The 144,179-nt window shown below is 46.1% G+C and overlaps 1 protein-coding gene across 1 annotated transcript; it reads right to left on the reverse strand.

Moving 5' to 3' along the window:
- Positions 1 to 21,077: 21,077 nt before the first annotated feature.
- Positions 21,078 to 84,323, reverse strand: LOC144774152 (TRPM8 channel-associated factor 2-like). Its single transcript, XM_078659169.1, has 5 exons — positions 83,421 to 84,323; positions 63,986 to 64,220; positions 63,409 to 63,648; positions 43,967 to 44,301; positions 21,078 to 21,562 (listed from the first exon to the last, which is right to left on the reverse strand). The coding sequence occupies exons 1-5, from the start codon at positions 84,321 to 84,323 to the stop codon at positions 21,311 to 21,313; spliced, it is 1,965 nt and encodes a 654-aa protein (XP_078515295.1). The 3' UTR covers positions 21,078 to 21,310.
- Between the last annotated feature and the right edge of the window lie 59,856 nt (positions 84,324 to 144,179).

A 144,179-nucleotide genomic window follows, 5' to 3' on the forward strand; every position in this document is an offset into this window, starting at 1 on the left:
CGAGTAAGAGGCAGTTTGAAAGCTCCGGACTGGCGCCATGTATTTACATCGGAGGTCCTGCCCTGTAACTGGCAGACGTCACTTCCTGAACGCCCCGCCTATCGGTCCAGCTCAGGTTTACAGGTTTTCGAGTATCAACCCGGCCGCACTACCATCTTATCACATAAGACAAGCAATTTGTTTAATTTAATTTGACTGTTTTAATCAGTAGCAATGTACTACAACATTACAATTTTCTTTAAACAGCCTTGAAAAAGTCGGGGGTTACATTCTCCAGTACGACGAAACACGTGTTGGCTGTGACGTCTCCTCATTAAACAACGACAAAACCCTGAACAAAAGGATCTTGAAAATTTTTCTTTAGTGTATTGCTGTATGAAATGTAATGTGGAAACACCTGTATTTGACTGTATAAATTCCTTACGTGTGCTAGGGAGCAACAAATGTCTGTGGCTTAGCCTAACTAGAAGAGGGAAGTGGTTCTCTTCTCCTCGTAGCACCGTTTAAACTATTACCCAACTACGCATATATTAGAAAGGAGTAACTTTCCCAGTGGCGCCAGAAACCTAGTATAATCTACCACTACTCTAGGAATATATTTGGGTCTTGATCGCTCACTTCCAAGCAGTCCAGAATTTTTTGCAATATTTTCATTGGCAAGCGACCACGCTATCCTCACTTGCAAAGGGCTTCTCTCACAATTCCTTCGCCCAGCATCCTTTCTGATTGGGAAAGAAGATAAATTAAAAATAGTATGGTGGACTATAGATCACCAGGAAGTGATCAACGAGACGGTGGACCTTTTCCTCGATAAATTAATGCAAGAACAAAGCGATCCATTGACCCCAATGTCATGGGAAACGGCAGTGGAAGATCTAAGAGAAAACTTAGCAACTAGGACAGTGATTGGGCCATATCAACCCCCACCAAAAACCCAACGTCTTTTCGGATACAAACAAACAATAGTGATAATAAAACGCAAATTAAACAGCATACTGCATAGAGGCACCCGTGATACCATTGAATACAAATCCCTCCAAGGGAAGGTATCAACTACAGGAAAGCAAGATTCACCTACTAGAGGCTGGAGGAAGAGCAGCATTGGGAATCTGCACAGGAAATCATAAAATCAAAAGACCAAAGGAAATTTTGGATTTTGATGAATAAATGTGTGAGACTGGACCAACCGTCAACTGCCCCGAACATTGCTCCCACCTAATGGGAGGCCCACATTAAAACACCTGAGTAGAGCCCCTCAGGGACAAATGGATCAGATGCCACAGTTTAAAGCATGTCAACTCTCATATAGGAACAGAGCCCAACGTAAACATGTACATCTGTTGAAATTGGCATTGTATATACACATAAGCGGCGTTCATTTGTGTTCACTGTACCCCTTGTTGTAAGCAGAACGGATATCGCTAAAACACTGACTGTGTTATCCCGCTAGCATAGACCCATGCACACACGTACACGACAGCCATTTTAGGTATCATGGTCTCCTAGTTCACGATCGATCATCGGCACACTTCCCTGACCCTGCAAGCTTCGCCCATGCACCCTGACTGCCCCCGCTCTCACATGTACAAGTCATGAGCCCTCCCCTCCCGCATGACTCTGTCTCTGAGAATCGCACCCCGCGCCTGACCAACTCCTCCTGTCCCTCCATGAATACCCCTCCTTTGATGACCTCTTCCTCTGAACCTAATTGTCTACATGGACCGCTGGTCATCCCTTAGCCTGAGATACAGTTCATTGCCCACTACTGTATGCACTCGCCTCTCTTGAAAGGAGCCACTATTGATCATGACCACCCCACCCCACCCCCTGAGATTCGATCAGGAGCACACATTCCAACGGAATCAACAGCACACTCAGCTGCATGACAGCCCCCTCCTATTGTATGGAGGATAAGGGCCCCTACTGTAGCCACGTTTTGAAATATCTTCGTACTTCACAATGTCTTGATTGTAATGAAGGATGTGTGTGTGCCTTAAACCTGTGTATAAAAGACGAAGCCTCAGAGAAACTTGTTAGAGCACCTCCCGAAGACACTATGCAAGTGTCCCAAATGACAGGCTCTCCTCATGAGAAATAAACTCTGTTCTTGTTTTCCTGCTTCCAGTGCCCGTCTCTTTATTTGGTAATTATTCAAGATGGAAACGAAGAGTCGCCCTGCACCGGCAGCCTGGGCATCTGGTGCGATCGGGGCAGACTTTTCTACAATTGGCGCCCAACGCGGGGTCCATCAGCGACATAAGGTCCGGTAAGAGAGGTCCAGACGATGGGGTGAACATCTAAACGATTGGAGTATACCTGCCTTGAGAGGGCCCTCGTCCGGCTGCCGATTGAATGACCTTCACTGATTCCGAACGGACCTCTCTCAAGTGACCTATTGTCCTGACTGGAATCCCACAGGACTGCTGCGGTAAAAACATGGAGAAAGAGAACGATCGGGCGCTGGAAATAGGAAGGCGAAGAACTGTCCACATGGTCCGGTCCGGGTAAGGTCGTGACACACGACAAATTGCGAAATTGATTGATTGATTGTTTGAAAATACTAGTAATGGCAATGGTTGAGCATTTGCGGAGTGTGCTCGATGCAGGTCAAACGGCAGCGCTTATTTTACTAGATCTGAGCGCTGCCTTTGACACTGTTTCCCATCGCATCTTGCTACACCGCCTGCAGGACATTGGCATTTGTGGTTCAGCTCTGCAGTGGTTCCGCTCCTTCCTTAGTGATCGCTCCTTCTGCGTTGCCACCCCTCCATTTCAGTCCAAGTACCATCCTTTGGACCTGGGGGTCCCTCAGGGCTCCTCGCTGAGTCCCACGCTTTTTAATCTGTACGTGCAGCCGCTGGCTGAGGTCGCCAGGCAATGGGGCCTAACCATGGTCTCCTATGCTGACGACACTCAGTTGGCGGTTACGATCAGCGGGGATGCCAAGCAGGATGCCCTCACGTTCCGAAGTGGACTGAGAGAGGTGGCCAGCTGGATGAATAACAACTGTCTCCAGCTGAACGCGACTAAAACAGAGGTGATGATCGTTGGAAGGGAAGCGGACCACTGGGGGGACGAATGGTGGCCTCCGGAGCTGGGATCAGCGCCGGCCCCTGTCCTGGAACTCAGGAATCTGGGAGTATGGCTTGACCACACGCTAAGCTTTGTGACTCACACGAAGAGAGTGGCAGCCTGCTGTTTTGGAGTATTACGCGGGCTAAGACCCCTGCTGCGATTCTTTGATGCTCCTACAAGACAGCTGGTCATTCAAGCAATGATCATCTCTCGGCTGGACTACGCCAGTTCACTCCTTTTAGGAGCGAACCAAGCCGAGATTCTTCGTTTACAGCGAGTCTAGAACGCGGCGGCTAGGGCGGTGGTTGGTCTGCCTCGAACCTGCCCTACCTCTAACACTCTGCGGTCCCTGCACTGGCTCCCGATAAGCAAGCGTGTCCAATTCAAGGCTCTTTGCCTGGTTTTTAAAATTTTGAGAGAGTTGGCACCCGGGATACTCAATACATTGATCTCTCCCTATGTTCCTACCCGCTCACTACGATCCCTTGGACAGTCCTTGGTGGTCGTCCCCCGTTTTAGACTTAGTCGGATGGGGGGTCGCTCCTTCCGCGTGAAAGCTGCAACCCTCTGGAATGCGCTCCCCTTGGAAATCCGCCTCTCGAATGACTTAATATCTTTTCGTAGGGCCCTGAAAACCATCCTGTTTTAAAATGTTTCTTGCTTTATTGTTCTGCTTTTTTGTTACTGGACTTAGTGTTGTGTTGTGTTTACCTTTCCCTGCGCCAGGACGCTCCTTCGCTGGAGCAGCTGTGCGCATTAAAATGCAAATAACATAACATAACATAACATAGTATTACTTATTGATTGTTTCTGAGAGATTCTCTATTTGCAAACAAGCACAGAGTCGCCATACTCTGTTTAGTCTTTGCAGATAGTGAAGGATAGGTAATGCAGACTTTTGTCCCCATTGTAATCCGTCATACCTATTTTTCTCCCCATTGATTGATTGATTGAATCGAGCATTGAATTGTTCAAAGTTGGTTCTCTTAAGGATCTTCTCTGCCTGCAAACGGGGAAGAATAGGAATATTTTCTCTCCCTTTGCCGATAGTGAAGGGTAGGTAACGCAAGCCTTTAACACGTCGTACCTATTTCATTCCTCATTGATTGATTGATTGTCCGAACATTGACTGTTTGGAATTGGTTCTTTTTGGAGGTATTCTCTATTTGCAAACAAGCACAGAGTCGCCATGCTCTCTCTAGTCTTTGCAAATAGTGAAGGGTAGGTAATGCGAACCTTTGTCCCCCGTTGTAATCTGTCATGCCTATCTACTCCCCACTGATTGATACGCCAGTTTCACCCGGACCATTTACTAGAGGTAGGTCATCTGGCCCGACCAGAGAGCACCCCTAGTGAAAAGGACATATACAATAATAACGAAGTGATCACTGTATCCTGTTAACAGAAACTTTAGCATGAAACTACCTGGAAAGAAAGGAATAGGAAAACGAAAATCAGTAGGCCACTGATGAACTTTTTATTAAATAACGAACGAGGAAACGATAACAATACTTAATGATAAAACCTATTATTGTCCTAGAAACAAGAAACAAAATAAGAATGACGTGAGGCTTTGAAAATAGATTTCCCACTGTCACTATACTCGACCATAATAGTACAATCACTATGACCTACATGTGTGGAACCATCCTTTCTGACACATAATTCGCCTTTGACTGGTAGAACTGAAATAGCAGGCAAATCTGGAGTAGTATCGGACTGAACATTCAAAACCATGAGATTCGATGACTAATTACCTAAATCATATACTTCATTTTCTAGATCTAATCCTGTTCTATGGGAAAGACCTTCCTTGTCTGGGAAACATGTTCTATTCAGAAGGGACATATCAGTTGAGGATGACGTTAACGTGGACCATGCTCCACACGAACCATTATGTGAAAACGGATAGGGAAAAAGTGGCAGAACTCCCTTCGGTGTCTGGAAAGGGGGGAGTCGACCACACACCCAACAATTAGTGGCATTGCTGGTCTGGTGTGAACAGTGCAGCATTCGGACAAAAGTATTATTACGCATAGCAAGACGATAGGATAACTCGTGAGGAGGCAGGTCACTAAATGTGTGCTCTACTGTAACATTAGAAAACATATGTACATGTGAAATAGGAAAACATAAATGTAAAGCATAACTTATGCATGTAACCATAAGACTCAAAAACAATAGAAAGAACAGAGTAACTATACATCGGCTGCAAAGATTCTTTCGATAGCGTATTCTCTTAGAGTTTTGACTAACTCTCTCACTGTGTGGGTCTGTCTTATACATGTCAGGAACCTGTCTAACCGTTTCACCCGAGAGGGACTTAGACAATTAAACTGGCTGACTTGCTAGACCTTAGTTTTGATTTATACTCCTGCTGCGGAGTTTTCTCTAACAGGGGAAGTTTAAATTCAGTTTCTGGGCAGTCCTTGAGAAAAGTTTTAGCTTTAAGTCCATGAAACTTCTTGACGTGGCTCGCGTGTAGCCACCCTTTTCGGTTCTCGACTTTCACTGCAGTCCGGGTGGTGAGAAGAACAAGGCGGGGCTCCTTCCAGCGGGGCTCCAGCAGACTTGAACGATCGAAATTGTGGATCAGCACGAAATCCCCCGGAACGACCTCGTGCGGTTTCACGTCGGTGTTGTCTGGAAATGCAGCGGCAACCTGTGAACGACAAGATTGTAGTGCAGACATCAAGGAGGAAAGGTAATCTGTCAGCATATTACTGTCAACATCGGTAATTGTACGGGGTCTAGGTGTACCCCACATATTCGGGGGACGACCAAACACTATCTCATACGGAGATAGACCTGAACGGGAATGAGCAACCATTCTCATATAAAAAAAGGCAACTGGCAGTGCTACCATCCAATCTACACCTTTCTCGGCACATACTTTAGAAATTCGGATTTTCAGAGTCTGGTTATGTCTCTCTACGAGACCGGCTGCTTCAGGATGGCGTACGCAATGGAACTTCCACTGGTACCCTAACAGAAGGGAAACTTGTTTCATGAGCTCGGATGAGAATGGCTGGCCGTTATCTGAATACACGACCCTAGGTAATCCATAGCGGGGAAAGTACTCATGAACCAACTGCCTGGCAGTGGTCGCAGCTGTGTAATCTGGAACTGGATATGCTTCTGTCCACCTGGACAAAGCGCATACAACTACGAGGACATACTTGAAACCTCGACATCGCTCCATCTGAATATAATCCATTTGGAGGACTTCAAAAGGGTGGTCAGGAGGATGGAATCCACCTTGTTCCACCGGGACACTTTTACCTGGATTGAACTGGCAACAGATCATGCAGGTACCCACTTTCTGTTTGGCTGCTGCTCGTAAATGCTTGTTAAACCAAATGTTCTGGATGCTGTCTAACATGGCTTTTTCTCCTAAATGTGCTGGGCTATGTGCGGTGTTAATAATGACTTGAACCATAGAGTCGGGGAGAAACCATGTGGCTTTTCCCTTCGTCGACCATCCTTGATCTGTCTGGACCCCTCCTTGTTCGGGCCATTTCTTTATTTCATCGGGAGTAGCATGTAACTGTATATCTATTACATCTTGTGTTGGGTCCTTAACTGTCATACAAGTAGTCTGATCTGGAATGACTGTCTGTGTCGTGTTAACTGAAATGTCTGGAGTCTGAGCTGTAAGCTTGGCTGTTCGATCTGCTAGATCGTTACCTTGGGAAATGATATCAGTGGCTTTCGTATGTGCCTTGCACTCATGATGGCGATAGCTGTCGGTAAATGTATTGCATCTAACAGAGCTTGGATGAGGAGGCCATGCTGAATCTTGGTTCCATGAGAAGTCATAAAACCTCTTTCTTGCCAGAGCACTCCAAAGTCGTGTACGACTCCGAATGCATAACGTGTATCTGTGTATATGTTTACTTTCTGGTTCTTAGCTCGTATGCAGGCTTGGGTCAGAGCGACAAGCTCTGCTGCTTGAGCAGACAGGGTGTCAATACGATGTGTTTCTATAACTTCGGTTTCAGTAGTCACTGCATACGCGGCTACTAGTTCTCCTGTACTTGTTCTCATACATGAACCATCCACATAAAGTGTCAGGTCGGGATCAGGTAATGCAATGTCTGTCAAGTCTTGTCTTGGCTTTGTCATGATGTTAACAACTTCCACACAGTCATGTGTGGCAGGATTTGAGGTAACTGACGGTAACAGTGTAGCTGGATTTAAAACGGTGCAACGTCTGATTTCTATGTGTGGCTGAAACAGTGTCAATTCATAACCGGTAAACGTGCAATTGTCAAGTGCTGAGTCTGGGTTTTGTTTAAAAGAACCTCTACGGAGTGTGGAACTTGTACTGTCAGGGAGTGTCCTAATACTATGGAATCACTTTGTCTGATAGCTAGAGCTGTGGCTGCAACTGACTTGAGGCACGCAGGCAGAGCCTGGGCTACTGGATCTAATGTGCTAGAAAAATAAGCACAGGGCTTGTATTGTCCTGCTTGATCTTGTGTGAGAACAGATAATGCAGTACCATCACGTTCAGTAACAAAAAGTGTGAAAGGCTTACTGTAGTTCGGTGTTGCTAGAACAGGTGCATTACATAAAGCTTTCTTTAACTCATTGAAAACAAGTGTATGTTCCTGGGTCCAAGGGAGGACAGTCGATACAGCTGCCTCCTGTGTCGTTAACTGTATCAGTGGCTTGGCTAGAAATGCATACTGAGGAATCCATTGTCTGCAGTAAGAAGTGAGGCCGATAAAAGCTCGTACCTCCTTCTGTGTCTTGGGTTGTGGAAGACGTGCTATTAACTGGATACGGTCTGGTGTCAACTGCCTACCCCTCTTGGACAGTAAGTGTCCTAAGTAGACCACTTGCTGGACACAGAATTGCAATTTGGAAGGGGACACCTTGTGCCCCATCTCGGCCAGAAAATACAGGACTGTAAGTGACGCACGTTCGCAGTCACGTTCAGAACGGGCTGTGATCAGTAGATCATCGACATACTGGAGCAGGGCAGTGTCAGTTGGCATGTGAATATTGTCTAGTTGTCTTTTAAGTGCTTGACTGTAAATGCTAGGACTTTCTGTGAAACCTTGAGGAGCTCGTGTGAATTTATAGCTTCTTCCATTTAAACAGAATCCGAAAAGGAACTGGATGTCTGGATGAATGGGGACACTGAAAAATGCGTTCTTGAGATCGATAACTGTAAAGAATGTGGCTTCAGAATCAATGGGTGTCAAGAGTGAGGAAATATCAGGGACCACTGGGTATTGGGGTATGATACATTTATTAAGTTCTCGAAGGTCAATCACTAATCGATAAACTGGAGGTGCATTGGGATCAGTACGTTTCAGGACTGGAATGATAGGAGAATTACATACATTGGAGTCAGTTTCTACAACCACTCCTTGAGCAATAAGCTCGTCAATAATTTTGGATAAGGCTGCTACAGCCTCAGATGGCAATCTGTACTGTCTGATTCGTGGTAATACAGCACCTGGCTTCAGGGTAACACGATGGGGTGTGATATGCATACAACCTACATCAGTTGGACCTTGCGCCCATAAATGCTGTGGTACATTCAATAATCTTGGATCAAAATTACGTAATACATAATGACCTTTAAAATCACGCAGGAACAGTCGCACCCCTTCTGGGGAGCAGCATATTACTGCTCCTAATTCTTTCAGAGTTTTAATGCCTAACAGATTCTCTGGGCAAGATTTCGTGAGTAACAAGTCTGTAGTTCGGGACAATGGGCCAACTTCTAGAGTAACTGGTTTCGATATTTCATTAACAATAGGCTTTCCTGAAAATCCAAGGGAAACATTTCTAGAGCCTGAGAGCGGAGCCCCTGGAACCTCGTCATGACTGATGGTAGTCCTACTTGCCCCTGTATCAATCAGAAACGTTCTGTCTTTCCCTAATACTTGACTGTGTACATAGGGATCCTCTTGATCTACAGGAATCTCGATGAGAGGCAAGCCTACCTCCCTCTCTAGGCTGTTTCATGAATATGGCTGATAATCTGGATACTCTGACTGTGCATACTGGTACATCTGCTGTGTAACATGCTGTGTTGCAGTTATAGGCTGCGGTGCTGTAACTGACTGTTGTGCATTCTGTGGTGGCTGGGAAGTCTGTGAAACTTGTTCTTGTCTAGGCGGACGTGGTCTTTCTTTCGTCTTTCCAGTAGCTATGTTGTGTTTCAGAACTGCACATTCGTTTATAAAATGACCTGGCTGTTTACAGTAATTGCATGTCCCTTTAACAGGAGCTGCAGAATGACTGGCTTGATTCGGACCCCTCTTCTGACTGTCTTGTGGAACAGATTGTGCAGCTAATACTTTCATTTTCGTGTCTTTCATACGTCTCCTTTCGTGTTCCTGCTCTTCCCTGATTCTGTTCTGGTGATACTGGAGCATCTGGAGCATCTGTGACGGAGTATTAGCTTGCCAGGTACTTTCGACTTTCAGTACTCGATTTTTGACTTGTGGACTTGAATTCTCGACTAGTTTGGTAACAAAAAGATGGGGATACGACTCACTACTCGTTTTCAGACCACTATTAATAATGAAACATTTCTCAAATCTAGAATAAAAATCACTAGTATCTTCGTCTTGTTTCTGTTTACAGGCTGAGATGGCATCCCAATCTTCTTTTTTCGTGGCTAGTAATCTTGGCAAGACTTGTATTAACAATTTGGGCAAAGCTTTAGCTTTATCCCCAAGACCGGTACCTGGTACTCGTGTATTGTCTTCAGCTTCTAATGCTGTCCAATCTATCTTTTTCTCTCCCACGTCCCATTCTTTTTCCTTGAGTTTTTCATATGTGCCCGCGGGCAACAGGACTTTTAACATTTTAATGATATCAGGATACGTGTATTCTCCCATACGGAGCATGTCCTTTAATTCACGGTGAAACCCTGCTGGATCTTTATCATGACAGGGAATTAACTTTTTCATTTCTAAGAGTTCTATTTTCGTGATAGGGGTGTAAACAAATACTCGTTCTAGACCACCACTCTCTTTCTTGACTGGATGTACTTCTCGTAACGGATTCTGTCTGTCTATGTAGAATGATTTACTTTCTGGGGGTGAGACGTGAACAAAATGTGGATTCAGAAACGTTCGGTATTTGTGGCGCTGTTCTAGAATGACACTAATTAAATCGGTACCTAGACCTTTCCATCTGTATTGGAGTAACTCGTTCAATATATCATGTAGCGGACCTGGATCAGAATGTTGTTTCTCATACAGTGTAATGAGGTGCTGAATCATATATGTGCCCACCAGACGTTGCTCGGCTGGGGGCAGTTTCAGAAACGTTTGGGCCACTATTTCGTCTGGAAACGTGGTAGAATCACTAGTCCATCGGACTGCTGATCGGGCTAGTTCTTGTTCATGCATGGTACTAAGCTCGCTATACCCTATTCGTGATTTCAGAATTTGATCGGTGGCTTGGAATACTTGCTCAAGAGAACACTGTTCTGGTACTGGAGGAGGAAAAGTTTTCTTGTAATCTAGGCGTGAATGTCGGTCGGAAAGTCTAGTTCTACCTACATACGCTATTCTGTCGGGATTCTCGTTGTCTACCTCTTCAGTAGAAGAGTCATATTCTTTCTCGGTTGCTCTTTTTGCTTTTCGTTTCTCGTGTATACGTATTATTTCCTTACGAATTTTCTTGTACATACTCTCTATACAACCTTGTGTCTTGTGTTTTCCATCGGCTATATTGTCACTCCACCTAGTCAGGACTTTCAGTTCTTCTTGATCTTTTTCTGGATAATCTTGCTCTCTTACTAAACAGTTAATCAGGAACTTTAAAATCATGAGCTGAGTCTCGACTTTTCTTTGAACCATGGCTTCGTGAATGCTTCCTGGATTCTCTCCTGTACGGATGAAACGATATATTCTGTCTAGATGTTCTCCCATATCGGGCAGGGTGACCAGATAGCTGGCAACCCGTCTTAAACGTAATGAATATATGACCATGTGATCCTCGCCTGGAACTGGATCATAACGACAGTCAGTAAGACCTCGCGTGATATCTACATATGTAGACACTTTTGGCGTACGCTGTAACGCTAGGTCATGTAGCGTCAGACGTTTAGGTTGAGGCGGGGTGCGAGGAGAACCTCCCCCCGCGGCTCCTAAACTAGAATCGTCGGTGAATACTGTACGGGCTGGTAGAGTGACTGGCATAACGGGTGCATGTACTGTGGGCTGGTCCGGGGGTGCTGTAACATGAACTTGGCCCCCGGGAACAGTAGTTGGCGGGACAGGAATTACATTATTAACGGGAGCAGGCGGAACAGGATTTGCATAGGCTGGGACTGTGTCGTCCAAATAGGACGAAAGAAATATGTCAGCTGCGGTCTGTTTGTGACGTAGCTTAATCGGGACTAATGCCGGCGGAAAATTACAGGGTGCTTCCGGGGTTGCCTTCGGCAAGCCCTCGGCAAGAAGAGGATACATACCTTTAATAAGGGCATTTCTCTGTCTGTCTGACTGTTCTGCTCTAACTCGTTCACCTTCTTCGATTAATTCCCTTTCTTGGGCTTTTTCTGCAGATTCCCTACTTAATTCTGTTCTTTTGAATTCTTTTTCGGTTCTTTTATGAGATTCTTTGCGCCATAACTCGATGGCATCTTTCTGGGACTGTCTGGCTTTCTTTTTCCATAATGCTTCTTCTACTCGCATGATGCACTCGGCATCCCATGTACCTGATACAGGCCTTCTATATTTCTCTTCTAGATCTTTAGTATAGTCCGCCCATAAGTCTAGATATATTATGGCATCTAAGCCATGCTTGTGATACATAAAATGTCCTGGACTGTCCCTAGGAGGGACAGGAACTGCTTCTTCGAGTAACCCTTTTCTGGTCTTTAACTGACGTAATTTCGAGAACAGAGGCATTTCGGTAATACACTTGGAACACAATACACAATAATCACAGTAATTAAATGGCAAACAAAACACTCATACCACGACATAAAAATACATTGATAACAGTTCGAGCAGAATACTACCTGATACACTGAAAACAGAACACATGAATTTCTCGAGAACGAAACTTACTAGAATTACTGGATGCACTGCTAAAACAGTACAGAACATACCGGTCCCATAAAGAGACACGTCATACCGTACCCACCTAGGTGAATACTTCGGACTGGATCTGTGTACCCAAACCCAACGGACCAGGAACAAACTAATGATCCTGTCTAGATACTTCCCCCGTGACGGTACTCACCGGGAAGCAGAAACTGGAAGGCCTCGGACTGGACTGGACTGCTACGACGTCGTCGGACTACGCACTTCGGAAACTTCGGAAACAGGTGGGCCTCCGGATACCTCGGACCTTGGACTCTCGGCTTGGGCTCTGGTCGGGACGAACCGCATTCCACACCGCTTCGTCTGGATGCCGGACCGCGGTCTCCGTCTCCTCCGTGGGCCTGAGGGAAACTTGAGCAGAAATATCTGCACGTGCACGGTATTGTTCCGTCACGGCTGCAGAGGGTCAGGGGACCAGCGTAACATCGCCAGCGCGTGAGGAAGGGGCTCGTCCCTGTTCGGGCGCCATTTATGTGGTAAATAAATAATTAATTACCGGTACTATTTTTGAATATATTAACAATAACAGATAGCTCAATAAATAAGAGGCAGGATCCGAGGAATTCAGAGTCGAAAGGGATTTATTCAGGCAAAAGGGAAGGGACTGGAACGGGACAGCCTGAAATAAAATAGGAAGGAAGGCAGCTGCACCATTTCATTAACAGTGCAGTGTATATATAGTAAGACATTTCAAATACATTACATACAGTAGGCGTAACTTATGACAAATGTAAGATAAGAACACATGGGTGGAAGAAGAAGGCGTGCACAGGGCGTGCACTGAGACATGTGATGTGAAACGTCATAGAAGTGTCATGAATGGGCGGAAACATGGAGGGGGCTACCTGAGCAGCTGGGACCTTTAACCTAGTGGTGCGCGCAAACGGACAATGACGTGTTACCAGGGAGAACTGGGGGCTATGACTTCTGCACTAGAAGAGGAGACTAAAGTCTGCGGTGTCAGGACGACATGTACCTATAGCATATCTGGTATCTCGTGTTTGGAATACATGTTGATAGAATCTAAAAGTTATCAGGGCAAAGGCTACTTGACACTAAGGCTGGTGCATGCATATATTCTACATGTATTGCGTGTGCTATGAATCTTCTATGAATATTAATACAGTATTTCTCTTACATGGAGACAGAAAGACTAGACCATAGCTGAAACTGTTTATGCGGTTCAGTAGCTTAGGAATGTGAAGAAGGAAAGCTGGACTGATAACTAGAAGCATAACATATTCTTGGCCGACAGGCAGGCAGAGCCAGGCCGGGCACCGCGCTGCGAGGCAGGAAGTAAGTGAAGGGTCAGGGATGCAGGTGGGGGCTGCATCGCTCCTCGGAGTGGGTTCAGGATACTGGAGCTTGAATCTGGTGTCCGGGCCCTTTGAGGCCTAGAAAACGGGGACAATGCAGTGAATTAACGTGCACACTGTAAAACGTGGCAACATAGGCCTAATACTCGTTGCTTTCACGAGAACTGGATACTGGCATACTAGAGTTGGACACAACTATAATTGCGTCTTTAATCGATCATAAGGGGATATATGCATATCGATCATGCACATATAACATAGGATGGGGAACACGTAGGCACATATAACAAGGCAAAATATAATTTTCCACAGTCCCCATTGTAATCCGTCATACCTATTTTTCTCCCCATTGATTGATTGATTGAATCGAGCATTGAATTGTTCAAAGTTGGTTCTCTTAAGGATCTTCTCTGCCTGCAAACGGGGAAGAATAGGAATATTTTCTCTCCCTTTGCCGATAGTGAAGGGTAGGTAACGCAAGCCTTTAACACGTCGTACCTATTTCATTCCTCATTGATTGATTGATTGTCCGAACATTGACTGTTTGGAATTGGTTCTTTTTGGAGGTATTCTCTATTTGCAAACAAGCACAGAGTCGCCATGCTCTCTCTAGTCTTTGCAAATAGTGAAGGGTAGGTAATGCGGACCTTTGTCCCCCGTTGTAATCTGTCATGCCTATCTACTCCCCACTGATTGATACGCCAGTTTCACCCGGACCAATAACTAGAGGTAGGTCATCTGGCCCGACCAGAGAGCACCCCTAGTGAAAAGGACATATACAATAATAACGAAGTGATCACTGTATCCTGTTAACAGAAACTTTAGCATGAAACTACCTGGAAAGAAAGGAATAGGAAAACGAAAATCAGTAGGCCACTGATGAACTTTTTATTAAATAACGAACGAGGAAACGATAACAATACTTAATGATAAAACCTATTATTGTCCTAGAAACAAGAAACGTTAGAAGTAAGCCCGTAATAAGAAACCTGAAAACAGTAAGAGAAACCAAGCGTGACATTGCAACGGCCACAAGGCAACGAGGCTTCATCGCCCCTCACTGCCCCAAACATGTCTGTCCCACCGCCTGCCACGCCCAAATAACGGCAAACTGGGAAAGATACAAGTCAGCAGACATCCGCCCCCATTCTGGAAACTTCCATAGTGCAACAGGTTTGCGTCTACGCCCAGCCGGAAACAGCACATATAGGGCGGGTCCTGCTGCCAACCATCGGCCAGGAGATCATCATGTAGGGTGTAGCCGGAGGAGAGGCCGAGGCCGACGGGACCTGGCCAAGGGGGCTGCTATGACAACCCTGGGAAGTTGCAGGGGGGGGGGGGAATGTCCGTGTCCTCGACCCTTCTCTCTCTCTCCCAGTCCGGCCACCATCAACCAGAAGCCGGGGCCGACGGGATCCGGCCGCGGTGGCGGCTGCGGTAACACTGGAGAGTTGCAGGTTCGACCCCCCCCTCGTCCTCATCGCCTGGTCCGGCCATAACAAATGTCAAGCGAGACGCCGTGGGGTGCACTGTAAGGGAGAGACGGTGCAAACAGGCCTCTCCCGCCTCCCCAGGTGGAGGCTTCCCAGCTGCACCCTCAGCGCTCCAGGCGCCCGGAAAAGGGTTCTTCCACTGTGGCGATGCTACAACACCTCGCCCGGCAGGTTGGAGCCCGTCCGCTCATTTGACCCCGCGATTGCCGGTAGCTGCCGAACTCTCAAAATGGCGATCGACCTGGCAAGAACGGGCCCAGCATGAAGGAATGGCCCGGTCACTTGTTGACTCCACCATCATAGTTCTCCACAACCTTGAAGATTCTAGAGGAGCCGCGGGAGTCCCCGACTCCCGCAAATACCCCCGATGGGGAATGACTGCCATGATTGCCCTCGGAACGATGGAAATGTAGCCGCAGGACGTCGGCGCTCCCATGCTGGCGCCAGCCTCAGTTTGAATGACTAGAATCCTGCAGACCACAGTTCGGATCAGTTCCGGTGAAAGCACAGTATGACCCGGTAGGAAAATTGTTGCACCCCCCTCCCCCTTTTGACTGATGGTTCAGACCACCGATCCTTTCTTTTGCCCTTTAACTGAACTTTTGGACTGCCAAAAGAAGCTCTGGGCCAACCACGAGTTAGTAGAGATTTAGACTATGCCTGGTTCTGCCTTACTGCACCCAAAATGGCGCCGATGCAAATGAAACTCTCAACTCCTTATTGTACCCCGATTGCTCAGCCTTGGTGTCATAGGATATGTATGAAGTTTTTAAACATATAGATTGATACAGGATGTGTACTGATTATGAGTTCGGACAATGGATTGATATAGGATGTATACTGTCAGCTCGGACAATGAATTGATATGAGATGGGTACTGATTAGGTGTTCGGACAATGAAGGACAATGAATTGGCATGAGATGGGTACCGATTGAACATTCGGACAATGAATTGTTGTTGAGTTTGGCGCATCATGATTATTGAAAGTTCGAAATTTCGATGCTTATGATATTCGCTCACACTAAAGATTTAATATGATTTTTTATTGCACTTGGCGCACTTTTTATGAAATTAACGACCACTGACTCCATTAAGTTTTCTACTAATAAAGTATCCCCACATCTACAGTTCCAGCCTGCTCCGTGGCCGGCCCACAGGGTTGTAGGCCCGTATTTGTGCACCGACACTCTTATTAAAGATTTTTTGAGAAAGCAAATATAGTTGTCCGCGTAAATTGATAAGTCTTGAATGAATGATCACTATTTTTCGATATAACTAAAATGTAGGTGAAATGACTCAGCTCGATTAGATAAGGGTTAAAGGGTATAGTACGCAGAAATACTGCAAACATGAACGGTCCAGGTTTTTGTTGTATGTACTTTGCACATTTTGTACAGCCTAAAGCAACCGCTAAAAGACCCTGGAATTCAGTCTATACTTTATATGCCACCTGTATCAGGAAAATTGTGCTAAAATGCCCCTAAGTCGCCCCGAAGGAGTGCCACCTGGCCTCCCTACATACGGTCCATAATACCACACACCGGCTTCCGATAATCATCTCTCACACACTAAAAGGTTCATCTGGGCTTAAATGCCGAGTTGGCAAGAACTGCGTTCCGTGAAGATGGACCGGGTATGTAGTAAGTAAAAGCCTTTTCGGGTTCATGCGCGCTGATATGTTCGTAAATGCTGCCCCCGCCCCCCTTCTTTTTCCCTCTTTCTGCAGGTCACTTTGGAACATCGATTAAGAATACAAAGAAGGAAAATGGTGATCTAACGGACGAAGAAGACGGGAAAAAGGCGTTCGATTATGGTGTCCACGCATTCCGAATAATACCACCAAAAATAATGTGCACACATGATTAGGCACTCCACGCTTAACTAAGTAGGGAAAAGTTAAGGGTATTTCGAGGTAAGGGTTACACAAGTATCCTCCGCCGAGAGGACTAGGGATATTGCCAATATTTGAAAACCTACTACCTCCTTTTTCGCATCCTCATAGACATGTAACTAAAAGCTGCCCCATTGTTCTCCAATTGACACCAACTGTTGTCTCAGCCTGGAAACGCACTTGCTAAAAATGACTCGAATAAACCACCGTGAGCATTAGCCTGACCAGGTTAGTTCATGACGAATTGCCAAAGGCGTAAGTGTGTACAATCAAAGCCACCAGTAAAAGGCAGCCAACGAATAAAAGATAAGAAAAAGGTAAAAAGAGCTTAGGACGATAAGGATGCGCAGCATACAGAAAAGGATAATTGTGGCCAATAACTGTTTTATGTTTTGTCTTGGATTTCTGTATATAATACATGTACTGTCTCCCCCGTCTGAGTTTGTGTGTACGTGATGTATGGATCTACGTCGTCCCTCCGCTTGTGTTTACGCATTACTTAACCCCTGCTGTTCTATGTTGTGTACGCACTGAATGGACCATTATTGTGCACGTCTCTCTCTCTCTCTCTCTCTCTCTCTCTCTCTCTCTCTCTTTCTCTCTCTTTCTCTCCACGACGTACGTGTACCGAATGGTTCGTTTAGAGTGCGAGCTTCTCTCTCTCTCTCTCTCTCTCTCTCTCTCTCTCCCTCTCTCTCCCTCTCCCTCTCCCTCTCCCTCTCCCTCTCCCTCTCCCTCTCCCTCTCTCTCTCCCTCTCCCTCTCCCTCTCCCTCGCCCTCTCCCTCTCTCTCTCTCTCTCTCTCTCTCTCTCTCTCTCTCTCTCTCTGAAGGTCCCCCTGTTCCCTCCTCCCTTATGCAAGAACGTTGTGCCCCACCGGCACGAACCTAATTGGGACTCCTCGAACACAAAGGTGTTCAGCAAAATTGACCAAAACCAAAACGATTGTGACTTGCCATATTACTACCTCTCCTTTCTGCAAAACGATAGAACCCGAGTTGGTAATGAAGGAAAGGACAGGTAAGACGACGGATGTCCCCTAATCTGGCCTTTTATAAGGGAACTATAACGTCAATGGTCTTCTGGTTCTCAGTTCGTTAGAAATACCATCCCCAATGCCCCGATTGCCCCACCCCCCTGCGCCTAAGTGCGGATATCTAGAGTACCCCGCTTCTCCCGATCAACCCCAGCTCCCTGTCCAAAGCACCCACGCGCCCCTGATCAATCCTAGCCTCATGTCAGCTACCCACGAAACGTAATTGATGACCTTGATTAACGGTCATTTCCCAGGAAAGCCATGTTTAACATCTGCCCCTTCCCCCTTCTTCATGACGATAACGCCCCTGCTTGCAAGAGTTAGCCGACCCCGAAGGGAGATGTAAGATTGTCGATACTTGGGTTAAAGGGAAGGACGAGTCTCCACATAAGGACTCGATTTTGAATTTGACGTAATACACTGTGTATAAAAGTCCAACTTCTCTCATCATATGCCGCGAATGAACACTAAGCAGGTCTATGAATTCAATAAGCAATGCCCTTGCTACAGACTCCATAAGTGACGACTTCTGACTGTGACCGATGAACTTTTTCCCCACCTACATAGGATTGGGGACGGAATTGAGATGTATAAATGTCTTCTCCTGCCAGTTTTTCTAAAACTTGTTTTCTACCCCATTCAAAGATACAATCACCGGAGGAGAGGAGCTGGACGTGACGCACAGCCTGGCCACAGATCATGAAGCACATGTGACCGCAACCAAAGGTGGAGCCGCAGAGCAACGAGACGCGGGACGAGGCACAACTCTCAAACTCGGCAGATGAAAGAATGAAGGGCTACCTTGAAACCCTCGACTTGCTGACCCACTCGTGCCTGAAGTCCCCGTCCCCTTTTTGAGTCCGACTGATGGGCCTGCCTGCTCGTTGTCCTTTGCTCCCTTGGTCCCTTGGTGTGTTCGAAGATCTGGCCCCACTCCGCCCTCTCTTCCCTCGATTATTCAACAAACTCTTTCATATAAACTTTGACTATGGACTGGGATTTTGCCACGGAAAAAGAAAGACACGCAGGTGCCCAGCATGAGGCACCCCTAAGAAAATGAGTTAGGAAACAGGACTGTGATCTAACAGCAGAGGACTGATCGCACCCTGCAACGCGTAAGGATGATTCCGAGCTGGACTTATAGCTCCACCGCCGGTGCTCAAAAGCGCCAACGAAAAGAAAAACGGACTAACAGAGTCTACCAGTGGTGGCTCGTCGTTGAAAAAGACATTTTCACTAAGACCCCCTTCCTGAACTTTCTCCCTCAATTCTTGTTGCTTTCAAAAATGTTTTCGGTCACTTAAGTCCAAAAGTCTCATATAGCACTTTTTACTATATGTTGATGTCATTGAAAAGAAAGTCAGAACCTGAGTCTACAATATGTCGGAACGTTTTTCCTGATTGCCCTCGACTACGTGTTATGCCGATCTATGAATAACGCAGCGAATGTAAATTCATATGTACCGTATTCCGCCAATTGTATCGACTGCATATGGCTACACGCAATTTGCTAGCATTCGACGAACGTTATTTCATTGGCCACACATGACTATATGTACACTCCATCAGTTGGGGTAAACACAAATGTACTAGCTATGTTTAAAAGTGGCGACTGTTGAAATTGGCATTGTATATACACATAAGCGGCGTTCATTTGTGTTCACTGTACCCCTTGTTGTAAGCAGAACGGATATCGCTAAAACACTGACTGTGTTATCCCGCTAGCATAGACCCATGCACACACGTACACGACAGCCATTTTAGGTATCATGGTCTCCTAGTTCACGATCGATCATCGGCACACTTCCCTGACCCTGCAAGCTTCCCCCATGCACCCTGACTGCCCCCGCTCTCACATGCACAAGTCATGAGCCCTCCCCTCCCGCATGACTCTGTCTCTGAGAATCGCACCCCGTGCCTGACCAAACCCCTCCTGTCCCTCCATGAATACCCCTCCTTTGATGACCTCTTCCTCTGAACCTAATTGTCTACATGGACCGCTGGTCATCCCTTAGCCTGAGGATACAGTTCATTGCCCACTACTGTATGCACTCGCCTCTCTTGAAAGGAGCCACTATTGATCATGACCACCCCACCCCCTGAGATTCGATCAGGAGCACACATTCCAACGGAATCAACAGCACACTCAGCTGCATGACAGCCCCCTCCTATTGTATGGAGGATAAGGGCCCCTACTGTAGCCACGTGTTGAAATATCTTCGTACTTCACAATGTCTTGATTGTAATGAAGGATGTGTGTGTGCCTTAAACCTGTGTATAAAAGACGAAGCCTCAGAGAAACTTGTTAGAGCACCTCCCGAAGACACTATGCGAGTGTCCCAAATGACAGGCTCTCCTCATGAGAAATAAACCTTTTTCTTTGTCTTCCTGCTTCCAGTGCCCGTCTCTTTATTTGGTAAATATTCAAGATGGAAACGAAGAGTCGCCCTGCACCAGCAGCCTGGGCATCGGGTGCGATCGGGGCTGACTTTTCTACACATCGATCTATCTGAACTTTCATCGATCTATCTGAATGTACATCGATCTTTCTGAACTTTCATCGATCTATCTTAACATACATCAGTCCAGCACTGTGCATATAAATCAGTTAATCAATCTCTAATGTTGCCTCAGTCTCAGACTCTCACAAGCTGGTTGCACACTAGGCCTGGGTGGTAAATTCTGTTCCGATCACGGAATTTGCAGAATGTGGGTAATTTCGCGCTCTACGGAGAACACGAAATTGCCGAAAATTCTGCGTTCCGCGGCTTTGCAACATTTTTTGTTTCTTCGCGTTCTCAAAATGCGTGTTCGCAAGATATTTCCCCCCCAAGCACGCAAACAGCAATTGCGAACAGTAAAAAAGCATCGCGAATTAGCAATTTGGCATGTTTGCGGAATTTCTGCGTGTTCGCTGAGATTTTTTACAGTTTAGCAGAGATTTGCGTAGCGCGATTACGCAAATTCCACCCACCCCTATTGCACACATGACCACCACACAGTTTCTACTCAGATGTTGGTATTGTGCACTGCTCTCAAAGATCCTACCTCACAACACACGTATACTGAACTCACACATGTATGAGGGAACCTACTCCCTCCAGGGCATTACAGACACTGTTTACTGTCCTAGACCATTATTTGATCACTTAAATCATTCTTGGTGTTGTAGTCTTGTTTTGCTTTTATTGAACTTATTAGACAAACACACTGAAATCAATGTTTTGTAAGTGAAAAGCTCAGGACTGGAGGCTGTCGTAAGGTGGACACACCACAAATTCATGCATGCCCCCAGTAGGCATATATGAAATATATGAAATCACATTGATTATGATGCAGTCATTAAAGATGTTGTTAAGTCACGTTGATATCTTGAAGTCAATGTGGAGTGAGATTGTGTGTTTCCATATTTAGTGACTTCCAACAAACTTCTTCATCGGGTTCTCCTCCCACTCCGGCAGTGAAGACAGCTTTGCAGAGACGCTGCCTTTGATTGGCCAGCCCCACATCTTGAAAAATGGGGCCAGATTCTTCTTAACCTGATTGGAGAACTTTTCTGCCCACAGGTTCATCTTGAAGGAGTTTTCATCTTTAATGTCAGTCATTTTCTGGTAGTCAGAGAAGAGCTGGATGAAGGGAGCCCACCCAAAGGCTTCCTGTAGCTGGGAGACAAGAGACAGTACTTTTAAAACACACAAAGGCAGAACAATAACTATAGGAAGCAGAGAGTGAGAACCAATCAGTCTTCAGATCATGACTCAACAGTGTTTGGGGCATTTATAGAGCACAAACCTCGCTACGGAGCAACAGAGTGTTCCAGAGGTTTTTCAATTGGAAATACATGAAAAGAAAGATTTGAGAATAACAGAGTAGAGAAAGGTGACTTCTTGGTGGGGTATTTGCATAAGTGACCCTACAGCAGGGAAATATGAAGCTGGGAGACTAAAGATAGTGTTTGTTTTTAACACACAAAGGCAAAACAATGACTATAGCAAGGGAAGAGTGAGAATCCGGTAGTCCTCGGATCATGACTCCACAGGGTGGTATGCACTTGGGGTATTTCTAAATCACTGCCCTAAATTCAGAGCACCAGAGTGCTACAGAGGCTTGCAGATTTGATATGTATCTAGGGAGAGAGAAGACCAAAAAAGACAAAGGGCACTTTCAAATAACACAGGGAAGAGAAAGGGGACCTCTTGTGAGGCTATTTGCCAAGGTGGCCCTACAGCTGGGAAGGTTGAGCTAGCCTTAAGGTGCTGCTGGATGAGAACAATCTTCAGTTCCTTCTGGAAGTAAAAGAGGGTGTGAGATACATTTGGGAAGAAGGGAGCTCCAGACCTTCCGTATGGAGCAGGAGAAGGTCTTTCATCTTGCCTGTCATTTCCTGCACATTGCATGTATAGTGTCAGAGAGACCCCCTGACATAGACTAAAGACATGGATGAAAGTCTCTAACTCTCAGCTCCTCCAAACATAGCTCAAAGATGACACAGGAGGATACAAGATCACCACTTCCAAAACCTCTCTGGAGATGGACCAGGGTTCACAGCTGACTGCACATTGCGGTGAAGAAAGAGCACACCATAAGAGGCATCAACAGCTTTCACACCATTAAGTATTTTGATGCTACTCTTCATTTATCACCAAGAAACTGGATGGCACAAGGGATGCAAGGGCTTCCAAAGAGTCACTGAGTCTCGGAGTCTTAATATGGCTAGGGGTGTGTGATTGAATTTCTTAACCAACTAGCCAATGTGAAAGGAGTATGTGGTCCCCTTCTAGTCGCTCACCAGTGGCGCACTCCACTCTACTGCCACCCACAGAGCCTACGGCTGCTTCAGGGTGCAGTACTAAGGAGGATGCCCAATGCAAGGCCATCGCCCATTCTGCTGATCCTCAGATACTGTGGTTTGTGGGCGGCACCAGTGAGCGGCAAAGACTGGACAGGACCCAAACAGTACAAGTCCTTGAGAGGGCCCAGGCCAGTTGTGGGAAGAAGGTTACACCTGGGCAAAGGTGTTTGGGTCATACTTGCCTGTGTTGTCAGTGTGGTTAACTGAGGGCCCTTTCAAGCACATAGGCCTAATCTGCAGCCATCACATGGGTACAGACCTCCGCATTAGAGTGGAGCCCACAGCCCTCCACACCCCACGGATCACAGCCGCAACAGGGAGTATCGTAAGTGCAGTTCCACGTGTCTTGCTAACCATAAAAAAATCCACATTTTCATCTGAAAGCTGGATGAGGTCACAGAGCTCTGCGCTATGCAGCCATCTGGCTTGCTTGAGAAGCCACACCCCCTTGACATTTCATTCATGAAAACTAGAAACAATGGTTTCCTAGGATTCATTCAAAAACAATTACAACCAACTAATAACTATACCTAGGACACAACCCAAGGTATCGCCTTCACACTATTGCAACAAGTTCCCTGGTTGTGAAGAATCACACATGAAGGTCAATAAATAATAGACTGAACCATGAGCCAAAGAGAAAGAAATCCCAGAAAGTGAATATTTCAAAGTCAATCTTGGTATCAGCAACATTGTTTGCAGGACTGAAGGTGCAGCTCACAGTGGAAGGCGAGAGACAGACATATTTGGAAGACACACAAGATCATACAGGGTGGGCCAGACACCTAAACTGGTACAGAGAACAATGTCTGTGGAACCACCAGACAAACGATACTCGCTGAGCTGCTGACTGGTGCTCAGCCTTTAAAGGTGAAGCAAGAAGTGAAGCTGGAGAGAACAGCATTGACCCCATCCAGACTGGCAATAACTAGAGTTTGACCCATGGTTGGGCGATCAGAATTAGACAGGAGAGCTTGACCCTTTCTATTTAAAGCATGAACTTAGTTATTTGTTTCATGAAGGTCTATCTTCTCATGGATTGCCTGCAGGACCAGAGGGTACTACTTGTTGAGTGCCCACCCAACTTCTTGAATGAATCAATGTCCATGATTGACTATTGTTGCGTACTAAAGGTAGATTTTAGTTTTTTTTTAAGTTGCCAGACGAGGTAGGTTCTACAGAATTCGGTTCACTGCTTTCTAAAGCAGGGCTCCCAGAGTATAAACTGACTGTCCCCTCCGACTTGTCAATAAAATCTGAAACAATCTGGTTGTTTGATTTTCAATATATTTCTATAGACCTTTAACACTATCAGGACTCTGATAAAGTGCAATGCACTGAGAACAATGCAGCAGCAGAAGCAGCATGAGAGGAAAGCTGGTGTTTCTGCTTTGGTTTTACTGCTCTGCAGCGGCCAATGTGACCCATAATTCCTACATCCAGACGAAGGTACGTCTGCCATGGGAGGGATCTCCAAGTCAGAAGATGTCCGTGTTTGATCAAACCAGGCAGAGATATTTCTCCTAGATACATTGCAAATGTGCTTTAGTCAAGCTGTGATATTCTCACAGTGTCTCCCCACTCATATAAAGGTGAATAATATCTACAAAGGGGTGATGGATATTGAAAGGTCCACTGGTCCAGTAGTCACCTGTTTATATTGAATAGAAGAGGAGACAGAGAGGAGCCCGGTGGAATCCCACACCTGATGCCTTTCCCGGTCGACAAGGAGGAGACGGCACTTGACCTGAAAGAATGTCACCAGTGCAATCTTGTTCCAGAGCAGAGATCCCTGCCCAGTTCAAAGAGGATTCAGATTTCTTTGTGGTCCGCAACACAGGAGAACAACAGATCCTCACTAATGTCAGCAATTCCACTTTCCATCCCTTTTCCTGGTCTCAGCCAAGATTTTCTGTCCTGCTGAGTTGACTTGGATTCTTTGATCTCTTGTTGTTGTCAAGCAACCTCTCCTTAAAGGAGAGGTTAAAGGTGACTTTATAAATCACTAGATCCCATTGGCTGTTAATGTTTTCTTCAATTATTATAGCGTGTTAGAGCAGAGGTACCATGGGTACCATATATTGCTGTAGTGAAGCCTACGTGGTGCTTCCTGTCTCAGGTAGGTTGTCAGAAGCCATCCTTCATTGTTTTGTCCCTGCAGGTCCTGACTAGAACTCTAGGGTTTCAGTTTGTTGACTGCTTCACTCACTTGTCCAGGGCTTAAAACTGCAAAAAGGCAGAATATTTGAAGAATCTGCCCAAGTGTAAGTTGATAACTCCACATTTACTGAAATCCCTGCTTTATCTCCAGGGTCCAGTTCTCAAAAGAAGGTCATCAAGTTTTCACAACACTAATCTGAGACAACTCGGGTATCTTTGGCCATCTCTGGCTTCATGACTTCTAAGAAAAACTGGAATAATTCCCTAGTTGTCTTTGACACCTGTTCGATCTGTGGCAATTGGAGGGGAGTGTAGTGCTAAGAGCAAGACCACTGACTCATTGTCAGTGAAATTGCTCTCCCACCCTCGCAGCTCCACCATTAAGTGAGGTGCCCCTGCCCCTGCACTCTTGAGTGTTGGTGATCGAGGCCCTCCTCCACCCGCAGGTTTCCCTGCGCCTCATCCCTGGTGGTCCAGTGGACCTCTGTCTCCTTTCTTTCTTTCTGCTCCTTCACTCGTTTTTTCTCCACTTTCTATCTTTCACCTTTCTGCACCTCTGTTCTTTTGCGCCTTATTTCTGCCCATTTCCCTTTCTCTCCCTCTGCTCCTTCACCCGTTTTCACTCGTTTTTTTACCCTTTCTATCTTTCTCCTTTCTGCTCTTTTCTGCATCTCTGCTCTTTTGTGCCTTATTTCAGCTTATTTTCCCTTTTTTCTTTATCCCTTCTTTCCTCCCTTTACCTTTCCCCGCCGCTGCTGCCCCCGCGGCCCCTCCCCCCCCAGCACGACCGGCCCAATCCAGCTCCCCTCCCCGCTCCCGCCTCCCAGCTGTCCAGCCCTCCCCGACCCCTACTTAATGGCGGCCACTGCGGGGACAGGCGAGCAAGACCACTGACTCATTGTCAGTGAAATTGCTCTCCCACCCTCGCAGCTCCACCATTAAGTGAGGTGCCCCTGCCCCTGCACTCTTGAGTGTTGGTGATCGAGGCCCTCCTCCACCCGCAGGTTTCCCTGCGCCTCATCCCTGGTGGTCCAGTGGACCTCTGTCTCCTTTCTTTCTTTCTGCTCCTTCACTCGTTTTTCTCCCCTTTCTATCTTTCACCTTTCTGCACCTCTGTTCTTTTGCGCCTTATTTCTGCCCATTTCCCTTTCTGTCCCTCTGCTTTTTCACTCGTTTTTTCCCCTTTCTATCTTTCACCTTTCTGCACCTCTGCTCTTTTGTGCCTTATTCTTGCCCATTTTCCCTTTCTCTCCCTCTGCTCCTTCTCTCGTTTTCACTCGTTTTTTTACACTTTCTATCTTTCACCTTTCTGCTCTTTTCTGCATCTCTGCTCTTTTGTGCCTTATTTCCGCCTATTTTCCCTTTTTTCTTTATCCCTTCTTTCCTCCCTTTACCTTTCCCCGCCGCTGCTGCCCCCGCGGCCCCTCCCCCCCCAGCACGACCGGCCCAATCCAGCTCCCCTCCCCGCTCCCGCCTCCCAGCTGTCCAGCCCTCCCCGACCCCTACTTAATGGCGGCCACTGCGGGGACAGGCGAGCAAGACCACTGACTCATTGTCAGTGAAATTGCTCTCCCACCCTCGCAGCTCCACCATTAAGTGAGGTGCCCCTGCCCCTGCACTCTGGAGTTCTGGACTTTTTGGTTCCGTCCAGAGGTGTCAGGGATAACACCCGAAGACCCCGGAGTTCCACCTGTCTCGGTGCACAAAACAAACAGAAACACGGGCTTCTCGATGGTGGCGTCAAAGACCAAAGGTTTATTACTGCAGGGACACAGAAGTCACAGAAACTACACATGGGCAGTATCTAGGAGCCTGTTCGATTTGTACAAAGAGGGTTGCTCCTTATATACTAAATATTGGGCTTCAGGCAAATTCTTTACATGTTACCACAGTTCTAAACATTCGTGTCTTAAACAATAAATATTTGGCGTTGCACAGGAATCGTCAACAGTATCTGATGTCAAAACATTACGAATGAGGGGTTCCCCCTAGTCCATCATAATCCCATGTCAATTCTTCATTCAAGACCCGGACCGCCTCATCGTAAATTTCGTTACCTCCCCCTAATAAAGGCCCAGAAAGAAAGGAGCAGGGCCTGGTGCAGAAGATAGGAAGACAGGATAAGAAATGTTTGTGGGTCGTAAATGGGCACGGTTACCAGCTTCGGCCGCCTAATCATGATCAGGCCAACGAACACAAGAACCAGTATAGCAGGATTGGCCTCAGGCTGGGGAGGCAGTTCTTGCCGAGTTATGCTGCTACAGCGTTGCTGGCCTAAGGTGCACGTGTCACTCGCAAGGTGAATCGCCGGTTAAGGCCTACGTGTTCTTAAATAAAAAGAAGTCATTGCGTGTCCATTGACTATGTGAGGGCAAGGAATACAAAATGGCTTCCGTGTTCTAAGATGGATGCCATGGGTAAATCACAAATGTGTTGGTAACAGGAGTGCTCTTGCTCGTAGCATCGCGAAAACACCAGGATATACTAAATGGATCATTTGCGGTTCACTGATACCAAAATTATGTATTTACGACAATGTTAACAACACGAGTAAAATCGTCACGGAACCTCAGACCCTCCTTTTGCCCTTACATAGGCAATTACTCAGTCTATATCAGAGTCAGAGTCTAATTCTATGCTCATTAGGTCAGCAACATGTTGTTGCGTCATCATCCTGTCTCGTGCCTTTTCTCCTAATGCAGGTGGTTTTCTGAAACAGGTTGCAGCACAGAGGCTACACAGAGCGGGACCGCATTGGATAATAAGGCAGCACGAGAACAGAAATACTAGGATGACACCAATGACCTTCAGAACCTTCCATCCCCACGCTGATACCAGAGTCCAAAACCACTCCATGAAGGACCAGTTTCCCTTATCTACGTGTATAGAGTCGGAAATCTTATGTAGCTTAGAGATTGCTTCATAGACTGTTGGAGCATTATTTGGAATAAAGACACAGCAGCTCGATTGGATCATTCTGCATACCCCACCTCGATCTGCAAGTATTACGTCTAGTACCATACGGTTCTGCAACGTCATGAGACGATCCGCCTGAAGCTCAGCTGTTAAGTTACTAAGGGCACCTGCAGTTTCTGTAATTGTAGATTCAACTACCCGTGTTAGTTGACGAAGATTTCTACTATTGGCCATAGGCCCCCAAAACGGAAGGAAACCTTTGAAGAAGTCTCCAGCTTCTTGACCAGCGGTATCTTCCTTGCTGAAGACACCTCTTGCTACTCTGGTTTTGTGATAATCTGAAGAAGCAGTGTATGTCGGGGGTAACAATCGAGCAATATAACATGAACCTGAAAAGTCAGCAGGCAGCCATGTATATGCTCTGTCCTGACAAATGAAGTAGGTACCCCTAGCAGTCAGAAAGGCAGGGGAGGAGTTAGACGGAAATACGTAAGTCTCAACGCACTCACTCCTCCCTAGCTGAGCTCTCAGATTTCTCCCATTTCCTTGCAAACAGACCTGACCTCGGTGAGGCACGACCCAAACTGAAGTGGAGCTTTTACGCTTGCTTTCTCCCAAACTAAGGCGATACTCTGTAGAGTTCCAACTCAAATACACCAGTAATTCATCTCTAGGGTAAGATGGAGTATTATTGACGTCTTTAATCATATCAATAATTCCCTGGACTAAAGCTTTGTTGGCTGAGTTGTATTTAGTGGACCGTGGTGGACGCGGAGGATAGGTCTCAAGGGCATATGAAAAAATGGTCTGAAAGGCCTGAAATGATCCATTATAGCTGAAAGGCAAGACTAGATAGGGAATGCCTTTATCCATAGTGTGGGGTATCAAGCCACACACCCAGCAGTCTGTAGTATTAACTATCAGTTGGTGTTGATGCAAGAGCTGTACAAATGTATTGTTAATAAATTCTGAGCGTCGAGCTTGTTCGTGTTCAGGAAATGAGTGAAAAGAATGCATAGAAGAAACCGTAGAAGTAGTAGGATCAAGGGAAGGTACTGTAGTTACTGGCATAAAAATCAAATGTACACCAAAGACGATTCCACCCACCAACGTTATCAAAACAATTAAAAATGTAACTGCACATTGCATTAGAAAGCATTTGCTGTGTAGTATTCTGTACAGTCTATTTCTGCGAACATAAATTACATTTTCTCGTTGTAGCTCAGGAAGCTCCATCTTCTACGACCGTTCGCGACCACTGATGATGTGTACGTAGATGAAAATGCCTCTATCAGCCCTGGGAGTTCCCAGAACTAACAGAAAGATCGACCTTGTGTCTGACCCCCGCAGATTCAACTAGGCACACAGCCACGACCCTACGGCTACCCAGACGGCAAGGCAATTTTAAAACAAAAAGAAACAATACAAAGTATTAGCAAACTTCCTGGCTGGAGGCAATGTATAGCAAATTCAAATCTGAAAATAGGCAGTTTCCTGCTTTATTTGTCCATATTGCGAGAACGTAAGTTGTATCTCAGTTTTGCAGGAGCTGTCTGATCTGGAAACAATGTATTTTCAGCTGACGTTGCAATGTTCACGTTCGCAGATGGCAAATGTTCTTTGGGTGTGGATGACAAATGTTCAGGGTTCAAAAGAGCAGTTTCAGGAGGAGAGTCAGAATTTGGTGGATCCGTGATTAGTTCTGCATCACTGAAAGGTATGAACCTGGGGACTTGTTCCGTTTCAGAGGCACCGATTCCTTTCTTTACCCAGTTGTCGTAAGGAAGTGGCAGAGGCACACGTTTAGCATGTGTCGTATGGATCCAATTTTTCCTTCCGGCCACACGAATAGCAGTTCTCGTTGCTAGCAGGACTTGGAAAGGGCCAATGAATCTGGGCTGAAGATTTTTTGTTCTTGCAAAATTTCTGATGACCACCTGATCACCCGGTTTCAGCTGATGGCCTGGACTCTCCGGTGGCTTTGGCAATGCATCGAAAACCTGTTGGTGAATAAGACTCAATTTAGCAGTCAAGTCGAAAAGGTAATCAATTAACATTGGGTATTCCAGCTGCTTAAATTCTTTCGGTCTAGGTACCCCCCAAACATTTGCAGGACGGCCAAAAACTATTTCGTAAGGACTAAGCCCTACTCTAGAATGTACAGTTGCTCTTGTTGATAGCAAAGCCAAAGGCAATGCGTCTGGCCAGGACAAACCCGTGGATGCTTGTATCTTAGCAAGTTTCAGTTTAAGGGTGCCATTGTAACCCTCGACTAAACCCGCGGACTGGGGATGATTCGCACTATGAAATTTCTGTTTAATCCCTAGGCCGGCACACACACTCTGCATAACTTTCCCTACGAACTCACTTCCGTTGTCTGACCATACAATCCGTGGCATTCCGTATCTGGGGAAGTATTCTTTAAGAAGAATTTTGGCAGTGGATAAGGCAGTATTGTCCTTCAGTGGGTATGCTTCGATCCATCTGGAGAAAGCACAAACTACCACTAGGACGTATTTCAGATTATTGCAACGATCCATGTGAATGAAGTCTAGCTGGATCACCTCAAAGGGGCAGGAAGGAGGAGCGAAATGACCTGCAGGTGTGGGGATTCCCTTGCCAGGATTATGCATCAAGCATACCATACAATTCCTCACCACTCTCTCTGCACACTTACTAATCTCGTCATTCTTCCAGACCGGAGCCAACATCTTACAAATCCCTTTTGAACTGATGTGCGCTGTTCCATGTGCCATCGTTACTACTGCAAGCACATACGCATCAGGCAACATCCAACGCTGTTGTTCCGACAAGTCAATCCAACACCCACTCGAGTCCAATTTACCCGTGCTCTCTCTCCATGCAAGTTTTTCCTCCTCAGTCGCCTCTTTCTGAATTTCCTTCACGCTTTCCACTGTGTTCTCACACATTCCAGACTCAGAAATCCATCTTGCAGACGTTGCAACATACATTCTACTCATCATATTTCTAGCTGTCTGTTTTGCAATCTCATCAGCAAAAGCATTCCCACGACCAACATCATCCGTGATTGCTTTATGAGCACTGCATTTCACAATCGCAACTTCAGTCGGCCAGGTTAGAGATTCCAACAAGTCATTAACTAGCTGACCATGTTGAATCTTAGTCCCATGTGACGTAATGAAACCTCTTTCTTTCCACAAACGGCCAAAACTATGGGCCACACCGAACGCGTACTGACTATCTGTGAACACATTCACTCTCTTTCCCTTAGCTAAAACGCACGCTCTTGTTAGCGCGATCAATTCTGCAGCCTGGGCAGAATTCTGACTCACTCTTGCAGTCTCCACAATCGTACTCAAAGTTGTTACTGCATAAGCAGCAGTCACATCACCATTCTCCAATTTGAAGCAAGACCCGTCAACATACAACGTGCCATCTGGATCTGACAACGGAGTGTCTTTTAGATCGATTCGTCCTTTTGTTTCTTCCTCAGTTTTGAAACAACAGTCGTGTGGTTCAGAATCACTCGACTCTTGGCTAGTCGGCAACAATGTTGCTGGATTCAATACATTGCATCTTTTGATCTGAATATGACTAGCTAACAGTGTCAGTTCATAACCTGATAATCTAGCACTGGTAAGGTGTTGCGTCTTGGTTCGGTTCATGAGTGTATCCACAGCATGAGGAACCATAACTACTAGCATGTTGTTCATTACTAAACCAGCAGATTGTCGAATGGAAGCTGCAGCTGCGGCTGTAGCTCTCAAGCAACTAGGCAACGCTCTAGCTACTGGATCTAATGTTGATGAAAAATACGCACAAGGGCGTTGTTTATCACCAAATTTCTGCGTCAAAACACTCAATGCACAACCTTCTCTCTCGTGGACATAGAGCGTGAATGGCTTACTGTAGTCGGGTGTACCTAATACAGGTGCTGAACACAGTGCATTTCGTAACTCAGAAAAACTCTGCTGACATTCAGCAGACCATGGTACCGGACTCGGAACACCTTTCCCAGTCAAGGCTACCAATGGTTTTGCTAGAAGAGAAAAATTTGGGATCCATTGCCTACAATATGAGGTAATACCTAAAAAGGCACGTACTTCTCTCTGCGTGCTAGGAACGTTCATCTGTGTAATTGCTTTTATTCTCTCTGGGGTCAACTTCCTTCCCTCCTTTGACAAGAGATGACCTAGGTAGGTCACTTCTTGGCAGCAGTATTGCATTTTTGAAGGTGACACCTTGTGATTCAAATCTGACAAGTGATGCAATAAAGAAATCGTAGCTGTTTTGCAAGTTTCCTTGTCATCGGCAGCCACTAGAAGATCATCGACATACTGTACTAAAGCAGAACCACTAGGAAGTACGAAGGAATCTAACTGGCTTTTTAATGCTTGACTGTAAATGGATGGGCTTTCACAATAACCTTGTGGAGCGCGTTTAAATCTAAAACTTCGTCCTCCTAGAGAGAAACCGAAGATATCTCTGCTTTCCTCGGCTATCGGAATGCTGAAAAAGGCATTTTTCAAGTCGACAACTGAAAACCATGCTGCTGTAGCAGGAATCAACGTTAACAATGCAGTAATGTCTGGTACCACAGGAAACTGTGGGATCACAATTTTATTAACCTCTCTAAGATCAATTACGAACCTATATACTGGAGGCTTTGTAGGGTCAGTTCGTTTCAAAATAGGCAGTACAGGACTATTACAGACATTACCTCTAGTCTCTTCTACAACATCTTTCTTGATCAGGTCTTGTACTATCAGTAGGAGCGCACGCTCACCTTCACTAGAGATTCTGTATTGTGGAATTCGTGGAAGTTTGACATTTGCTTTCAAAGTTACTACATAGGGTGGAATTTCCAATAGACCTACATCATTAGGACCAGTCGCCCAAAGAGTATCAGGGAGTGAACGCAGCTCTGGTGGGAGCGCATCCATCGACAAGTACATCGGGGAGATTATTCTTTTACCCAACGTAAGCTGTACTCCTGCTGGAGAACAGTACAATGTCGCGTACAGGCGTTTTAACAAGTCTAAACCAAGCAGATTTTCGTTACAACCTGTCGTCAAAATCAGGGGTGCTTTCAATTGACGGGGTCCAACAGAAATAGACAAAGGACCAGAAACAGGGTTGTGAACAGGGGCGCCCGAAAAACCTACTGAAACGTTTGTTGAGCCAGACAAAGGTGCGCCAGGGAGTTTCGCATGTATGATAGAACTTTTTGCTGCACCAGTATCCAACAGAAACGGTTCGACTATACCTGATGTTGCTACTGCGACATAAGGCCCACTCTGATCTACTGGAACTGATACTACTCCCTCTCTTTGTCCATGGCTGTCCTAGTACTCACTTTGCTGAACTTCCTCACTAGCTTCATAATAGTCTTCAACATGATACTGTGGAGACCTATTCTGTTGGGCAGATTGTCCATTTCGCTGGTCGAAATAATTAGAGGGGCGATCACTCGTCTGCGGAGGCATAGCACCTCGTCCTCGACCTCTAGAGTTTTGCATAGAACTACCACGACCTCTCTGAGCTGCCGCAGCATTATTTTGCGTTCGAACTGGACATTCACTTTTGTAATGACCTTCCTTTTTGCAATAAGCACATTGATTCCATTGGTATTGTGGCCTTTGAAAATTATAATCCGTTCTTTGATATGACCCTTGCTGCATATTCGTCTGATTCATGCGAGGCGGATAAGCTTGCTGTAAAAGTACTTTAGTTTTTAAATCTTTCGTCTTTTTATCTGATTTTTCCTTCTCTTCTTTATCCCTATTTTCATAGTACTGAGCAGTCGCAAGTATTTGCACAGTCGTAGAGACAGCCCACGCACTTTCAGAATTCTTTAATTTACTACTAAGTTCTGGCGACAGATTGTGCACAAATTTATCAACGAATAATCTCTGACCTCCTTCTGTGCTCATATCCTGACCACTATGATCCACGAAAGTCTCTTCGAATCTTGTGAAAAAGTCGGAGACGCTTTCGTCTTTCTTTTGTTTGCACGCGGACAATTTGTCCCAGTTAACGCGCAATGCTGGCATCAAGGTTTTCATTAAATCAATTATTCTACCAGGCAAATTAGCAATTAAAGGTTCAGGTTTGGAACCACCTATTTGTCGACCATCCGCTGCAATTATAGCTGCCCAGTCACCACCTAGGGCAACTGGATGATTCTCTTTACGAATTTTAGCCCAAATTGGTTGCGGTACTACATTACCAAATAGCAGATCTATGTCAGCAAGATTCAATACACAAGCGTCAACTGTTTGAGCCAACTCTTTGTAGTACCCTGCAGGATTTTTACACGGATCTGGCAAGGCCTGTTTCACTGCTAATACTTCAGCTCGCTTCCATGGAATATGTATCCATACTCTCTGGAATTGGGCCGGAGCGGCTGCAATACCAAGGTTTGCGTTAGCTTGCACAGCTTCACGCCAAATTGGTGGAACCTCTCTCATTGGATATTGACGATTTTGTTTCGTACTACGTTTCTCTAATTCTCTTGGTGAACGAAGGGATGGGTCATTCCTATAACTTAAAATCAGTTCCATCGCTTCTTTTATATTTTGTCCAACTATCATACCTGCAGCAAACTCTTTCTGAACATTAATTAATTCTCCTAGATTTGATTCAGGGTCATCCTCTTCCAATTCCTCACGTAGAAGGAAACACATTTCATCGAACACATATCGTTGTGTCGGTTCGTTCCATTGCATAAATGTATCTAATACATCTTGTACATTATATCTTCCAACTTTCGAAACCCATCTAAGAGCAGTGGAATCTAATATTCCTCTTTCTTCAGTACTGGGAAGCTGACTACGTCTCTGCACAGAGTCAGAGGTAGGAGTCTTAATCAGAGTTTTATAGAAGGGAGATAGAATATTAGAGACAGAATCAGTGATTCTTCGACGAACAGAAAGCGGAGTCATAATATTAGCAGAGGCAGTGAATAGAGTAGTAGTTGGAACAGATAGATCAGGAACAGTAGGAGTAGCAGGCAAGATAGCTTGTGAAGTAGCAGGTGTGAGCGACACAGGCATAGGTAAAGAAGCCGGCAACCCTAGAAGAGGGGTTGTCGAAGGAACATTAATATTGACCACAGGAGGTACAGGAACTTGATTCAGGGGAGCGGGAACAGGGACACCAGGTTGTCCAGCAACCGGTAATTGAACATTCGGTATAGGTGGAGCCGTAGCACCCTGTGCATACGGTGGGGGTGATCGTAACAAGTAAGACAACAGGGGATCCTTTTCAGGGTCCTCTACTATCTTAGCCGTACTCGATGGCAAAGCAGGATAGCACTTGTCTATCGCTAAATTACGCTCTCTATCGGCCACCTCCATCGCTTTCTCAGACTCGTTGAGTTGCAGCTGCCTAGCAGACTGTTCTAAAGTCAACTCTTGCTCTTTCTGTTCTTTCTTCAACTTTTTAATTTCTCTCTGTTTAGATTCTTTTCGCCAATAACGGAAAGAATCAAACATTGCCGGCCGGGCTTTCTTCTTAAACAACCTTCTTTCTAGATTATCGAGAACTTCAGGTTCAAAACTACCATGTAGTGGCCAACTAAGGACACCATCTTTCTCTGTGTAGTGGATCCATATCTCGTTATAAGAGATAGGGCCCACACCAAACTTGCAATAAAGATCATAAAGGGGAGTTCCAATCGGAGGAACCAAACACGAGTCCTCCAACTGGGAATCACTGTTGCAACTAAAACAAGACAACATACAATTTTTCCGACTTACCATTTTATAATCCGGAACACAAAACAAACAAGACACAAACAGAAAAGATGCGCACTCGAACCAAGAACTTAGGCCTACCAGAACTGACAAATGTATCGATACCTGAACTGAACAGAATGATTATCGTAACCAGAATAACCAGTGATAACCTTACAGAACTGAACTGAACTGAGAACTAAAAGGATTATCCAAATAGGAGCAACCCTTACAAAATAACCAACTAGCAACCACTGAATACTTAACTGAGGCACTGAAGACGTCACCAAGGAGAAACCCGTCACGTTTCGCCGTACTGAGGACTGCACCTCGGGTCCAAGACAGGGCGACGGTCAAGGCAACGGACCACTGCAGCCGTCTGAACGGGAACCCTCGTGGAAGAGAACGTCAGGGCCACTTTTGCGATATGCCGGGATCGATGAAGTGGGGCGCCTCCCTCTGAAATCTTCACACGAAGCTCCTCGAACTCTTCAGGCTTTTGGATCGGTACCGAATGACGTCGCCCCACGTTGGGCGCCAATTGGAGTTCTGGACTTTTTGGTTCCGTCCAGAGGTGTCAGGGATAACACCCGAAGACCCCGGAGTTCCACCTGTCTCGGTGCACAAAACAAACAGAAACACGGGCTTCTCGATGGTGGCGTCAAAGACCAAAGGTTTATTACTGCAGGGACACAGAAGTCACAGAAACTACACATGGGCAGTATCTAGGAGCCTGTTCGATTTGTACAAAGAGGGTTGCTCCTTATATACTAAATATTGGGCTTCAGGCAAATTCTTTACATGTTACCACAGTTCTAAACATTCGTGTCTTAAACAATAAATATTTGGCGTTGCACAGGAATCGTCAACAGTATCTGATGTCAAAACATTACGAATGAGGGGTTCCCCCTAGTCCATCATAATCCCATGTCAATTCTTCATTCAAGACCCGGACCGCCTCATCGTAAATTTCGTTACCTCCCCCTAATAAAGGCCCAGAAAGAAAGGAGCAGGGCCAGGTGCAGAAGATAGGAAGACAGGATAAGAAATGTTTGTGGGTCGTAAATGGGCACGGTTACCAGCTTCGGCCGCCTAATCATGATCAGGCCAACGAACACAAGAACCAGTATAGCAGGATTGGCCTCAGGCTGGGGAGGCAGTTCTTGCCGAGTCATGCTGCTACAGCGTTGCTGGCCTAAGGTGCACGTGTCACTCGCAAGGTGAATCGCCGGTTAAGGCCTACGTGTTCTTAAATAAAAAGAAGTCATTGCGTGTCCATTGACTATGTGAGGGCAAGGAATACAAAATGGCTTCCGTGTTCTAAGATGGATGCCATGGGTAAATCACAAATGTGTTGGTAACAGGAGTGCTCTTGCTCGTAGCATCGCGAAAACACCAGGATATACTAAATGGATCATTTGCGGTTCACTGATACCAAAATTATGTATTTACGACAATGTTAACAACACGAGTAAAATCGTCACGGAACCTCAACTCTTGAGTGTTGGTGATCGAGGCCCTCCTCCACCCGCAGGTTTCCCTGCGCCTCATCCCTGGTGGTCCAGTGGACCTCTGTCTCCTTTCTTTCTTTCTGCTCCTTCACTCGTTTTTCTCCCCTTTCTATCTTTCACCTTTCTGCACCTCTGTTCTTTTGCGCCTTATTCCTGCCCATTTCCCTTTCTCTCCCTCTGCTCCTTCACTCGTTTTCACTCGTTTTTTCCCCTTTCTATCTTTCACCTTTCTGCACCTCTGCTCTTTTGTGCCTTATTCTTGCCCATTTTCCCTTTCTCTCCCTCTGCTCCTTCTCTCGTTTTCACTCGTTTTTTTACACTTTCTATCTTTCACCTTTCTGCTCTTTTCTGCATCTCTGCTCTTTTGTGCCTTATTTCCGCCTATTTTCCCTTTTTTCTTTATCCCTTCTTTCCTCCCTTTACCTTTCCCCGCCGCTGCTGCCCCCGCGGCCCCTCCCCCCCAGCACGACCGGCCCAATCCAGCTCCCCTCCCCGCTCCCGCCTCCCAGCTGTCCAGCCCTCCCCGACCCCTACTTAATGGCGGCCACTGCGGGGACAGGCGAGCAAGACCACTGACTCATTGTCAGTGAAATTGCTCTCCCACCCTCGCAGCTCCACCATTAAGTGAGGTGCCCCTGCCCCTGCACTCTTGAGTGTTGGTGATCGAGGCCCTCCTCCACCCGCAGGTTTCCCTGCGCCTCATCCCTGGTGGTCCAGTGGACCTCTGTCTCCTTTCTTTCTTTCTGCTCCTTCACTCGTTTTTTCTCCCCTTTCTATCTTTCACCTTTCTGCACCTCTGTTCTTTTGCGCCTTATTTCTGCCCATTTCCCTTTCTCTCCCTCTGCTCCTTCACCCGTTTTCACTCGTTTTTTTACCCTTTCTATCTTTCTCCTTTCTGCTCTTTTCTGCATCTCTGCTCTTTTGTGCCTTATTTCAGCTTATTTTCCCTTTTTTCTTTATCCCTTCTTTCCTCCCTTTACCTTTCCCCGCCGCTGCTGCCCCCGCGGCCCCTCCCCCCCCCCAGCACGACCGACCCAATCCAGCTCCCCTCCCCGCTCCCGCCTCCCAGCTGTCCAGCCCTCCCCGACCCCTACTTAATGGCGGCCACTGCGGGGACAGGCGAGCAAGACCACTGACTCATTGTCAGTGAAATTGCTCTCCCACCCTCGCAGCTCCACCATTAAGTGAGGTGCCCCTGCCCCTGCACTCTTGAGTGTTGGTGATCGAGGCCCTCCTCCACCCGCAGGTTTCCCTGCGCCTCATCCCTGGTGGTCCAGTGGACCTCTGTCTCCTTTCTTTCTTTCTGCTCCTTCACTCGTTTTTCTCCCCTTTCTATCTTTCACCTTTCTGCACCTCTGTTCTTTTGCGCCTTATTTCTGCCCATTTCCCTTTCTCTCCCTCTGCTCCTTCACTCGTTTTCACTCGTTTTTTCCCCTTTCTATCTTTCACCTTTCTGCACCTCTGCTCTTTTGTGCCTTATTCTTGCCCATTTTCCCTTTCTCTCCCTCTGCTCCTTCTCTCGTTTTCACTCGTTTTTTTACACTTTCTATCTTTCACCTTTCTGCTCTTTTCTGCATCTCTGCTCTTTTGTGCCTTATTTCCGCCTATTTTCCCTTTTTTCTTTATCCCTTCTTTCCTCCCTTTACCTTTCCCCGCCGCTGCTGCCCCCGCGGCCCCTCCCCCCCCAGCACGACCGGCCCAATCCAGCTCCCCTCCCCGCTCCCGCCTCCCAGCTGTCCAGCCCTCCCCAACCCCTACTTAATGGCGGCCACTGCGGGGACAGGCGAGCAAGACCACTGACTCATTGTCAGTGAAATTGCTCTCCCACCCTCGCAGCTCCACCATTAAGTGAGGTGCCCCTGCCCCTGCACTCTTGAGTGTTGGTGATCGAGGCCCTCCTCCACCCGCAGGTTTCCCTGCGCCTAATCCCTGGTGGTCCAGTGGACCTCTGCCTCCTTTCTTTCTTTCTGCTCCTTCACTCGTTTTTCTCCCCTTTCTATCTTTCACCTTTCTGCACCTCTGTTCTTTTGCGCCTTATTTCTGCCCATTTCCCTTTCTCTCCCTCTGCTCCTTCACTCGTTTTCACTCGTTTTTTCCCCTTTCTATCTTTCACCTTTCTGCACCTCTGCTCTTTTGTGCCTTATTCTTGCCCATTTTCCCTTTCTCTCCCTCTGCTCCTTCTCTCGTTTTCACTCGTTTTTTTACACTTTCTATCTTTCACCTTTCTGCTCTTTTCTGCATCTCTGCTCTTTTGTGCCTTATTTCCGCCTATTTTCCCTTTTTTCTTTATCCCTTCTTTCCTCCCTTTACCTTTCCCCGCCGCTGCTGCCCCCGCGGCCCCTCCCCCCCAGCACGACCGGCCCAATCCAGCTCCCCTCCCCGCTCCCGCCTCCCAGCTGTCCAGCCCTCCCCGACCCCTACTTAATGGCGGCCACTACGCGGCCGCGCAGCGGCCGCGGGCTGCGGGCGCGCCGCTGGTGCACCGAAGGCGCATCAAAGGCAAGCACGTCTGCGCCCGTCTGCGACCCGTCCGCGACCAGCACCAGGAACCCTGGACCTCCGCCCCGCCAACGCTACGACCCAGCAGCACTCCACGCACTCAACCCAGGCTGCAACAACAACTGCAAGCTAGCATCACCAGCCGACACCCATGGACCCTTCAGCTGTCACCGCTGCCGGCACACCTGCAGCACCGCCAAGAACACGGATCCAGCACAACCCGCCCACAAGAACCCAACCGAACTGAAGACCCTGCAATGCATCCTCCTCAACGTCCGATCCCTCCACAAACACGCCACAGAAATCTGGGACCTCCTCGACAGCACAACCCCAGACGTAGCATTCTTCACCGAAACCTGGACCAACACCACCTCGGGACCGGACATCGCCATCGCCATCCCCCAAGGATACAAGATCTCCAGGAAGGACCACCCCATCCACCCAGGAGGAGGAATCGCCATCGTCCACAAATCCAGCCTCCGCCTGAGCACACTCCCTGACGAGTCCACAGAACTGATGGAACATCTTCACTTCAAGATACTGGCCAGCCCCACCGCCGCCCTTCGAGGAATCCTCATCTACCGACCCCCTGGACCCCGCGGACCCTTCGCCAACTCCATCACGGACATTATCTCCCCGCAGGCCATCGCATCCACCAACTACACCCTGCTGGGAGACCTCAACTTCCACCTCGACAATCAACTGGACCCCAACACCACATCCCTCCTGGACAACCTCCACAACATTGGACTCCGCCAGATCGTGACCGAGCCCACGCACTCAGCAGGACACACCCTCGACCCCCTCTTCACTACAGGAAACTCCATCACCTTCAGCCACACCACCGAACTCCCATGGACCGACCATCGTTGCGTCCACTTCACCTTCAGAACACCCACCATCCACAGACACCAGCACCTGCTTCCACAAAGAAACTGGACCAAAATCACCGATGACCAGCTCACCTCCTCACTCAACAACTCCACCCAACCATCGCGGAAAACGACGACCCCAACACCGCAGCCCGAACCCTGCATAGATGGATCTCGGACAGCACCAACACCATAGCCCCCCTCAAGAAAAACAACAATACCCGTGCCAAGAAAGCCAGATGGTTTACCACCGAACTTCGAGAGTCCAGGCGCACATGCCGCCGCCTCGAAAAGGCCTATCCAACGAGCCCAACACCGCCAGACGCAACTTTCGAGAAGGCATGGAAGCCGTCGCCAAATGGATGAAAAACAGCTGCCTACAACTAAACACCAACAAAACAGAAGTACTCATCATGGGCCCAAACCCCGACGCCTGGAGTGACACCTGGTGGCCCACCGCCCTCGGAAACCCGCCAACCCCCACAGACCACGCACGCAACCTGGGAATCATCCTGGACTCCGAGCTCAAAATGGACCGCCAGATCAACTCTGTCTCATCTTCCTGCTTCCACACCCTCCGCCTCCTTCGTAAGACCTTCAAATGGATCCCCCTCGAACACCGAAAGACAGTCACTCACGCCCTGGTCACCAGCAGACTCAACTACGGCAACGCACTCTACGCCGGAATAAACAAAAACCTCATCCGCAAGCTACAGAACATCCAGAACGCCGCCGCAAGACTGGTCCTCAACCTGCCAAAACACTGCCACATCTCCCAGCACCTGCGCACACTCCACTGGCTCCCTGTCGAGGCGAGAATCACCTTTAAGATGCTCACCCACGCACACAAGGCCCTCCCCGGCACCGGACCAGCATACCTGAACAGCCGACTCAAATTCCACGCACCCCAAAGGACCCTACGATCAGCCCAGCTTTCCTACGCTGTGGTCCCCCGCACCAGAAAGACCAGATCGGGAGGCCGCTCCTTCTCCTTCCTCGCGGCCAAAGCATGGAACGCCCTTCCGCTCCACCTCAGACAGACAACATCGCTCCCCATCTTCGCAAGAAACCTCAAAACCTGGCTCTTCGACAGACCCCCTCCTTGATGGAATGGAACCTGCACCCCCCCAACCCCCCTCCCACCCCTAGCGCCTTGAGACCCTTACGGGTGAGTAGTCGCGCTTTAACAAACTCCTGATTGATTGATTGATGTGTGCAGGGATCGCTGCTGAGATGAGCTTGTTTTTTTTTTTTTTTTAAGAACCTTTATTTGTTACCTCAAGGATATACACGTATGGGCCTACAACCACCACGGCCGGCCGCTAGTCAAGTTGTAAGTACAGCGAAGCAACATCGGAGAATACAGCAACCCGAAAATCAGGGTCTAACAATAGTCCAGGATATAACTTGTATTCAAGCGTACAATACAAAATTCAGGATTCGAGAAGGTTCATTTTACAATAAAGAAAAATGCAGAATCAGTGTCACACGATCATACAAGGTCCTACAATAGCTAGCATAAAGCAGGAAATCCGCAAATAGTGCAAATACGTGCGAAGTATTGGGGGTAGGGCAGCCAAGTCAGGATAAATGTAAATAACAAACACGTTACGCCATAAGGTTGCGCCCCACCCCTCAAAAAGAAACATACTGTAGGAAACATGAGAAACGGCGACACCAAAAGGAAAGACAGACAAAGGGCCATAGAAACAAAGAAAGGACAAATTAACAAACCCCGTCCCCCTACCCCCCACCCCGCATCCCTGCAGAAGGCCACGGCCTATCCCCCCCCAGCAGCATGCCTGTCGCCCTAAATAGAGACCCGAAATATAGAAGAAGAGAAGAAAAAGAAAAAGAGGAGAAAAAAGAGGAGAAATGTGGGGAAGAGCCATCGATCTGGCCACCCGCCCCCCCCCCACCACCACCCCGCACAGTAAACATTCTAAAAGCAAGATCAGGATTGCAATGGAAAACAATAATCTCCACTAACACAATCAATAACATTCCCGCTGAGTGTCCCCCAAATCACCGGCAGCCAACAACAAGTTCCATCATGTCCTAGACGGTTTCACCCCTGGCCTTTTCTATCAGTAGTACCAACATACATCCACTTATCAATCGACACACAGAGCAGCGTGGAGGGTCCAAGAAGTCCTGCCGGACCGAGCAGTGTTATTACTCCATGGGACCTCAGCCCCAAAACCCAGTCGAATATGAATAGCGGAAATCCAACTGTGTCTGCAGCAATCCCGAAAACACCTTCCAGTTCGAACACAGTCTCGCCAGCCAGGGAAAGAAAGTCACACCATCCAACAAGCCCTGAAACGCCGCCGGGGCAGCCCAAACCATAGAATGACGTTGTTTACCCAGCCGCCGAGCAGACAAGGGCCCCGACGAGGCACCCGCATGTACAACAGATCTGTCCGAAGCGATCTCATGAGCCGGATATTCCGGCGTCTCCACGAACCGAGGTGTAGCTGGAAAACCCATCACTGACGCAAAGGCAGGCACATCGGCGCTTCCTTGAGATCGAACTATGTCCTTGTGGAACGGCGGTACAACAATGGCGGCCATCCTTCTTCCCAGATCTCGGGCGTCCCGGAGAAGGGTCATGTGCAGGGTTGTTAGCGCCGCCAATATATCTCTGGATGTGGGCATCATCTCGTGTCGCCAGACCTCAGGACTCTCTCTCACAGCGGTTTCTCTGTCTGGATGTGGTCTGCGCAAGAGGGTGCCATCCGCCATCTTAGCTGACCCGGCCTCGCCCTTCTCCATCTCACCTTGGGACCGGCCCCACACCGGGGCGCAACAGGATTCACCACGGGGACCCCAAAGGTCAGGGTAGGCTTCTCAACGAAGGGTCACCAAAGGGCTAAACAAAATCTCCGCCGCTCCCCGTGAGCCGCCCGTCAAGTCCGGGAAAAGTCAGTAATCATGCCCGGACACAACACTGGAAAGGGGGCCAGGTATCGCGCACTCCCCTCGACCCTGCTTTACTGCACACCTCACAAGGCACTCCGCTAGACGCATTGGGTCAGCACTGTCGCCAGCGGACCATCGGACCATCGGTGCCCTCCTGCCGACTCCCACCTCCACCAGTGGCCGCTGTTGTCACAGTCGCGGCCGGCTGTTCGCCTCACTCGACACCCCGGTCCCAGCTCCGTGAAGGCCGCAAAACAGTCGGGGACATTTCCACGGGTCTGCCGCACGTAGAAGCCTCAGAAGCATACAGTAAGTTAAAGTTATCCTTCGTCTACTTAAATATGTCGTTGCGACTCAGGATATTCGCCAGGATGTATGTGCGGGGTGAGAAGGCTCACAGAGCCGAGCGTCTAAGCAGCCATCTCGGTCGCCAGCTAGGCTCCTCCCCTGAGTTGAGTTTGTTGAGCAGAAGTGAACTGTGAGTGAGGCCTTAGGAGAGGATTGTCATGGACACCAAAGATTACCAAGAGGGTTATTCTGAGATCACTCCATTGTTGCTGCTCCTCAACAGACTGCAGAACCCATAGGATTTCACCCATTTCCCCTCAAGGCTCACCTGCAGATACGTCTCCAGAGCGGCCCATAAAGTCCAGTCCTCCAGCTTGGCCCCTTTCTCGAGGTAGTTCTTGATGTGCTGCTCTCGGCACTCTGGGTGAAGGTCTCCATGAGCTCTGCTCCTCGGGATTCCCAGCACCTTCTCGCTCACGTAGACTGACCAGAGGTTGCAGGTGGCCTCCGTGGTGTTCGGACTGATGTTCCAGCCCCAGCACTGCTGATTGTGACCCAACTCGTGGATGGGACCCCAGATCCCTCCACTAATTAAATCAAAGTTAGTCAACTCTTTAGCGGAGTCTGTGTGGGCCATGATGGGATAGCCAGCGTGCATCCAGCCTGAAAGGAGAAGAAAAAAGATGACAACTGCTGCATCCCACAGAAAAACAATCAAACACTGCACATGAACAACAGCCTTGTACACTCAGACAACAGTCTGGGTTGCTGTCTCTCTTTCTGAGACTCTTTTGAAAGTCAGAGTCAGTAAGTGTCATAAGCGGGCGATGATATCTGTGGTACCCACACATCACTTCCTCCTGTTCCAACACTCACAAGCATCACTGGTTCAGCATGGCTCATAAAAATGATCTCTTTAAACTAGTTTGATGAAAACACACTAGACAGGGGAGTCTGTGCACATAAAAAACAAATTGACTTCATTCTACCCTTCCGCTTTACTAATCATTTAAAAGTTACAGGGACTGTAGGCGGCTGTTGAATGACAGAGACCAAAGTATTAATTAGAAGTGGAAGTAGCTGCGTGTGGATGCAGGGGGTGAACCCCTCACCTGGTCGACCGGCACCAAAAAGGCAGGTCGGTGTCTTGGATTCAGAAGGTTATCCTAGCCCGTGATAACGCCCAAATCCTCTGAATGAATGACCGGCACAGGGTACGGTGTAGTACTCTGGCCTGTTGGCACATCATGATCTGTCTTAATAGGAGACTGCAGAGAGTCTGGGGTAGAGGGCATGTCCAGTGTAAGATGTCCCATATGCAGTCCCCCCTCTGGTATACTAGCAGTACCGGAAATGGGTGGCAACACATCTGTACCAGAGGGAAGAGAAACATGAAACATGTTTCAAACTTGTTATGATGAGGCGAGTAACATAAAGCAAGATGTTGAGGTTCAAGGCCCACTCAGAGCATTCATGCTGCGGTCTAGGGTCGCATTTGCACTTCTAAAGCGAAACTCATGCAATTTCACTCATTCTACCCAAACACATTAGGTGTGGATAAGAAGGAGGAAGTTATCTCCTGCCCCCCGAACCCCAGTCTTGTCTTCAGTCAGGCTACTTGAGGAACGTGCTCTAGTAATATCCTGCATAGACTAATTAATATTCCTACCTAAGTCAGCAAACACAAGGAGATGATGGACGGAGCGCTGACACTTTTCAGACACTCACCCCCAGTCACAGATCTGGTTTGAACCCTTCATTGTTCTTTAGCTCACTCTGCCACCCCAGTTCAGACCCAGCCATATTCAAATCAGTCTTGACCCTGTGCCTCAAGGGAACAGTCCAGCCCAAAATGCCAAGCAATATCTTCCCTGAACCGGAAACACACATCCTGGAAAAGGTTTCAGGATAGCACCCTTCATCAGCCAGGCTAGCTTGAATCCTGTGGCAAAGTGAGTAAGGGACCCTTGTCTGGGCATAACTTGCAAACTTAGGGTGAACAAAGCAAACACAATGAGATGATGACGGAGCGCTGAAACTTTTTAGGCACTCACCCCTGGTCACAGATCTGGATTGAATCCCTCACCGTTCTTTAGCTCACTTCACCACTCCAGTTCAGACCCAGCCATATGAAAATCAGTAATCACAAAGAACTGAGAGGCAACCAGACCAGCATACACTGAAATGACGGCAAAATTGCCAGGCATAGACAGAAGAAACAAGAGATTATCTTTGATTATTTGATCCTTTATTTCATATTCATTGGAGTACTTGCATACAGCCAACTCGTTTTGCCCATATCTAGGCTTCTTCAGGGATGCAATGTATACAAATATGGCTTACATTAATCCATTCATTATTGCAAGTCATGACCACAATTGTAAATATTTACATTTAAATACAGCCCATAAAAGGAAGGCTCTGTCACTTATTCCAACCCATTCCATCCACCAAACACAGGGAAGTTAATCTTGCTTACCATCCAAGAATACGAGCTCCTCAGTTTCTTGGCTATTCCCAGTGCAATATCTTTTTAATGAAACAGAAGCTACAAACAAAAAAGTTGGAGTCACATATTAAGCCCCACAGATGCTACTCAAAATTCTGTGTTACTCTGTAAAGAAGTACAGGTTCTCTTGGCAAGGGAGCCATAGAGAGGGAGCCTGTATCAGCAGTAGGTCATAGTTGTTATTTCCATTACTTCATGGTGTGAAAGAAGGAAAGAGGATGTTGTCCTTTTCTGAACCTGCACCTTCTACGCCTCTTCCTCAAAAAAGAGTAGTTCAAAATGCTCAGGCTCATCCAAGTTTGGTCGGCCCTAGACCTGTAAGACTGGATGGTATTGATTGACTTACAAGACATATATTTCAACATCCTCGTCCTGCCGGCACACAGATGCTACTCACGGGTCACAGTGGCCAGCAGCACTCTCAGTTTGGTGTGCTATCTTTCAGCCTTACCAGCAACCCTTGTGGATTCACAAAGATGATGCCAGTGGTCACAGCTCGTCTGTGAAGGTTGGTGATTTCAGTCTTCCGCTACCTCGATGACTGACTGTTGAAGGCGGGCTCTCCCCAGGATCTTGCCAGTCACCTTCAGACTACTGCAGACCTCCTGCACTCGCTGGGGTTCACTATGAACATGGTTAGGTCAGACCTGACTCCCTCTCAGATGCTCACTTTCATCTGCACAGTTCTGGAAACAGTGCAGGTTTGGGCCTATCTTCCCGAGCAACGAGTCCAGGATTTTTGGGCTATGATTCAGATGTTTCAGCCTTTATCCTGTATTTCGGTGAAACTGACCTCTAGAATGTTGATGGTTTCCATCATCCTGCTGGTGACAAATGTCTGCTGGTGTATGCAGGCTCTGCAGTGGGACCTGAAGCTCAAGTGGGCTCAACATCAGGGGAACCTTTCTGTCGTGGCCTAGAACTCTAAGGGGAACTGCAAAATGCCTGCAGTGATGGTGAACAAACTGCACTGGGTCAGTGTCCCACCCCTCTCCCTTCCCCAAACACATCTAACAGTAGTGACAGATGCATCATTCCTGGGCTGGGGCAGCCATCTCTGAGAGGTGGAGATCAGGGAGCTACGATGGAGTCTGAGTTCCAAATCAGCCTGTATGAGCTTCTGGCAAAACACTTGGCATTAAAAGCCTTTCTTTCTTTGATCAAGGGAAGGCTGGTGCATGTGTTCATGGGAAACCCCACCGCCATGTGGTACTGCAGCAAATGGGGTGGGTGAGGTCATGGACCTTGTGTCAAGAAGCCCTGAGCCTCTGGAATTGGCTGGAATGTCAGGGCATTTCCCTTGTGGTTCAGCATCTGGTAGGAACTATGAACGCCAATGTGTGCAGACTCAGCTGAAGATGCCTAACGGATCACGAATGGTGTCTCCACCCAGGGGTGATGCATGGTCTCTTTCAGCAATGTGGAGAGCCTTGGTTCAATCTGTTTGCCACTAGGGGTGTGTGAAGAATTCCTCTACGCCTCCAGAGTTTGAGGAGTTTTACCCACTTTGCGCTCTGTGCGCAGTTCAGCAAAACTCCTCGAAGCGATGCGGAACATATTTTGTTCCCGTAAAAACCACCGCAATGGAGCGCACACCGCTAGCCCCTCCTCCGGATCGCCCCTCGGGATTCTGGTACTTGTAGTTCAATAGTGGATCACCTAGGTGGGTGCAAGTCGATACTTGTTGGACTGATGCATCGAGGCCATTGACGGTTGTTTGGCGGCCTTCTCCTCCACCCCTAACCATTTCTCTACTGATGAGGGAAGTTATCCCGAAACCCGAGCCATGTCTCGGGCGATGCCCAAAAACCCGGGACATGTATCGGGTCTAGAGATTCATCAGTCCAACAAGTACCGACTTGCACCCACCTGGGTGATCCACTATTGAACTACAAGTACCAGAATCCCGAGGGGCGATCCGGAGGAGTGGCTAGCGGTGTGCGCTCCATTGCGGTGGTTTCTATTAATTGGCTCCCTTGAGCTTTGAGCCGACGGGCTCCTGGATGCTGCCCTGCGTGCCGGTTCGGGCATCGAGGCCATTGACGGTTGTTTGGCGGCCTTCTCCTCCACCCCTAACCATTTCTCTACTGATGAGGGAAGTTATCCCGAAACCCGAGCCATGTCTCGGGCGATGCCCAAAAACCCGGGACATGTATCGGGTCTAGAGATTCATCAGTCCAACAAGTACCGACTTGCACCCACCTGGGTGATCCACTATTGAACTGCAAGTACCAGAATCCCGAGGGGCGATCCGGAGGAGTGGCTAGCGGTGTGCGCTCCATTGCGGTGGTTTCTATTAATTGGCTCCCTTGAGCTTTGAGCCGACGGGCTCCTGGATGCTGCCCTGCGTGCCGGTTCGGGCATCGAGGCCATTGACGGTTGTTTGGCGGCATTCTCCTCCACCCCTAACCATTTCTCTACTGATGAGGGAAGTTATCCCGAAACCCGAGCCATGTCTCGGGCGATGCCCAAAAACCCGGGACATGTATCGGGTCTAGAGATTCATCAGTCCAACAAGTACCGACTTGCACCCACCTGGGTGATCCACTATTGAACTACAAGTACCAGAATCCCGAGGGGCGATCCGGAGGAGTGGCTAGCGGTGTGCGCTCCATTGCGGTGGTTTCTATATTTTGTTCCCGTGCCTGGCTTGCCAACTGTAATTTGTTGAGCGCTCGCGGGACAAAGATCACGCTGGACCTCCTCTCGGCCAGATTTCTCAATGCAGGCGGTCACGGCAGGTTGTGAGCACTCACGTTGAGCAATCTGCCTCTTGCTTTGAGGAAGTTGCCACTCAAGTAGAACGTCTACTTGAGTAGTAGAAAGCAGTAACGCCCTTCGGCATGGCGCAGAGTGCCATTCGCGCTGATTTTACAGGGCAAACTTCAAGCACTTAAAATCAGTGTGAGCCGCACGACTTAACATACTCTGCTGCTGGCGGGCGTCTGCAGAGCGCAACATAGTTTAGCCTGTCACTTCACAGAGTTCCGTGGGGTAAACTCTGCAAACGCCACCCAGGCCTATTTGCTACGGCTGAGAATGCGCAATGTCCGCAGTTTTGTGCGCTGGGGTTTCCAAGGCGACTCTCACTCTGAGAAGCTTTTCGTCTCGAATGGAGCTCTGGCCCAATGTATGTCTTTCCACCAATACCACACCTGTCCAGAGTTCTCAAGGAAATCAGGAATGAGCAGGCAAAAGTAATTCTGGAACCTAAACCTCTGAGGCGGAAAGCCGGAGGAGCTACTCGTTTTTTTAAAAACTGTTTATCCTGTGTTGTTGCATATTTTAAAACTTTGTATCCTCACCAGAGCTCTTTTCTGGGCCAAAACGCCAACCAGGCTTATCACATTCAGCGGAACTAGCGCTGTTTCGTGAAATTGTTTCTTCACGGCCGCCATCGCTGCAGACGTGAGGCCACGCCCACCTGACAGGCCACGCCCACACACCCCCTCTCCCTAAATGTGCCCCCACGCAAGCGCAGCAGACGAGCGCAGCGGGAGCGCCGTTTGCGCGCCGAAGGCGCGCCTAAGGCAAGCCCGTCTGCGCCCGTCCGCGCCAAGACCGCGACAGGCGCAGGAGACTCTGGACCCGGACTCCCCACTGTAAGTTACCAGGCCAACTTTCTTTTACACCTACGCACTGGCAACAACTGTGCTTGTAAAGTTGACATGAATACCATCAAGGGGCCATTCAGCTGCAGGCTATGCAGATGGACCTCTTCCCCAGTCAAGACCACAGTCCCCCAAACAAACCTTTGGGACAATAGTCTACTTTTTAAAGGAGGGTTGATCAATGCACGCTCTATGTGCTGCCACAATCAAGACATAAAAGACCTCATCCAGGAATTAGACCTTGACTGCCTTCTCATAACCGAAACCTGGCTTACGGACAACAGCAATCCTGACTTAGCCGCTGCCCTCCCACAAGGCTATACTATTTTCAGGCAAGACAGACTGAAGGGGAGAGGCGGAGAAGTAGCCCTGTTGCTACGAAACTCCTTCAAATGCCATACCTTCACCCTTGACTCCCTAAAAGGAGCCGAATCCCTTGGTTTTTCCATCAAACTTAATGAGTCCGCTTCCTTCTCAGTAGGACTTATCTACCGCCCCCCAGGTACTGCTACCAGATTTCTAGAAACTCTCAGTGATGCCCTAGGTCAGCTCCTGACCCGATACCCACATGTCATTCTCCTGGGCGACTTTAATCTGCACCTCGACTCCACAGAGGACGCTCAGGCACTAAATTTCCACCAAACTTTGGAAATTTTCAACCTTCAACAAAGGGTCAAGCAACCCACTCATCTAGCCGGACACACACTAGATGGGGTCTGTTCTAACTTTCCCCTTCTAGAAACCCAAACCCCTGTCCCACAAATTTGGACAGATCATAACCTGATCCCGTTCTTCATCAGAACCCCACGCCCTAAAAACTCAATCAAACCCAGCCCACTTTCAGAGAACCACGTCAACTGGAAAACGGTAGAAGACACCTTCAAACTCAAGCCTACCATTGAGACTCAGATCCCTAGCCTGACGGGTAACGTAGAACAGGACTCCAAACTCTTCCATAACTGGATACAACATGAAATCAGAGTACGCGCCCCACCTAAATGCACCAGGAAAATAGATAAAAAAGGCAAAATAAACGCCCCCTGGTTCACGCCAGAATTAGCTAAGGCCCATCTACTCTGCAAAAAAGGTGAACGCAATTGGCGTAAAACCTACGACAGTACGGACAGAAACTCCTATGTCCAACTAAGGAAGAGTTACCACTCCATTATAAAATGCGCCAAAAAAGACTTCTACATCAAAGCCATCAATGAGGCGAAGCAAAAACAAAAAACCCTGTTCGCAATAGTTAAAACCTTCACTCATCCCAAAGCTTTACAGCCCGAAATACCTCCCTCCCAAGATTTCTGCGATCAAATAGCAGACTTCTTTGAAGAGAAAATCAACCTTATTCAGAAAGACTTTCCCCCATACCAAATCTCCCAGTCCCCCACCCTCTCGGAACAAGTAGGAAAAATAACTGGAAATCTAAAAACATTCTCACAGGTCAGTCTAGCCCAAACCCGGGAAGGAATTCTAGCGTGCAAGTCAGGTGCCCCCTCCGACTCCTGCCCTCCTAGAATTCTTCACCAGCTGATTGAAGTTGTTAATCCCATCATAAACAAAATAGTAAATACCTCCCTCAGCACAGGCACTGTTCCTAGAGAATGGAAACAAGGCATCGTAAAGCCCTTAATGAAAAAACCGAATAAATTCCCCTCAGACCTTACCAATCTTCGCCCAATCTCACTCCTCCCAGTTTTGGGAAAAATTACGGAACAGATAGTCTACAGGGAACTCAAAAACCATCTAGAAACTAACAATATCCTCCACTCCCAACAATCAGGTTTTCGCCCCCATCATTCAACGGAAACAGCTCTGATAGAATTGACTGATTCCATAAAACTATTACAGGACCAAAGAAAGAACGTCGTGCTGATTCTATTGGACCTCACAGCAGCGTTCGACACAATCTCCCACTCTATACTCCTGGATAGACTTAAGGACATTGGTATCTCCGACCTGGCATTGGACTGGATAACATCCTTTCTAACAGAAAGATCACAATCCATCACACTAGGACCTTTCAGCTCTGCAGAGAAAAAGATTCGATCTGGAGTCCCACAAGGCTCCATTTTAAGCCCCCTGCTTTTTAACGTCTACCTTATCCCCCTCATTTCCCTGATCGAATCATTCGGCATAACTGTTACATCATACGCCGACGACACCCAACTCATAGTCCCGTTAGACGAAAACTCAACGAATGCCGAACAAAATCTTAAAAACTGCTTGAAAGACGTCTTTCTGTGGATGGAAACAAACCACCTTAAGTGCAATACAAGCAAGACCGAAATCCTCCCCATGGGGAAAAATGTCAACTTCTGTCCTAACCTATGGTGGCCAGAGGACTCCACTGCTCCCCCCAGACCGTTACAACAGCAAGAAACCTCGGAGTCATATTCGATACTGACCTATCCTTTGACCAACACGTCAGGAATGTGGCCGGAAGCTGCTTCGGGATTATCAAATCCCTAAAAAATTCTTTGATTTCCTACCAACAGATGCTAGAAAGGCGGTAACCGTCGCACTAATCCTCTCGCGCCTTGACTATTGCAACGGTCTAATGGCAGGTGTGAAAAAAATCACACTCAAAAAACTGCAGAGCGTCCAGCATTCCACCAACAGACTGGTGCTTAAACTCCCCAGGAGGTCCTCAGCATCAACTGCTCTGAGAACCCTCCACTGGCTGCCTCTGCTCAAAAGGATTCTTTTTAAGATCCTAATCGTTGCCTTCCGGGCATTTAACCACACTGGCCCCAAATACCTAATTAAACGCTACCCACACTACAACCCCCAGAGGACCCTGAGATCCTCCAACAATAACCTGCTAAAACTCGCCAAATTCAACCTAAAAACCAAAGGGGGTAAAACCCTGACCCATCTATCCTCCAGAGCATGGAACTCCATGCCGCCCCATCTGAGGTCACAAACCAAAGAAACTCAGTTTAGAAAATAGCTAAAAACATGGATCTTCAGTCTCCCAGACGAGTATGTCTTGGCCGCCATCTAACCCTGCCTCTGTAACTCCAAACTGTATGCATACTTTCCAGTTAGCGCCAGGATGCTCCTTCCGGAGCGTTAGTTGCGCTCTACAAATACCAAAATACAAATACAAATACAAATTCTTGTGGCTCCTGGTTGGGCATGAGTCTGGTATCCTGGCTGCCTCTTCCGGAGGATCTTCTGTCGCAGCAAGAGGGCAGGGTCATTCACCAAGTCTGCTTCCTCTTTACCTACATGCGGGGAGATTGAGTGGCAACAGTTGACAGCTTTCATCCTCCCTTCTGAAGTCTGTGACATGTTTTGAGTAGTCGGGCATGTCTCCACCAAGTCTTCATTGATATAAGTTTGTGTCATGGTGTGCCTACCTCACAGTTGAACCCCTTTCTGCACCTTTATCCAATGTCCTTTTGTTTGCCCTATCTTTGGCTCGGCATTGCTCTACTTTTGGCACTGTCAAAGGTATCTTTTGGCACTCTCTGCATTCCTGCGGTTGCCAGAACAACCTTCTCTTTTCAAATCTCCTGTTGTAGCCAGGTTCCTTAAAGGTCTGTTGGACATGTTTTCGCCCACGTCATTTATCATGCCTCCATGGGACCACAAACTTGCTCTCACTTTCTTGATGTGTGCGCCTTCTAATCTTTGCACAATTGCCCCCTTCTGTTTATCACCATTGAGACTGCCCTTTTAGCGCCCATGACATCCGCCATCCTCCCTACAGCTCCTTTTACCTGAACAAGCTGATCCTCTGGACATGGGCCTCCTTCCTTCGGAAGTTTGTCATTCCCTTCCATATAGTCCATTGCATTTCCCTGCTTACCTTCTTTGCTTTATTTCTCCAAAGATTTCAAAGAGTATGAGAGACTCCACTGACTCAACCAAAAAGTGTGTTGTTATTTTACCTTGAGCGCACAAAAGTGTTCCAGGAGGATGATCAACACTTCATGGACAATGGCTGAGCCAAAAAAGGGAGGGATGTGCAGAAGCAGACCATCTCATGATGGATTGTCCCGTGCATTAAGATCTGTGACGCAATGGCCAAGAAACACGGATGTATGACGTTACAACACACACTTTTACAACGCATACCATTACAACACATTTTTTACACCGCAACATCCATTACAACGCACACCATTACAACGCATAACATTACAACGAATACTTTAAAATTACCTTTACAACGCATTCCACTACAACGCATAGTACATTTACAACGCATACCATTACAACGCATTACACTACTTTGCATATAAGGTAAGTGTTGGATAGTGTAGGGGTTAAAATTACTATTCTAACTCCAGGGGGTGCAACAGTAGGGTAAGTGTTGGATAGTATAGGGGTTAAAATTACTATTCTAACTCCAGGGGGTGCAACAGTAGGGTAAGTGTTGGATGGTAAGTTATGCGTTGTAATGGTATGCGTTGTAATGACTGCGTTGTAATGGTATGCGTTGTAGTGGTGTGCATTGTAGTGTCATGCGTTGTAATGACTGCGTTGTAAATGCATGCGTTGTAATGGATTTTGCATTGTAAAAGTTTAGTTGTAATGGTAGTGCGTTGTAAAAATTGCGTTGTAAACGTTGTATACCAAGAAACACCCCCCTGAGGGCTTGAGGGCTCACATCACCAGAGCCAAAGCTGCAACCACTGCGTTAGCGCTGAGCATTCCTCTCCTGGACATCTGTCAGGGGGGCGATGTGGGGCTCACTGCATTGATACACAAAACATTACTGTTTGCACAGTCAGGTCAGTCGTGATAGGCACTTGGCTCATTCAGTCCTGCTCAACTTTTTTGTCTAAGTGGGTTTGCAGACCATCTCCCGTGAGGTATTTCTTGCATACCCATTCTAAGGTCAGGAATCTGTGGCTAGAAGTCTCTATCAGATTAACAAGTTACTTACCTATCGTAACTCCCTATCTGGTGGAGGCTCTGTCTAGCCCCAAATACTTTACCAACCCTTCCATCCTCCGTGCAAACTGGTTACGGTGTAAGGGACACCCTTTTCAGGGCCTTATTGCTCAGTTTTCACTGTGGCTCTCCGCTCCTGGCTTGGAAAGTTAAGAAAGTAACTGACGTCAGTGCGGTGAGGTGGTGCCTATATAGGTACTGCGCACATCATTTCCAGTGAGATCAGCAGTTACGCATTCACAAGACACATTTGCCAGGAAGTGGTTGCAGACACAAACGCAGCAGTGGGCAGGCAGTTCCCCATCATCTATTCCAATAAGTTGATTCTGTTTTTTATCCCCATTTCACTCCAAGGTATCTTTCATAGATTCCCATGCGATCTCCCCTCATCTCGACTAGAGGCTCACCTCAGACATTACATTTATGGGTTTGCATTTCCACTCTTATGCAACGAAATCTGAGTTGTGAAGTCCTCAAGGAGCGCTCTCACCTTATTGGCTGAAGTGAGGGCCCTTTAGAATGAGGTGAATTGTCTAACGCAGTGGGCACTGCCTGTGGCTTTTAACGCTGTCAGTGCCCGGCACTGCTATTGTAAAGTTACAGAGGGGCTCCCACTTCAACGACTGGGAATGATCCAAGAATGTGAATCTATGAAAGACACCAATGCTGCAGAACCACAGTTACTGGTGAGTAACTTGTGTTTTCTATTGTTTCCTCATAGGAGTGGGATAGCCGACAGCTTCTGCTTCCAAGTGGAGTGATTTGCATGATACTTCACATTGGAGAAGAGTAATATCTTAGGGCCAGATGTAGGAAGCCTAATACCGGTCGGTAAGGGCCAAAATTACAGAATTTCGGCCGTTACCGACGGGTATTAGGCTTTTGGGATGTAGGGGCCTAATTTAAGGAATCAGTAATTTACCGAATCGGTAATTTAAGGAATCGGTAAATTACCGAATTCTTAAATACCGATTCGGTAAATTACCAAATCCTTAATCAATCAATCAATCAATCAATCATGCCATTTGTATAGCGCACTACTCACCTTAATATAGGTAGCACTCAAATGAGTGCTTTTCACTTGTAAGGATTCGTTATTTACCACCAACTACAAGTTGGTGGTAAATAACGAAAACCATTAAAAAAGTAATTTTGTGATTTTTTAACAGTGCCATGTGGCAGACATACATGCCTTTAGGGCATGTATATGTGCCACATGTACACCCATGCACTATACAGGGGTGCAACATGGTGTCAATGTGACACCCTGCCATTCTTGTAGGTCTACCCCCTATTATCGATTCGGTATTTACCGAATCAGTAATTCTCACCTATGGGCCTCCAGGCCCATAGGAATGAATGGGGAATACCGAATCGGTATTTACCGAATTTTACCGATTCGGTAAAATCATTATCTACATACCATTTACCAATTCTAAAATACAGAATCGGTAAAATTCGGTATTTTAGAATTTGTAAATTATATTTACCTACATCTGGCCCTTGGAGTCTAAATCATAAAAATGTTTTTTTCATATGTGAGTTAATTCTAAAATCTAAACAAAATTGTTTTTCCATCACATACGTGGTTTGCAAATAACTTAAGTTTTTGCAGGCTGATGACTGTTCAATAGTAAGAGAAAATCAGTAGTCTTTGTGGATTCCTGTATTACATTTTTTGCTGTGACCTGTTAATCATGTAGAGTGCTGACGACGAGTGCAGCTGATGCTGATTAATCGTCCATCAATTAAGGATTGTGGGAGCCCAGGCAATGGGAGAAGCCTCTTTTTGATAAAGTGTTTTAATTCTGAAGTCATTTAATTGCTGTTTATTACTGTTAAGTAATCTATATAACACACACATAGGTTCTTATTATTTCCACTGTAAAGCTACAAAGTTGATTATTGGAGGCAATCAAAGAGGCAAGTCCTTATTCTAATCCTAATCAACACTGAGGCATAGATGTTCTTAGACTAAATACACTTTCAATGTTTTTAATTAACAAAATCTAAAGTTTTTTAATAACTTACCTAAAAATCAGCATTTAGTATTAGATTAGAGGTACTAACTTAGTAGTAGTACCTGTAGTTGATGGTGCCGTTGCTGACCCAACCCCATATGTTCTAGAATAGTGTGTGAGTGACCGAGAGACATCAGAGCAGCTTCTTGTTAAAAGGCCTGATTACGAACGTGACAGATATCCCATCCGCCAAATTACAATACCATTATATCCTACGGAACTTGTAATATGGCGGACGGCATAGTTGTGACAGAGTATCCCATCTGCCAAGATCCTAACCAGGCCCAAAGTTATGATGTGGGAGTTTGAAATACATTTATTACCGATTTAATCCCCCAAGATAAGTACGCTGAGTAACATGATCAAAGCTTCTGCACTTCTTGTAGTTATCGCACAATCCTTCAAATTGAAGAAGAATATATCAGAGTCCAAATCATAAAAATTCGTTTTTCATATGTAATTCAATTTTAAAATCTATATAAAATTGTTTTTTTTATCACAAAAGGGCTTTGCAAAATTACAAGATTTGTTGGTCCCCCCATATTACAGAGAAAAGCGATTGATTGCACTAGATGGGTCACAATGTCTATCTGATAAATTCATTATGTGCAAGTTTGAAGCTGATTTCCACACAAGAGAAGTAAAATGTGTAAAATGATCCATCATTATTGTTTTCTGTGAGTTACCTTCAGTCTATTGGATATGGTGTATTCCTGAAGTCAATTTAATTATTACCGTTGACGCATTTGAGTACAAGGTATGATCATCAAACCGTCTGCATACACAAATGATTGAGGTGTACCTGTGCAAGTTTAGGAGGGCCACCATTAATGAGTTGTAAAGTCTCCGATGGTAAATAGATTCATACCGAGAAATGGAGAGTGACCATGATGGGTCTTTGATTTAAGCTATTTCCAGTTAAAAAATCACTAGAAAAATTAAAAAGTGACCTTTTCAAAATGTCCTTCCCAAACTCTTTTCCCTCCTTTTTAGGTCTCACCTGGCGATGCAGCGCATGCGTTGCTCGCTTTGCGAGACATGCAGTTTACACTATAGCGTGAAAGCTTCGTGGAAGCTCCACCCACTCCCTGCCCATCTTTTTGATTGGCTTACATCCTAAATGCTGCCTTCTGATTGGTTTTAGGCTTGTTAGTCCCTCCTCCTGACGGCCATGTTGTCATTTGTATCCTTCCTACTGGCCCCTTTACAAAAACACATTTTCTTCCCTGTGTCCCCCCGCCCCCTCCCTCAGTCCGTAACTTCTCGCACCCCCCTCACCTCCCCACTTCCGTCCATGCCTTCTTGGATGCCCGCACTCCTGTTTCTAATGCAATAGGTCTTGCGTAAATACGAGTCCTATTGCATTGCAAATGCTTGTTTGTTGTGGGATTTGCTGGGTGAATTCGCTCTCTTTTTTTGTATGTGTGTGCTTGCTTTTCATTGTTTTTAATTGAGGTAGGGCTTGTTAATTTGTGGGGTGGGACATGTTTTGTCTAAGTGGAGGCTGGGTCTGCTTTGAGGGCATTTGCACGGCGTGGTACAGAGTCACGGCATGGCGGCTGATTCCAGGAGCTGAAACCCGGCATAGGGGGCTGATTCCAGGCACAGAAACCCGGCATGGGGGTTGATTCCAGGAGCAGAAACCCAGCATGGGGGCTGATTCCAGGCGCAGAAACCCAGCATGGGGGCTGATTCCAGGAGCAGAAAGCAAGCATGGGGGCCGAGTCCAGGCCCAGAATTCCGGCATGGGGGCTGAGAAGTACTTAAACCACTGCGGATGTCTGCTTTTAATTAAGTGATTTCACCTGCCAAACATTTCAATGTGTTTACCTCCTTTATGTGCTTCGCCTCTTGTTTAAAGTTTGTTATGAGGTGCGCACAGTCAGAACAAGCTTTGTGCCCCAGGTGATTTAAAATCAGCGGCAAAACAACACGGACACATTGTGAGACATTTGTGGTGCCAGAAGCATACTGCATATCCTCTTATGCATGTTTTTCTGTGTTGCCAGCTTGTGAGATTCATCCAACTGCAGTATTGGGGTAGATAATTGTACGTACGGCTTCTGGGTTGCTCTGTAGGGGGTCTGGTCTGATAGGAGGTTCGGCTCAATCCTTCACTTCTTGCAGACATGTTGAATCCTGGGTCTGGCGAGAGGAACTTGAGGAATGGTTGTAAGTAAAAACCATGATTTACTCCTATCCAGTGTTGCCTGCTGCCGGGTCTTACTAATGGGGGCTTGATATAGACTGTACGGCTTTTGTATGTGGAGTAGCAACCCCTTTTTCCCTAAAGCACTGGTCCAATTACATTTCCAGGTGAAGAGCGCTACTTTATTGATAAAATAGGTCAGCTCTCTGACCCTCCCTGGACCCCATCAATGCTCTGGTCCAATTAGCTGCACTTCTTAGAAGGGGCATTTTTTTGTCCTTGTACCTTTTTTTCATGGGATTGCACTTTCACGGAACATGGCCTATAAATTGACTAGATGCACCAGCATCCATCATCAATGTTTTACTCCGATTGCACAGGTTTGAATTCTGGGTGCCCTCTCACCTTTCAGTAAATTAGGTACCACTGAATTGGATAACAACAAATGGCTGGCATATTGTGCCAAGAGGCTCCTTTGGGTGAACATTTTTTTTATGTGCAACTACACAGGCTCAGTTAAATGCATTTTCTTTTATTATTATTATTAGCGGATTTATACAGCGCATAGCTGCACTAGCAACGGGCAGCCCGGCGCTACCAATAATGCCCGTAAGTAGTGACAGCCCGGGAAAAAGGAGAGAAAGTTACGCCGGGAAAAGTCAGGTCTTTATGGCTTTTCGAAAAGCTAGGTGATCTTGGAACCCTCTAATAGCAGTCGGAAGGGAGTTCAAGAGTTTGGCCGCCAAAACTTTAAAAGAACGATCACCAGCTCTGGCTCTTAAAACTCTGGGGGTGCATGACAACCCTTGGTCAGCTGACCGCAAGGGACGGTTTCGGGACGTACGTTGGTAGCAGGTCTACTAGGACCGAAGGAGCTTGTTGAGTCAAGATTATGTGAGCACTGCAGAGTGTCTTGAACTGGATTATTTTTCCTACTGGCAGCCAGTGTAGTTTAGGTAGAAACCTAGACACTGAACATGATTTCGGAAGTGCCAGTAGAGTACGGGCTGCTGCGTTTTGCATTCTCTGAAGGCGCTGAATGCAGCATGTGTTGGCACCTAAATAAAGGGAATTGCCATAATCCAGTCTGGATAAAGTAGTAGCCTGTAAAATAGTCTGCCGGACTATGGGTTCGCAAAAGCCAAGTAGAGGTTTTAACCCTCTCAGGAGCCCGAAGCAGGTCCCTGCGACTAATTTGGATTGAGCGTCAAAAGAGAGACCTCTATCGAACCAAAAGCCCAGGTTCTTGACTGCCTCCTTCGGCAGAGGTGCTGGTTTTAATTGGTCTGGCCACCATTGCTCTGACCACATATCGATGTCTCTCCCGAACAGCAGAATTTCCGACTTACTGGCATTTAGCTGCAAGCAGTTTGTTGTCAGCCAATTGGCGATTGCCAGCGTATCCTCCTTAAATTTGATGAGATTATTTTTACATTTCTTAGAAAAGGAGATGACTAATTGGGTGTCGTCTGCATAGGAAATCAACGACAATCCTCTGCTTTTTGCCACCACTGCCAAGGGCTGTACATAGACGTTAAAGAGCACGGGGCTCAGTAGTGATCCTTGGGGAACCCCATGTCTAATTGCCGACTCCTGGGAGTGGTAGGGTGGCACTATGACCTGGAAAGTTCTGCCCTCTAAGAAAGAGTGAAACCAGGCCCAGGCCAAACCCCCAATCCGTATCTCCTGTAACCTGCACAGTAATATTTCATGCGAGACAGTGTCGAACGCGGCACTTAAATCCAAAAGAATTAAGGCCGCGGAATTTCCGTCGTCTAAGCTACTACGAATTTCCTTAGTCACTGCCAACAGAGACGACTCAGTACTGTGACGGGCTCTGAAGCCATTTTGCGAGGAGTCCAGGATGTCATTTTCCTCTATAAACTCTGTCAGAATAGTATTGACATGTGATTCTGCCACCTTGGCTAGAAAAGGGAGCTGGGAAATGGGGCGATAGTTACCCGATTCAGATGGGTCTAACGATGCTTTCTTCAAGAGAGGTGTCACTTTAGCGCGCTTACGAGCTGATGGTATATGCGCTGAGGTCAGGGATAGATTAATCGATTCCATGGCCACTGGTAAAATGAGGTTGCAAATTTGGCAGAATTGGGCTGGTCTCAAGGAATCAGCTGGAGAGCCTGATTTGATTTTCAAGCAAAGAGACTCAGTCTCAATAAGGGATATTTGGGGAAAGGAACACAGCGTTTTATCCGTCATGGGTCCCCTGTACTTGGGCCCTATCCTCTGATCAATATTAGTAGTGACCGGTAGAAAGCTTTTACACATTTTATCAACCTTAGGTACAAAGTATTCGGCCAACTCATCGCACTGATTATTATAGGTGACAGGTGAGTCGGCTTTCGAGTTTGTACATTTCATAACTTTAAGAAGGGAGAAGATTGTTTTGGGGGAGTTGTTACTCTCTGAAATTTAGCCAGCAATATGCTCCGCTCTGGCTCTCCGGGCCAGCTTATGGTATGCTTTAATGGATTCGCTGTATTTATTTTATGTGCTTCTATATCATACGTCCAAGTTGTTTACATTTTTTCTTAGCGTCAATCAGGGATTCGTTGAACCCGGGGTTTGAATGTGTGAGCCCCCAGCCGGGCAGCACGGAAGCCAATGGCAGAGTTAGGGCCCTGTGGACACTGAAGCGAGCATGGGAAATGGACCCGAGCTTAGTAGTAAAACAAAGCCACCATCGGGAACCGGAGGGTCTTTTAGTCACCTGTGCCCTGGTGCCACTGCACCTTCTTCACCCCTGATAGCAGCAGCACTAGCCCCCTGGCTTCCAGCATGCCACGTCCTGCCCTTGCTATCCAGCTGGGTTGCGGTGCTAGCAGCACCAGCCCACTTAAGCGGCCTCTATTTAACTGCCTCTATTTAACGGTCTTGACAGAAAACGACCAGCAGAGGTCAGTAAAATCACTTTAGCATTCTCTAGATTCCAGTCCATAGAAATTTTCTTCCACGAGCACCCGTAGACAATAATATTTTTTTCACATCTTAAATTTTCAGTGATATGACCACCGAAAGCCCTGATTTTATATTAAAAACAGAGCTTTGGGCTATACCATTTCCTGCACATAAACAATCAATGACATTTTGCTGGTTCCATGTGTGCTGCACAAGGCATCATGCATGGAAACAGCAAAAACGAGGAGAAATAAAGCAATTCTTCTTGTTTCCCCAGGGTAAGACCAGGTTTTCTCTGGTCTTAAATCTGTCGCTGCCCCATATTTACGCCTCCCTTATAAATACGGGGCAGCGTCAAAATCAATGGGTGTTGCGGTGGAACGCCAACCACAACACCCATTGTCCGCCTCTTTCCCGCTAGAGCTATCAACGACCTTGGAGAGCTATCAACGACCTTGGACCCAACTACCTTAAAAAGCGAGTGTCGATATCTCACTCCATCAGATCCCTGAGATCCAACAACCTCCGCCTTCTGATCTCTCCCCGCTTTCGACTCGCTAGAATGGGCGGCAGAGGGTTCAGTGTTATCTCTGCCAAGCTGTGGAACGGTCTTCCTATCGATCTCAGATTCTGCCCTTCTGAATCCATCTTTCGGGCCAGACTTAAAACCTGGCTATTTTCCGGACTTTGATCCTCACACTGCTGTTTTCCTCCCCTCTCTTCTCCCTCTGAGGCTCAGGTTCTAGCGCCGGGACACCCCTCCGGGGGTAGCTGTGCGCTCTACAAACTACATAAATAAAAATAAATAAGTATAGCTTGAAGAGGGGCCTTATTTACAAGGCAGCGTTCAGCCATGTTAAGTGAAAAGTGACGTTCTGGTGGTGTTAGGGGCTTGTAAATAAGCCCCCAGAGCTGTGTGCAAGGAGTGGGCCACCTCTCTGGTATCTCATTTACTAGTTCCCTGCACCTGCAAGAGTGATGAACTAGTCTGACCCTCAGGCGCTGCTGGTCTGCCCGGAAGAGATACGGAGAGTGGTGGGTGCACAGGTCGGTAAGGCATAAAGTAGAACAGAAAGAGCAGGAAAAGCAGAGATGGAGAATTAGTTTATGAGGCTAAAACAGATGATCTCCATGCACCTGATGCCATTACAACCAAACCATCCATGCAGCCTGTGTGAATAGATTTCAAAGTTTGTTCCTAGTCAAGTACCAGACCTTTGTACCCTCAAAGGCGTTGTCGGGATAGGCACAGGTGTAGCTGTATTCTGTGGTCTTGGGTGGAGGGACATTTTATCATTTGAAATAATCGAAGTGATTGTTGAGCTGTTCCTCAAACGTATCCTCAAACTAGACATTCCTCCACCCCCAAGGAGTGTGAATTAAAACCAGCTCCTGCAAGCTGGAAGGTTGCCTAGTTTATACTTAGGTCTGAATATTATGAATGTTTGATTGCTGTCTTTGTTATCGTTTATTACAAAGTCCACCTCAAATCAGAGAATGTTTGAGGAGGCAAGTGAAATGTGCCCCATCGAATAGCCTAAGCGCTCAGCGTGTGAACTCTCAACTCACCCTCCTGTGTGGCATGCACTGGTGCCACCTGCGAGAGAATTGAAGCTGGCAGTGTGCAGGGCAGATGTATGTGGGTGCAGTACTTACCTCCTGATATTTGGACATCTGCCACAATTCTCTCCGGCCTCCAGAAGGGGAAAGGGATGGCCGCCAGCTCAGCAACGGCTGCCATCATGCGGTCCCACAAGGACATCAAGGAGCTGGGCTTCTCCACTGCAAGGGCACACTCTGCAGGGACGGTGAGGGTGATGTTCTCAGTGGCAAACTCTGCCCAAGGGGCAGGGTAGTGCCGTACAGTTTCCAGCCAGTCAGAATCAGTAGTTTCTCCTGTAGAAGATTCAAAGATGACATAATGTACTTGTTACCCAATCAGAACACCAGGGCTACCTTGTGCAATAGACAGCACCACAGTTCAAATCTCCAAGCCTCCAGAGGACATCAGATCTTCTAAATAGGTGCTGGAACTCTCACATAACGATGGTGGAAATGCCATTTAGCCAGGTCTCTCTAACTCCAGAGTTTCACCCATCAAAGCGAACCTTCATGCAACACTCCCTTCTTCTAGTAAACAATTAAGTAATCAAACCACATAACCACCACTTGTTGAGCAGAGTAGAGGGGCTTATGCTTTATGTCCTACTCAAGGTGTTTGTACCGTACTCACCATGCTTGTAGAAGGGTGCACGCACTGCCCCTGTGACAGTGATTGACAAAAGTCCAAGCTGGCATCTGCCTGGCACCAGGATATAGATGAGGCCGCCCCACAGGGTGGAGATGGTCATCTTCTCGCTCTTAACCTGGTAGACTTTGGTGACCGTTGGCGGCCGGAAGAGCTGCTGTCTCTTGCTGAGGTCATCCTCTTTACCACTGAGGTTATCCGTATGGCATCCAATCTGCACCTGTGAGGTCAGATAGGTGCAGTCAGCATGTGTGAACAAGACATTACTATCATTTTTGTCAATCTTCCAGAGTGGAGACCAGTGGACTACATTATTTTTCGATAGTCAACTCTATGAAGAAATGTTGTCATTGTATAGGAATCATACATGGTTACAATTTACATCAGTCAACGCAAAAGGGGACCAGTGGATCACAGACACATTAAAGCAAGTGAATGGAATGCACACATTTGGGAGCCATGTGTATGGTACTGTTGGACTGGCCCTTTCTGCAGGGTCATCCCTGAACTTTTTGCCTTCCTCCTATATTTTGTCCAACCTGTTTTTGTTGGTTTTATGACTCTGGGCACTTTACCACTGCTGACCAGTGCTAAAGTGCATATGCTCTCCCTATTGTAAATTGATGTATGAATCAGTGGTTCCATGATTGGCTAATTTGGTTTACTGGTCAGACCCTAGTACAGTGCACTGAGTGTGCCCAGGACTTGTAAATCCAAATGCTGCTGGTGGGCTTGCAGCACTGATTGTGCCACCCACAGAAGCAGGCTTGTAAAATGTGTCTAAGGTCTGCCAATGCAGAGCCTGCGTGCAGTCTGGTACTGTCATGCTGACTGGGCAAGTTCACCCACTTGCCAGTCCCTAAACCTTCCCTTTGCTTAATGTCAGACACTCTATGGTAGGCCCAAGGGCAGGGCGCATTGTAAGTATAAGGTAGGACAAGCCCTGATGTGTGTGGCATGTCCTAATAGTGAATTACAGCCTTTTTTGTTTTTTACTATGGCAAGGCTACCTGTTCTCCATAGGCCAGATTGGATTGTTACATTTTATAATCGTAACTGACTGAGGGAACATGGTAGAAATTCGAGTTTAGTATTCCTGGACTCAGAATGATAAAATACATCTTTTAGTGAAGTTGGTTTTAACATTCTGTGTTTGCAAATACCACTTTTAGAAAGTAGGTATTTGCTTGCCTAACCTTTCAAGCCTGCCTCTGCTAGGTTGTGTATTCCTTGTCTGGAGTTTGAGTGACAGGGCTGGGGAATTCCAGGAGGCAGAATGAGTCCACCCAGTGGTGAATAGAGAGATCTGCATCTAGATGGGAGGGAGGAGTTGCACCTGGGACCTGAATAGGACTGTGCCTGCCCCCCACAGTGCTGGCACCACCCCCTGTGGTACGTCTGATGTCTCTGCCCTGCACAGTGAAAGACGAGAAGGAATCATGTCAACAAAGTGCTCCATGGCTGTGCTTTCCCTCCACAATGCCGCCTCCACCTTCTGTGGGGCGTCTGATGTGTCTGCTCTGCACTGTGAAAGGAAAGAAGGAGTCATGTAAACAGAGTGCTACAGAACTGGTTTGGACTGGGCAAAGGCCCCTCTGCCCTCAGAGGACAAAGGAATTTCGGGTATAAATATTGGGATCCTGATCCCAAGAAATTAGATCACTTTTGGACTACAAGAAGAAACCTTTACTGAGGAGAGGAACCTGAAGAAACTGAGGAGAGGCTATTCCCAAGCTAAAATGCTGCTTGGGGGATTGGCCTGCAGTGGTTACCTTACTGCCAAAGGAAGGAGAAAGGAACTTTGTGTACTTTGCTTTCAACTTGTGAAGGATCTCCAAAGGCTTGGAAAAGAGCTTGCCTCCTACTGAAGGCTCAGGGACAACAGACTTCAACCCCCAGCTCGCCAGAGTTCCTGTGGAAGTGCCTGCTGCTGTTTTGGGCCTTCTGAGGAACTGTGTGTCGCAAGGAGCTGGAAGCGTGATTCAACAAAACGAAGCGTGTTGCTGCTGCTGCCGTCGCACTTCTGAACAAGGGTGTCGCCACTTGAGTTGTCGCACTGCCCCGCATCGAGAGAAGAGTCTCGCAACGAGGAAGAAGCGTGTCGCCATCGCTGTTGCTGCAGTCGCACTTCTGAACAAGGGTGTCACCGCTGGAACTGTCGCATTGCACCGCATTGAGGAAAGCGCCTCGCATCCCCGAGAAGCGCGCTGCCGTCACATTTCTGAACAAGGATATTGCCGCTGTAGTTGTCGCATCGTGCGGAAGCTTCACGCATCGTGGGAGAAGAGTATCGCAGCTGAAGCTGTTGCCGTCGCACTTCTGAACATGGGTGTTGCCGCTGAAGTCCACGCATCGAACTGAGAACTTCTCGCATCCCTGGAGAAGCGTGCCGCATCTGGAAGATCTTCACGTCTTTATTTCTTTGCACCTGAACTTTGCCGCATTCCCATCGCTGCGACATTGCTTGTCGTAGAAGCGCAACACATCGTAAGGTACATTGACGCAAAGTATCGCATCCTAATAACTGAACTGAACTAAGCTAAATCTACCATCTTAAAGTAACAGTATTGTGTATTTAGTCGTTTATGGTCTTGTGGTAAATCTATTTAAAATTTTTTATTTTTGTCAATGGGTTACTGTATGTGGTCACAAATGCTTTACACACTGCCTCTGAGATAAGCCTGTCTGTTCATGCCAAGCTACCAAGGGGGTGAGCAGGGGTTATTTAGGAGTGTAATCCCCTTATCCTGACTAGAGGCAAGGGTCCCTATTTGTCACAAGTACCTACCTGTGCCAACTAGAGACCCTCAAATCTAACGTACGTTATGTTATATTATGACATGTAGATTTGTAGAGCCCACAATTACACAGAAGGGTAACTACTCAAAAGGTAGGTCTTCTGGTTCTTGCATAATCCAAGCAGTAAGAAGGAGGCTCTTATGTGTCTTGCCAGGTCATTCCATGCACTAGGAGCGATGAAGGAAAAGATTCACCGTCAGGATCTGGTTTTCTGTATTCGAGGCACATGTGCAAGTAGGAGTTCAGACAAGCGGAGGTGTCTGGAACGTTTCCGAAAGCAAATGTGATTGTAGACGTATACTGGGCCAGCGTTATGCTCTGCCTTGAAAGTGTAGATGAGGAGTTTGAATTGTACTCGTTTGAGTATGGAGAGCCAGTGGAGCTGCTTCAGCTGTTGTAGTGATGCAAAAGCATCATGGAAGGCTGGGTTAATCTGGCTGAAGATTTCTGAATAGTCTGCAAACAGCTTTTTGTGATCTCTACAAAGAAGTGTGTTCGAATATCCAGTTCCCACGGCGTGAGTGATGGTTTTCCGGACGCTGATTGGGAGCTATTTGAAAATCTTCCTTTGCATCCTCAGGGCATGGAAGCATGAAGCAGTGACAGCTTTGACTAGGGTGGTCAAGTCAAATTTGCGGACGATTATGTGCCTGAGGTTCTTGGCATGCATTGTGAGGAAGGGATAGGTCTTAGCTCTGTTGGCCACCGAGTGGAGTCCTATGTAAAGGGGTCTTCCCAAAGATTACAATTACACTTGTGTCATTTTTCAGGTTCAGACAATTAACCCACTGGACAATTTCATTCATGCAGGCATTGAACTTGATCCGGGTACTGGACATCTTATCTGTGAGGGAGTAGGAGAGGACGTTGATGTTGTGAGAGTGGATGATGCTGGCTAGAGGGATCATGTCTGCGTTAAAGATGGTCGGGGTTAGTGGAAGTTCCTTGCAGAACTCAGAAGATGAGGTCACATGCGTCCAAGGTGTATGGTTCCAGGCTGACTGACTGGGTCCTCCCAGTCAGGAAGGAGCGTATCCATTGAGTATGTGTTCTTGGATTCTGATGGTGTGTAGGAGTTGGACCGGGTGGGATGAGCTGGGAGACTGTGGCAAATGCTGCAGAGGAGTCCAGGAGGATGAGGGTCGCCATTCCTCCTCCAACCAGAATAATGTGGATGTCATCTGTGGTGGGGATGAGGGCATTTTCCATGCTGTGGTTGGGTCTGAAACAAGATTGAGTGGTGCTGAGGAGTTGGTGGCCATTGAGGTATTCGGTAAAGCATCTGTTGATGATTTTTCCCAAGATGGTTCATCAGATCGCACACAGATTATCTTAGCTCAACTGGGCTTCTACGGCCATGTGAATCCAAGACTCTGCTCTCAGCTGAGTCAGAGCAGCATCCTCATAGCAGTTTGATGGACGTCTCAATGGGTTTAACTAACCCAGCAGGAACACGATACGTTCTTCACAGACCTCACAGTTAACACTCAGTGGCAGCTCTTTCCATGACAAGCGGTGTCTTACCTTCAGCTGTGCTCCGATGGCTGATGGTGGGAATACCATGGATGCTTGCTGCTTTGGGTAGAGGTAAAGGCCGGTGCTTCTCCAAGCTGCGGCTCCTGCAAGAGGTCGCACATGGTTAGAAGGAACATCATGAAGAACCGCCTAATAATACCCACGTTCAGTTGAGTGCAAAGAGTATGAATTGCAAATGTTCATAATTTGTGAGTCACAGATTTGACGTACACCTCATGCACCATGAGAAAAGCTCATTGATGCAAGGCAGGGAATATATATGTATAGGATCACAGAAATGTCTAATAAATCACATGACTAAGTTCTCACCAAGAATACAAGAAGTTGCTAAGGTGAGATCCTGGGAGTGAGCAGAGATGGCCTTTATAAGAAACAGCTTTGAAGCCACAGAACCAGCTAGGTTTTGAAACTTGATGTTGCGGGCGCCAGGGCACGCCTTGCTTCAAAGATGGGCACATCTAGTTAGCAGAGTTACCATGAGCAGGAACACGTGACAGTTACAAGAGACCTTAGACAAGCATCACATATTTTAATTGTAGGTTTATTATAATCCATGAAGATGATCTGTTATTGATTCCCAATTTCAATATGGAATGCAAACTCTATGTGTTCCACACACAAGCCAGATGTATTACACGCATGGTCAATTATATGGTAATTGTATGTGGAATACATATGATACGGGGGCAGGAGTTGGGGCAACACTATCTAGGTAATGTATGGGAAATGTAGCAAAAGTGATAAGCCCTACAGCAGGTCTGTGTGTCTATGTACAGAGTGCTTGTGTATTTGTGGATGTGTACGCTCTGATGCCTTTTTTGCATGCTCACACGTGAGGTGAGGTGATGTCCCCACCCCTGGTATATCTGCGGCCACTCAATAAAAGTGTTGATTATTGCCTTATTATGGGCATCTGTTGCTTGATGGTGCCCGATATGAAGCTGGCCTTGGTATAATTATGTGAATAGTAGGGCTGTAAATTCAAAAGTCCCTGGTGGAGGAGCCATCTGCCCTCCTGTCACCCATTTCCTCATGTAGGTTTGTCAAGTAGTTTTCCAGTGCAAGGGACTTGTATCAGATCTCCTAACCGATGCTCCACACATTTTTGGATGCTTCTCACCTCTCTAGTGCTAGAGTCAGTTAAGAAACAGAGCTGCACAAAAATATATACCTGTTGTCATAGGTCACCCCTGTCTCTTTGATAAGGACATGGAACGACTAACGGTAGGTGGCAGCGATATGGATACACACATATTACACACCTTCCATCTCTGCTCCTCGGTGGAAACTGTCTACTGCATCTCTAGGGCAGATTCACAAATATGTTTTGGTGGGTTTGAAAAACTTACGCTGGAAAGATGCCTGAAAGGAGCGTTCAGCACTGCTTTGCATTACATTGAGTCAAGGGGTGTTTCATAGGGTATATGGGTGTAATAATGCAACTGTGTATGGTTTTTGACTCAAAGATCTATCTACTAACAATGACAGACCTGACCTTTTTGAAACAAGCATTTGCAATGCAATAGGTCTCCCATGTGCGAGAGTTTGAGCTATTAGCATTGTAAATGCAAATGTCTTTTATTTATGTGTTTTGAAAACCTACAAGTGGTGAACAAACACGCACTTTGTACTTACACTCGTTGCTTACGAGAAGCAAGGTTGGCAGTAACTACGCCTCTTTTACTGCCAGCTTTGCTTCTCATAAGCAAGGACTATAAGTACACAGTGCGTTTCTGCACCGCATGCAGGTTTGTAAAACAAATAAATATAAAGCGTTGTCATTTACAATGGCAATGCGAAACCTATTTCATTGCAAATGCTTATTAGAAAATGTACCTAGGGCCAGGAGCTGACGCAACGACCAAAATGCGCAAAGAATGCAGAAGGAAGTGCCTATGGTTTTACTCAAGTTTTAACACTATGCAAGTCACAAAACTCAGAGCCAGCCGTTTTGTCACACTGCATCATTTCATTTTTGCAGTGGTTAATACGAAATTTGAGAATTTGATGTAAAAAATGTAGCCCAAAAATCTGTTTGTGCCCGACTGGCCATTAGCGGCCTACTCAGAAAGAGGTCCTAGGCAACACAAATCGTTGAAGGCAAATATCCATAGTTAAAGACAACGCCCCCTACTAATTTATCCGAAATGAAGAACACCAACGGAATGTATCCAACAAGCAGTATATGACAAGTGTAAGCCGGCAATACATTTATGGTTGAATAGGTTATACTCAACACACTCACCTTTCATCATTCTTCTGTCTCCTTTGACTCCAAAAGCAAACAAATATAAAAAATAAAAACCAAAACACATGCACCTGAAATCGTGGCACCATGTTACAGATTCTATGATGTTGACATGAAGTGGTTAATTACAGAAGGGCAGAAGAACACGATTAAACAGCTTTGAAGGCGCATCAGTAACACCAATGTTCAAGTACTTTATTCACTCAATTACAGCAGGTTCAATTAGATTTCATTTTTTTTTCTCCTAAAAACTCTGGGTCCGATTCACAGAACTAACTTAAGACAAAATCCTAAACTTACTACTTTTGCTATTCACAGAAGTTAGGATTTTGTCTTAAGTTTGTCTTAAGACAGACTTAAGACAGACTTAAGTTAGGATTTTGTCTTAAGTCTGTCTTAAGTCTGTCTTAAGACAAACTTAAGACAAAATCCTAACTTCTGTGAATACCAAAAGTAGTAAGTTTAGGATTTTGTCTTAAGTTAGTTCTGTGAATCAGGCCCAGTGACTTTCGAAGTTCCAGAACTTTACAACTTTGCCCAACACACAATTACAAATGCAAGCCCATTCCCTTCAGGCCTGTCGATAAAGGCTGATGTGAAGGGAAATGAATGGAAGTCAGTTAGGACCACCAGCCCTTCCCCCTTTTGTGCTCTTTGCTGCCCGTGGTGTTGATTTGGGCCCCAGATTAACATTAGCAATGAGAAACGCATAAAAATACAGTATATTCTACATAGAGAGTGAAAATGAGGGTGAAGCATCCTTTTACCATTGAAAGTAAGATGGCATGCATAAAATGGTAAACACTCATTGTACAGTATACTATTCTATGTCCCTAAATGCTCTCTGTTTGTCCTGTTGTCCTCGAGTGATACACATAGCGGCATTATGAGATATTCCTATAGTGTCAAAACAAACAAACCACACTTCATAGGCGTAATACTAAGGATACATAACTATCTAGGCTACAACACAAAGTGAATTGTCTGTAATTTTAATTCTATATTCTGCCTATTGAGAACTTGTTTAGTAAGCAGCCTGAACTGAATTGCACTGAGGAGTTTCAATAGGGGTCATTGGCATGGAATTCAGTGGCACTTTTTTTTTCCGGCCTTGAATTGATGAACACATCTAACGGCCGCCATAATTAGTGCCGACACGCCGACTTACACGACAGCCACGTCTCTATAGAGTTGGTAGGGAGGCGAGCAATCACATGTGCCATGTTTATGCACGTCTAATCATAAACAAATTATCAGTGGGCAAAAAAAATTATTCCGGTGAAACTAAGTTGACAGTAAAAATGGCACTTTCCTTTTTAATGTTGCGGTGCTCTTTTTCAGAGCAAAAGTGCAAATTGAGCTGTCCACGTAGCAAGGCAGAATGCCCCCATATTTAAAGACTACCCCAAGACCTGTTGATCCAAACTGACACACAGGAGGACACACGTCGTTGTGGTTAGTATGTGGCAGCAAAGACGTGACGCTTCAGACGTTTCTGTCTGCCTGCAAATAACTATAGCACTCTGTAGCGCCTAGAGAGGTTCGCTGCTGTGCCACATCACAGTGAGGTGCGCTGCTTACCTGGCAGGGAAGAGGCCAACACAGACAGGGGACCGCCCGGTCCCTTGGGTTGCTTCGCCGGGCCCTGTGTCGTCCTCACGCCACAGTATCCATTTCCTTGCCGGTGGGCCGCGTCTGTCTCTGACTTTGACAGCTGCCGCTTTGAAAGGTATGGTTCGGGTCGGGTGTGCCGATCACGACTTACTGTCGCGTGAGCGCTGGAGCTAATGCTTAGTAAATCTTGGCCATCATGTGTTTACAGGGCACAAGTTCTTAACCAGTGGTAACCAATTGTGCGCGGCAGCAGGGGAGGGGGCCTGCGCGATTCCCTCATGGGAGCGTGCAATGATATGGCGCTGCATGCTCCAGCAAGGAAATCGCCAAAATGTGCACGCGTTGCATTGAAATCAATGCAACGCGTGCACGTTTTTGCCTGGAAAACTAATGCGATCTCAAGAGGTTTCTTTCCAGACAGCGTATGAGCGCTGCGGAGGCGAGACCTAAAAACTAGACATCTTTGAGAAATGCATTAAAAAGGAGCAATGTTTTTATTATTTCTTCAAACTTCCAACTTGGCATGAAGAGTTTAGAATAATTCAGCAGGCCCAGTGCACAGGCCTTGGAGGTGGCTGGCTTTATCCCTGCAAAGGCTTGATTTGCCCACTAAGTCCTGTGCACGGTTTCAACATAATCCTGAAGGAGTCCGATTAAAAGAGCAAATTCCGTCATCCATTGCCTGCAGTAGCCTTCCATCCCCAAGAAGGTGCCTCTTTGGGAGACCATGACAAGATGCAGTAACTTCTGGTGGCCCAATGGACTAATGCATCCACTGCAGGGGCCTGTGTTGGACCTCATGGTCACAGGTTCAAATCCTGGCGGGTCCACTCAGCCCTTCATCCATTTGAGGTCAATAAAATGAGTACCATTCCTTAGTTGGAATGTCGCAGGAATTAGATCTAAAATTGGCGACACTGATTGGGTTAGATTTATTTCAGAACACAAAGTCATCGCCCTACAGGAAACCTGGGATACATCATCCTGCTTTTGGTTGGATGGGTTCGTAGGCTTCGCTGTAGCTGCAACCCCAAGTAATGCAGGCAGAGCCAGGGGAGGGCTTCTGACCATTTTTTCACTTGATCTCAAAAGGGCCTCTAAAACATATTAAATATGATTCCCCGAATTGTCTGATTGTTGAAAGGGAAATTTGTCCTTCTAAGAGTACACTGTTTATACATTTTTATAATTCACGTAATAGGGATGGTGGTGGCGATAACATTGCTGCTCTCGATTCCTTTTTAAATTTAGTCAGTCACAATACCCAGACTAATTATGAATATGTGTTCATGGGCGATTTTAATATTCATCCCTGTGATTTTGGGTGTGGTTCAATTGATCCCATGGTGACCACAGGTCAGGAGGGCCCTCACTTTGAGCACACTAAAGCTGGTGAAGAACTGGAAGAACTTTTGGCCAATTTTAATATTTTCGAACCAAGGAACATGGAGGGGGAATCTAGAATGCCTATTTTCAAGGGGACAGTTCCGGGCACAGTAAATGATTATATATTTGTGTCCCCTGTCATCCTTAACCGTGTTATCTCTTATTGCACAGTCCTTTCTCCCCTTAGTGACCATAACCCCGTCCTCTTGGAGGTGGCATGGGGGGACTTTATGGGCCCAATGCCGGGGCAGGCCGCTGTAGGACCTGCCCTACGCACAATAGATAAGGGAAGAAGGCTCAAGTGGGCGAACGTGGTCCCTAGTAATTTTTATGCTGACATCAGCCCGCAAATTGAGGAGCAGATCACGATTTGTCAGAACCCAGTCTCGCAAGGTTATGAGATAATGGAGGCCTTCCAAACGATCTGTTGTAAAATTTATTCTAGCCTCATGGTGAAACTGAGGAAGGGAGAAAATAATCACTGCCGATGGTTTGATGCTCCCTGTTCAAGAGCCCATAAATCTCTAAAAATGGCGCTTAAAGCTAATCCTAGGGATAGGTCAGCCATCATCACCCTAAGAAAAGATTACAAACGAGCCATAAAGACCAGACAGGATAACATCAAACAAGAGGCTTGGGAGAACCTAATCTCTATTGATATCTTGCGGGACAGTAGGCAATTCTGGGCCGTAATTAACCAGCCTTACTTCTCTGATTCTCCCAACCCAGATACGGACTGCGTCATCCCGGATGACAAGTGGTTGGCACATTTTAGTTCCATCTATGGAGACAATGGTACGGTCACACAGCAACTTAACATGATTGTGCCTGAGGCTTCGTCCCATGTACTTCAACAGGGCTGAGGTAGAGAAAGCAATTCGTGCCACTAGTAGGAACAAAGCCCCTGGCCGGGATGGGGTGCCGGCCGATTTTTATATACATTTGCCAGACCTATGGGCAGGCATCCTAGCTAAAGTATTTACAGCTGCAATCAGTAACCCCCCCCAACTACATGGGCTACTTCCACAATAGTTCCCATATTTAAGAAGGCGCAAAGGGATGACCCAGGGTGCTATCGGCCTATATCCCTCCTGGACTCTGCAATTAAGATCCTAGGCAGAGTCCTCTTGGCTAGGTTAAGGGATAGCCTGGATAGTTGTGGTGGTTTGGCCGACATCCAGTACGGCTTTAGAGAGAAGAGAGGCACGATAGAGCAGTGCTCTAACCCACACCTGCTGATCTCAAATTACACGGTAGCCAAGGAGGGGTCACTGTACCTAGCGTTCATGGACCTCTCCTCTGCCTTCGACCTGGTCAATAGGTCCAAGCTCTGGGATATCCTTTTGAAGATTAGGATAGATGAGGCCCTGGTTAGGTTCATGGCCTCACTTCATCAAGAGCTGTTTGCAGTGGTGCGGGTCACAAAAGAAGGTAGATGCACGTCCCGTTTTAACTCGAAGCGAGGGGTCAGGCCGGGCTGCATACTTGCTCCTTTGCTATTCACTATCTACATTAACGGCCTAGGTACCCTTTTAGAGGGCGCTGCCAGAGACGTTCCGCGTGTAGGAGAAGTTAAGATCCCTGCTCTCCTATACGCGGATGGCGCAGTGCTGATAGCCCGCACTGGTGTCTGTCTCCAACAGCTTTTGGACGCATTCGGTACCTTTATGGACCAATTAGACTTGAAGGTCAACTCAAACAAGTCACACACCATGGTTGTTGGTCCCCAGAAGAAAATAGCCCTGGTAAAAACATTTAGATGCAAGGGAGAAGTTGTGTCTAGAGTACCTGTTTTTCCGTACCTTGGTGTGCTTTTTGATAGCCCTTACCTCGGGGCCCCAGGTACCCTTGTTAAAAGCCTGGTGGTGACCAGGGCATCAATGTCCCTCCTGGGTTTTGCTAAAAGGTTGGGCCATAGACCCGATGGAAGCTATCTTAAAGGTTTATAACAGCAAATGCATCTCTGTGGCATTGTATGGTGCGCCTTTATGGGGTTATGCATGTTTGGAAAACATTCAAAAGGCGGAAAACAGATTCTTACGCTCTCTCCTATGCCTTCCCTAATCAACACCAACCTTTTCCATACACGCTGAGGTGGGCATGGACTATGTCCATGATAGGTTAAAACTGGCGCCCCTAATTTACTGGCTTAAGACATGGCTAAACTCAGAATTAACCCTAATCATTTGATAATGAAGGAAGTCATGTCTTTGGACTATAGTAGCAGTATTCCTTGGTTGCCTTATTTGAAAAATTCCTTCATGGATCTGGGCCGGCCGGATCTTTTTACTGACCCTTCCGGCATAACAAAGCAAGACATAGTCATTATTAAAAAAGAATTTATGCTAAGGTCAAGAATGAGCCGAGAAGAAAAGGAACTGCTAAAGCCCACAGTTAGACGTCACTATTTGTTAGTTACCTCCATTGTATTAGAACCCTACTTATGTTTTGTCACCAACCCTTTTCACAGGTTTCTTTTAACTAAATTTAGATTTAATCTTATTCATTTTTATTTGGGAAGTTTCAACACTTGGGCAAAACCAGAGTCAGCACCGCCCTGTACTTGTGATAACTTTTCTGCACAAGACACCATGCACTTTATTATGTTTTGCGATTTCTTTTCTGAACAGAGGAAAAAACACTTGTTACCTGTTTTAAGGGAAGCTGGTTTCTCCCAGGTGAGACCAGCTATGTTTTATCTCCAATCAATGAATAATATCCGCATTACATTTTGCTTGGCAAATTTTTTAGTGGCGGCGGCTAGATCAAGCTCATGTAAGAAATCATTAAACTTCCCTGTATGAACTGCTTTGATACATTTTAACCGTAACACCCTATCACATGTATTCGATTGAATTGAAATTGTTTAATTGTATTTTACTTGTATATAAATGTCTTTTTTATGTTCTTTGTATGATTTTTAACCAAATCGAATAAAGATAATTTGACTGACTGACCGCTATAATTATCCCTATACTAAAAAAGCCCGAGGCGGATCCTGCCTCTTCGGCAAACTATCGTCCTATATCCCTTCTCCCGTATTTGGGAAAGGTTGCTGAGTCCCATGCCACCCAGGTGCTTAGCTCTTTTATCGAGGATAGTAACTATCTTGCACCCTGCCGAGCGGGCTTTCGTCCTCGCCATTCCACCAAGAAGGTGGTTATCTCGGTCATGGAGCAACTCAGGGAGGGGCTCGATACCAACACCCCCCAGGCCCTCGTCCTCCTGGATTTGTCCGCCGCTTTTGACACGGTGGACCATTCCATTCTTCTGTCCCGTGTCAAGGCGGCGGGCATAAGGGGACAGATATTGGCCTGGTTCGGCTCCTTCCTGTCCGACCGCACGCAAGCAGTCCATCTGGTCGAATTCTCTGCCCCGCCCCGCAGGGTGCAATGCGGTGTCCCTCAGGGCTCCTCTCTTTCCCCCCTTTTGTTTAACCTTCATATTTTACCTCTTATTTTTGCACTGCAACAAATGGAGGTCACAGTGTACAATTACGCTGATGACCTCCAACTCATTTTTAATTTTTCCTCCCCTATATCAGGTACCCCTAGCTTCCAGTCCGTCATGCCGTTTATCCGGGATTGGATGAATGCGAACCATCTTAAACTCAACCCAGATGAAACAGAGCTGGTTCTGACTGGTGGCAGTGGTAACCCTTGGTCCCCCTCGTTCTGGCCCCCTTCTCTAGGTCTACCCCCCACTCCTTCAAATTCAGTTAAGAGCCTTGGCATTACACTCAATCATCATCTTACACTCCACTCCCACATTAGTTCTGTCATTTCCTCCTGTTTCTTTACCCTGCGTATCATTAGGAAAATATCCCGTTTTTTTTCTCCCCCTGCACTTAAACTCATCTTAATGGCCATGGTCCTATCTAAGATTGACTATGGAAATATTATTTACAATGGTGTCCCCGCCTATGCACTTCAACGCCTTCAACTGGTGCAGAACCAGGCAGCTCGCCTGGTACATGGCCTATCCAAATCCCATCACTCCTCTCCCCTGCTTATTGCTCTACATTGGCTCCCTATCAAACAACGGGCCCTCTTCAAACTTGGATGCCTTACATTCCAGGCCCGGGCGGACACTGCCCCTGCATTTATCAACTCTGCCATCACCAACTACTGCCCTCCCAGAGATCTGCGCTCGTCCACCAAATCTCTTTTAGTCATTCCCCGTTTCAAGAAACAAAGATCGGGAGGCCAGAAATTCTCGGTCCTTGCTCCCACCTTTTGGAATACACTCCCGCCCCCTGTTAGATTTTCCTCCTCCTATATGGAGTTTCGCAAGGCCCTTAAAACCTTTCTATTTCAGCAAGCTTTTTAGCCCCTAGCCTGTTGTGTCCTTTCTGCTTAGTATAAAAAAACCCAGTGCCAAGAAACTGCATAGTGTACGTGCGCTCTACAAATTCTTAAAAATTCAAATTCAAATTCCTACTGTAGATGCGCCTCCATGCACCATGTATGGTCCACTTTCATTTGTCGGCTCTCCTCTGTGTTCTATCTTTCTCCATGCTTGTGCTTTCTGAGCAGGTATGTGGGTGGAGCTGGTATCGAGTGCTGCCAACCAGCAGGGCAGCCTGTGAGGCCAAGTCCGTGCATTGGGCTGGGTCCTGCACTCCGGGCTGGGCTCCGTACAACTGGCTGCAGATGCATCAGACACACATCCTGCCCACCCGGGGTTGGTGGCCAGTTGTGTGTGCCTCAGGGAGTTGGCAGTTGTACGTGCGTCTGTGCCATGCTTGTAGCTGTTCTGTTGTGGCTCAATAGTCCTGGGCAGCGCGCCACTGTGCTGCACCCGCAGTGGTCACCCAGGCCTCTCCCTTATGCATTGCTGCTTCTTGGATCCTACCGCCCAATGCACTGGACTGTCCACTGGTTGGCATTACTGTTGCCACGCAGGGTCGCTTGGAGGGCAGTGCTGACTTTATTTAGAGCCTTTGCTTTCCAGCAACAATCAGCGGCCTGATCAGCGCGCCACTGGCCTCGTTAAATTAAAAGTCCACATTTGTAAAGCGCACAATCACCCGTAAGGGTCTCTAGGCGCTGGGGGCCGTCGGGAAGATTAAGCGAGCTATTGCCCAGAGTCACATGGTGCTGGGCCCAGAGTCACATGGTGCTGGGCTGACCTGCCGCCGGAGCCGGGGATCGAACCGTGGACCCCAGATTCCAGCGTCAGTCGCCCTAGCCGCGGCGCCACACCTCTCCCCTTTACCCCGTCTGTTAGCCGTGTCTCACAGTCATGCGGCTTGTTGCCCAGGGAGGGGTAGTAATATGTAGTGGGCCGGCGAGTGCTCTGTGTCTCCGGACTTCCAACGGGGCTCTTTCCACCGTGGGCGCCTCCGTCAGGCCACCTCTCCCGCAGGCCACTATTTCTGCAGGTCCCTTGCTGCTCGGCGGGTTGTACACCTGCCTCCTGGCCGAGCCCCTCCCGTGCATGCTGCAGCCCTCACCCTGGTAGCTTCCGGGATCCGGCCGGGCCCATCTACCTCACCTCCCGCAGGTGCGTGTCCTTATAGCGTCGGCCGCGCGCCGGCCTCTATGCGCACGATGCGCTCTCCGCTGTCTTATGGGCGGGGCCTTCGCCGCTCCAGGTCCTGGCTCTACCGTCTCGAGTCTTTATCTGTTTTTAAACAAACGGTATTTATGAAGGGTTGGCATTGCACAGACATGAAGCCGGAGACGGATGAGTGGGCAGGACACATGAGGCAGGAATGCAGCTGTAGACACAACACAGCTGTATGCGGCATATACACCTCGGCGAGGCCGCCCCCCCACTCACCCCCGATTGCATCGGTACAACCCACACGTCAGTGTAGTCTAGTATCAGAAACAAGCGGCGGGCCCTGTGGACTCACAGTGGGAGGTCCTATGAGGCGCGGCCCCTCCTCGTCACTGCTGTCTGGGCCAATGGAGGGTTGTGCGTTTGGTGAAGGCAGGGCGTGAAAGGCTCCCAGATGTGGAGGGGCATCAGGTCCCAGTAATTAGACAGTTGTTCATGACAGTATGTGATGGCTGTGATCCAATCCTGGGCTTGAGGCGCCCGTGCTCCAGCTTCGCTTTGCAAGTACAAGCAATGACGCAGTCAGATTCAGGGGGTACCTTCCACATACCCCTGTGGTCCCATCCGCGGAGCCGGGGGCATTGGAACATTCACAACCCTCCCGATTATGTCGAATATCTCTGCCCCACAGGCGGCAATCACAGGACATTGCCAGGTTAGGGGGAGAAAGTCCGCCAGTGGTGAATGACAGCGCGTGCCGCGGGAGTCTGGCACAGCCCCATTCGGTGCATTTGTGCAGGGCTCGGTATATGCTGAGTAGAAACATTTTAAGAGTATAAGTCTCCGCCGGTAGTTAGGAGATCACATCTCAAGTTGAGCACGGCAGAAAGCCCGTTGGGCATCTGTAAGGGGGGGAGATCACTCCCCCAGGCCTGCCAGGCTGGTGTGACCTCCACCAGTGCTGCTGCCTGCATGGGGTTATATAGGGATGCTATAAGCTTGCCGGGTGAGGGCGTCCTGTAAGTATAGTCTAATGCTGTGGGTGTTTGTGGGGGGGCTGGGAAAAAAAAACGCTGTCCTGCCTCGCCATGGACAGCGGGAGCCTGGACCACAGAGGAACTCTATCTTCAATCCAGAGTTGTGGTTTTCCTGAACTTGGCGCGCCAAAGCTCCTCGACATCTCTGCTCACGAGGATACCATGGTATTTACCCGGGCTGCGGGCCCCCTGGAGCGGATAGACCATGGGGCGTTAAGGGAATACTGTGGATTTAGCTCAGTTAATCTGAACAGCAGACAGGCCACCGAAACGTATAATTCCACGGATGAGTGGGGAGAGGAGGTCTCGGGGTGAATAACAAAGAGTAATATCGTCAGCGTATAAGGATATAACAAGGTCACGAGTTGTGAAGCCTAGTCCTCGGTTCGCGTGATGTTGTCAGATTTGTGCTGCCTCGGGCTCCCGCGCGATGGTGAAAAGAAGAGGGGAAAGTGGGCAGCCCTGCCGCGTGTCAGATCCCCGACGATCAATAATCACTCTGGACACGATGGGGTATGTGAACAGATTCTTCTTTATTACAATTGCTTCTCAGTCTGCCATCACACATCTGTCCTCGTCCTCATCCTGCAGCCTAATGCCCTTTTCCTGTCCACCCACAGGAAGTGGTGTCCGGTGACCTGGTCACCGCCCTGTGACCCACAGGGTCCTAATGTCCAGCATCTCTGCGCTGGTCATCACATCTCCCCCTTTGTTACAACAAATGCTTTTCCCCAGGTACAAATCCTTATCCACACTGCAACTGCCTGTGCTGCGGTTCGGGAGAGAGATATAGATATAGAAGGAGAAAGAGAGAGAGAGAGAGAGAGAGAGAGAGAGAGAGAGAGAGAGAGAGAGAGAGGGAGAGAGAGAGAGAAGAGAGAGAGAGAGAGAGAGAGAGAGAGAGAGAGAGAGAGAGAGAGAGAGAGAGAGAGATAGATAGAGATAGAGAGAGAGAGAGAGAGAGAGAAGAGGAGAGAGAGAGAGAGAGAGAGAGAGAGAGAGAGAGAGAGAGAGAGGGAGAGAGAGAGAGAAGAGAGAGAGAGAGAGAGAGAGAGAGAGAGAGAGAGAGAGAGAGAGAGAGAGAGAGAGAGATAGATAGAGATAGAGATAGAGAGAGAGAGAGAGAGAGAGAGAGAGAGAGAGAGAGATAGAGAGACTCTCTACATTTCTTCTAATAGTCTCTTTGTCTTTTTGCACTCTCTTCTTGGTCTTTGTTCTCCGCTCTGCTCTGGTCCTCCACCTTCTTCTTTGTGTGTTGTCACTTCTCCGTTTGTTCCTTGTTCTCTTTCCTCCACTTCCGCCGTTGTTTTTGCTCTTTCTTCTTTTTCCATTTTTAGCTCCTTGAAATGCGAACTGTTTCTTGTTACAATCCGATTGTCTGAGGCTGCGGTCACCATTGACCCTTTTACTCCAGTTATTACCAGCGGCTCTTTTGAAAAAGGGCTGTCTGATTTTCTGTGCTGGGTTTGTTTCACTATTACTATGTCCCCTTCTTTTAGTTGGTGTTCCGCTGCATGTCTCTTTTTGTCAGCGTATTCTTTCATTTTTTTTTTTCTTTGCTGTCTCTTTTTGCGATTTCTTGTCTGTTGGTGTCTGCTGTTACTTCTCTCTGTGGTAGCCTCGTCTTGCTTGTTCTTCCTAGCACCAGTTCTGCTGGGCATTTGCCCGTGGTGCTGTGGGGGGTGTTTCTATAGTCTCGTAGCACCTGACACAGCGCTTGTCCAATGGAGATCTGTGTCACTTTTGCTCTTTGGATGGCCCTTTTAATGGTCCCCATGAATCTTTCTGCCATTCCGTTGGCTTGGGGCCACAGTGGTGTTATTTTCCTGTGTTTGATCCCCAGGTATTCCATGAACCTGCGGAATTCTTCTCCTGAAAATGGAGGGCCATTGTCTGTTTTCAGTGTTTGTGGTGAGCCCCAGGCAGCAAATATGTCGTCCAGCACTGGTAAGGTGGCATTTGCTGATGTCGATGCCACTTCCCTTACTACTGGGAATCTTGAAAACTCGTCAATGACTACCAGCAGGTATCTTCCAGTCTCTAGTGGCCCATAGAAGTCTGCCGCTAATTCAGTCCATACTGCCAATGGTAATTCCGACATCCTCAGCGGTGTAGGCTTGCTGGATGGTCCCGTTATTTGACAGGTGTAGCACTGTGCCACTTCTTCTTCTACCATGCTGTCTAGTCCTGGGAACCACACTCTTTCTCTCAGCATCTTCTTTGTCGCTACTATTCCTCTGTGTGACTCGTGTGCTATTTTGACTGTTCTTTTTCTTAGGCGAAGTGGTATTACAACTCTTGAACCTCTCATCAGAACTCCGTTTTCTGTCTCCGACAATTCTTCGCCTATCTTTTTGAACGCAAATAGTTCTTCTTTATCAACTCCTTCTTCTGTGATGGTGTTGTTATTAATATGTCTCCATCTTTGTAGCCTCACTATTGTTCCTATTGTCTTCATTGTCGGATCTCTTTTTGTCTCCAGTTCCAGTTCTTCACTTGTTATTGACGCTGGGGTGCTTTGTTTCACTATGAAGTTGAGGTATTCTTCTGCCATTGTGGTGCTATTGCTCCGGTGCGGGAGCGGGTGTCGCGACATATAGTCTGCTGGATTTTGATCTTTGCCTGGCTTGTGTATTATCTTAAAGTTGTAGTCCATCAACCTTATTCCCCACCTTTCTATTCTCGGCGGTATTTTCGCTTTTGGGTTGCCATAGATGGTCACTAGCGCTTGGTGGTCTGTCACTATTGTGAACGGTTTTCCATATATGAACATGTGGTAGTGCTCACATGCCCATACCACTGCCAGGCTCTCTTTCTCTGGTTGAGAGTAGGCTCTCTCAACATCTGACAAGCTTTTGCTTCCGTATGCTACTACTTGTCGAGGTGACTCTTTTCCTGGTTTGTGTTGTGCTAGTATTGCACCCAAACCTACTGGGCTGGCGTCTACTGTTAGTTCTGTGCATAAGTTCGGGTCAAAATATGCTAAGTGGTCAACTGCTGTCACTGACGCTCTTATCTCTTCAAACGCTTTTGTGCACTCTGTGGTCCATTCAAATGGCTGCCCTTGTTTTGTCAGTTCTCTCAAGGGTGCGCTCACCGTTGCAAAGTCCTTTATGTACCTCGCGCAGTAGCTGGCAAGGCCAAGGAACGAGCGCACGTCAGCAACATCTTTAGGTTCACTCGCTTTTTCGAGCGTGTCAATTTTACTCTTGTCAGGTCTCATTCCTTTTTGTGAAAATATGTGTCCAAAGAACACCAGTTCTTCTCTCCCCAGCTCGCATTTCTTCTCGTTTACTGTCAGGCCCACCTCTACCAGCCGTGAACATACTGCCCTCAGTGCCGTGTCATGCTCCCCGTCCGACTTCCCAAAAACCAGGATGTCGTCGCTGTAATTTAGACTGTTCGTTATCGGTCTTATTATCTGCCTGATGGTTTCTTGGAATATTTCTGCTGCTGAGGATATTCCAAAACTCAGTCTTTTGTACCGAAACAGTCCAAGGTGCGTTGAGAAGGTCGTTATGTATCTTGATTGCTCATCTAGTTCCAGTTGGTGATATCCCTTGCACAGGTCTAGTTTTGAAAATTTTCTCATCCCTGTCAGGCAGCTTATCATGTCATCCAGATGTGGCCCTGGGTGCCTTTCTCTCTCGATGGCTGTATTCGGTATTCTCATGTCCACACAGATCCTTATCTGTGTAGTGTCTTTCTTTGGTACAGCCACTATTGGGGACACCCATGGCGTTGGTCCTTCTGCCGGCTCGATGATGTCTTGGGCCAGTAGCGCCTTTATTTCCTCCTCTACTTGGGGTTGTAAATGTATTGGCACCCTTCGGTGGTGCTGTGCAACTGGCCTGACAGCCTCGTTTATGTGTAGTGTTATTTGCTTTCCTTCAAGTTTCCCTAGGCCGTCTGTTAGCTTCGGGTACTCCTGTAGTATGCTCTCTTTTTCCGACATGTGATACATCATTTTCAGTAGTCCCATTATTTTTGCTGTTACGTTGCTTAGTAGGCATGGTGCTGGAATGTCTCCTCGTAACACGTGTATTTCTTCTACGACAGTTTTGCCGTTGTGTGTCATGGTGTCCGTGAACTTTCCCATGTTTGTTACAGGATGTTGTGCGCCCCATGTGAATACTCTTACACTTGATGGTTGTAGCGGCGGCTTCTTCTTCATCTTGTCATATTCAGAGGCACACATGATGTTGCACGTAGCTCCGCTGTCTGTTCACATCCCACCCTCGTCGCCAGTTGTCAGATCCCCGACGATCAATAATCACTCTGGACACGATGGGGTATGTGAACAGATTCTTCTTTATTACAATTGCTTCTCAGTCTGCCATCACACATCTGTCCTCGTCCTCATCCTGCAGCCTAATGCCCTTTTCCTGTCCACCCACAGGAAGTGGTGTCCGGTGACCTGGTCACCGCCCTGTGACCCACAGGGTCCTAATGTCCGGCATCTCTGCCCTGGTCATCACACCGCGTACCCCTGCTCACTAGGATAGGGTTGGATAGATGCCTGCTGAGACGCACTTGGGCGGTGGGCCGGGTGTAGAGAAGACAAATCTGTACAATAAAGTTAAGGCCTAGGCTCAATCGATGCAGCAGCGGGAATAGGTAGTCCCATTCCAATGTGCCAAAGCTTTTGTGGCATCAAGCAGGGCGGCCACTGCCGGGGTGCTAGAGCGCAAGTAGTGCATGACTGCAAACATGGTTCTAAGGTTGTGGGCTGTGGATCTACCTGGGAGAAAACCAGATTGGTCCGGTCTGATCATGACTCGGAGCAAAAGTTGCAACCGATTCGCCACCACTGTGGCAAATATATTATTGTCCATGTTAATGAGCGACAGGGGTTGATAAGAGTCGCATTAGTTAGCTGGTTTGCCGGATTCACGGAGAGTAAAGATGACCACCTCCCGCATCGTTGGAGGGAGAGAGCCCACCTCTAGGGTGTCTTGCTAGACATCTAGGAGTTTGGGAACTAACATTGAAGAATATTCTTTGCAGAAAGCAACAGATAGCCCACCCAGACCAGGGGCTCTGTCTGGGGGGAGACTGGAGATTGCCTGTTTATTCTTCTGCAGTGATGGGGGAGTCCAGCAACTCCAGCAGTGCATCTGAAAGCCATACTAATCTGAGGGCCTTGAAATAAGATTAGCGGTCTGGAGGTTTTGCTGTCTGTGAAGTGGAGTAGAGACGGGCGAAGAAATCAACCATGGTTTTAAGAAGTTCTAGGGTGGAGGAGCAATCCCGGCCTTCAGAGTCAAGAAGGTTAGAGATGTAGGATGAGGCACGGGGCTTCTGAAGCAATTTGGCCAGCGTTTTGCCAGGACGGTCCCCCTCACCGTATCTACAAGCCAGGGCATCTTTACCCAGGAAGACCGTTTCTCTCTGCGCTTCCTCTTTGAACGTCGACATCTTTCCGCGTATGGCAGCCAGAGTCCCTGGGTCATTTGAGAGGTAAAAAAGGGTCTCACCATGCACAGAGCACTGAATTTGAATAAAAAAGGGAAAGAAAACCGACGGACAGCGTGCCTTATAATTGTTTTATTATGTAAATGCTGTCTTTGTGCGGTTAGGTAGATTTTGGAAATGGAGTTGGCCTTTGGGTGAAAATATTGATTTACATTAATTACGGTAAAAAGGTGTACAGGCTGATCACAGGGCGGTAATTAATGCTAGACGTGTTACATCTCATATAGAATGATGTCCACACCTGCGGTTTATATAGAATGATTTCCACACCTGCGGTTTATATAGAATGATGTCCACACCTACGGTTTATATAGAATGATGTCCACACCTACGGTTTATATAGAATGATGTCCACACCTACGGTTTATATAGAATGATGTCCACACCTACGGTTCACCTGCTGGTTATATAGAATGATGTCCACACCTGCGGTTCATATAGAATGATGTCCACACCTGCGGTTTATATAGAATGATGTCCACACCTGCGGGTTATATAGAATGATGTCCACACCTGCGGTTTATATAGAATGATGTCCACACATGCGGGTTATATAGAATGATTTCCACACCTGCGGTTTACATAGAATGATGTCCACACCTGCGGTTTATATAGAATGATGTCCACACCTGCGGTTTATATAGAATGATGTCCACACCTGCGGGTTATATAGAATGATGTCCACACCTGCGGGTTATATAGAATGATGTCCACACCTGCGGTTTATATAGAATGATGTCCACACCTGCGGGTTATATTGAATGATGTCCACACCTGCGGTTTATATAGAATGATGTCCACACCTACGGTTTATATAGAATGATGTCCACACCTGCGGGTTATATAGAATGATGTCCACACCTGCGGTTTATATAGAATTATGTCCACACCTGCGGGTTATATAGAATGATTTCCACACCTGCGGTTTATATAGAATGATGTCCACACCTGCGGTTTATATAGAATGATGTCCACACCTGCGGTTTATATAGAATGATGTCCACACCTGCGGGTTATATAGAATGATGTCCACACCTGCGGTTTATATAGAATGATGTCCACACCTGCGGGTTATATAGAATGATGTCCACACCTGCGGTTTATATAGAATGATGTCCACACCTGCGGTTTATATAGAATGATGTCCACACCTGCGGTTTATATAGAATGATGTCCACACCTGCGGTTTATATAGAATGATGTCCACACCTGCGGTTTATATAGAATGATGTCCACACCTACGGTTTATATAGAATGTCCACACCTGCGGTTTATATAGAATGATGTCCACACCTACGGTTTATATAGAATGATGTCCACACCTGCGGTTTATATAGAATGATGTCCACACCTGTGGTTTATATAGAATGATTCCCAGACCTGCGGGTTATTGCCTCGGTAGAACGTGTTGCGTGCTGTAAAGTGCTCTAAAGCCGTAGGCTTGTTATGAGTAGCACTATACAATACTTGTGGGAGGGGCTGTTGTGAAATGAGTGGCACTGTCGGGGGGTGGCAGTGAGGGAATCTGTGGAGAAGGAGGCCATGGGGTGGGGGACGCCTAAAGGAGGTGTCGCACAAGACGCCTCGGATGCTAAAGCTGTCCCTGGATGTAGGATGGAGCCAGTGACAGTTTTTAAGCTGTCAGTACATATGCGTCATATGTACACATGTTGCTACCAGAGAAATGAATAAACATAGGAGAAACGTCATAGCAGACCTCTTCCGGTCTACTCATTGACGTACCAAACAGATCTTGTGTTGGACCCGGCCTCATGGCGTGGTCCTACCCCTCCCGCATGGCGGGCCCAGGACGACATTGGGCCTCCACCGAGCCTCGGGCGGCCCCTTTCGCCCGAACCTGCACGCCCCAACACTACCGGTCCGGTTACCATCCCGGACCACCACACCGGCCTGACTCCATCGTGGGCCCATCACATCCCGAGCACGAGGCCTCGCCCGACTCCATCTTGGGGCCACCACGTCACGAACACATGGCCTCGGCCCCGGCCCAGGCCCCAGCGAAGCCCCGACATCGAGGCACCAAGATCCACCCAGGTGGTTGAGTGGCCATTCAACAGATCCCGGAGGAAGGGGAGTTTCGATGGTCCCCCAGCCATCCCCGGACGCCTGGTATCGATCGCCCTCCAGCCTCCCTGGGCACTGGCTCCACCACCCTGCTGGGTGTCTGGACACCATCTTCCCGGCCCCTCTGGCCCCCAGGCGCGACGGTCCGGACATCAAAGGACTCCAGCCCTATATCTTGGCCAGCCCCGGAGTAGGACGCCAGTTGTATCCTGGACTGGAAAGCCCTGCTGACGCTGTCACGGCCGACACCAGAAGAACTCATCCTTCCTGTAACCCGAAGCTACCCTGAGAGCCTGCTGGCGCTGCCGCGGCCCACTTTTGCCGAACCATCTTGAGAGCCTGCTGGTGCTGCCGCGGCCCACCTTTGCCAAACCATCTTGAGAGCCTGCTGGCGCTGCCGCGGCCTCCTCTCCGTTACCGACCACCTGTCGAGTCCTGCTGGCGCTGCCGCGGCTCGACCTCTCGGAACCCCTGGCTCGAGGATTGAGAGCTGTGCACAGGGTATCCCTTCCTGCACCCCTATCGAGACTGTCCCGCTACCCTGTCCCTTTTACGAGACTCTACAGATCCCCCGATCTGCTGATACATATCGCTGAGACCCAGCAACCTTTATTCCTGATAAAGCTTAAGAACTTAACCTCTGGTGTGGTGTCCATTTGTAGTGTTGTGATTACTCTGCTGTACGATCCTAGGAGAGGACCCTCACTCAGGAGGCCTCTCGGTAACGCTCGGCTACTTCTTGACGGAGAGGTGGACCTAGGGGTGGTCAGTCAGACATCTTCTGCCTCCCCCGGGATCGCCTTTCTAACATCTTGTTTCATGATAGTGGAGGGGTATGCAGAATCCTCCCTGAGAAGTTTGTGTGTATTGGCATCCAGAAGTGTATAGGGTTAATCTGCGTGATGTAGGGAGTAAGATGTGCGTCACTGAGCTGTATGCTAACAATATAGCTCAGCGAGTTAATCCACTGCAGAAGTCGCCAATTCCAATCCTGCTCAAATAGTTCAGAGGGTCATGCGCCTAAATTTCAATCCTAAAAAGGTTTAATTTTTTTCATTAATGCAGCTTCATAATATGGTCAGTTTGAGCTGGAAACAATTAACACACGAGTTAGTGCCAACAAGTACTGCTGTTTGCATTCTGTGCTTTATACATTCTCATTGTTAGTGTAATGTCATATCCCTGTCTTTCTCCAGTATTCTACCAGAGCTTCCTGGATAAAGTTACATTTTTCTACAGACAAACCAGCACACAGGCGTTCAGCTGTCTGTTGTTTGTGTCGGACATAGTTCAGATGCTCCAACTTGTGTCACATATAAATTCATCTTTGGAAATGAGGTCACTGGGAACTTGTGGCTAGCATCCAAGGTTATCTCAAAATGCAGGGTTCTGTATCTTGTGACCAGTTGGTATCGGTAACTGTATTTTTTGCTGCAGTAACTACATATTCTGGGGCACCAGCATGACTAGAAGACATTCAGAGGGAAGGTGTTCAGACAAGGATGCCAAACAAAGACACATTGTGTGCGTGTCTGCAGGTGTGTGTGTGTGTGAGAGAGAAACCTCAAGTGTATGTGTGTGTGTGAGAGAAACCTCAAGTGTGTGTGTGTGTGTGTGAGAAAAACCTCAAGTGTGTGTGTGTGTGTGTGTGAGAGAGAGAAACCTCAAGTGTGTGTGAGAGAGAAACCTCAAGGGTGTGTGTGTGTGTGTGAGAGAAACCTCAAGTGTGTGTGTGTGTGTTTTAGGGAAACATCAAATGTGTGTATGTGTGAGAAAAACCTCAAGTGTGTGTGTGTGTGAGAGAAACCTCAAGTGTGTGTGTGTGAGAGAGAGAAACCTCAAGTGTGCATGTGTGTGTGAGAGAGAAACCTCAAGTGTGTGTGTGTGTGTGAGAGAGAAACCTCAAGTGTGTGTGTGTTTGAGAGAAACCTCAAGTGTGTGTGTGTGTGTGTGAGAGAGAAACCTCAAGTGTGTGTGTGTGTGTGTGAGAGAAACCTCAAGTGTGTGTGTGTGTGTGAGAGAGAAACCTCAAGTGTGTGTGTGTGTGTGTGAGAGAAACCTCAAGTGTGTGTGTGTGTGTGTGTGTGTGTGTGTGTGTGTGTGTGAGAGAAACCTCAAGTGTGTGTGTGTGTGTGAGAGAGAAACCTCAAGTGTGTGTGTGTGTGAGAGAAACCTCAAGTGTGTGTGTGTGAGAGAGAGAAACCTCAAGTGTGCATGTGTGTGTGAGAGAGAAACCTCAAGTGTGTGTGTGTGTGTGAGAGAGAAACCTCAAGTGTGTGTGTGTTTGAGAGAAACCTCAAGTGTGTGTGTGTGTGTGTGAGAGAGAAACCTCAAGTGTGTGTGTGTGTGTGTGAGAGAAACCTCAAGTGTGTGTGTGTGTGTGTGTGTGTGTGTGTGTGTGTGTTTTAGAGAAACATCAAATGTGTGTGTATGTGTGAGAGAAACATCTAGGGCCTTATTTATGAAGGCCTTGCGCCGCCGGTGCGTCACTTTTTCCCATGTTAAAAGTGACGCACCGGCGGCGCAAGGCCTTCATAAATCTACCCCCAAGTGTGTGTGTGTGTGTGTGAGAGAGAAACCTCAAGTGTGTGTGTGTGGGTTTGTGTTACTATCCTTGTGGGGACTTGAGTATGATAACACATTCACGCTGTGGGGACTTGATTGCACTGTGGGGACCTGAACCCAAGTCCCCACAAGGTAAAGTCTTCTAAATGGTTAGAAATGACTTCAGAAACATATGTCAATTTTTACAACTTTTTAAAAATTTGCCTTATGGGGACCTGTGTTTCACTGTGTGTGTTTCTTTTTCTGCTCGCTCTGCCCCTGTAGACAGGAGGCGGTACTGCAGCCTTAAACACACTTAACATATTAAACACACTTGAATCCCATCTAGCAACAGAGGATAAAGATTTTGAAAGAACAAACCCACCAGAAAGCATAATACCTGAATGCAATGTCCTTTTTAATTTCATGTAACCTTTTTTAAAGAAGAAAAACATTAATTATATGAGGTTACTGGCTTTGCACTTTTATTTTTTGCAGCTATTTTCTTTGAAAAGCTAAGAAATGCACATTTAATTGAATGCTATTGTTTTACATTTCCAACATATGACCGTATCCCTATTTATGAAATGACGCACCTCATCGTCTTATCAGTACTCATGGATGTGGCAACAATACAAATATTTAGGAAAAGGCATATCTATGTCAAAGAAAGTGGTATAGTATGGTCATTCTCTTTAATCCTTAACTAGTATTCTCCTTCAATATATATTTTGGCATTGAACTCATCATTTCTTAAAAGTATATGTGAGACGTTAGGATGCATCTGATTATGAGCACCCTATTGGAATAATGACTGCGTTTACAATAGTGTATTTTAAACAGCCCCTGCTTTACAGGTAGTGCATGTGACATAAACATGAAAGCACAGAAAGATAAAACAATTTTGCACCAAAATATGAAGCCAACTTTGAATTTGCTGCGATGTGTTTTGCTGCAAGGAAAGTAGATCCCTTGTCGCAGTGCATCCGTTGGAGATGTCGGAATTTGCCTTGAGAGAAAACTCTGGACAGAACTTTAGAATGGGCAGCTGCAGACAAGTAAATGCGCACTTGTGCACGCCAAAGAACACAGGACTGCAGATCAGGGTGCTGAAAGCCCTTGGAGTTGATTAGTCTCTCCGAATGGGGGTAGATGCTGCTGCCCACACACCTTCCAACAGAGAGGAGGTTCAGCATGGGGCTGACAGCAGCCAAGAAGGGAGTCAGGTGCACAAACAAAACCTGCAGCTGATTTCACCCATGCGATTAAAATGCAAAATGCATCATTTTCGAGTTCAAGATGATATAGCACAATCCTTGGAAAGTCACTTTATAATTATGCAGTGTACTCTTTCGATGCAGTTTGCAGATTATTGAAGTTAGAGCTCAATGATAGAAATCGAGGCCGTCCGAACTGAAACTCTTGGGGTTATTTTCTTGCTTTCCTTAACCTGTTAGGAGACCGTTTACTGCACATTATAGATGCCTATAGTGTTTCTTACACCTCCTTCGCACAAAAGGCCTTCATCAAGAAATACCATCAGGAAACACTGTAGCTGGTAGGTGACTTATGTGGACTGTTTCTTTGCTAAAGCAAATTGCATATGGCTCCATTCTGCAAACTTTCGGGTTGGTCTGGGTTAAATTTAAATTACACGCACAAATTCGTACAGTTCTGGAAATGTTGCATTAATCAAAAATTCATGATTCCTTCCTATCGCATTGAAATAAAAAGTAAATGTCTGAAACCTGTACCACCAGATAATTACTTCGACTGCAAAGCATAGAAACTGCTAATATTAGACCTATATATTGTGAATGGATCCTTTAATTTTCAATTCGAAAAAATATTTACTGAGCCCAGTCTAATTTGAACCTCACTCAGAAAAGCTAAATCTTAAGCAGAATATTGCATTTTATATTTAAACAAGCATTGAAAATTCAATAGGTCTCGCAATAACGCGAGTCTGAACTATTAGCATTGTAAATGATTATGCCCTTTATTTTTGCGTTCTGGTTTTTGGAGCATAAATAAAAGGCTTTGCCATTTACAAGGCCTGTAGCTTAAATTTGCGTTAAAACGAGACCTATTGCATTGCAATGGTGGTGGTGCTGCTGAGTTTTCTCTGAATCTGCACCCACAATCTGCACCCACAATCTGCAACCACAATGTGTGAGTGGCGTTGCATGTGTGAGTGGCGTTGCGTGTGTGAGTGGCGTTGCGTGTGTGAGTGGCGTTGCGTGTGTGAGTGGCATTGCGTGTGTGAGTGGCGTTGCCTGTGTGAGTGGCGTTGCCTGTGTGAGTGGCGTTGCGTGTGTGAGTGGCGTTGCGTGTGTGAATGGCGCTGCGTGTGTCAGTGGCGTTGCATGTGTCAGTGGCGTTGCGTGTGTCAGTGGCGTTGCGTGTGTGAGTGGCGTTGCATGTGTGAGTGGCATTGCGTGTGTGAGTGGTGTTGCGAGTGGCGTTGAGCGTGTGAGTGGCGTTGCGCGTGTGAGTAGCGTTGCGCATGTGAGTGGCGTTGCGCGTGTGAGTGGCGTTGCGCGTGTGAGTGGCGTTGCGCGTGTGAGTGGCATTGCGCGTGTGAGTGGCATTGCGCGTGTGAGTGGCGTTGCGTGTGTGAGTGGCGTTGCGCGTGTGAGTGGTGTTGCGCGTGTGAGTGGCGTTGCGAGTGTGAGTGGCGTTGCGCGTGTGAGTGGCGTTGCGCGTGTGAGTGGCGTTGCGCGTGTGAGTGGCGTTGCGTGTGTGAGTGGCGTTGCACGTGTGAGTGGCCTTGCGCGTGTGAGTGGCGTTGCGCGTGTGAGTGGAGTTGCGCGTGTGAGTGGAGTTGGCGTGTGAGTGGCGTTGCGTGTGAGTAGCGTTGCGCGTGTCAGTGGCGTTGCGCGTGTGAGTGGCATTGCGCGTGTGAGTGGCGTTGCGCGTGTGAGTGGCGTTGCGCGTGTGAGTGGCGTTGCGCGTGTGAGTGGCGTTGCACGTGTGAGTGGCGTTGCGCGCGTGAGTGACGTTGCGCGTGTGAGTGGCGTTACGTGTGTGAGTGGCGTTGCGCGTGTGAGTGGCGTTGCGTGTGTGAGTGGCGTTGCACGTGTGAGTGGCGTTGCGCATGTGAGTGGCGTTGCGCGTGTGAGTGGCGTTGCGTGTGTGAGTGGCGTTGCGCGTGTGAGTGGCGTTGCGCGTCTGAGTGGCGTTGCGCATGTGAGTGGCGTTGCGGTTGTGAGTGGCGTTGCGCGTGTGAGTGCCGTTGCGCGTGTGAGTGGCGTTGCGCGTGTGAGTCGCGTTGGGTGTGTGAGAGGCGTTGCGTGTGTGAGTGGCGTTGCGTGCGTGAGTGGCGTTGCGTGTGTGAGTGGCGTTGCGTGTGTAAGTGGCGTTGCGTGTGTGAGTGGCGTTGCGTGTGTGAGTGGCGTTGCGTGTGTGAGTGGCGTTGCGTGTGTGAGTGGTGTTGCGTGTGTGAGTGGCGTTGCGTGTGTGAGTGGCGTTGCGTGTGTGAGTGGCATTGCGTGGGTGAGTGGCGTTGCGTGAGTGAGTGGTGTTGCGTGGGTGAGTGGCGTTGCGTGTGTGAGTGGCGTTGCGTGGGTGAGTGGTGTTGCGTGGGTGAGTGGTGTTGCGTGGGTGAGTGGCGTTGCATGTGTGAGTGGCGTTGCGTGGATGAGTGGCGTTGCGTGGATGAGTTGCGTTGCGTGGATGAGTGGGGTTGCGTGGGTGAGTGGTGTTGCGTGGGTGAGTGGCGTTGCATGTGTGAGTGGCGTTGCGTGGATGAGTGGCGTTGCGTGGATGAGTGGCGTTGCGTGGATGAGTGGGGTTGCTTAGATGAGTGGTGTTGCGTGGATGAGTGGGGTTGCGTGGATGAGTGGGGTTGCGTGTGTGAGTGGTGTTGCTTGGGTGAGTGGCGTTGCGTGGGTGAGTGTGGTGTTGCGTGGATGATAGTGGGCTTGCGTGGGTGTGAGTGGCGTTGCGTGTCTGTAAGTGTTGCTGTGTGGGTGAAAGTGGCACAGAGCCTTTGATGTGGCCTGGCGCAGGAGAAATGCTGCTGCTGCTAATTAAATACAAGAGCGGCCGGGAAGCGGCCAGGAAACACAAGTACGGCCGGCCACATAATTAGGGGAGGAGAAGCTGCACAGCACACGCTGGGAGAAGCCCTTTGATGTGCTGTGCGGCCGCGATGCGCGCTCTGTGCTGGGGGAGGGGGAGGGCCATTAGCCTGAACTCGCGGCAAGATCAAATGAAGGGTGGGAGGGACATTGAGGAACAGGAACAGATGGCCATGAAAGTGCATGGGCCAAAAGCGCGTGCCTGTACGTGCACTCGAAGAAAACGCCACGAAAAAAAGCGGTGGTTTGACAATCAGTTCGAGCACTTGAATTCTCGCCATTTCCCATTCCTTCGGAATGGTAAAGGACGAGACCTAAAAAGAATTGCTACAAATATCTAACGCCAGACCTCCGAATTCAAAACAATCCAATTGCATCTGTGCTAGCCTTATTTTATCTTTCAGCAACTAATGCCAACGTGTATATTTGAGCGGCATTTGACTATAATGTGAACTTTGTAGTCTGCTTTTTGCTTAGTGCTTATCGGACTGTTCCTAAAACATGTATTATTTCATTTCTAGATGTGCACACGGTTTGATTTAAAACTAACTGTTTCTTTAGCTTCTTGTCTTCATACAGAGAAGTAAAGGTAGCCAGGGCGTTGCCAAGGTCAGCCAAAGATGTGCAAATGCCCTTTGATGCATAACAAAGGGCCAGTTAATTAGCGGGGCTAAGAACACCTCATGTCAGTGGCTGTTGGCGACTGGGGCATGAGCGCAGCTGCAATGGATCACAAACACCTTGTTAAGTGAGCAGACAAACATCAGCAAAAAGCACTAGGGGCAGATTTATGAAGGCCTTGCGCCGCCGCTGCGTCACTTTTAACATGGGAAAAAGTGACGCACCGGCGGCGCAAGGCCTTCATAAATAACTTCAGCAGTACTCAGAATGAGATTGAACTTCTGAGACTGTTAACCTTCTTCTGCGTTTCCGATAATGAAAAAGAAACCTAAAGAAGAGCAGTTTTTTAAGAGAAGCCCATGCAGTGGGACATTGATTCCTATCCATTATTGATCAATATTGTAAAGAAAAAAAGAGAATAGCCAGGGCACCCGCATAGCGTAATGGGTGCACCGCACACTAAGCATAGTTATCTTTTCTAACAGAACGCCAGGTTCACCGGCACAATTTAGAAATGTTATTAGCAACATTTCCTATGTTTAATAAATAAAACAAAAACTTTTACATTTAAATTTTGAGTGTTTCCATTTTATTTTTATTTGAACATTTCAAAATCATTCATATCAATTGTATCATAGAATGTGGGAGGGTTGACGAGAAAAGGCAAATTAAGCGGCATAATGCAGCACACTTGTGATAGTATACTTCCCAGGTTAACACTGTTTGGGCAAATGTTTCATCTCATTAGTACCAGTTTAAACCCCAAATGCAGCAATATGCAACAGAAAGGAGACTAGAGAACCTTTGCAAAGTGCTTCCACTGCTGGGGAAAGTGTGTCACTTCGGGTTTCGTCGTTTTTGTCCGTTTGCAGTAGAAACATATTTTTTGTTAACATCTGCAGGTTATGCAGAACATGATGGATTTTGTGGCAAATGCATAACTATACTGAAAATGCCATGGCTGCAACATTACATCATTCAAGTGACCCCACATATACGGAGGAAAAATAATATGTCTGACTGCTTAAGACGTTCTCAGCAGCCAGAGTCAAGTTAGGGCACCGAGGCTGACGTCGTGTGATCACAGCCATATGCTAAAGTCAACACTTTTTTTCCCTACAACTAAAACAGCAGAATATGCTATTTTAAAATGTATTGCACAATGTTGGAAATAGGACCAAACATGTAAAAAGTGTTTCAGAAGTCACCTGGAACCCTCATACTTGTCCTCATAAGGGAAACAACCATGCTGAGCACAGCCTCTTTGTGATATATGAAGAGCTGCCCTTCTAATGAAATGAAAGTGTGGGCTGAATTACTAGTTTGAAGGTACAGTTTTTACATTTTCAGTTTAGGTCGATTTTTTTCTTTTTCCTGTAATATTTCAACAAAATAAGACAGGGCACTTCGTTATTTCTCAGTAAGCGAAGTATGAATCAGATTCACTAAAGTCGATGCAGAGCCAAAGCTGTGTAATAATCAGCAGTACTGCATTGAATGTATTACCAAAAATTGTGCAGTACAATATGTAGAAGGAGTCGGATGCTGATGTCCTCACACACATTTGTGCTACAAAGTGATTTTACACAAAGGATAAACTTCATGCAATAGCACAAAGGTGAGGTAGGATTACCTTGAGTGAAAACTTCACCCAGCTCCAGTGGAGTGGTGTGGCTCCCTGGTTAGAGGCGGCAGACCCGGAAGTAGAGAACGGCCCGGGACCAGGGTTCAATTGCCGACTCGGCAGGGTCGTGGACCAGGGTCAAAACGGACTCGATAATTCTCACCTCGGTGCCTACTCTAACCAGGGATCACACTCGGCAACTCTGGGCATTAAGCTTGCCTCATCTCTACAACGGCCCCCCACAGACGCCGGGGATGCCTGGTTTCACCTTGGAGTTACCCGGTAGGGACCATCTCACAGGGAAAACCAGGACGGGTTCCCCAGCGGTCTTCAGCGCCGGGACGCCTCAGGGCAGCAGTGCGCTTTACAAGACACATACATACATACATAAGTCCAGCTTGAAATGTTAAGGCAGGTCCTCCCTAGAACCAAGCTATACCACGCTGAAGAACTTTGAAACCATCAACACCAGTCTTTGGTTCCTTTTATTCCGGTCAGGGAGGACCTGATCTGGCAGTTCAGGCTCGATAGTTCCCATTGCAGCATAGTCATGACTAATTTGCAAATGGCTGGGTCTAAATTGAGCTAGCACGGTGTGCAAAATAATGGGCAAGGATGTGGCCAGAGTAATTTCCAGTGGTTGGGATTAGTTCAAGCTTTCCATCTATAATTCTTTTTGCATACCTCAGTGTGATGTTGTAAATGAAATGGATATACACAGACGTAGGTCCTGTGCCCACTGAGCCACTGGAACCAAGTTATACCCAGCTGATGAGCCCTAATAGTCAAAACCCATCCTGGGTTACTTGTGTTTGATTTCAAGGAGGACATGTTCTGGCCGTTCATGCTAGACTCTTCCCATTGGTACAGGGTCCAGACTGATGTGCAATAGCTGGGTCCAAACGTAGGTGGGGTGTTGTACAAAATAACAATGGACCAGGATGGGACGTTGAGTATGAACCAGCTGCTGAGATTAATTAGAGCTTATCTTTCTTCACTTCGCTGTATACTTCAGTTGTTCTTGTTGTGAGCAAGCAATTTTAGATGGAAGCTCCCAGACAGAGCAAGCTGCCTGTTTGCATAGACCAAGCATCTCATTTACAAGAGACCTGCAGCGCCCCACGTCACTTTTAATGATGCTCTGTTGCCGCAGGCCTCTGAATTACATCAACAAGGCCACAGAAAGCTACCATGCATGGCTTTTCATCGTCTCGTAGATACGGCGTTGCCTCACACTGCCTCGGGGAGACGGGCCATGTGTTTTGCTGTAGGTGTCCCCACTCAACGCCCCTGGTTTTTGACACATTCCCAGATCTACAACAAAGCATAAATCTGGGAATGCTTCAAAACCCTGCGCCTCCCCAGCGGTGGCATATGGGGTTTTTTTGTGACAAAAAGTGCCCCTTCCTCCACAAAAACAACCTGATTTCAACACAGACACCCTTGCACCATGGTGTAAGGCTGCCTGCATTGGCACATGGCAGCCATTTGTGTGCCAGCGCTGTGAAAGAGCACAGGAATTCACCATATCTCAAAGATACAGTTAATTTCTGCCCTTTCCTTTTTATCCAGGACAATGCAGCAAGAAGACTTATGGTGCTGCCCTGTGCCAAAACTTTGTCAGCGTACCAAGATCTTACAGTGAGATAAAAACCCACCCATTGGTTGCCATTGATTGGCTTTATTTTCCTTCTCATTTGCCTACTTCTGTTTAGATGGTTTGTCTTATATTATGTTTGTCCCTCTCGTGAGCATAACCTCTTTACTTGTGTCTTTAGACTCCTCACTTTAAGGGAACTCTTTTTCATGATTTCCTTTAGCAGTCCACAAGAGTGCATGTGTTTTCCAGCTGTCTTGTTTATGTGCGTCTCGCCTCCTCCCTTTTCTAGTTGCTCTTTCTCACCTGACTGCTGCTCTCCCTCCTCATTGCTATCTTTTCTTTTGTTTAAGCACTCCATGAGTACATGTGTTTACTAGCTGTCTCTTTTGAGTGCTTCTCTCCACCCACACAGTGGTGCTTTCTCTTCTCCGTGTGCTTCTCTCCCCAAGCTGCCTTCTCTCATCCGCATGCTTCAATCCATTCACTCTGCACACTCTATGATGTTCTCTATCACCTGTGTACTTCTGTGATGTTCTATGCCTCTTGTGCTTCCCCCTGTTATCGTGCACTACTTTTTCCCTTTCCCCTCTCCTCCATTACCAGGCACCTCCACCACCAAAAGCTGAAGTCCTTTTTTTAATTGGCACTTTTGTACAAAAAATCATACTTTTTTGTTATGGAGGTGCATGTCCTGTGAAGAACAAGATGATGTAAAATGTTGAGTAGTGAAGAAATGTATTGCTTGTAGATATATAGGGACACTGCAAACAGATGCTGCACTGACGTGGCTGTAAATATTTACAACTAAGGAGAGAAGTAGGGAATCTGCAGAGAAAGGGAGTCTGACCAGAGCTCAACTCCAGGTAGAATTCCTAGAATGAGCAGCATCGCAGCTGGTCCCGCTATAATTCTGGAGACCTCATCTGTATGGTGTATTTGATGTTTTTCCAAGTTCATAGTTTGGGTTGAAATTGTGGACTGTTCGTTTCTGACGAGACACTATGACAATGTGTGTGATCACTACATGTGTGGTCATTCACCTACCACTTGTATTTATTTTGTTCCAAGTTCAAGACATTTTAATTTGCTAAAGGCAAGAGCAAATGTATATCCTGAATAAAGATTTGGAGGAAACATTCCCAATTTAATGATGACGTCTGAGCATACCCTGCAGATTGGTTCAGATGCTCCGTCCATCACCACCCCCTTTTGTACCACTTTGGCCGCCATAAGTGTGGCAGGGTATGCTCAGACGTGATTCCCTTGCTCACTTTGCCACTGGATTCAAGCAAGCCTGGCTGAAGACGGCTGTAATGCGAGAAACCGGTCCTCGGAAGCTTGTTTCCGGTCCAGGGAAGGGATGGCTTGGCAGTCTGGGCTGGACTGTTCCCATGAGGCACAGGGTCAGACTGATTTGCATATGGCCATGTCTGAACTTGGGTGGCAGAGTGGGCTAAAGAACGGTGATGGATTAAACCCAGATCTGTTGACTGGGTGTTAGTGTTTGATTGGTTCAGATGCTCCGTCCATCACCACCCCCTTTTTGTACCGCTTATGGCCGCCATAAGTGTGGCAGGGTATGCTGAGACGTGAGTCCCTTGCTCACTTTGCCACTGGATTCAAGCAAGCCGGGCTGAAGATGGCTGTAATGCCAGAAACTGGTCCTCGGAAGCTTGTTTCCGGTCCAGGGAAGGCATGGCTTGGCAGTTCGGGCTGGACTGTTCCCATGAGGCACAGGGTCAGACTGATTTGCATATAGCCATGTCTGAACTGGGGTGGCAGAGTGGGCTAAAGAACGGTGATGGATTAAACCCAGATCTTTTGACTAGGTGTGAGAGTTTGATTGGTTCAGATGCTCCGTCCATCACCACCCCCTTTTTGTACCACTAATGGGCCTGCAGCAAAACACACAAGATGATGGATGAAATGTTGCACAATGGAAAAACATTCACCCCCAGTCACAGATCTATGTTTAATCCATTGTTATGGTGCTCACCAAGCCACCCCAGTTCAGACATGGCCATATGCAAATCAGTCTTGGCCCTGTGGATCATGGGAACAGTCCAGCCTGAACTGCCAAGCCATGCCTTCCCTGGACCGGAATCAAGCATCCTAGGACCGGTTTCTGGCTATCATCCGTCTTCAGCCAGAATATCTTGACTCTAGTGGCGTAGTCAGCACTAATGGGCCTGCAGCATTTGTCGTGCTTCCCGCTTAGGTAGCCCCTTAAAACATGTGCCAGTCTTGCCATTGCAGCCTGCGAACATTTTTAAAGAGCCAGTGCGACCTAAAAAGCCCATACCCACCCTAAACCCTAGAAATTCCCTTGCCACCCAAAAACCCATACGCACCCTAAAACCTAAAAAAAGCCCATATCACCTAAAAACCCATACCTACAATAAAACATAATTCCCTTGCCACGTAAAAAAACATGCCCACCCTAAATCCTAAATATTCACTTACCACCCTAAACCATAAAATTGCCCTTGCCCCACAAAAACCCACACCCACCCAAGATCATAAACCCCATAAACACCGTAAATCCTACAAAATTCCTTACCACCAAAAATCCCACACCACCTTAGAAGATTAAAATTCCCTTGCCGTCCATAAAGCCCATACCCACCCTAAACCCTAAAAAATCCTTTAACACTCAAAGACCTACACCCATCCTAAACCCAAAATATTCAACTGCCACCCAGAAACAAATACCCACTCTAAGCCCTAAAAGATTCATTACCACCTAAAAACCCATACCCACCCTGAACCCTAAATGTTCCCTTGCCACCCAAAATCTATACCCAGCCTAAAACATAAGACAACCCTCACAACCCAAAAACCCATAAACACGCTAAACCCTAGAAATTCCTTATCACCAAAAAAAACCAAACCCAACCTAAACCATAAAATTTCCCTTGCCCCCCAAAAATCCACACCCACTCTAAACCTTAAAAATTATCTTTCTACCCAAAAACCCATCCCCGCCCTCAACCCTAAAAAATACCTTACCTCCCAAAAACCCATACCCACCCTAAACCCTAGAAATTGCCATGCCACCCATAAAAACCCCATACACACCCTAAAAACTAAAAAAGCCCATATCACCTAAAAATCCATACCTACCATAAAACTAAAAAATCCCTTACCACCCAAAAAACCCATACCCATCCTAATCCCTTAAAATTCCCATGTAACCCAAAAACCATGCCTACCCTAAACCCTAAAAATGCCTGTGCTGCCCAAAAACCCTTATCATCTAAAAACCTATATTCACCCTAAACCCTAAAAAGTACATTGCCACCAAAACCCATACCCACCCTAAACCCTAGTCATTCTCTTGCCACCCAAAAACCCACACCCACCCTGAACCATAACAATTCTCTTGCCACCCAAAAAACAATACAAACTGTAAAACCTACCAAATTCCTTGCCACCAAAAATCCCACACAAAATACCCCTGCCACAAAAAACCCATACCTATCCTAAACCCTAAAAATTCAATAGCCAACAAAAAACTCATATCCACCCTAAACCGTAAAATATCCCTTACCATTCAAAAACCTATAATCACCCTAAACCCTAGACATTCCCTTGCCACTCAAAAACCCATACCCACCCTAAAAAAATATTGCCACCCAAAAACCCATACAAACACTAAACCCTACAAGATTAATTACAACTCAAAAACTCATACTCATCCTAAACCCTAAAGGTCCCCTTGCCACCCAAAACCTATGTCCACCCTAATCCCTAAAAAATTTCTAATCACCCATATACCCATAAACACATTACCCCTAAAAAATCCCTTACAACCCAAAAAACCATACCCACCCAAATTCCTTTGAGTTTCCTTGCCACCCAAAAACCCATACCCAGCCTAAACCTTAAAAAATCCCTTTCCACTCAAAAACCCATACCCACCCAAAACCCTTGAAATTCTCTTCTACCAAAAGACCCATACAAATGCTAAAACCTAAAATATCCCTTTCCACCCAAAAACCTAAACAAATGCTAGACCCTAATAAAATCATTATCGCCCAAAAACCCATCTCCAACCTAAACCCGAAAAATTTCTTCTCCTCCAAAAACTCATTCCCACCCTAAGCCTTAACATTTACCTTGCCCCCCAAAAAACACACACCCAAAACCATAAAAATTGCCTTGCCACCCAAAAACCCATTCCCACTGTTAATCCAACAAAATCCATTGCCACCAGAAACCACACACCCATTTTACATGATAAAAACTAACTTGCTACCCATAAAGCCCATACCAAGCCTAAACCCTAAAAAAACCCTCATCACCCAAAAAACCTACACCCACCCTAAACCCTAAAATTCACTTGTTACCCAAAATTACTACTCATCCTAAACCCTAACCTAGCTCTTACCACCCAAAAACCTATACCCACTCTAAACCCTAAATAATCCCTTTCCACCCAAATACACATACCCACCCTAAACCCTGACAAATACCTTACCTCCCAAAAATCCATACCCACCCAGAACCCTAAAAATTCAATTGTCATCCAAAAAACAATACCCACCCTAAACCCTTGTCTCCCAAAAACCCATACCCACCTTAAACCCTTAAAAAGCTCTTATCACCTAAAAACCTATAGTCACCCTAAACCCTAGAAGTTCCCTTCCCACCCAAAACCCCTAAAATAAAAAGCCCATATCACCCAACAACACTTTTGTATTATAATTTGATATCATAACTTTTTTTCCAGAAACAGTAAGAAAGCCTGTAGCTTTAACTTATATTTAGATTTAGGTACAAATGTTGACTGCATGCCAATGTTTGTGTGTGGGTTTTTTTATTTTAGAAGCTGGTCCATTATAGTGCAATTGCCTTCTTTTTCTCATAACATGCCCTACTCTTTATAAGATCATCGCATGAGCAGTACTTCTTTTAATTAAAAATCTTTCAGAGCATCAGTCTTTCCACATCATGGTGTTCTTCCCCAAGTCAACGACATATAATCATACAGTACTAGGCAGTTTACCTGCCTTTAAAAAAAGGTGCACTGCTACTTCTCATATCACCAACTCTCATTAATTTGGTTTATCATCATTTTTAGACCACAAGAAATGTAAAGAAAGCAGCGAAAATCACAATACTATTGTGTCATTTGCAGCAACATTTTACCGCAAGTACATGAGAATAATGCAAATGGTGTGAACCTGAACGGCGCCCTGCCTGTGTTTTTTCATGCTATGTTTTTACCGGATCACTGAAAGAATATCGACTACCACAATATCGAGTACCCAAAATATCGAGGTGAAAATATCTACTACAAAAATATCGAGTTTGTATGTACAAACAGGTAAGTACAAAAATATCGACTACAAAATATCGTTTACAAAAATATCGTTGTAAAAAATATCGACTTTACTAAAAACAATGTTTAATTACATTAATATAAAAAATTAATTACTAAAATATAATTAACAATACTTAAAATAACTTTTAATAATTAAATATTTAATGAAAGTAAAAAAAAAATATTTTTTTAATCATATTTCTTAAAACATATATATATAGTAACAAAATTTAATTAAATAATAGGCAATATTGTATATGTACCCCAAAAACCCAAAACTGACCCTGAACCCTAAAAATACCCCTTTACCCAAAAACTAAAAACTGACCCTGAACCCTAAAAATACCCCTTTACCCAAAAACTAAAAACTGACCCTGAACCCTAAAAATAACCCTTTACCCAAAAACTTAAAACTGACCCTGAACCCAAAAAATACCCCTTTACCCAAAAACTGAAAACTGACCCTGAACCCTAAAAATACCGCTTTACCCAAAAACTGAAAACTGACCCTGAACCCTAAAAATACCCCTTTACCCAAAAACTGAAAACTGACCCTGAACCCTAAAAATACCCCTTTACCCAAAAACTGAAAACTGACCCTGAACCCTAAAAATACCCCTTTACCCAAAAACTAAAAACTGACCCTGAACCCTAAAAATACCCCTTTACCCAAAAACTGAAAACTGACCCTGAACCCTAAAAATACCCCTTTACCCAAAAACTAAAAACTGACCCTGAACCCTAAAAATACCCCTTTACCCAAAAACTGAAAACTGACCCTGAACCCTAAAAATACCCCTTTACCCAAAAACTAAAAACTGACCCTGAACCCTAAAAATACCCCTTTCATTTAACATAATTAGCAATTAATCAATTAAATAAAATTAATTACCAATTACATTTTAATTAATTAACAAACATTTTTTAATTAACAATTAATTAAATATTACTACCAATTATTAAATTAACATATTTAATTAATTATAATTAAATTACTTCCCACCCTATTCCCCTATAAACCCACAACCCGCTAGAGAAAATACATTATTTTAATTGACATAATTAGCAATTAATCAATTAAATAAAATTATTACCAATTAAATTTTAAATAATTAACATATATTATTTAATTACCAATTAATTAATTATTACTACCAATTAATAAATTTACATATTTAATTAATTATAATTAAATTACTTCCCACCCTATTCCCCTATAAACCCACAACCCGCTACAGAATTAAATTACACAATAATTAAAAAAATAATTAATTAAAAATAATTATAAAATAAATTGACACTTTTCACACATATTATAACATAAACACACTATAAATAATTAAATAATATTTAAAAAACTATATTTTTTACTATCTAGATTATATACTTGGATATTTTCACTGTCTATATTATTTACAGTCGATATTACTTCACTTACCTTAAAAACGATATTTTGGCTGTCGATATTCTGTCTAGTCGATATTTTCTCCAAACGATATTTAAAACTCGATATTCTGTCCAGACGATATTTTGGAGTCGATATTATGTCTGTGCACCGTTTTTACCACAGCACGTATTTTGTGCTCCAATATCGCACTCAATTATGGATTCTCATTTTGAGTAATTACATGTGATTCTGCATAATTTTCCTGAAAATTCACATAATTATGTGAAAACAAATTATGAGAATATCACACACCGTATCATTTTACACATTTGACAGGATCTCTGCCTTCCAAATCTTGCCAAATTGATTACTAGGCCTTCTCTGATTACCCCCTTATTTAGTGTACATGCACATATCACCTTGTTGTCCCTCTCACTAGGCTACTGCTTTGTTGTTGCCTATATGTTTTAGTCCTAACTATATTATAATTTGTGTGTCTATCTCTCACAGCTAATTATTAATGTTTGAATTTGTAATGTGAACAGCTACCCCAAGGGGTTTCCCGGTGCAAAGAAGGGAGGGAAGAGATTACTGAATTAAGAGCTAAGGGGCATATGTATCAAGCTAAATTGCAAACGCAAAAATTCACAGAATTTCAGCGTTTGCGATCGCAATTTAGCTGTGTGCAATGTATGAAAAAGAAAATGACTCGCAAAATAAGGAATCGCTAAATTAGCGATTCCCTATTTTGCAATTGCATTTAAGGAATCACAAATTGTGATTCCTTAAATGCAATGTAGGAAGCACAGAAAAAGTGCGATTTGGCCGTAAGGAATAGCAAATTATCACCAACTTCAAGTTGGTGGTAATTTGCGATTTCTTTGAAAAATTCACTTTTTTGCATTTTTCAAAACGGCATGTGGCGCACATACATGCTCTTAGGGCATGTATGTGCGCCACATCTGCACACATACATATTTCAGGGGTGCAACAGGGTGTCCTTTTGACACCCTCGCACCCTTGAAATTGTATTCTCAATTTGCGATCCTCTGGTTGCTAATCGCAAGTTGAGAATGCCTTCCCATTCATTCCTATGGACCTCCTAGCCTATAGGAATGAATGATGGGGAGGTATTCCTTATTTGCGAATCTCAATTTGCGATTCACAAATAAGGACAATGTGGGAATTGCAAAATGATTAGCAAATCCCACATACATAGCAATTTGCGATTCTCAAATTGCGATTAGCTAAAATCGCAATTTGAGAATCGCAAAATAACATTTAGATACATATGGCCCTAAGTCTTCTAACCGTTGCGAAAATTGAGGATAGATGTACAGCTTCTCAATGACTATGTGAGAGAATGCCCAAATATGAAAAGGAATGACCTGTCATAGGAGTCAAGCGGAACCTAGGCACACTGAATAGGGAGTGATTCATAGATCGCAAGGATCGAGAAGGACAATAAAGTGAAATGAAGTCTTGCAAGTAACCTTGGTCCAGTTCCTACTTTAGCCTTGAACATGTAGCATAAGGCTTTGAACATGATACAGTTAGGAATTGTCAACTAATGAAGCTCTCGAAAAAGTTGGAGACTGAGGATGTTTTTGTAAGTTGGACACAAAACCTTACAACTGCATTCTGAACTAAGTGTAGCCGGCAGGTTGTAGTTTTATCGGCACCCAAATAGAAGCCAATGCTGTAGTTCATTCTGGGGATCATCCAAATGATACTTTTTAGCCATTCGGGACCACAAAACAAGTGGAGTTCACCTTAGCCACTTGAGACTTCATAGATAATTTGTCATCCAGAAGGAATCCCAGATTGTTTTACTTTCTGAGATGGAATAGGTAGAGCTTCTACAGAGTTGGTACAGTGATGAGGACCCCAGATGGAGGCTTTTTTCCGCTAGAATCATGACCTCAGTCTTATCGCCATTAAACCTGAGAGAGTTTTCATTCATCCATAAGGAGATGCTACTCAGGCTGAAGCTTAAATCCATGGGTCAATTTTTCTGTTTAGTTGACAACATAAAGATGCTCTCTGTGGCATCTGCGTAGGAGAAAAGTGTCAGACCACACCTCGCCACTTCCTCAACCAAAGGGCGGATGTAGATGTCAAACAATAAAGGGCTCAGCACTGAACTCAGAGCATGAGTCTCAGATCTGGCATTGGGGGAAACACTTGTAATGTACAATCTGTCAAAAATTATCTAAGCCAGGTCAAGGCTGAGCCCTCAAGGCCCAGGGCAATCAGTCTCTCATCCAGAATGGAATAAGACACAGTATCGAAGTTACGCTAAGGTTAACAAAAAGAACGCAGCCATACTGCCATAAAGGAGCTGCCTCTAGCACTCGGTAATGCCCAAGAGGGTGAATTCCGTACTGTGTTCAGCCCTAAATCCAGACTGAGAATGATGTAAATTCTGAGTCTACACAAACGAGGTGAGCTGGCTATTAATGTTTTTCCAAAACTTTGGAAGAGATAGGGAGAAGGGAAATGGGATGAAAGTTGGACATATTGGTCGGGTCCAAGTGGTTATTTCAGGAGGGGAAGAACCATAGCATGTTTCTATTTCTTGGGAAACAGCTCATTACCAAGAGAGATATTAAGAAGATCTCTTAACATAGATAACAAATTAGAGTTAAGTTGCCTGATCATGTTAGGGGGTAGAGGGTCCAAAGGAGAGCCTAATTTAATAGATTTAAATAGATTGCAAAATGGTTTTGAAAGTCATAGTGTCCAACAAGGACCAAGTCCTTAGTTAGGTGTTACATCAACATTATTCATAGTGATGTTAAAAGACTTGGCGGGATTCTAATAGTTAAAGGCAAAGCAAACTGGTCGGACAACAATAGTAGCATAGGGGGAGCAGTTGCCAAGTCCGAGACATTGGAAAAAATTGGATCCTATAAATGGCTGGCCAGATGAGTAGGGCCAGTGTTGCACAAAGTCAGGCTGAGGACACCAAGATCCACTATGAGAGTGAAACTCAGGTTGCACATGGGATCTTCTAAATGAAGATTAATATCAGCAAGTGGGGTGAAATGTGTGGAACTGGCACAGAGGTACACCAATCTCCTGTGTTACCAGGTAGACAACGCAACAGGGCTCATCAGAATGTGAATTTCGGTATGAGTGAGAGCGCAATATAGAAATATCTAGTCAGGAACAGAGAATTTTTCAGTTTTACACAGGAAGTCATTAAAAAAAATAATTGCAATCCCCTTGCCTGTCCTGTCTTGTCTATCTTTCCCAACTATAGAATAGTTAGGGGGAGGACCATAATTACATCCAGTGCGGAGCCCTCATGAATCCATGTCTCAGTAGGAAGCAGAGCATCAGGCTGAGAAGCCCGTAAAAAGTTGAATAGATGTTGTTGATGTTTAGGGAGAGACCGACAGCTAAAACTGAAGAATTGAAATTCCCTGGTCTGATTAGATACTCCAGAAGCCTCAGGGATATGGTCAATCATAGTGGGGAAAACCTCAAAGCTGTTGGCTGCAGAGAAGTAGGTTATACTCTCATTGCTGTTTACATTGATAGAACATACATAATTATTGTTGCTACAGGCTAAAGGACTCACCCCAGGCAAAATAATATGACAATCCGTGGGGTGGACGGGCTGTAAAGCCTTTATTTGGTTTGGAGTGTAAGTTAACCTCTCCAGTAGACGGGGACCAGGGTTAGTGGCCCCTGGCCCCAATGAGACATGGTGGTGCGCAGATGGCCTTGACTTTGGCATGCCTTTGGTGCACCAGCGGCACACCTGCTGCATGCATCTGTGGCACATCCACTCCCTGGCCAGTTTAAATAGGGCTGTGTCATTGACTGACTGACTGACTGAATTATTTATTGAGCGCACTTATGCCGAGGCGTCATGGCGCTTAGAGCTAGAGTGGAGGTGGCAGAGAAGTTATGGCACAACAAAAATGGCTGTTGGGCGAGGAAACAGCACATGAACATGTGCTTTTCCTGCAGCCCAAAAGAATCACACAAACCCCATGCCCCCCTGAAACACCTTTTGTTCCCACAGCAAGCAAGAATTTTTGAAAACATAGCAAGCAAAATGAAAATCAGAGTAATTAAAAAAGAGTATTAGCCAACATGCGGAGGAACATGGAGACACGATATCAGATATATTATTAAAAGGCACTAGCAGACTTAATAATATAGGTAGAACACGCAGTAGTGGAGGCAGTTTTAACCAAGAAATGAGCATCTACCTCGCCAGTGTGCATCCGCCTCCCTGCCATCTTAAATAGAGATGTATCACTTGGAGCTAGACCGCAGGTGGCAGGGAAGTTATGGCACTTCAAAAACGGCAATTGGGCGAGGAAACAGCACATGAACACTTGCTTTTCCTGCAGTCTAAAAAGAATAAAACACAAGCCCCAAGTCTCCCCGAAACACCCTTTATTCCCACAGCAAGCAAGGATTTAAAAAACACAAAGCAAGCAAAATTAAAAACAGAGTAATTTAAAAACAATATTAGTCAACATATCGGGGAATGCAGGGAAAAGCTATATTTTTAAAAGGCACTAGAAGACTTGGTAATATAGGTAGAACAACCAGTAAAAGAGGCAACTTTAATCCAAACGAGCCCCTACCTTGCCGCTAAAGCAAATGCTTACATTCAGGCGCTGTGCCCCAAGATATATTAGGAGCACCTCTGTGGTCGCACATCTATGAAATCAAAACACTTCCTACTAACGAAGATGATCAATACAACACTCTTCCAGCCACACATGCCACCTGTCCAAAAATGTACTTTGGCACCTCACATGAAGCACTGTACAACGCAAAACAATAGCAGCGCCTCAACCCTTAATGCCGGGAACCGGCTGCTGTTGGCTCTTCACCCCACCTTTGCCCAGTTCCACTGCACCTGCTACACTAATGATAGCTAGGCCCATACACCTAGGCCCACTGGAATTATGCAATTGTTTCACTGCAGCGATGTTTGTAAAATTATACATTTGCTGCATTACCGCATAATCCATCATCTGCTGCACATTCTGCAGATTTTACCAAAACAAATATGGTTCCAGCTCAAACGGTTCAAAAGTTACTAAAAACGCAGTGACGCACTTTGCCGGGCAGGGGATTGCAACTAGTGCCCAGACAGTATCAACAAGTTTAAGTATGACAAAATAATGAAGTAGTACTATCCCAAAATGTGACACATATTGTTGCATAAATTGTCTTTTCTTGCCACATAATTTACTAACCCTGCCATATAATTCCAGTGGCCCTGCTTATGATCCGCGCTTGGCCATCGAGCAGGCTTCACTCGTTACCGCCTTCGGCCCTGCTGCTAATGTGCCCACTGCAATAACAATAGATGTGCCCCTGTGCTCGGTCCTAACTCGTTTGCACGTTGATCCTTCGCCATCTGAGTCCTGGAAGGAGGTTCCAGGACACTGGGCTCTTCACACCCATCTGTTGTATCAGCCATACTATCAATAAATGCCCTCAAATACAAGACAGGCAACAAACCGAGCTCTTAATAACACCATGTGTCTCTAGCTTCTCTTACTCCCATTATGTTGCCCCCTCTTTTGATATTTTAGAGAAACTAATATATGATCAGTAAAAACAGCTGGCAGTTTGACAGCCCTTTTAAAAGAAACAGACACAACAGGAATGTTTATATTTCTCTGAAAAATAAGCTCATAATATAGGAACCATAATACAGCCACTTCTATAGGTTATATTGCATTTGTATATACCACCAGAGCGTAAAGAAGCACCACTACAAATCATACTTTGCTGTGGTGCCTCTCTTTCTTCGTGACTTTGCATTTGAGGTGTACATATCAGGGGTCTCACAATTATCATTTTCAGTGATCTGTACACACTGTGGTGTCAGTGGCCTGTGCTGATGGACTGCACACATTGTGGGTCTCTGTACAGCTTGCAAGTAAATCTTGAGGTGACCTTTGATTATCGAATGTATAAGGAATCTCTACAGACTGTCGGTAACAAGCCTAAGTAACTGTGCCAATATATTAATGACCCAGCATGCATGCTGTTCTCCTCGCTTACATGCCCTATTAGCAACTCAATAGACGTTCCTTTAGAAAATTCAAAACTATCGGCTTTGTCTGTGGTTAACTTGTATCTTTTGTGGTCACTTTACAAAGAACAGTCAGCCGGATACACACAGAAGGTCATGAACAATTCTTAGAAATTCTGTTCCAAGCCTACATCTCTTTCTTTTGAGTCTGTACTGTGGTAAATAAATAAATAATACCTCTATTTTTGAATGAATATATGAATAACAGATAGCTCAATAAATAAGAGTCAAGATTCGAGGTAGCTGGAGTTTTTGCAGGTTTAATACAGCATAAAGGACAGGAACAGGACAACCTGCATGGGGAAGATCTGAGATGGCTAGCAACTTTTTATAACAGTGCACAAGCATATATAGTTAAACAAAATACATGGTATTCAATGCAATAGGCGTAGCAGTGGGCGGAGCAGAAGGTGTGTCGTGTAGCAGTCGCGAAAGATAAGACTAAAAGTAGGTGTAACAGGGCGTATACATAGACATGTGATGCAAACGTAACAGAATATGTCATAAATGGGGCGGAAACATGGAGGGGGCTACCTAAGGAGCCAGGACCTCTGACCTAGTGGTGCGCGCAAGCTGGCAGTGACGTGTTACTAGGAGAAGCTGGGGGCTATGACTTCTGCGCTAGAGGAGGAGACGAAAGTCTGGAGAGTCAGGGCGACATGTTCCTAAACATTTATCTAGTATCTGATGTTTAGAGAACATGTTGATAGAATCCAAAAGTTATCAGGGCAAAGGCTAACAGACACTAAGACTGGTGCATGCATTATTCTACATGTAGTGCGTGTTAAGGAATATTAAATGACCATTAATACAGTATTTCTCTTACATGGAGACGTAAAGGCTAGACGATGACTGAAACTATTGATGCGATTCAGTAGCTTAGGAATGCAGAGAAGGAGAGCTGGACTGATAACTAGAACCATAACATATTCTTGGCAGACTGGCAGGCAGAGCCAGGCCGTGCCGGCACTGTGAGGCAGGAAGTAAGTGAAGGGTCATGGATACAGGTGGGGGCTGTATCGCTCCTCAGCGAGGGTTCAGGAGACAGGAGCTGAATCTGGTGTCCGGGCCCTTTTGAGGCCTAGAAACGGGGACTTTTACTGAATTAACGTGCACATTTGTGAAACGTGGTAACATAACTTTACATAGGCCTAATACTCGTAGCTTTCACGAGAACTGGAAACTGACATACTAAAGATGGACACAACTGGAATTGCGTCTTTAATCGATCATAGGGGAATACATATGCATATTAATCATGCACATATAACATAAGATGGGGAACACGTAGGGACACAGAACATGGCAAAATTTACTTTTCCACATTCCCTCCTTGTCACTACGTTTCCATCAAGAAACATCAATATTCATGATACCATCTATCATTTCATACAGTACCATTTGCTTGTCTAGAATTGTCTTGGAACGGGATCTAGAGCGGGGTTTAGGACTAGGGATACAGGATGTAGCACAAATGCCGCAAATCGCAGGGCCACATTGTAAACAGAGGCAGCAACTGAAAATGATCATTACTGCTATACCTAGGAATGACAATACTTTCCATCCCCAGGCAGATATAATACTCCAGAGCCAACCGGACCATGTCCAGGTGCCTGGATTCTGGTGTAACTGATGGGCAATTTTATGAAGTCTGGTTATAGCTGAATAAACAGACGGCGCGTTATTAGGAATGAAAATGCAGCAACTAGATCCGATGACTCTACATGCCCCGCCCCTATCGGCCAGTATGACGTCAAGGACGAGACGATTTTGCAAAACTACAAATCTCATAGCAGATTGCTCTTCGGTTAAGTTACCTAGAGCAGGAGTAGTCTCATTCACTACTGCTTCAAGGGTTCTGGTTAACCTACGGATTAGCTTACTATTCTGGATAGGGCCTATAAAGAAGAAGAATCCTTTATTAAAGTCTGTATACTGTTCTAGAGCAGTTTCAGTTTGATTGACAATCGGGGACTCGATCTCTCTTCTATGTCTAATGTGTACTAGATGTGTGTTACTATGATAATCGGATGGGGCTAGGAAAACTGGTGGCAGTAGGAAGGCAATGTAACAGGTTCCATCCCAATCGAGGGGCAGACGAACATATGCGGTCTGACCACAAACAAAATATGAATGACGTGAGGCTTTGAAAATAGATTTCCCACTGTCACTATACTCGACAATAGTAGTACAATCACTATGTCCTACATGTGTAGAACCATTCTTTCGGACACATAATTCGCCTTTGACTGGAAGTACTGAAATTGCAGGTAAGTCTGGAGTAGTATCAGACTGAACATTCAGGACCATAAAATTCGAAGAATAATTACCTAAATTATATACTTCATTTTCTAGATCTAACCCGGTTCTATGGGAAAGACCTTGCTTGTCTGGAAAACATGTACTGTTTAGAAGGGACATATCAGTTGAGGATGACGTTAACGTGGACCATGCTCCACATGAACCATTATGTGAAAATGGATAAGGAAAGAGTGGCAGAACTCCCTTCGGTGTCTGGAAAGGGGGGAGTCGACCACACACCCAACAATTAGTGGCATTGCTGGTCTGGTGTGAATAGTGTAACATCCTGATGAAGGTGTTATTTCGCATAGCAAGACGATAGGATAGTTCGTGAGGAGGCAGATCACTAAATGTGTGCTCTACTGTAGCATTAGAAGACTTATTTACATGAGAAATAGGAAAATATAAATATAATGCATAGCTCGTGCAGGTAATCATCAAACTCAAAAATAGCAGAAAACATAAAATAATGATACATCTGATAGAGTTTTGACTAACTCTCTCACTATGGGGGTCTATCTTATACATGTCAGAAACCTGTCTAACCGTTTCACCTAGGGGAGGACTTAGACAATTAAACTGGCTGACTTATTTTACTAGACCGGAGCTTCTGTTTATACTCCTGCTGCGGAGTTTTCTCTAACAGGGAGGGTTTCAGAACAGAGTCATTCGCGGGACAGTCCTTGAGAACAGTGTTTTGGCAGTCCTTAAAATCCTGGGAATCCTCGGAAATGTTTTTAGGAAGAACTTTGGGTCTGAGTCCGTGAAATCTCTTTACGTGCGACAGATGCACCCAGCCTTTTCTCCCTTCCAGCTTGACGGCAGTACGGGTGGTAAGAAGGACTAACTTCGGCTCCTTCCATCTAGGTTCCAGCGGACTTGAACGATCAAAATTCCTGACGAGGACCAAGGAGCCAGGAAGGACCTCGTGTGGCTTGACTTCAGTATTGTCGGGAAATGCAGCGGCAACCTGTGAACGACAAGAGTGTAGGGCAGACATCAAGGAAGCTAGGTAATCTGTCAGCATATTACTGGAAACATCTATAATACTTCGGGGTCTAGGTGTACCCCACATGTTAGGGGGGCGGCCGAATACGACCTCATACGGGGACAGACCTGATCTGGAATGTGCGACCATGCGCATATAGAATAAGGCGACTGGCAGAGCTACTAGCCAATCCACACCTTTCTCTTTACATACTTTGGCGATGCGGATTTTCAGGGTCTGATTATGTCTCTCTACGAGACCTGCTGCTTCAGGATGGCGTACACAATGAAACTTCCACTGGTACCCTAACAGAAGGGAAACGTTCTTCATGAGTTCAGATGAGAATGGCTGGCCGTTGTCTGAATACACGACCCTAGGGAGTCCGTAACGGGGGAAGAATTCACGAACCAACTGCTTGGCAGTGGTCGCGGCTGTGTAATCTGGAACTGGATATGCCTCTGTCCACCTGGACAAAGCGCATACAACTACAAGGACATACTTGAAACCTCGACATCGCTCCATCTGAATATAATCCATCTGGAGGACTTCAAAAGGGTGGTCAGGAGGCTGGAATCCCCCTTGTTCCACCGGGACACTTTTACCTGGATTAAACTGACAACATATCATACAGGTGCGGACTTTCTGCTTGGCTGCAGCTCGTAAGTGCTTGTTGAACCAAATGTTCTGGATACTGTCTAACATGGCTTTTTCTCCTAAATGTGCAGGACTATGTGCGGTATTAATAATGACTTGAACCATTGAGTCGGGGAGAAACCATGTGGCTTTTCCCTCGTCAACCATCCTTGATCGGTCTGGACCCCTCCTTGTTCGGACCATTTCTTGATTTCATCGGGAGTAGCATGTAACTGGATATCTATGACATCTCGAGTGGGGTCCTTAACTGTCATACATGTAGTCAGGTCTGGAGTATGTGTCAGTGTCTTGTTAACTGGAATGTCTGGAGTCTGAGCTGTGAGCCTGGCTGTTCGATCTGCTAGATCATTACCTTGGGAAATAATGTCTGTGACTTTAGTATGTGCCTTGCACTTCATGATAGCGATAGCTGTCGGTAAATGTATTGCATCTAACAGAGCTTGAATAAGGAGACCATGCTGAATCTTGGTTCCATGAGAAGTCATGAAACCTCTCTCCTGCCAGAGCACTCCAAAGTCGTGTACGACTCCAAATGCGTAACGTGAGTCTGTGTAAATGTTAACTTTCAGGTTCTTGGCACGTATGCAGGCTTGGGTCAGAGCGACTAGCTCTGCTGCTTGAGCGGACAGAGTGTCAATACGGTGTGTCTCTATAACTTCAGTGTCAGTAGTCACTGCATACGCGGCTACTAGATCTCCTGTACTTGTTCTCATACATGAACCATCCACATAAAGTGTCAGGTCGGGATCTGGTAATGGAATATCTGTCAAGTCTTGTCTTGGTTTAGTCATGGTGTTAACTACTTCCACACAGTCATGTGTGGCAGGATTTGCAGTAACTGACGGTAACAGTGTTGCAGGATTCAGAACGTTGCAGCGTCTGATTTCTATGTGTGGCTGGAACAGTGTCAATTCATAACCTGTTAAACGTGCAATTGTCAAATTCTGAGTCTGTGTTCGATTTAAAAGAACTTCCACAGAGTGTGGAACTTGTACTGTCAGGGAATGTCCTAACACTATGGAATCACTTTGTCTGATAGCTAGTGCTGTGGCTGCAACTGACTTGAGGCACGCAGGCAGAGCCTGGGCTACTGGATCTAGTGTGCTCGAAAAATAAGCACAAGGCTTGTATTGTCCTGCTTGATCTTGTGTGAGAACAGATAATGCTGTACCTTCGCGTTCAGTGACGAAAAGTGTAAAAGACTTACTGTAGTTCGGTGTAGCTAGAACAGGAGCTTGGCATAAGGCTTTCTTTAATTCATTAAAAGCAAGTGTATGTTCAGATGTCCAAGGGAGGACAGTCGATACGGCTGCCTCCTGTGTCGTTAACTGTATCAGTGGCTTGGCTAGAAACGCATACTGGGGAATCCATTGTCGGCAATAAGAAGTGAGGCCGATAAAAGCACGAACCTCCTTCTGGGTCTTGGGCTGAGGAAGACTCGCTATTAACTGGATACGATCAGGTGTCAACTGCCTACCCCTCTTGGACAGTAAGTGTCCTAAGTAGACCACTTGCTGGACACAGAATTGAAGCTTCGAAGGGGACACCTTGTGCCCCATCTCGGCTAGGAAATACAGAACTGTAAGTGACGCTCGCTCGCAGTCATGTTCAGAACGGGCTGTGATCAGTAGATCATCGACATACTGGAGCAGGGCAGTGTCAGTTGGCATGTGAATATTGTCTAGTTGTCTCTTGAGTGCTTGACTATAAATGCTAGGACTTTCTGTGAAACCTTGAGGAGCTCGTGTAAATTGGTAGCTCCTTCCATTTAAACAGAATCCGAAAAGAAACTGGCTGTCCGGATGAATGGGGACACTGAAAAATGCATTTTTGAGGTCTATGACTGTGAAAAATGTGGCTTCAGAATCAATGGCTGTCAATAGGGAAGAAATATCTGGGACAACTGGGTACTGGGGAATGATACATTTATTGAGCTCTCGGAGGTCAATCACTAATCGATATACTGGAGGTGCATTTGGATCAGTACGTTTCATGACTGGAATGATAGGAGAATTACATACATTGGAGTCAGTTTCTACAACCACTCCTTGAGCAATGAGCTCGTCAATAATTTTGGATAAGGCTGCTACAGCCTCAGGTGGCAATCTGTACTGTCTGATTCGTGGTAACACTACACCTGGTTTGAGAGTCACACGATGGGGTGTGATTTGCATATAACCAACATCAGTTGGACCTTGTGCCCATAGATGCTGGGGAACATTTAACAATCTTGGATCAAAATCACGTAATACATAGTGACCTTTGAAGTCACGTAAGAACAGACGTATTCCTTCTGGGGAGCAGCAAATAACTGCACCTAATTCTTTCAGCGTCTTGATACCTAATAAGTTTTCTGGACATGACTTCGTAAGTAACAGGTCAGTAGTACGGGACAATGGACCTACTTCTAGAGTAACTGGCTTTGATATCTCGTTTACAATAGGTTTTCCTGAAAATCCAAGGGAAACATTTCTTGAGCCTGAGAGCGGAGCCCCTGGAACCTCGTCGTGACTAATGGTGGTCCTACTTGCCCCTGTATCGATCAGAAACTTTCTGTCTTTCCCTAATACTTGACTGTGAACATAGGGACCCTCTTGATCTACAGGTATCTCGATGAGAGGCAAGCCTACCTCCCTCTCTAGGCTGTTTCATGAATACTGCTGGTACTCTGGATACTCGGACTGTGCATACTGGTACATCTGCTGTGTAACATGCTGTGTTGCAGCTATAGGCTGCGGTGCTGGAACTGTCTGTGGTGCATTCTGTGGTAACTGAGAAGTCTGTGAAACTTGTTCTAGTCTAGGCGGACGTGGTCTTTCTTTAGTCTTACCGGTAGCTATGTTGTGTTTCAGAACTGCACACTCGTTTATAAAATGACCTGGCTGCTTACAATAATTGCAGGTCCCTTTAACAGGAACTGCAGGATGACTGGCTTGATTCGTACCCCTCTTCTGACTGTCTTGAGGAACAGATTGTGCAACTAATACTTTCATTTTCGTGTCTTTCATACGTTTCCTTTCATGATCTTGTTCTTCTCTGATTCTATTCTGGTGATACTGAAGCATCTGAAGCATTTGGGACGGAGTATTAGCTTGCCAAGTACTTTCGACTTTCAAAACTCGATTTTTAACTTGTGGACTTGAATTCTCGACTAGTTTAGTAACAAAAAGATGAGGGTACGACTCACTACTTGTCTTGAGGCCACTGTTAATACTAAAGCATTTCTCAAATCTCGAATAAAAATCACTAGTATCTTCGTCTGGTTTCTGTTTACAGGCTGAGATTGCATCCCAGTCTTCCTTTTTCGTGGCTAGTAATCTTGGCAAAACTTGAATTAACAGCTCAGGTAATTCCTTACATTTGTCTCCTAGACCGGTACCTGGTACACGTGAATTTTCTTCAGTTTCTAGAGCTGCCCAATCTATCTTTTTCTCTCCCACCTCCCATTCTTTTTCCTTGAGTTTTTCATATACCCCTGCGGGCAACAGAACCTTTAACATTTTAATTATATCTGGATACGTGTATTCTCCCATACGGAGCATGTCTTTTAATTCTCTATGGAACCCTGCAGGATCTTTGTCGTGACAGGGAATTAACTTCTTCATCTCTAAGAGTTCCATTTTTGTAATCGGGGTGTAAACAAACACTCGTTCTAGTTCGCCACCCGCTCCTCTAACTGGGTGTACTTCACGTAACGGATTCTGTCTGTCTATGTAAAAGGGTTTACTTCCTGGGGGTGAGACATGGACAAAATGCGGGTTCAGGAACGTTCTATATTTGTGGCGCTGTTCTAGAATGACACTAGTTAAATCGGTACCTAGACCTTTCCATCTATACTGGAGTAACTCGTTCAGGATATCATGTAACGGACCTGGATCCGAATGCTGACCCTCATACAGAGTAATGAGGTGCTGTATCATATACATACCCACCAGTCGCTGCTCGGCTGGGGGCAGTTTCAGAAACATTTGTGCCACTATCTCGTCTGGAAAAGTGGTAGAATCAGTAACCCATCGGACTGCTGATCGGGCTAGTTCTTGTTCATGCATAGTACTAAGTTCACTATAACCGATTCGTGATTTCAGAATGTGATCGGTAGCTTGAAATACTTGCTCTAGAGAACCTTGTTCTGGTGCCGGATGAGGAACAGTTTTCTTGTAATCTAGACGTGAATGTCGGTCGGAAAGTCTAGTTCTGCCTACATACGCTATTCTGGTGGGATTCTCGTCGTCTACCTCTTCAGTAGAAGAGTCATTTTCTTTCTCGCTTACTAGTGCTTCTTTGCGTTGTTCGTGTAACCTTATTATTTCTTTACGAATTTTCTTGTACATACTCTCTATACTACTGATGGTTCTGTGCTTACCCTCGGCTATATTATCACTCCACTTTGTCAGAACTTTCATTTCGGCCGGATCTTTAGTCGGGGAATCTTGTTCTCTTATTAAACAATTAATCAGAAACTTTAACAGCATGAGCTAAATCTCAGCTTTCCTTTGAGATATGGCTTCGCCAACACTTTCTGGATCGTCTCCTGTACGAATAAAACGATACATTCTGTCTAGATCTTCTTTCATATTTGGTAAGGTGACCAAATACTCGGACACCTGCCTTATACGTACGGAAAATATAACCATACTATCCTCGCCTGGAACTGGATCATAACAGCATTCAGTAAGAGCTCGCCTGATTTCTGCAATGGACTTATACTTGGGCGTACGCTGTAACGCACGTTCATGTAACTCGACTGATCCTAGACGTCTATTTGGCGGCGGGGTATGAGGAGGACCTCCTCGCGCGGCCCCTAAACTGGAATCGTCGACTGATACTCTTCGTGCTGAAATAGTGACTGATGTAGCGGGTGCTGGTAATGTAGGCTGAACCGGGGGTACCGTAACAGGTACTGTAACAGGTGCCCCGGTGACTGGAGGAGCAGGAATTGCATTATTTACAGGAGCTGGCTGAACAGGATTCGCATATTCTGGTACTGTGTCGTCCAAATAGGACGAGAGAAAAATATCAGCTGCGGTCGGTTTGTGACGTAGCTTGGTCGGAACTAATGGTGGCGGAAAATTACTGGATGCCTCCGCGGTTGCTTTTGGCAAGCCCTCGGCAAGAAGAGGGTACATACCCTTAATAAGGGCATTCCTCTGTCTGTCTGACTGTTCAGTCTTGACTCGTTCACCTATTTCGATTAATTCCCTTTCTTGGGCTCTTTCTGCGGATTCTCTACTTAATTCTGACTTTCTGATTTCTTTTTCGGTTCTTTTATGAGATTCTTTGCGCCATAACTCGATGGCATCTTTCTGTGACTGTCTGGCTTTCTTTTTCCATAATACTTCTTCTACTCGCATGATGCACTCGGCATCCCATGTGCCTGATACAGGCCATCTATACTTTTCCTCCAATTCCTTGGTGTACTCGACCCATAAATCTAGATATATTATGGCACTTATGCCATGCTTTTGATACATAAAATGACCTGGACTGTCCCTAGGCGGGACAGGAACTGCTTCTTCTAACAGACCTTTTCTAGTTTTTAACTGACGTAATTTGGAAAACAATGGCATGACTGGACTGGGGTCTAGACACAATACAATACACAATGAACACAATAATGACTTTGAAAAACACCACTTTCATACCACGACATTGAAATACATGAATGACATTTAAAATAACAGTTCGGACAAGATACTACCTGGAATACTGAGAACAGAACACATGAATTTCTCGAGAAACAGAACTGACTAGAAGTACTAGATGCACTGCTAAAACAGTACGAAACTTACCGGTCTCATAAAGAGACACGTCAGGACCCGCACCCACCTAAGTGGACACTTCGTGTTGGATCTGTGTACCCCAAACCCACGGACCAGAGACAATTAGATTGACCCTGTCTAGATACTACCCCAGCAACGGTACTCACCGGGCAGCAAGAACGGAAGGCCTCGGACTGGACTGGACTGCTACGACGACGGACGGGCGAACTTCGGACTTCAGTTACGGGTGGGCCTCCGGATACCTCGGACCTTGGACTCTCGGCTTGGGCTCTGGTCAGGACTCGCCGCGTTCCTCCACCGCCTCGTCTGGATGCTGGACCGCAACCTCCGTCTCCTCCGTGGGCCTGAGGGACACTTGAAGCAGAAATATCTGCCGGTGCGCAGAAGAGTTCCGTCACGGCTGCAGAGGGTCAGGGGGCATACGTGGCTTCACCGGCGCGTGGGGAAAGGGCGAGTCCCTGTTCGGGCGCCATTATGTGGTAAATAAATAAATAATACCTCTATTTTTGAATGAATATATGAATAACAGATAGCTCAATAAATAAGAGTCAAGATTCGAGGTAGCTGGAGTTTTTGCAGGTTTAATACAGCATAAAGGACAGGAACAGGACAACCTGCATGGGGAAGATCTGAGATGGCTAGCAACTTTTAATAACAGTGCACAAGCATATATAGTTAAACAAAATACATGGTATTCAATGCAATAGGCGTAGCAGTGGGCGGAGCAGAAGGTGTGTCGTGTAGCAGTCGCGAAAGATAAGACTAAAAGTAGGTGTAACAGGGCGTATACATAGACATGTGATGCAAACGTAACAGAATATGTCATAAATGGGGCGGAAACATGGAGGGGGCTACCTAAGGAGCCAGGACCTCTGACCTAGTGGTGCGCGCAAGCTGGCAGCGACGTGTTACTAGGAGAAGCTGGGGGCTATGACTTCTGCGCTAGAGGAGGAGACGAAAGTCTGGAGAGTCAGGGCGACATGTTCCTAAACATTTATCTAGTATCTGATGTTTAGAGAACATGTTGATAGAATCCAAAAGTTATCAGGGCAAAGGCTAACAGACACTAAGACTGGTGCATGCATTATTCTACATGTAGTGCGTGTTAAGGAATATTAAATGACCATTAATACAGTATTTCTCTTACATGGAGACGTAAAGGCTAGACGATGACTGAAACTATTGATGCGATTCAGTAGCTTAGGAATGCAGAGAAGGAGAGCTGGACTGATAACTAGAACCATAACATATTCTTGGCAGACTGGCAGGCAGAGCCAGGCCGTGCCGGCACTGTGAGGCAGGAAGTAAGTGAAGGGTCATGGATACAGGTGGGGGCTGTATCGCTCCTCAGCGAGGGTTCAGGAGACAGGAGCTGAATCTGGTGTCCGGGCCCTTTTGAGGCCTAGAAACGGGGACTTTTACTGAATTAACGTGCACACTGGGAAACGTGGCAACATAACTTTACATAGGCCTAATACTCGTAGCTTTCACGAGAACTGGAAACTGACATACTAAAGATGGACACAACTGGAATTGCGTCTTTAATCGATCATAGGGGAATACATATGCATATTAATCATGCACATATAACATAAGATGGGGAACACGTAGGGACACAGAACATGGCAAAATTTACTTTTCCACAGTACTCCTGCATCATTCACCCCTTGTTAGAACTGCAAAAAGATGATGCACCCCACGCAGTACTTGGTAGTAGCTTCACACTCATGCACAAACTTAACCTGCCAATTAAGCCCAATCATTTCTGTAAAAGTAACTCTGATCATATTGACTTTGTCAATGGTTATTTTACTATGTCCATTATGCCCTCAGTAAATCTGGTAGCGAATAATATCCAGGCAAATAAAGACTAGACTGGGTTCACAGTGTAGTATTACCTCCCTATTGCGCGATCCGCTGGTTGGCACAGAGAATAGCATGGGTATAACACGTTTTCTCTACTTCTGAGCTGCAACACTGTCACCATGTTTAAGCCAGTGAAATATGTACAGAGAAAAGTCAATAGTCAGTGCGAACTGTACATTCTGTACAGAGAGTGGAGATGTATGCTCATGACATGATACCACATCGATGAACAAGAATCACCTAAGCATCTACCATCAGATCTGGGGGGGAGGGGTTGGCTAGGGCGCTCGACCTCGGACCTGGGGATCTGGGTTCGAATCTCGGTAACGACGCCAACACCTCCTGTGATTCTGGGCAAATCACTTAATCTCCCCGTGCCTAAAAAAATGAATGCGTGTCCTCATGTAACGTAACTGGTCCTATGTAAAGCGCTCTGATGACTGATTCGGTTCAGTTCTAGTTCGCGCTATATAAAACTCCAAAAAAAAAAAAGATCTGTGACTCCTGCTGAGACCTACTTTTTATAAAGTAAACCTGCCTAAGTTGTCATGCAGCCCCCACACTACACAAAGCTATTCACCAAATCTACTAATCCCGATCAGAAACCAACCCACCAAGAAGATTCACAAGAGATGGGCAAGCATATTCAAAATTACAAACCTATATGTGGCCTCAGGAACTCAATCCTCTGTCATCAATATGTCCTGATGACGAATATATCCTTTACTGGGAATATATACACCACATACAAACTCAGTTCTGACAGTACTGCTAATAGTCATCAATCCTAACCAATTGCACAATTGTATGCTGCTCCAGCATTGAGATCCACCCTCAGCTTTACGATTAACCTTCAAGACTGATCTGCGGAAGACTCTATTTCGTCATCGAAACACACAAGCTGGTCTGTCAGCAAAGATCAGTGTGGCACTTCATTGCATCCTTCTATTGTAGAAAGAAAACTGCATGACATCTCTCTAGTCCAGTCTCAACTTGTTACAGTGCTCCATGACACTGATAACCCGTCACCGAGTCTCACCTAAAGCTCTAACAGTGAATTTAAGTCGGCCTACCATCACACCTCTTTCCTGTGTGCCCTGGTATCTAGATAAAATACCCTGAGCATCCACCAAACTCTAAGAATTTTTCACATGAGACACTGCTTTCCAACATGCTCCAAAAGTGACGTCTCAAAAGCAGTGGAAGCTATGTAACTTGAAGAGAATACATACCCTTACATAGAGAAGGAATTCACACTGCACTCCTATAACTTATAAAGTGTAATTACAGGTACACATTGAGACATGAATATAAGATTTTTTAAGGAAATGCTGCTGCATATTAAAGCCATAGTGCATAGCAAGCTCACTCTTGAGCACACTGCTCCATTCTACATATTAAGATAGTACCCCGTATTGTTATGGTCAGTCTGTTACACAGGTCTTCCTCCCACATACTCATGCAAAATTATACTTCTTTTTTGTATCTCAGTTCTATTTTTCAGGTCGGGGTGTATGAATGTATATGATATTTGTAAAAACCTAGACGAAAGTCAGTGGATGTAGCAGGGGCCCAAAGGTGCATTGAGAATCAGCGTGAACACATGGATTGTATCCTCTATTTGCTCTAGTGCTCACTTCTCCAACGAGTAGCTCATGAGCTACTGGTAACTCTCCAGCTACTTGTAAGTAGCTCTCCTCTGTGCAGGTAAGCTTATTAAATGAGAAGCTTTTGCTTGGTTGAATTAATATACTTGAACCAAAATTGAGAATATATGTTGAAGACAAAAATGTTTTTTATCAGAACTCATAAGCTGTTTTTTGGAGAAAAATGTATTTAAATCTGATATTCGATTGATACATTATGTGACATTTGGGATACTTTCTACAAATGTTATCACCTTGGTACCAGAGTTGTTGGTGCTATGGCTAATATGTATAACTCAAATAGAGGCAAGCATACTAGCAAAGCCTTTCTTATATTACGCTTGACAAGCTAGCATGATGACCTGAAGTAATTACTGCTGGTCTTTATCTTGCATATGGTGGCTATTAATGTGGTCAGGGCACAGACACAACCGATAGTTTTGAATTTTCTAAAGGAACGTCTATTGAGTTGCTAATAGGGCATGTAAGCGAGGAGAACAACATGCATGCTGGGTCATTAATATATTGGCACAGTTACTTAGGCTTGTAACCAACAGTCTATACATGTGGTCACTTTTACAACACTAATAATAATAAAACCTCTCGATGAGTTTCATTGAACATAGGTAGCTTTTATTACAGAGAGGGTTGGAGGCCCCTGCTCTAGTGCCATAATGCCACTCTTCAAAGACCCTCTATATGCGTCCCTCTTCTTGTTTCCCCTCCACCCACATGTATCTTTCACTTTATAAAGAGAGAAAAATGATTTTCACTCTACAAAAGCCATAACTGTTGTTTTTTTTTCAATGTGTTTTTAGTTTAGCACTAGCATAGGTAACCAATATACATAAAGATTTAATTATGTGGGCTCATCGATAGTGCTAAAACCTCACTGGAGCAACCATACACATGCTCTCCTTCTGCTTTGCTACACACTTATTTTGGAATGGCGGGTAGGTGGAAAGCGACATAGTTTGTGAGCTTGCCACCTGCTGGAGTGGGTGTATAATAAAGATGTGAGTAGTAACAAATGCACGTGTGTGTGTCCATTACTTTGAAAGTACAGAAACATAAACGTGTAGGCAAAAAAAAGAACTCCTGAGAAAAGCAATTGATGAATGTTTTTATGTCTGCTTGTAAAAGTTAGTGTTCCGGTTTGAAACAAAACTTCATGTCAAGGATGTTTGCAGAATAAACTGATCATGTTATTTGATTAAGATCATGTGGGGTGAAGCTGGGAAAACATAAATACAAAGCATGCCTCTTGCAGTAAACTAAATCACTCATCCAAAATGTCCTGGTACTGTATGTTAAATGTAGTTCTCGCTGATGATCCAGCGCAAGTTCAAGTGTTAAGAAAACAATGCTGCTGAAAGAAATCCCAATGTCCTACTCCCTGCTCATTTTCCCCTAAAAAGAAAGGAAACACAAACCCGGGCTTCAGCACAGCCATTCAAAGATGTGCAAACGCCGATTCATGCATTACAAAGGGCTCATTAACAAGTCAAGAGGCCTCCAAGCTGGATACACCTGAGCAGGGTGCCTCGCCCAGACTGGGGGATGGGCCGGGCTTCCACGGACATACCTTTGAACGGTTGGCAGGCAGAGCAGTGGTTTTGCAAACACTTAATGCTGTCTCCCGCCTGAAATTGCCTTATCTTCAATAGAAGACAATGGGGAATTTTCATTCTTCCGATTTTTTATTTTAAACATCCCACGTCCCTGTCCTAAAATGTTGGCATGTATGCTGGCGGGTGGGCGTGTAGAAGCTGAGTCGGCTGTAGAGGTACGCCGGTCCGGTGTTGTGGAGTGCATTGTGTGCGTGGGTGAGGAGCTTGAAGGTTATCCTCTTGTTGACAGGGAGCCAGTGCAGGTCTCTCAGGTGGGGTGTGATGTGGCTGTGGCAAGGGATGTCGAGGATCAGGCATGCAGAGGCGTTCTGGATGTGTTGAAGCCGTTTCAGGAGTTTGGCCGAGGCTCATGCGTAGAGGGTGTTTCCGTAGTCCAGTCTGCTGCTGACGAGGGCTTGGGTCACTGTTCTTCTTGTTTCGGCGGAGATCCACTTGTAGATCTTGCGGAGCTTGCGTAGGGAGTTGAAGCAGGAGGAAGAGACGGCGTTGACCTGCTTAGTCTTGGAGAGGGTGGAGACGAGGATGACCCCTAGGTTGCGTGCGTGGTTGGTGGGTGTTTGAGCTGTTCCCAGTGCGGTCGGCCACCAGGAGTTGTTCCAGGCCAAAGGAGTGGATCCGAGGATGAGGACCTCCGTCTTGTCCGAGTTCAGCTTCAGTCGGCTATTCCTCATCCATCCGGCGATGGCCTTCATTCCTTTGTGGAGGTTGGTTTTGGCGGTGTGGGGGTCCTTGGTGAGGGAGAGGATCAGCTGGGTGTCATCTGCATAGGAGATGATGTTGAGGTTGTGCAGTTGGGCGACGTCGGCCAGCAGTGCCATGTAGATGTTGAACAGCGTTGGGCTGAGGGATGAGCCCTGGGGTACGCCGCAGAGGATCTCAGTGGCTTTGGAGCAGAATTGGGGGAGGCGGACGCTCGGTGTTCTGCAGGAGAGGAAGGAGGTGGTCTAGTCCAGGGCCTTCTCTTGGATCCCGGCGTCGTGGAGGTGTGTTCGTAGTGTGCGGTGGCAGACCATGTCAAAGGCGGCTGACATGCCCAAGACGATGAGGGCAGTCTCGGTCCTGTGGTTGCTGCAGAACCCGGACTGGGATGGGTCCAGGATGCTGCTCTCCTTGAGGTAGCGGGTCAGTTGTTTGTTGATGGCCTTCTCGATGACCTTCGCTGGGAACATGAGCAGGGAGATAAGCCGGAAGTTCTTGAGGGCCTTGGGGTCCGCCTTGGGTTTCTTGAGTAAGGCGTTGATCTCGGCATGCTGCCAGCTCTCCGGAAAGATTGCTGTCTCGAAGGAGATGTTGATGGCTTTCCGGAGATGGGGTGCGATGGCGGTGCTGGCTTTGTTGAAGATGTGGTGTGGGCATGGGTCTGACGGAGATCTGAAGTTGATGGTGTTCATGATCTTGATGGTGTTGTTGTCGTTGATGTTGGTCCAGGAGAGCAGGCGGCTGGTGCAGATGGTGGTTGTGGGGACGGAGGTTTCAGTGGTTGTCGGGCCGTTTGTGGTGTTGAAGCTGTTGTGGATGTCTGCGATCTTGCGATGGAAGAAGGTGGCCAGCGAGTTGTACAGGTCTTGCGAAGGAGGGATGCTGTTGGTGTTGGAGCCGGGGTTTGGAGAGTTCCTTCACGATGCTGAAGAGCTCTTTGCTTTTGTGTGTGTTGCAGTCTAGGCGGTCTTTGAAGGAGACTCTTTTGGTTGATCTGATGAGGTGATGGTGTCTGCGGGTTGCGTTCTTGTCAGCTGTGTAGCTGGCGGGTGTTCGTTCATGGAGCCAGCTCTTCTCCAGCTTTCAACAGGTTTGCTTGGAGGCCTGGAGGTCTTCAGTGAACCAGCTGGGTTTCTTGCTGGTGTGAGTGTTGGAGGATTTCTTGAATGGGTCGAGGGTGTTGGCGCAGTCATCGATCCACACTCTGAGGTTGCGGGCGGCGGGGTCGGCATTGGTGGGGTCGGCGGGTGGGCTCTGGGCGAGGGTGGTGGTTAGCTGGTCTTTGGTAACTTTGCTCCAGAAGCGGCGAGGAATCTGTTGGGTGCGGTGGTGCGTGGTGTTTCCGGAAGATGAAGTGGATGCAGCGATGGTCGGTCCAGTGGTGTGGTTGAAGGAGATGTGGGGGCTTACGGAGAAGATGGGGTCGAGCGTGTGGCCCGCGGAGTGGGTGGGTGTTGTGATGAGTTGTCTGAGTCTGAGGTTGGCTAGGTTGTCGATCAGGGTGGTGAGTTGGTGTAGTTGTTGTTCTTGAGGTGGAAGTTCAGGTCCCCGAAGAGGATGTAGACCGTGGAGGCGACGGCGTGTGAGCTGACAAAGTCGGCGATGGAGTCGCTGAACTGTGGTCGAGGTCCGGGAGGTCTGTAGACGAGCGTTCCTCTGAGGGTGGTGTTGGGTTCAGCCATGTCTCCGTCAGGAAGGCGACATCTGGGGAGGTTGATTTGAGTAGGTCCCAGAGTTCAAAGGCTTGTTTGCGGGCGGAGCGGGTGTTGAGAAGGATGTAACTGAGGTAGTTGGGTTCTCTTCTGGTCGGTGGGTTGGCGGGTCGGATGCTGGTGAAGCTGCAGTTCCGGCAGGAGAAGGGTCCTTGGTTGCGCTTCAGGGCAGCCAGGCAGCAGGTGCGTGATCGTCTGGCGTTGAGTGCGTGGAGGGTGCTGGAGTCATAGTAAAGACAGGTGTCGTGGCGTTCACGGGGGCCAGGGGTTCTGGCGCTGGGCGCGGTCCAGGCACGGACTGCCGCAGACGGGCTGGCCTTAGGCGCGTCCGCTTCGCGTGGAATAGAGTGTCGTACATTGTGGTAGAGTAAAGTGGCATAGAGTGTTGTTCAGTTGAGTGGCATATAGTGGCGTAGAGTGGAGTAGTGAAGTACAATGGAGTAGAGTTCAGTAGTGTCTCATTGGGTACAGTGAAGTGGTGTGGAATGGCCTAGCTGGAGTGTTGTAGAGTCGAGTATAGTTTTGTATAGTGGCATAGAATGGAGTAGAATGTCTTAGAGTGGCATATCTGCTAAATTCATACCGGGAGAATATCCATGAGTGGAGTAAATCTTAAAAGGGTAAAAACAGTCTTGAAGTATTTGGGGCACAGATAAAGGTACATTTGTCTTTGACAAAGCTTTAGGCTGAACCTGCCTCTGTCTTAACTTCCTTGGTCCAACATTCCCCACAAGGCAGGTATTCACACATAGTCCCCACAAGGATGGTAACAAGTATATGTGTGTGTGAGAGAAACCTCAAGTGTGTGTGTTTGTGTGAGAGAAACCTCAAGTGTGTGTGTGTGAGAGAGAAACCTCAAGTGTGTGTGTGTGTGTGTGTGAGAGAGAAACCTCAAGTGTGTGTGTGTGTGTGAGAGAAACCTCAAGTGTGTGTGTGTGTGTGTGAGAGAAACTTCAAGTGTGTGTGTGTGAGAGAAACCTCAAGTGTGTGTGTGTGTGTGTGAGAGAGAAACCTCAAGTGTGTGTGTGTGTGTCTGAGAGAAACCTCAAGTGTGTGTGTGTGTGTGTGAGAGAAACCTCAAGTGTATGTGTGTGTGTGAGAGAAACTTCAAGTGTGTGTGTGTGAGAGAAACCTCAAGTGAGTGTGTGTGTGTAACCTCAAATGTGTGTATATTGGGCTGTGCTTTTAAGTTTACGTGTGTGTGCGTGCGCAGGCGTGTCTATCCATGTCTCATCTGCAGGTCTATAGGCATGTCTATATGTCCCTTCATACATTAAGAAAGGGGAGGGATGAGAGGAATTCCAGTCCAGCACGCGTCCTCCCGCAAAGTATATGTCCTGAATGGAGTGTGCAGTTCCGCAATAATGATCCTTATCACCTCATTCTGCAATAGGAGCTCCTGAAGTCATCAGAGGGGACCTCTTTAGGAAGCACAAGTTCACACCCACCAAAAGGTGTCAAGCTTCGTCATCGGCCTGGGCTCCTTGTTGGGCTAGCACTGCAATGCCCAACAAGCCCCGCTCAAAGGGCCTGCACAAATGTATTGCTTGCATTGCATTCAGGACCATAGAGACGGGTAGGCCCAAAGCACAGACTCCTGGCAGGTCAAATGGCGACCAAATAGTCCTTACCCCATCATTGGCCCCCTTGTCCCAGTCATCCCAACGTGAGGCGGTCCCATCCACCACAGGTCTTTTCCACGCATTAAGAACAAGTCCTGCCTCTATGTCCATGATCTACATGGGCTTAAAGCTCCTCCTCCTGTGTGCCAGCACTGGGCCTAGCTTCAAAAACATAACGATAGAAATGTTTCTGACGCTAGGCCCTGCTGACACACAGCGTGTATATTGCTCAGAGGTGCGTGGACCTGGCAGGGCCTAGCTTCAGAAACAGTTCTATCTACATGTTGTTGTATGACATCCCTTTATTAATGTAATAACTGCACTTTCACAATTGCTTTATTAACCTTCTTACTTCTCAAATTTGCCTGAAAATGCATCATTTACCCACTGTTTTTTCAAAATTTTCTCGGGGGAAGAACCTCCCCTCCCATCCCCCGGAACTACCCATAAGATGGTTGGGCTCACTCTCTGCGTTCACTCGCCGCAGTGCACTCCGACACAAAGTTTACGGCCCGCCACTTTCAAATTTCACCAGCCACCACTGAGCTCAATAGCCATTCATTCTGAGCAAATCACTTTCTGTGTGGCCTGGACACATTTTGTGAGTTCTGTGGTAAATAAATAAATAATACCTCTATTTTTGAATGAATATATGAATAACAGATAGCTCAATAAATAAGAGTCAAGATTCGAGGTAGCTGGAGTTTGCAGGTTTTAATACAGCATAAAGGACAGGAACAGGACAACCTGCACGGGAACAGGATGGCAGCGCTGCCGGGGGCAGGATCTGGACAAGCAGGGGTAACTTTAATAACAATGTACAACATATATATACTAAAACAATAGCATTGAAGTAAATACAGTAGGCGTAGCAGTGGGTGGAGCAGAAGGCGTGTCCTGTAGCAGTCGCGAAAGATAAGGCTGAAAGTAGGTGTAACAGGGCGTATACATAGACATGTGATGCAAACGTAACAGAATATGTCATGAATGGGGCGGAAACATGGAGGGGGCTACCTAAGGAGCCGGGACCTCTGACCTAGTGGTGCGCGCAAGCTGGCAATGACGTATCACTGGGGGCTATGACTTCTGCGCTAGAGGAGGAGACGAAAGTCTGGAGAGTCAGGGCGACATGTACCTAAACAGTATCTAGTATCTGATGTTTAGAGAACATGTTGATAGAATCCAAAAGTTATCAGGGCAAAGGCTAACAGACACTAAGACTGGTGCATGCATTATTCTACATGTAGTGTGTGTAAAGGAATATTAAATGACCATTAATACAGTATTTCTCTTGCATGGAGACATAAAGGCTAGACGATGACTGAAACTCTTGATGCGATTCAGTAGCTTAGGAATGCAGAGAAGGGGAGCTGGACTGATAACTAGAATCATAACATACTCGTGGCAGACTAGCAGGCAGAGCCAGGCCGTGCCGGCACTGTGTGGCAGGAAGTAAGTGAAGGGTCATGAATACAGGTGGGGGCTGTATCGCTCCTCAGCGAGGGTTCAGGAGACAGGAGCTGAATCTGAGTCCAGGCCCTTTTGAGGCCTGGAAACGGGGACTTTTACTGGATTAATGTGCACACTGTGAAACGTGGCAACATAACTTTACATAGGCCTAATACTCGTAGTTTTTCACGAGAACTGGAAACTGGTATACTAGAGTTGGACACAACTGTAATTGCGTCTTTAATCGAACATGGGGAATACATATGCATATTGATCATGCACATATAACATAGGATGGAGGACACGTAGGGACACAGAACATGGCAAAATTTACTTTTCCACATTCCCTCCTTGTCACTACGTTTCCATCAGGAAACATCAATATTCATGATACCATCTATCATTTCATACAGTATCATTTGCTCGTCTCGACTTGTCTTGGAACGGGATCTAGAGCGGGACTTAGGACTAGGAATACAGGATGTAGCACAAATGCCGCAAATCGCAGGGCCACATTGTAAACAGAGGCAGCAACTGAATATGATCATTACTGCTATACCTAGGAATGACAATACTTTCCATCCCCAGGCAGAAATTATACTCCAGAGCCAACCGGACCAGGTCCAGGTGCCTGGATTCTGGTGTAACTGATGGGCAATTTTATGAAGTCTGGTTATAGCTGAATAAACAGACGGCGCGTTATTAGGAATGAAAATGCAGCAACTAGATCCGATGACTCTACATGCCCCGCCCCTATCGGCCAGTATGACGTCAAGGACGAGACGATTTTGCAAAACTACAAATCTCATAGCAGATTGCTCTTCGGTTAAGTTACCTAGAGCAGAAGTAGTCTCAATCACTACTGCTTCAAGGGTTCTAGTTAATCTACGTATCAGTTTACTATTTACGACAGTACCTAAGTAGGGAAAGACACCTTTATTGATATCTATGTATTGTTCTAGAGCAGTTTCAGTATAATCGACAATCGGAAGGTCTCTTTTGTGTCTAGTATGTACTAGGTGGGAGTTCCTATGATAGTCAGGTGGGGCTAGGAAAACTGGTGGCAGTAGGAATGCAATGTAACAGGTACCATCCCAATCGAGGGGCAGACGAACATATGCGGTCTGACCACAAACAAAATAAGAATGACGTGAAGCTTTAAAAATAGATTTCCCACTGTCACTATACTCGACAATAGTAGTACAATCACTATGGCCTACATGTACGGAACCATTCTTTCGGACACATAATTCGCCTTTGACTGGTAGTACTGAAATTGCAGGTAAGTCTGGAGTAGTATCAGACTGAACATTCAGGACCATAAAATTCGAAGAATAATTACCTAAATTATACACTTCATTTTCTAGATCTAACCCGGTTCTATGGGGAAGACCTTGCTTGTCTGGAAAACATGTACTGTTAAGAAGGGACATATCAGTTGAGGATGACGTTAACGTGGACCATGCTCCACACGAACCATTATGTGAAAACGGATAAGGAAAGAGTGGCAGAACTCCCTTCGGTGTCTGGAAAGGGGGGAGTCGACCACACACCCAACAATTAGTTGCATTGCTGGTCTGGTGTGAATAGTCTAACATATGGATGAAGGTGTTATTTCGCATAGCAAGACGATAAGAGAGTTCGTGAGGAGGTAGATCACTAAACGTGTGCTCTACTGTAACATTAGCAGACTTATTTACATGAGAAACGGGAAAACACAAATAAAATGCATAACTTGCGCAGGTAATCATAAGGCTGAGATATAGCAGAAAACATAAAATAATAGTGCAACTTTTAGAGTTCTCACTAACTCTCTCTCTGTGGGGGTCTATTATATACATGTCAGAAACCGGTCTAACCGTTTCACCTAGGGGAGGACTTAGACAATCAAACTGGCTGACTTATTTTACTAGACCTTAATTTTAGCTTATACTCCTGCTGCGGAGTTTTCTCTAACAGGGAGGGATCTGTATCATTGTCTTTTGCGGGACAGTCCTTGAGAATAGTACTTTGGCAGTCTTTAAAATCCTCGGAAATGTTCTTGGTAACAGTCTTTAGTCCGTAAAACTTTTTCACATGTGACAGGTGGACCCAGCCCTTCCTGCCTTCCAGCTTGACGGCAGTACGGGTGGCCAAGAGGACCTGTTTGGGTTCTTTCCAGCGGGGCTCCAGCGGACTTGAACGATCGAAATTCCGGACAAGAACCAAACTTCCAGGAACGATTTCATGCAGTGCCACCTCGGTATTGTCTGGAAATGCGGCGGCAACCTGTGAACGACAAGAGTGTAGGGCAGACATCAAGGAAGCTAGGTAATCTGTCAGCATATTACTGGAAACATCTGTAATACTTCGGGGTCTAGGTGTACCCCACATGTTAGGGGGGCGGCCGAATACGACCTCATACGGGGACAGACCTGATCTGGAATGTGCGACCATGCGCATATAAAACAAAGCGACTGGCAGAGCTACTAGCCAATCTACACCTTTCTCTTTACAGACTTTGGCGATGCGGATTTTCAGGGTCTGATTATGTCTCTCTACGAGACCTGCTGCTTCAGGATGGCGTACACAATGAAACTTCCACTGGTACCCTAACAAAAGGGAGATGTGTTTCATGAGCTCAGATGAGAATGGCTGGCCGTTGTCTGAATACACGACCCTAGGGAGTCCATAACGGGGGAAGAATTCACTAACCAACTGCTTGGCAGTGGTCGCGGCTGTGTAATCTGGGACTGGATATGCCTCTGTCCACCTGGACAAAGCGCATACAACTACAAGAACATACTTGAAACCTCGACATCGCTCCATCTGGATATAATCCATCTGGAGGACTTCAAAAGGGTGGTCAGGAGGCTGGAATCCCCCTTGTTCCACCGGGACACTTTTACCTGGATTAAACTGGCAACATATCATACAGGTACGGACTTTCTGCTTGGCTGCAGCTCGTAAATGCTTGTTGAACCAAATGTTCTGGATACTGTCTAACATAGCTTTTTCTCCTAAATGTGCAGGACTATGTGCGGTATTAATAATGCCTTGAACCATTGAGTCGGGGAGAAACCATGTGGCTTTTCCCTTCGTCAACCATCCTTGATCTGTCTGGACCCCTCCTTGTTCGGACCATTTCTTGATTTCATCGGGAGTAGCATGTGACTGGATATCTATGACATCTTGAGTGGGGTCCTTAACTGTCATACATGTAGTCTGATCTGGAATGGATGTATGTGTCTTGTTAACTGGAATGTCTGGTGTCTGAGCTGTGAGCTTGGCTGTTCGATCTGCTAAATCATTACCTTGGGAAATAATGTCTGTAACTTTAGTATGTGCTTTGCACTTCATGATAGCGATAGCTGTCGGTAAATGTATTGCTTCTAACAGAGTTTGAATGAGGAGACCATGCTGAATCTTGGTTCCATGAGAAGTCATGAAACCTCTCTCCTGCCAGAGCACTCCAAAGTCGTGTATGACTCCAAATGCGTAACGTGAGTCTGTGTAAATGTTAACTTTCAGGTTCTTGGCACGTATGCAGGCTTGGGTCAGAGCAACTAGCTCTGCTGCTTGAGCGGACAGAGTGTCAATACGGTGTGTCTCTATAACTTCAGTGTCAGTAGTCACTGCATACGCGGCTACTAGATCTCCTGTACTTGTTCTCATACATGAACCATCCACATAGAGTGTCAGGTCGGGATCTGGTAATGGAATATCTGTCAAGTCTTGTCTTGGTTTAGTCATGGTGTTAACTACTTCCACACAATCATGTGTGGCAGGATTTGAAGTAACTGACGGTAACAGTGTAGCAGGATTTAGAACGTTGCAGCGTCTGATTTCTATGTGTGGCTGGAACAGTGTCAATTCATAACCTGTTAAACGTGCAATTGTCAAGTGCTGGGTCTGTGTTCGGTTTAACAGAACTTCCACGGAGTGTGGAACTTGTACTGTCAGGGAATATCCTAATACTATGGAATCACTTTGTCTGATAGCTAGTGCTGTGGCTGCAACTGACTTAAGGCACGCAGGCAGAGCCTGGGCTACTGGATCTAGTGTGCTCGAAAAATAAGCACAAGGCTTGTATTGTCCTGCTTGATCTTGTGTGAGAACAGATAATGCTGTACCTTCACGTTCTGTGACGAAAAGTGTAAAAGGCTTACTGTAGTTCGGTGTAGCTAGAACAGGAGCTTGGCATAAGGCTTTCTTTAACTCATTGAAACTAAGTGTATGTTCAGATGTCCAAGGGAGGACAGTCGATACGGCTGCCTCCTGTGTCGTTAACTGTATCAGTGGCTTGGCTAGAAATGCATACTGTGGAATCCATTGTCTGCAGTAAGAAGTGAGGCCAATAAAAGCACGTACCTCCTTCTGGGTCTTGGGCTGAAGAAGACTCGCTATTAACTGGATACGGTCAGGTGTCAACTGCCTACCCCTCTTGGACAGCAAGTGGCCTAAATAGATCACTTGCTGGACACAGAATTGAAGCTTCGAAGGGGACACCTTGTGCCCCATCTCGGCTAGGAAATACAGAACTGTCAGTGACGCTCGCTCGCAAGCACGTTCAGAACGGGCTGTGATCAGTAGATCATCGACATACTGGAGTAGGGCAGTGCCAGTTGGCATGTGAATATTGTCTAGTTGTCTCTTAAGTGCTTGACTGTAAATACTAGGACTTTCTGTGAAACCTTGAGGAGCTCGTGTAAATTGGTAGCTCCTTCCATTTAAACAGAATCCGAAAAGAAACTGGCTGTCTGGATGTATGGGGACACTGAAAAACGCGTTCTTGAGGTCTATGACTGTGAAAAATGTGGCTTCAGAATCAATAGCTGTCAATAGGGAAGAAATATCTGGGACAACTGGGTACTGGGGAATGATACATTTATTAAGTTCTCGGAGATCAATCACTAATCGATATACTGGAGGTGCATTTGGATCAGTACGTTTCATGACTGGAATGATAGGAGAATTACATACATTGGAGTCAGTTTCTACAACTACTCCTTGAGCAATGAGCTCGTCAATAATTTTGGATAAGGCTGCTACAGCCTCAGGTGGCAATCTGTACTGTCTGATTCGTGGTAACACTACACCTGGCTTGAGAGTCACACGATGGGGTGTGATTTGCATATAACCTACATCGGTTGGACCTTGCGCCCATAAATGCTGTGGAACATTGGACAATCTCGGATCAAAATCTCGTAATACATAGTGACCCTTGAAGTCGCGTAAGAACAGACGTATTCCTTCTGGGGAGCAGCAAATAACTGCACCTAATTCTTTCAGTGTTTTAATGCCTAACAAATTTTCTGGGCATGACTTTGTAAGTAACAGATCAGTAGTGCGGGACAATGGACCTACTTCTAGAGTAACTGGCTTTGATATCTCGTTTACAATAGGCTTTCCTGAAAATCCAAGGGAAACATTTCTAGAGCCTGAGAGTGGAGCCCCTGGAACCTCGTCGTGACTAATGGTCGTCCTACTTGCCCCTGTATCGATCAGAAACTTTCTGTCTTTCCCTAATACTTGACTGTGAACATAGGGACCTTCTTGATCTACAGGTATCTCGATGAGAGGCAAGCCTACCTCCCTCTCTAGGCTGTTTCATGAGTATTGCTGATACTCTGGATACTCGGACTGTGCATACTGGTACATCTGCTGTGTAACATGCTGTGTTGCAGCTATAGGCTGCGGTACTGTAACTGTCTGTTGTGCATTCTGTGGCTGAGAAGTCTGTGAAACTTGTTCTTGTCTAGGCGGACGTGGTCTTTCTTTAGTCTTACCGGTAGCTATATTGGGTTTCAGAACTGCACACTCGTTTATAAAATGACCTGGCTGTTTACAATAATTGCATGTCCCTTTAACAGGAGCTGCAGGATGACTGGCTTGATTCGGACCCCTCTTTTGACTGTCTTGAGGAACAGATTGTGCAACTAATACTTTCATTTTCGTGTCTTTCATACGTTTCCTTTCATGATCTTGTTCTTCTCTGATTCTATTCTGGTGATACTGAAGCATCTGAAGCATTTGGGACGGGGTATTAGCTTGCCAGGTACTTTCGACTTTCAAAACTCGATTTTTAACTTGTGGACTTGAATTCTCGACTAGTTTAGTAACAAAAAGATGAGGGTACGACTCACTACTTGTCTTGAGGCCACTGTTAATACTAAAGCATTTCTCAAATCTAGAATAAAAATCACTAATGTCTTCGTCTTGTTTCTGTTTACAGGCTGAGATTGCATCCCAGTCTTCCTTTTTAGTTGCTAATAATCTGGGTAAAACTTGAATCAATAGTTCTGGTAATTCTTTACATTTCTCTCCAAGACCGGTACCTGGTACTCGTATCTTATCCTCAGCTTCTAGAACTGCCCAATCGATCTTTTTCTCTCCCACCTCCCATTCTTTTTCCTTGAGTTTTTCATATACCCCTGCGGGCAACAGGACCTTTAACATTTTAATTATATCTGGATACGTGTATTCTCCCATACGGAGCATGTCTTTTAATTCTCGGTGGAACCCTGCTGGATCTTTGTCATGACAGGGAATTAATTTCTTCATCTCTAAGAGTTCCATCTTTGTGATCGGGGTGTAAACAAACACTTGTTGCATTTCACCATCCGCTGTCCTGACTGGGTGTACTTCTCGTAACGGATTCTGTCTGTCTATGTAAAAGGGTTTACTTTCTGGGGGTGAGACATGGACAAAATGCGGGTTTAAAAACGTTCTATATTTGTGGCGCTGTTCTAGAATGACACTAATTAAATCGGTACCTAGACCTTTCCATCTATACTGGAGTAACTCGTTCAAGACATCATGTAACGGACCTGGATCAGAGTGCTGACCCTCATACAGAGTAATGAGGTGCTGGATCATATACATACCCACCAGTCGTTGCTCGGCTGGGGGCAGTTTCAGAAACATTTGTGCCACTATCTCATCTGGAAAAGTGGTAGAATCAGTAATCCATCGGACTGCTGATCGGGCTAGTTCTTGTTCATGCATAGTACTAAGCTCACTATAACCGATTCGTGATTTTAGAATGTGATCGGTAGCTTGAAATACTTGTTCTAGAGAACCTTGTTCTGGTGCTGGATGAGGAACAGTTTTCTTGTAGTCTAGACGTGAATGTCGGTCGGAAAGTCTAGTTCTACCTACATACGCTATTCTGGTGGGATTCTCGTCGTCTACCTCTTCAGTAGAAGAGTCATTTTCTTTCTCGCTGACTAGTGCTTCTTTGCGTTGTTCGTGTAACCTTATTATTTCCTTACGAATTTTCTTGTACATACTCTCGATACTACTGATGGTTTTGTGCTTACCCTCGGCTATATTATCACTCCACTTTGTCAGAACTTTCATTTCGGCCGGATCTTTAGTCGGGGAATCTTGTTCTCTTATTAAACAATTAATCAGAAATTTTAACAGCCTGAGCTGAATCTCGGCTTTCCTTTGAGATATGGCTTCGCCAACACTTTCTGGCTCGTCTCCTGTACGAATAAAACGATACATCCTGTCTAGATCTTCTTTCATGTTCGGTAAGGTGACCAGATACTCGGACACCTGTCTTATACGTACGGAAAATATAACCATACTCTCCTCGCCTGGAACTGGATCATAACAGCATTCAGTAAGAGCTCGCCTGATTTCTGCAATGGACTTATATTTAGGCGTACGCTGTAACGCACGTTCATGTAACTCGACTGCTCCTAGACGTCTATTTGGCGGCGGGGTATGGGGAGGACCTCCTCCCGCGGCCCCTAAACTGGAATCGTCGACTGATACTCTTCGTGCTGACATAGTGACTGATGTAGCGGGTACTGGTAATGTAGGCTGAACCGGGGTTACCGTAACAGGTACTGTAACAGGTGGCCCGGTGACTGGAGGAGCAGGAATTGCATTATTTACAGGAGCTGGCAGAACAGGATTCGCATATTCGGGGACTGTGTCGTCCAAGTAGGACGAGAGAAAAATATCAGCTGCGGTCGGTTTGTGACGTAGCTTGGTCGGAACTAATGGCGGCGGAAAATTACTGGATGCCTCCGGGGTTGCTTTTGGCAAGCCCTCGGCAAGAAGAGGGTACATACCCTTAATAAGGGCATTCCTCTGTCTGTCTGACTGTTCGGTCTTGACTCGTTCACCTATTTCGATTAATTCCCTTTCTTGGGCTTTTTCTGCGGATTCTCTACTTAATTCTGACTTTCTGATTTCTTTTTCTGTTCTTTTATGAGATTCTTTGCGCCATAACTCGATGGCATCTTTCTGTGACTGTCTGGCTTTCTTTTTCCATAATACTTCTTCTACTCGCATGATGCACTCGGCATCCCATGTACCTGATACAGGCCATCTATACTTTTCCTCTAATTCCTTGGTGTACTCGACCCATAAATCTAGGTATATTATGGCACTTATGCCATGCTTTTGATACATAAAATGACCTGGACTGTCCCTAGGCGGGACAGGAACTGCTTCTTCTAACAGACCTTTCCTAGTCTTTAACTGACGTAACTTAGAAAACAATGGCATGACTGGACTGGAATCTAGACACAATACAATACACAATGAACACAATAATTACAACACATTCATACCACGACACTGAAATACATGAATGACATTTAAAATAACAGTTCGGACAAGATACTACCTGAAATACTGAGAACAGAACACATGAATTTTCTCGAGAACAGAACTGACTAGAACAGAAACTAGATGTACTGCTAAAACAGTACGAAACTTACCGGTCTCATAAAGAGACACGTCAGGACCCGCATCCACCGGAGTGGACACTTCGTGTTGGGTCTGTGTACCACCAAAACCCACGGACCAGAGTCAATTAGATTGACCCTGTCTAGATACTACCCCAGCGACGGTACTCACCGGGCAGCAAGAACGGAAGGCCTCGGACTGGACTGGACTGCTACGACGACGGACTGGCGAACTTCGGACTTCAGTTACGGGTGGGCCTCCGGATACCTCGGACATTTGGACTCTCGGCTTGGGCTCTGGTCGGGACTCGCCGCGTTCCTCCACCGCCTCGTCTGGATGCTGGACCGCAACCTCCGTCTCCTCCGTGGGCCTGAGGGATACTTGAAGCAGAAATATCTGCCGGTGCGCAGAAGAGTTCCGTCACGGCTGCAGAGGGTCAGGGGGCATACGTGGCTTCACCGGCGCGTGGGGAAAGGGCAAGTCCCTGTTCGGGCGCCATTATGTGGTAAATAAATAAATAATACCTCTATTTTTGAATGAATATATGAATAACAGATAGCTCAATAAATAAGAGTCAAGATTCGAGGTAGCTGGAGTTTGCAGGTTTTAATACAGCATAAAGGACAGGAACAGGACAACCTGCACGGGAACAGGATGGCAGCGCTGCCGGGGGCAGGATCTGGACAAGCAGGGGTAACTTTAATAACAATGTACAACATATATATACTAAAACAATAGCATTGAAGTAAATACAGTAGGCGTAGCAGTGGGTGGAGCAGAAGGCGTGTCCTGTAGCAGTCGCGAAAGATAAGGCTGAAAGTAGGTGTAACAGGGCGTATACATAGACATGTGATGCAAACGTAACAGAATATGTCATGAATGGGGCGGAAACATGGAGGGGGCTACCTAAGGAGCCGGGACCTCTGACCTAGTGGTGCGCGCAAGCTGGCAATGACGTATCACTGGGGGCTATGACTTCTGCGCTAGAGGAGGAGACGAAAGTCTGGAGAGTCAGGGCGACATGTACCTAAACAGTATCTAGTATCTGATGTTTAGAGAACATGTTGATAGAATCCAAAAGTTATCAGGGCAAAGGCTAACAGACACTAAGACTGGTGCATGCATTATTCTACATGTAGTGTGTGTAAAGGAATATTAAATGACCATTAATACAGTATTTCTCTTGCATGGAGACATAAAGGCTAGACGATGACTGAAACTCTTGATGCGATTCAGTAGCTTAGGAATGCAGAGAAGGGGAGCTGGACTGATAACTAGAATCATAACATACTCGTGGCTGACTAGCAGGCAGAGCCAGGCCATGCCGGCACTGTGTGGCAGGAAGTAAGTGAAGGGTCATGAATACAGGTGGGGGCTGTATCGCTCCTCAGCGAGGGTTCAGGAGACAGGAGCTGAATCTGAGTCCAGGCCCTTTTGAGGCCTGGAAACGGGGACTTTTACTGGATTAATGTGCACACTGTGAAACGTGGCAACATAACTTTACATAGGCCTAATACTCGTAGTTTTTCACGAGAACTGGAAACTGGTATACTAGAGTTGGACACAACTGTAATTGCGTCTTTAATCGAACATGGGGAATACATATGCATATTGATCATGCACATATAACATAGGATGGAGGACACGTAGGGACACAGAACATGGCAAAATTTACTTTTCCACAGTTCTCAAGTAAGGTTTTGAAGTTGGTGTATGACTAAGAGGATCTAGGGGTCCAGTGGGCAAAGGCTGGCTAAGGCATGAATCAATGTAATTGTTTTTCTGCCTGCCCGCCCAGTGTCACTACTAGGCGACTGAGAAGAGAATGCTGTTGGGGCCTCACATCCTGTTTGGGCTGGGTCTCAAGTGGGACAGAGATACCCAGGAGTCCACACTGTCACTGTGAGGCTCTGCAGTTTTAAGATCTCCTTAGAGTTTCTTGTTGCTCAAATAGGTGTAATTTCTTATAGTTGTATGTTTCTCTCGTCTTCATTGCTTAATTTTGCTCGCGAGAAAGTGTCACTCAGTCTTTGAATAGTCAATCATATTAACATTGAAATTATGAAAATGTCACAATCAGCAATCTGAAACCTTGGCCGCTATGTGCAGCCTGAACTCCTGCCTGACCTCCCAAACTGAACAGCCTATAACGACATCAGAATCAGTGTGCAAAGGGGACAATTGTCAAAAACAACTTTATTTAATCAGTCCAACATCTTCTATAGCTTATTTATCTGTAAATGGCAAAGTCTCTCCCTAAAATGACAATCAAGTATCTAGAATAATACAAACAGTGGTAAAACAAGCACAGGGGCTTTAAATATCAGGACCAAAAAGCGCACAAAGCACGTAGTAGGATACTGCCTGTAATGCACCTTCCAACAAGCATTGAAAATGCAATCGGTCTCGCATTTGTTTGTGTTAGAGCTATTGGCATAGCACCCAGGCCTTCTATCATTGAAGTCTCCGCTAATGTGTGCACTGTAGGTTTAATTGCAGAGTTGAAAAGGCAGTGATGTGTAAATTGTGTTCATTATGCAGCAAAAAGGAGATTCTGAAATCTTCCAAAGGGTTGAATGTCTCTAAAAATAAATCACAAACTAAAATGTTGGATGTTTAACTGAAGCAATCAACAAATAATCCTAAAATTATCATGAACCAGTCTTTTAATTAGAAGGCGGTGGTGCTAGTCAAGTCTTTCGACAGTCATTTTCAAACAATCCTAAGACCACCAGTAGCAATTCACCTTGTGAAGCAATCGGGTACTCATTTTCAAGTCATCCTGAAATCGTCAGTGTTAATCACATCGTGTGAAGTCATCGGATACTCATTTTCAAGTCATCTTCAAATCATCGGGCTCAAGTTTCTAAACTCTGCTGATGACTTCAGGATCTTGATGACGTCTGATGACGTGAAAATTACGTCTAGTGTAGTTGGATGATCATTCGATGGCTCTGGGATGGCTTCTACAGTCATCCAGTTTGACCTGGGCTAACCGCACAACATGTTGCGATCAACCTAGTCTGTGCGAACCCATGCAATGGGAGGGCCCGAGATATGTTAAAGTCATGTCCCAGACATAATGGATGTTATAGTCTGGAGGTTTGGAGTGTCACATTGTGAGGGCTAGTCTTGAGTAGACCAGAACTAGTTGTTAGGTGGATAGGAACTTCACAGAAGAGCTACAGTGATGCTAATCTTCGCAGTAGTCCTTAAATGAATCGTGTGATCTTAGGTCATCAATTCTGCCTATGGTATGTTGTCGTTCAGGCCCCCTATGTTACTTTTCAATCGTTGTTCTTGCCTGAATAGTGCACTAGTTGCCCAGTGTGGGTTGGACTCAATGATAGTCCACCTAAGGCTGTCGAGAGGATGGTTTTTCTCGAGAAAATGACTCAGTAATCTAGTACTGGTTTTCCTGCAATGTATGGTGCCCCTGTGTTCTCCTATCCGAATCTTAACAGGTCTAGTGGTCATCCCCATATACCTCATCTCACAGGGACAGGTGATGAGATAAATGACGTTCTTAGTCTTGCAATCGGTGTGGCGTTTCTGATTCCAATTCAATTCAATTCAAAAGAGTCTTTATCTTTCTCAATCATAAAAGAAAGATAAAGCAATATTTAAAAAAAATAATAATCTCATAACATATTTCTGTTTTTCATAAGGCCAACAAACAATCCACAATCATAAAAACAAATAATAGGTATATAGCCATTGATAAAACATGTGGTTAACTAAATCAACAATAAAGTCTGTGATTAAGAATCAATAAATCATTCATCTATTTTCAAAACACACGTACTAAAACCAGAATAAAAACCGCTCTATTTACAAAAAAAACCTTTATCTAACAGACATATATCTAGTGGTCATTCCCTATAAACCGATGACCAAATATCTGGTGCCTCTTACAATAAAATAATGAATCTACCCCCATTGTGTTAGCTCGAATTGCCCACACCAATCTTAAAGATGTCGCCATAGCTACCACAATGAAATCCGCTGTGTCTGACCTTAGGCTCCTAAGGGACTCCTTAGCTGATCTTATACCCAAGTTCTTACAAACAGGTTTTAGCCATTTAATCCTAGGGAGATTGTAACCTGGACAGACAAATTGAATATGGGCTAGGGTCTCAATGTGGCCAGAACAAACAATACATTTATCTTCAACTAGTGAGGACAATCTACTAGT

This window comes from Lissotriton helveticus, chromosome 8 (genome assembly GCF_964261635.1).
Source record: "Lissotriton helveticus chromosome 8, aLisHel1.1, whole genome shotgun sequence".
Taxonomy (NCBI): domain Eukaryota; kingdom Metazoa; phylum Chordata; class Amphibia; order Caudata; family Salamandridae; genus Lissotriton; species Lissotriton helveticus.

What these genes read in the sequence shown, in the direction of transcription:
- LOC144774152 (XM_078659169.1), bottom strand. Translation starts at nt 84,323, where the DNA reads ATGTGTGCCTCTGAATATGACAAGATGAAGAAGAAGCCGCCGCTACAA. An exon ending in TGGTAGAGGTGGGCCTGACA is followed by an intron (nt 64,221 to 83,420) that starts GTAAACGAGAAG and finishes CTGACCTCACAG; the next exon opens with GTGCAGATTGGATGCCATAC. An exon ending in CTCTGGAGACGTATCTGCAG is followed by an intron (nt 21,563 to 43,966) that starts GTGAGCCTTGAG and finishes CTTGTCTCCCAG; the next exon opens with CTACAGGAAGCCTTTGGGTG.